Source organism: Peromyscus maniculatus, chromosome 10 (assembly GCF_049852395.1).
Source record: "Peromyscus maniculatus bairdii isolate BWxNUB_F1_BW_parent chromosome 10, HU_Pman_BW_mat_3.1, whole genome shotgun sequence".
In the NCBI taxonomy this organism is placed as follows: Eukaryota; Metazoa; Chordata; class Mammalia; order Rodentia; family Cricetidae; genus Peromyscus; species Peromyscus maniculatus.
The window spans coordinates 98,374,733-98,518,911 of record NC_134861.1 but is presented as its reverse complement, the minus strand read 5'-3'; the positions used below and the strand labels follow the sequence as shown (position 1 = coordinate 98,518,911).

At 47.8% G+C, this 144,179-nt stretch overlaps 1 protein-coding gene across 4 annotated transcripts; it reads right to left on the bottom strand.

Annotated features, from left to right (window-relative positions):
- Window positions 1–28,383: 28,383 nt before the first annotated feature.
- Window positions 28,384–140,208, bottom strand: Lrrc8d (leucine rich repeat containing 8 VRAC subunit D). Of its 4 annotated transcripts, none has more exons than XM_076546873.1 (3): window positions 140,068–140,208; window positions 139,223–139,267; window positions 28,384–31,650 (listed from the first exon to the last, which is right to left on the bottom strand). In XM_076546873.1, exon 3 carries the CDS (start codon window positions 31,646–31,648, stop codon window positions 29,072–29,074), a length of 2,577 nt encoding a protein of 858 aa, XP_076402988.1. In that variant the 5' UTR covers window positions 31,649–31,650; window positions 139,223–139,267; window positions 140,068–140,208; the 3' UTR covers window positions 28,384–29,071. The 4 variants fall into 4 exon arrangements, 3 of the variants coding, with proteins under 3 accessions (XP_076402988.1, XP_006985899.2, XP_076402987.1); XR_013043079.1 differs by lacking the exons at window positions 28,384–31,650; window positions 140,068–140,208 and adding exons at window positions 78,128–79,832; window positions 113,229–113,376 and having other exon boundaries at window positions 139,223–139,587; XM_006985837.4 differs by lacking the exons at window positions 139,223–139,267; window positions 140,068–140,208 and adding an exon at window positions 113,229–113,367.
- Window positions 140,209–144,179: the final 3,971 nt, after the last annotated feature.

Genomic DNA, 144,179 nt, shown 5'->3' with positions numbered 1-144,179 from the left:
AGAAGAAGAAGAAGAAGAAGAAGAAGAAGAAGAAGAAGAAGAAGAAGAAGAAGAAGAAGAAGAAGAAGAAACACATATTTAGTGCTGGACCCTGATTTCTGGCATATAACCCTAGAAGACCTTGGGAACCCAAGGTGAGAATGTCTTTTGCCTAAGATGACCAGAGGCCACTGCACAGTCTCAGGCTAAAGTCTGGTTGTGCCAGGGGGACCATTATGTGCTTAGACCTTTAAGCTTTTCAACACCATCCCCTGACCACTAAGGAGGGGAAAGAAGTTGAAGGTTGACTTGATCACCAGTGTCCAATGGACTCAGTTGTGCTCCCATAGAAACGTAAAAAGAATGGCTAGCACAGCTTCCGGAGAGGTGTCCCACAGTGGCCTACAGAAGGTATACACGTTCTGAGCTGCTGCCTCTGTGCCTCGACCTCTGTTCCTTTTCTAAAGCTCTCTGATGAATAGTTCAATATAAATTCATCCACCACTCTAGCAAACTAACATGAGGGGAGACTGCAGGAACCCTGATTCATAGCTGCTCTGTTGGAAGCACAAGCTACAGCCTGAGGCTCATGACTGGAATCTAATGTGAGGGCAGGGAGAGCTCTGTGGACCTGAGCCTTCATCCTGTGAGGTCTGGTGCTACTGAGTCAAACTGTAGAACTGCTTGGTGTGTGTGTGTGTGTGTGTGTGTGTGTGTGTGTGTGTGTGTGTGTGTGTGTGTGTGTGTGTGTGTGTGAAAAACTCCCACATAGATGCCCAGTGCCAGAAATTCTGCTCTGGGTGGTAGAAGAGTCAGAAAAGAAACAAACCAAAAACCAAAACAAAACAAAACCTCCACATTTGGTGGATTTTACCTGTGTTCATTACTTTTCTGTTACTGGGATAAAACACCATGAGCAAGGCAACTTGTAGAAGAAAGAGTTTACGTGAGCTTACAGTTCTAGAGGGGTAAGAGTCCATCACGGCAGGGAGGCAGGGAGGCAGGGAGGAGGGAGGCAGGGAGGCAGGGAGGAGGGAGGCAGGGAGGCAGCAGGGAGGCAGGGCAGCAAGCCACATGGCAGCTGGGTCTGGTGCTGAGAGCTCACATCTCCACTGGAAGCGTGTAGCAGAGAGAGTAAAGTGGAATCAGGGAAGGCTGCTTTTTAATCTCAGAGCCCACACCGGGGGACGTGCTTCCTCCAGCCAGACAGTACCGCCTGACCCCCACAAAACAGCCCCACCAACTGGGAAGCTTGTATTCAAATGTCCAGGATTATGGGGGACATTTCTCACTCAAACCACCACAGTATCTCAGCTCCTTTCATAAAGTACAGAGATCTAAAAGCCATGCCTGCTGCAGCCAACCAGCAGCGCGTCGCTTCTTCCTCCTGCTTAACGACGCTTTGCTGGAAGGACCTACCACATCACGTTTATCTGTTTGTCAGTTGGGTAGGCATTTTAGTTGCTTCCACTTGGGGGCCACTGTGTATCATGCATCTCTGATACCTACATATAAGCTTTGGTATACACATAGGCCTTCATTTCAGTTAAGTAAAACTTAGAGAAAGGGTTCAGCAGTTACGAGAACTTGCTGAGCAATTATGAAAACTAGAGTGAGTTTGTGTCCCAGCACCCAAGTAATAAGCCAGGCATACGGTACACACGTGTAACCCTAAATCTGAGAGGGAGGGGAAAGCGGGAAAGCTGGAACTTGCTGGCTTCCAACCTAACTGAGAAAATGCAAACTCCAGGTTCAGGGAGAAATCTTACCTAAAGGAATAAACAAAGGGGGATGGCAAACATCTACTGCTCCCCTCTGTTTTCTTGGTGTGTGCACAAGTGAACACACCTACACTTCTGTCTTGGAGACACCATGGCCATGGTAACTCTTACAAAGGAAAACATTTAACTGAGGTGGTGGCTGACAGTTCAGAGGTTTGGTCCATTATCATCATGGAGGGGAGCATGGCGGCATGCAGGCAGGCGTGTTGGAGAAGAAGCTGAGAGTCCTACATCTTGCAGGCAACAGGAAGTCGACTGAGACACTGGGCAGTGTCCTGAGCATAAGAAACCTCAAAGCCTGTTCCCACAATGACACACTTCCTCCAACAAAGCCACACCCACTCCAACAAAGCCACACCTCCGAATCGTGCCACTCCCTATGAGATTATGGGGCCAATTACATTCAAACTACCACAGCCTCATATAATCACATAAACACACAGATACATAAGTAAATAAATAAATAGGGATGTGGAGATTGTTCAGCAGTTAAAAGCACTGGCTGCCCCTCTGGGGTACTCAGGTTTGATCCCAGCAAGCATATAGCAGCTTACAACTGTCCATAATTCCAGACCCAGACAATCTGACACCCTCTTTGCCTCCACCAGCACACAGACCAATATTCAGGCAAGCCACCCATACACATAAAATGATTTTTAAGTTAAACAAATCTTTAAAAAAGTATATGCTTAGCTAGGCAGTGGTGGCACACATCCTTAATCCCAGCATTTGGGAGGCAGACGCAGGTGGATCTCTGAATTTGAGGCCAGCCTGGTCTACAGAGTGAGTTCCAGGACAACCAGGACTACACAGAGAAACCCTGTCTCAAAATACCAGAAAAAAAAGTCTATACTTAGAAATGGAACACCCGGCCACATAGCATTCTGGTTCACCTTCTTGTCAATGGACTGCATTTAGAAATGCACAGGATGAGACTGTGAGGCACACCTTTGGGTGCTTCTGGGAGGGCATCTCTGAGAGGATTAACTCAGAGAGGAAGATCACCCTGAATGAGGAAGACTCCATTCCATGAACTGTGGGGCATGTGTGGATAGAATAAAGGAGGTTGGGGGGGGGGACCGTGAAGCTCAGGCATATTTTTTCTGTGCCTCCTCTCTACTGTGATGTGAGCTGCTCTCCTATAGCTTCCCCAGCACAAGGGACTGAGCCCTCCAAAACAGTGAGCTAACCTCACCTGTAAGGTATTTTGTCACAGTAATGAGAAAAGAAACTAACACAGATGGCAGCTTGATCAAACTTGATTCATGTTGTTGGGATGAAACACTGACCAAAAACAACCAGGAATTTATTTGCCTTATACTTGTAGTTGGACTTTCTTTGGACCACCAGCTCCCAAATAATGACATAGAGACTTCTTATTAATTATGAAAGCTTGGTCTTAGCTTAGGCTTGTTCCCAACTAGCTCTAAAACTTAAATTAACCCATTTATATTAATCTATGTTCTACCATGTGGCTGGTTACCTCTCCTCCATACTGTACTTTCTACTTCCTCCATGTCTGGATGGCAAATTCCACCTCTTTTCTTCCCAGCATTCTATCTCTTCCCAGAAGTTCCACTTATCTTTTCCTGCCTAGCTATCAGCCACTCAGCTTTTTATTAAACCAATCAGAAGGTGCCTTGGCAGAGACACATCTTCCCAGTGTACAAAAAGATTGTCTCACAACATAAGGAACTCAAGGTTCAGACCTGGAGGCAGGAACTGAGGAAGAGACGACGATGATGACGAAGGAAAGTTGTTTTCCTGCTCATTTCCTCAGGCTAGTTCAGGTACCATGTTATTGAGCCCAAGCTCATCAGCACCACCCACAGTGGGATGGGCCCTCCCATACCAAATAGCCATTAAGAAAACGCTCCCCAGATAGGACCTCAAGCCCTCTGATGGAGTCAATTCCTCAGTTAAGGTTAGGCTTCAGTTGTCAACACGACTCTATTTTCAGCCTCTTCAGGAATTGCCAGATCGTACCCCAAGGTGACAGTCCCAGTTTACATTCTTACTAAAAACGTTTAAGGACAGTGCTGCTTCATGGCCTTGCCAACACTTTTTATTATTTAGCTCTTGTTTGTTTTTTAAAATTGTGTCTACACTAGAGTGTGTGGAGGCTATCTCACTGTTTTCACTTGCGTTTTCCCCTGAAGGCTAAAGAGATTGAGCACTTTTCCCTGTGTTTATCAGTATTTTACAAATCTTCTTTAGAGAAACGTCCATTTATGTAAAAAAACAAAAGGTTTATTTAAATTTTTTTATTTTTTTGTGTATGAGTGTTCTACCTGCACACATGCATGCTTTTGCCCATTTTTAAATTGAAGTATGTATCCTTTTTATTCTTTTGTTTGTTTATTTGTTTTTTCGAGACAGGGTTTCTCTGTGTAGCTTTGGAGCCTGTCCTGGAACTCACTCTGTAGCCCAGGTTGGCCTCAAACTCACAGAGATCCGCCTACCTCTGCCACCTGAGTGCTGAGATTAAAGGCGTGCGCCACCGCCCAGTCCTTTTTATTACTGAATTGTATTTTTGTATATTTTAGATATGTGATTTTCAAAGTTTTCCGCATTCTGTGAGTTGTTCACTTTTTGATGATGTTCTTTAAAGTATCAAGTGTTTAATTTTGACACTTCATCTGTCATTGCTTGCTATTTTTGAGGGTTTTTGTGTTTGTGTGTGTGAGAGAGAGACAGACAGACAGACAGACAGAGACAGAAAGAGACAGAGAGACAGAGAGATAGATCAGGGACTAAGCCCAGAGGCCCCCCCCTCCCCAGACTCTAAGCTTTTCCACTGAGCTACATCCCCAATTTCTGGTGCTGACTCCACTTGTTTTATCATGGGTAGGGGGTGCATATGTGTGTGCATGTTCACATGCTCAACTGTGTGAGTGTGTGGAGAGGCAAAGGTCAACCTCAGATGTCATTCCTCGGGAGCCATACACCTTGCTTTGAGAGACAGGTCTCTCCCTCACCGGTCTGGATCTCACCAAGTAGTCTGCACTGGCTACCCACCACATTTGCAGGGGTCCACCTGTTCCCACCTCCCCGGCACTGGATTGGCAAGCATGTCACTGTCCCCGAGCTCTGGGAATCCAACTCAGATTCTGATGCTTGTGTGACAAGCACTTTATGGATTGAAACATCTCCACAGCCCACCTAGTGACGCTTTGAGGGTCATTCTTCCTTAGTTTCTTGCCCCGGATTAGAAACATTCTTCTGATCCTCCTTTGCAGCCCCAGTTTACTCAGAACAGTAGGAGCAAATAACTACCATGTTCCTACTGTGCTCTACCCCAAGCATCTCCCTGTCTTGGTATTTACTTCACTCCTGCAGGAGGAAACGGGTGCACCAGCTTTGGCGTCAGACACGTTAACTCTGTCTGTGTTCTTTGTTCCTTGGCCTTCCCTGAGGTCAGTCCCCTGCCCCACCCTTTCTAGAACTGCCAGGATCATCAAGCTCTCCAACACACACATGGATTCATCCAAAAGAGGCAAGACAACACCCTCATTCATGACTCAAAGTCCAGACTGGCACTCAGCCACCTGCCTTTGACCCTCTCCCCACCCTAACTTTGCTGAGTCTGTCCTTTGATTGTGACTGTCTTGGCTTTGCTGCCCCGAGGTGGCTGTGGCACTCCTGGGAAGTGAATTCCATTTGGCAGCTTGCCCACAAAGCCCCGCTGCCGAAGCTCCCGGGTTTAAAAGAGGTCAACTGTCAGTTCAGTGCAGCGCAGTCTTGAGGGGCAGTAGATCATATCAAGCAGAGGAGCTTCTGAATTCTCCTCCTTTGACAGTATGGATGCTTAAATGTCAACCTTATGATTGTTTTTAAGAAATATGTCAAGGCAGCATTACCCTAGAGGAACCCAAAAGCTTCTCCCACACCCCCCTGCCACCCTTTTGTGTCCGAATGCTCATCAAATCCATTGGAATACACTTAAGACATGTTTCTCAGCCTCTCCCACTTCATCATTCTAGATTCTGTATCAATTCAGATGTTATCAAATCTCAGGTCTACTAACTAATCTCATTGCTCAGTCATTTCTCCCATTACGTAATTGAATTGAAGTACAGCTTCACTGAGATCCTTAAGGTCAGAGAGCAAAATCAATTCCCCCAAAGCTCAGGAGGGAGTCCGCCATCAGCATGTACCTAGTCAGTGTATGTGGAGAAATTCCCAGCACCACACTTTCCCCACTGGCTGCTTACAAGTTCTTAACAGAAGGTCCCAGGGTTAAAACAATTAAATCCCTCGCCATCCGCCATCCGGGTACAGGAGCAGCCCTTCCGGTCCTGCTAGGTGGATGACTTCAGGAACGCTCCTGGTGGGATCAGAACAAAGGAGACATATTGTCATCCATGGCAAGGGGTCATCTCAGGACTGTGTAGGATGAGAGGGGGTTTGCTCTTGTTTTTGTTTCTCGGGTCTGTATCCAGCCAGGGTAGCCCCGGCTGACCACTAACTCATCCTCCACCTGCTTCAGTCTCCTCAGTCCCGGGATTACAAGTATGTGTCACACCAAACGGAGAAAAGGTATAAATAACACCTGTCTGTCTCCCATCGAGGGGGTCAAGTCCAACACCGTACAGAAAAAGACAGGTTGACAAGAGAAAACAATTAGGAATTTACTTAACTTCTAGGCAGTGCAGGACTCTTCACAAACAAAGACCCAAAGACAATTCCCAGAAGGAAATGTGTGTGTGTGTGTGTGTGTTGTGTGTGTATGTGTGTGTGTGTGTGTTGTGTGTGTATGTGTGTGTGTGTGTGTGTGTGTGTGGTGTGTGTGAATGTGTGTGTGTATGTGTGTGTGTATGTGTATGTGTGTATGTGTGTGTGTGTGTGGTGTGTGTATGTGTGTGTGTATGTGTGTGGTGTGTGTGTATGTGTGTGTGTGTGTATGTGTGTGTGTGTGTGTGGTGTGTGTGTATGTGTGTGTGTGTATGTGTGTGTGTGGTGTGTGTGTATGTGTGTGTGTATGTGTGTGTGTGTGTGGTGTGTGTGTGTGTATGTGTGTGTGTGGTGTGTGTGTATGTGTGTGTGTGTATGTGTGTGTGTGGTGTGTGTGTGTGTGTGTGTGTATGTGTGTGTGTGTGTGGTGTGTGTGTATGTATGTGTGTGTGTGTGTGTGTGTGTTCTGTGGGGGAAAGCCACATAGCGGAGGCTGAAGGCTGGACCAGTGTCCTCCTGAATCGTCTAAGGGCAAGTATCTCCCCAGAGCTATCATTACTCTTCCTCCCCAGACCATGGTGGGTGGTAGGAAAGAACTGAAGGGATTGTCAGCTTCTTCATCTAATCCCATCATTAGCCCTCTGGATACTGGGTACGAAGGTTTCTATTTCCTCTCTGGACCTATTTTATTGCAAAGATCCTTCATTTGAAAATGTCCATGTGCTTCTTACCATAGACCTTTTTTGATCCTCTCGTCTCCCCCAGATGGGAGAAGGGGGAGGATCTAGTTTGTTCAGGCACAGCAACGAATAAAAACTTATACATAAACTTGGTGATAGGATTGTAAAGGCTGTTTGCAGACTCAGGGCCTTGATCTATGTGTGTTCAGGGCTGGTCAGACAGCTCCTTGGTAAAGTGCTGGCCTTGCAAGTGTGAGAGGCTTGAGTTTGATGACCAGAGCCCATGTGAAGCAGCCAGGGGCCGGAGCTCATGTTTAATGTTAGTGTTGAAGAGGGGGGGATAGATCCCCTGGGACTTGCTGGTCAACCAGCCTCGCCTAACTGGCAAGTTCTATGTCAGTCAGAAAGCCTGTCTCAGAAAACAAGGAATGACATGCAAGATTGACTTCTGGCTCCCACACATCTACATCCACACCTCCACAAACACCCCCCCACACCCCCCACACAAAGATATGATTAATTAAAAAAAAAAAAAAAAGCTTGAGATGCCTAAGGAATATGTGTCTTTTTGTCTGGGGCCTAAAAGACCCTTTGTTCTGCAGAATGAAAGGATCCCTGTTGTGGGATATTTGTACACTGTGTGAAGAAGCATTGCTGTGATTGGTATAATAAACAGCTAAATGGCCAATAGCTAGATAAGAGGTATAGGCGGGACTTCTGGACAGAGAGAAAACTCTGGGAAGAAGAAAGGTGGCGTTGCCAGCGAGATGCACAGAGGAAGCAGGATGGGCCGTACAGAGATGAGGTAAGGAACCGTGTGATGGATTGTAGATTAAATAATATGGGTTGATTAAGTTATGAGAACTACTAAGGAAAAAGCCTAAGCTAAGGCCAAGCCTCCATAATTAATACTAAGTCTCTGTGTCATTATTTGTGAGCTGGCAGCCCAAAGAAAAAATCTGACTACAGATCCCACAATTCCTAGCTGATTTTTTTTAAAAAGATTTTGATTTTGATTTTAGTGTGTGTGTGTGTGTGTGTGTGTGTGTGTGTGTGTGTGTGTGTATGCATCAGTGCACATGAGTGCAGGTACCTAAGGAGACCACAAGAGGGTGTGGGAGCCCCTGCACTTGGAGTTGCAAGTATTGAGAGCCACCCATTCTGGTTGCAGGGACCTGAGTTTAGGTTCTCTGGAAGTCCAGTACTTGCTTTGACCCCTGAGCCGCCCTCCAGCCCCCTTAGCAGAGTCTTGATTTTGATGCAACCCTGATCATCTCCTGAGTACTGCTCTGCACTCCCTGGTGAAATGCTATTCTGTACCGCAGGGGAAACTTCTAGTGCTTTCTGTAACTGTGGCTCGAGGAACAGCGCGCTAAGATCGAGGCTGGCCCAGTGGTTGTTTCTTTTCTTTTCTTTTCTTTTTTTTTCTTCTGTCAACCTAAGAGCAGAGGAAGCAATCGTATTTCCAAAATGATTTATCCCAACAACAACCCCAAGCCTCACAGGGAGTCTCCTGGGATAGGTCCCTGGGTTCAGAAGTTTATGGAAAACTATTCCAAATTCCTTCTGTTCTTCTCTTCAGTTATGACTTCAGTTAACCTTGACAGTAACAAAGAAACTTCTTTAAGGAAAAACAACATTGAGAGGAAAAACTGGACTTGGACAATAGCTGAGTCTTAACGTATTTCAGTTGGAAATATCAGCATATAAAGAAAGTCAGACATTGTTCTTAAACTACTTCACAGAAGACAGATTGTTTATGGGAATCTAAAAGAGGACAACTTCTGTGGGGGAGAAACACTGTTATTTTACTAGTGGGTCTTCAGAAATACCCTAGTTTTCCACATGTCCTTGTTAAAATTCATCTACCTTCACTGGAAAATTCCAGACTCCAGCAAACTAACTTGCATTATAACATGAAACATGTTTTCATCCAGCTAGTCTTTCCTCACATGACGACAATAACTAGACACACTCTAAATCCTCAAACACATATGCCCTTCCCTTCTTATCCTAATGTCAGATTAACATGAGATTTGCATCAGCACACATACAAACGAATGTTTGTTTTGAGACGGGGTCTCGCTGTGTAGCCCCTGACTATCCTGGAACTCACTATGTAGAGCAGGCTGGCCTCGAACTCACAGAGATCCACCCGCCTCTGCCTCCTGAGTGCTGGGATTAAAGGCATGTGTCACTATTACCTGGCCACTTTTTTTGTTTTTGTTTTTTAATTAAAAAAAAAAAAAAGACTTGAACTTGCTGTGTATCAAAAGATGACTTTGAATTTCTGATCTTCCTGCCTCCGCCGTCCTAGTGCTGGGATGACTGGCGCCCACCATCATGCTGGGTTCAGGATGTGGTGGGGATTGGACCCAAGGCCTCTGCATGCTAGACAAATATTCTATCAGCTGAGCTATATATATCCCTTATCTAAAACAAATTGTTTGTTTCTTTTGAATTTGGCTTTTTCTAATCAAATCACCAGGCAGAAGAATGAGCAATCATCTCAGTTGTTTTGGTACAAATCAGTGGGTGTACTACAGTTAAACTGGACGAGGGAAGAAGAGAAGAGAAGTGGGCTTCGGATAACGGGATGGTGATAACCGGGATGGTGATAAACGAGAGGGCAGCACCAAGCGCGGTGGCCACGCCCGCAGTCCTTGCACCCGGGAGGCAGAGGCAGGAGTGTTGCAGGTTCCTGGCCATCCTGCGCTACATACCCACTCTGAAGCAGCTCATTCCATACAACGAAACTTTGCTTCAAAAAGAGCAGCACCAGGGGGCTGGAGATGGCTCAGCCTTTGCTGCTCTTCTAGAGGACCTGAGTTCGGCTCCCAGAACCATGTGTGTTGGGCTGCACACAATGCCTGTAACTCCAGCCCCAGGGGATCTGATGGCCCGTGTGGGTACCCACACATAAATAAGAATGACAACACAAAACCAAACAGTAAATGAGACAGAACTGCAGAAGTCGAGGCTGCGGGGCGAGCGGAGACTCTGCGGGCTCCCCACAGGGCTCAGAGAGCGCGAGTTTCACCTGCGAGAGTACGAGAGTACGTGTGGCAGTCAAGACTGAAACCCAGCATTTCCCGTTACAGGACACGGACCGGACTCCTCGTTGGTAGCCGTTAGGAAGGGGCGGTGGTGGCGCACGCCTTTAATCCCTGCACTCGGGAGGCAGAGCCAGGCGGATCTCTGTGAGTTCGAGGCCAGCCTGGTCTCCAAAGCGAGTTCCAGGAAAGGCGCAAAGCTACACAGAGAAACCCTGTCTCGAAAAACAAAAAAACAAACAAACAAAAAACAAAAAAGAAGGGGAAACTGTGTTGATAACATTCAATTATGAATGCTGGTTGGGGCTGGGACAACAGTTACCAGTGTTGTGCCGGGAAATGACTCAGTGGGTAAATGAGAGACCCAACGCCAGGGACGGTCGGTCACCTGACTTCCACAGAAGCGCCGAGGCACGTGCTGCCCGAACCCCCACCAAAATACAAAGTTACAAAGAAAGAATGTCCGTCGCCGGAGAAGCAGAACTACACCAGTCTCCGGCCAGCGAGACAGACAGGAGCCTGACGTCCATCCCAGAAACCGTGCGAAGGCGAACGGAGAAAAGCGACCCCACAAAGTGATCCTCTGACCTCCATGACGGTGCCGCGGCCTGTGTTTCCCACAACCACCTCCAATAATAATAAATACAGTTTCCTCGGGCAGGCAAAGCCTCTCAGCGAACACAATCGCTGTCAGCCGTCAAGGCTGAAAACCTTAGTGCCGCACCCGGGACCCACACAGCGGAAGGAGAGATGCTCAGGAAAGTTGTCCTCTGACTTTCACACAAGACTAACTCACTCACTGTGCGTGTATCTATTTCTCAGCCACATGACAACTTACTTTGCTCACTCATCAGTAAGCTAAGGAAGAGTGTGATAGACCGTCCATCACCAGGTGAAGCCAAGCCAGGTGATAGGGTGGTGTGGCATTTCGGTGGCTCTGGCAGAACGGAATCTAAAGCCTGGTGTGATGGCTCAGGTCTGTCAGCCAAGCACTTGGAACGTTGAGTGAGGAGACTAGCCATGAGATAGAGGCAGCCTTGGCAATACACTGAATTCTAGGTCAGCCTGGACTATGATTTGAGGCCCTGCCTCAAAAAGCTAAACCAAACCAAAGCAAAAAGAACAAATTCCTAAGTGTGTTCGAGCTAGGTTACAAACTGCAGTTTCACTACATCTACAAAAGAAGCTCATGTATTTGTACTTAAAATGGAGATGAAGCAATGAATAGAGAAATGAGAAAAATTACACTAATAATTAAATTTGAAATTTTTCTTTACCTAGAATGGCACTAATAAGAAATGGAAATCAATGAAAGAAAGGAAAAAAGGAAGAAAGGATACAATTTTCGGGAGCACTAGAGGGAGGGTCCAGCAGATAAAGAGCTTGCCGGGCAAGAGAAGACCAGAGTCAAAATTCTGGGTGACTGTGGGGGCCTGCTTGTCACTCCAGCAGAGATGGGGGTCCTGGAGCAAGCTCTGGAGTCAACGGAGGGACCCAGACTCAGGAAATAAAGTGTGGACCGATTGAGAAAGACTCCTGAGGTCAGCCTTGGGTCTCTGAACACACACACACACACACACACACACACACACATGCACACACATGCACACACACACATAAAAACATACACACACACATACACACATTCACACACACACATACACATATACACACACATACACACACACACAACCCCCAAAAAACCAAAACCTGAAAATTTAAATTTAGAGGGAAAGAAAGAAAATAACTTTCAAAGGTTAAATTTTCTCCAGTACTCTGTAACTTGTTTCAAAGAGCTTTTAATTTTAAAATTAATTAGCCAAGTAATTTTGTCTTGGAGGCAGGGTCTCAGGATCCCCAGGCCGACCTGTGTAACATGAATCTTAAAAGGTCTTATTAATAAAAACAAACCCGGAGCCAGATATTCAGGTGAATGCTGAAAGATCAGGAAGACAGAACACACCATAGCTAACCTCACTTTGTCAACTTCTCAGCCGATCCTGTTCCTCAAACTGGAAGCCTCTGAGTTTTCAGCTGAACTGTGCTGCTAAAAGCTTAAAAGCTTAACCAGCTCTAGTTCCTGGTCCTCACGCCTTATATACCTTTCTGCTTCCTGCCATCACTCCCTGGGATTAAAGGCGTGAGTCACCATGCCTGGCTGTTTCCAGTGTGGCTTTGAACTCACAGAGATCCAGACAGATCTCTGCCTCCTGAATGTTAGGATTAAAGGTGTGTGCTACCACTACCTAAACCTATGTTTACTATAGTGACTGTTCTGTTCTCTGACCCCCAGATAAGTTTATTGGGGTGCACAATATATCCACAGACCTGGAACTCCACATATAGTGGAAGGTGATCTTAAACTTCTGATCTCCCAAGAGCTGGGATCACAGGCATGTGTTCCCATACCCAGGGCACCAAGCATGGTAAGCAAGTACTTTACCCAAAGCATAATCCCACAGCCCCCCAAAGGGGTTTTCTTAACGGTATAAACCTTCCTCTCTACTCCTCAAATTATGAAGCACATTTTGAATGTACTCATTTGAGTATTTTCTCATGGCTGGTATTGTTTTCCTTTAATATTAAGCTTGGCTCATTAAGCAAGTCCTCTGGGGAAGGGAAGGCTGTGCAGAGCATGGTGGAGATTGTCCTCTGCTGCAGACAGGTGGCTTGAAGCCCCGCTTTACACAAACTGCACCAGCCAGGGGCAAGGGCCATAAAGACCCGACACCCTCACCTTTCAAAGACTCTTGACAGCTTTCAGATTTCTGCTTCTACCAGGAAATATCAGAGAAAAGGAATTTCCTGTTGGTGAGTGCCAGTGAACTTGATGGGTTTAGAGAGCCTTCCCAGCTTTACACTCCAGCTGGGGGGAACATGGAGGCATCAGAGCTGGGAGGCTGCATGGTGGCTGTGTGGTGGCTGGTAGAATGCCTGGGTAGGAGAAATAGTTTACTTCTTTGGAGAGAGCGTCTCGCCTAGCTCAGGCTGGCTTCAAACTCATTATATAGCCCAGGATGACCTTGAACTTCTGATTCTCCTGCCTCCATTACTGAGTTCTGGGGATTGCAGGTGTGCTATCTGTTTTTATGTGGTACTGGGGACCACGCAGGGCTCTGTGCATGCTAGGCAAGTGCTCTCTGCTAACCCAGCACTTGCCATACACCACCCTGGAGAGCCCTTGCTTACCAAGGTCCAGGCAATGCTGTGTTCCCAGCCTGCCCAGTGATGTTGTGGTGAAGGAAGATGAGACCTTTGGTGGAAAAGTATTTTTTTGACAGTAAAAGCATTCCCAAAGTTACAAGGTGACTCACAGTGAAGTGTTCTTCTGGAGAACACTTTCAAATTAATATTAATATATTCGGTCACTTAGCATATTCATAAGCCAGGTTCCTGTATAAACAATGGAGAAAAATCAGTGAATATGAAAGCAGACATCTCTACTTGTATGGAATTTATAGTTTCTTAGCCAAGGATAAACATATATAAGAAAGTAAGGAAGAGGTTACAATTTTGTTTTGTTTCATACTTTTTACACCTACTTATTCACATGTGGGCATGCCTGTATGAGTGTGCTTGCATGTGTCACAGGGCACATGTCATGGTCTGAGGACAACCTGTGGGACCTGGGGAACAAATTCAGGTCAGCAGGCTTTCTGACAGGTGTCTCTGCCCATGGAGCCATCTTGCTATCCCAGGCTGCCATTTTAAAGAGGATAGTATGGTGGACTGCTAAAACTCTGGCCCTCTAGGTTGAGTGAGGGGCAGACACCTTAATGCTAGCACAGGAAGGCAGAAGCAGGTAGATCTCTTGTGAATTCTAGGTCAGCTAGGGTTACATGGTGAGACACTATCTCAATAAACAACAACAACAACAAAATTGTACCCTGATAAACCACGTGTCCCCCTGTCCCTCTAGCAATGGGCTTTGCTGTCAAAACACTGAAGTATCTTGAAGCTTCTATGCTCAGAATTGCAACACTCAAGTTGTTATGTAGGGAAGTTAGGATCAGGCAATAGCCTTGGGGGGGTGTGTGTGTGGGGGGTGTCCAACCTTTTGACTTCTCTTGGATACACTGGATGAAGACTTGTCTTGGGCCACACAGGAGTGGGCAACTTTGGCCCATGGGTTTGGAGAGCACATACATCTTTGTTTTGTATGATACTATAGCATGCACGATGTTGTCCTTTACAAAAGTCATGCTCTAGAACCACGCAATCCACTTAGAAAAAAAACAATGCCAAAGAGCTTTTAGGAAAGCTGACAAATTTGTGTTGGGCCACACACTCATTGCTATCCTGGGCCACAGGCAGGGGTTGGCCTCCTGAGACAGGCACATCACAAAGTGAGGCCTGTCAACAGCAGTAGTGAAGGTAGGTCCATGTTAACAAGGACCTGGTTTAGTCTCCAGGTAATTCCAAGGACCCCAGTTTGTAGCAAGTTTCTTGTTGGACTATCTTTGGATCACCAGCCCCCAAATATTGACATGGAGACTTCTTATTAATTATGAAGCTTGGCCTATAGCTTACGTTTGTTCCTAACTAGTTCTTTTATTTTTATTTTTTAATTTAAAAATTTTTTTTTTTTTTTTGGTTTTTCGAGACAGTGTTTCTCTGTGTAGCATTGGTACCTGTCCTGGATCTCGCTCTGTAGACCAGGCTGGCCTCAAACTCACAGAGATCCACCTGGCTCTGCCTCCTGAGTGCTGGGATTAAAGGTGTGTGCCCTCACTGTCCAGCCCTAACTAGTTCTTGTAATTTAAATTAACCCATTTCTATTAATCTACATTTTGCCATGCAGCTTTTTACCTCATTCTGTATGTCCGACTCCCTCCGTGTCTCATTGTCACCCCCTCTGAACCTCAATTATCTCTTCTTACTTTCTATCTTTACCCAGAAGTTCCACCTACACCTTCTGCCTAGCTATTGGCCAGCTAGCTCTTTATTAAACCAATCACAGCAATATGTCTTCACACAGTGTACAAATATCCTACAACATCCACTGGCCCAGAGCATGTGAGAAATGTCTGTGTTTTGAAGAGAAGGGAAAGCCTTGGAGAAAATGCTTTTGTATGAGGTAGGGTCCCATGGAGGCCAGGCCAAGCTGTGTAGTGGAGGATGACCTGAGATTCTTTATCCTCCTGCCTCTACCTCCGGAGTACCGGGATAGAGGCCTGTGCCCCAAGCTCTAGCTTGATAAGGTGATATTTAAACAACGTGGAGGAAGGATCACGGAATGGATCTTTTGAAGCCCTAACTCCCATCATGCTCTATTGGAGGGAGGGTCCTCTAAGGAAGTGATTAAGGTGATAAGTGATTATGGTGATAAGGAAAAGGGAATCACCTGTGGGGATTGGTGCACTTCAAAGGAAAACATGGGGCTGGAGAGGTGGATGGGGTTAAGAGCACTGGCTGTTCTTGCAGAGGACCCAGGTTCAGTTCCCAGCTCCGACATGGTGGCTCACAATCATCATCTGTAACTCCAGTTCCAGGGGCTTTGACTCCCTATTCTGACAGGCACACATGTGCTTTACAGACAGAATGCCCACACATACAAAATAAACATTTAAGAAAACATTAAAAAAGGAAAGAAAGACCACCTTAGGGCACTCTTCTACCCTCACTCCAGCACAGTTAGGAAAGGACACAGCATGAAGGCTGACGACTGCAAGCCAGGACGACAGCCCTTACCAGAAATCACACTTGCCGGAACGCCAAGCTTGCACTTCCCAGCTTCCGGAACACCGAGGAAATCAATTCCTGTAGTTTAGGCCAACACAGACTATGGTATTTGCCATGGCAACCTGGGCTGAGTAAGACAGGAGCCATGCAGACACCCAGGGGTGCTCCAGAGAGGGGACCAACGAGGGAAAGGCCCCGGAGTACAGACATGGGGGAGCATGGACAAGGCAGCATGTAGAGGAAGGGTGTGGGAGAAAGGTCACGGGTCATGGAGGTCAGGGGTCATGCAGGTCAGGCTTCAGTTACGCACTCTGCCTTTTACACTGGATTCAAAGGGAAGTCTGTGGAGAGCTCTGACGGGTGGAGTGACATGTTTCCAAATGACACACGTTTCTGCAATATTTGACTTTTTTGTAACTATGAACATATGTTGCTTTTGTAATCAGGAAAAAAGCCATCAGAACCCTAGGAGAGCTACACAAGAAAAGCAAACAAGTACAAGCCGTGAGCTTCAGTGCCAGCCTGGGGGTGAGAGGAAGGGGCGGGCAGGAGGGAGAGGATCATGGGGAGAGGTTGAAACTGATTAGAAGTTCGAGTCCCAGCAGCTCACCACCCTGGGACTCTGGACGTAGGGACTTGTCCTGTTGTCCTGCTCTCGTGGCTTGGTGTCTGCCTGAAGAGAGAAGGTCAGGAGCAGAGGGTGGATGAGAACTGAAAGCATGGCGTGGTCTGAGCTGGGAACCAAGGTGTGTGTGTGTGTGTGTGTGTGTGTGTGTGTGTGTGTGTGTGTATGTGTGTGTGTTTGCTACGGTGCATGTATGGAGGTCAGACTATAATTCATGGGGGGGTCAGTTCTTCTTATCACCATGCAAGTCCAGGAGTTTGAACTCAGGTCTCCAAGCTTAGCAGCGAGTGTCGTTAACCCGCTGAGAACCCTTGCTGGCCGGCCTTCCTGGTTTCTATGCGGGAGCTCAATAAACTTTCTTAAAGAAATGCACGAGGAGCTAGAGGTGCAGTTTAGCTGGTAAAGTGCTTCTCTCAGTGCAAGGGCCCTAAAGACTCAGGTTCAGTCTCTGGGGCCCACATGGTGGAAGGAGAGAAGCTGACAGCTGTCCTCTGCATAGGCACTGTTGTACACATACACAGACACACGTCACACTAAAGAGAAGTCTAAGTTTAACTGAGACCCTCAGTTCACAATAGAGTACTGGAGACTCCACAGTGGCCAAGGCAAAGTCGGGGAACAGCCTAGAACGGCAGATGCGCCGATTCAGGCAGAGAACGGTCTCTGCGAACCCTAACTCATGCCTCCCTTTCTAAGTAGCCAGGGGCACGATCTGAACGTCATCTCGGATTTATGGTCACTTGTATTTCTTTTTCTCAACAAATACAGTGTGTGGTTCACCTCCCCGTTTCACATCCTGTTTACTCTGCCGTTATCAGAGGCATGATCTCGCAGGCAAGCTTGGCTGTTAGTCATTTTCTTCTCTAAACTTCTAGTTTGGGTTGGGGTGTAGCTTAGCAGAGGCTGGGTTTGGGGGAACACCTAGACTAGCAGGCAGGGGTCTAGTCTGTTCTGTTCATTTTTCCTGAACCTCAACTAGCTTGCGGCACTGTTGAAAATGAACTCTCAGATTTCAACTCTCAGCAGGTAGGTAGATCTCTTCCAGTTCCGGGCCAGCCTGGTCTACAGATGGAGTTCCAGGACAGCTAGGGCTACACAGAGGAAGAAGAAATGAATGACTGGTCCTGACCAGTCCCCTTATTCTGTTCACCACTCTCTCTGCGCCTACCTCCTTTGCTGACACAACTGAATTCTAAAGCGACCTGTAAAACAAGGTCGATAGTTACATAAAACGACAATCTGTTTATCCCATGGTCTGTTTACAGTTTTAAAATACAGCAAATTAAGTGAAAACTCCAAGGTTGAGATTTTACATTTTCTCAGACAGCTAAGCATGAACTGGGAGGTCAAAGTGCAAAGGTCAGGTGGTGTGAGCAGCGCTCTCTTGAAAGAGGTGAAGGATGAAGGGAAGGGAGCGATGCGCACTGCGCTAAGTGCAGACGTAGACTCCCTAAGCAATGAGCATTACCTGTACCGCCCCCGCCCCCCCTCGTTTTCGGAAGCTTTAACGCTGATGGAAGTCTTTTCTTTCTTGTTCTGTAAATGACCATCTCCTTAGTCGTCTGTTCTATGAACCTGAGACTTTATGGATCTCCTTGTTTTCAACTAGGGTACACATGCACACACCCACACCCACACATGACACACATGCACCCACACTCACTCACATGCACACACACACACACACACACACACACACATGCACCCACACGCACTCACATGCACACACCCACACCCACACATGAACACACATGCACCCACACGCACTCACATGCACACACACACACACACGCACGCACGCACGCACGCACGCACGCGCACACACGGACCTGAAACAGCAGCCCAAGGAAGTGTTCTTTGCAGCTATTCTTTAGAAATATGTCTTGGGGCCTTTGCCCAGACGGACCACTGGACCTGACCCAAGTTTGGAGTACTAATTAGAAATAATCATAACCAACTAAAGAGGGTTCTTAACTTTTCAGTGTGACAGCCCCGATGTGCTAAACAAAGAAAACAAACTGATAACTGTGTGGACAGGGTCGCATCAGGCTTTCCCGGCTGGTGTGCATTCCCTCACCTCCAGGGCAACCCTATGGTCCAGCCGCCTTGTTTCCAGGTTTATTTTTATTTTCGCTAATAGACACCAATCTTACGTATTCCAGAAACATGCTTAATGAAAGCTGCTTGCACGTCTTAAGCACAGAGAGTGCCATGGATTGCTCTGAAGGCGTCTTTCATGCTAATGCGTTTCATCTTCCCTGATACACTCTGAGGTCATGAGCGTCATCGGTTTGAGTAACCTATTCTCCAGGCGGCAGTTGCCGTAGCCAACCCTACCCAGCCTCCCTGTGGCTTCTTGGTGCCAGTGGCAAGGGCAGGTGGCTAGGCTGTTGGGAAGAGGCTGTTTGTGCACAAGGAATACGGTCTGAGGTAGGAATGCAGCCACTGCACTCAGTAGGAGCAATCTACCTTAGCACCCGCGGTGCACAGAAGCCCCGGGGTGGGGGAGGGTGCACAGAAGCCCCGGGGGGGGGGGGAGCACACACAGTGTATGCGTGCTTTTGCTCTAGCTGGCGGAGGAGGCTACCCCGGGGATGTGTCACGGGCTAATTTTAATCTGCAAATGGTAGAGTAACTGTTTACAGTATTTGAAAACATTCCCAGCCCTTTCCGGGCTTCCTTAGCGTCCCTTCTTTTGGTCTTGGTCACTACTGACTTTAATTTTAGTTCTGGCAAGTAGAGGGACCTCCTGCCAACAGTGACTGTACGAGAGCTGAGCTGCGTCATCTTCTGAGAGCTCCTTTCATGTTTATAATGAGGTCAAAGATAACACCACAGATACACACGCAGACACACACAGAGAGACATGCACGCAGACACACAGACAGACAGACACACCCCATAAACTACCTAGAGGATCTGAAATTCACATCTGACAGGAGCACACTGGTCTGGCAGGAGTGAGAACTACGTTAGTCTCTTCAAGGTCCTTTTGTCTCCATCCTAAGCAGTTTGTCCATAGGAAACTGGCTCCTTCCTCTGCACAGACCACAAATATCTGCCTACTTATGTGATCCCAGATGGCAGCTACAGTGACCGTCCAGAAGAGAAGAAAGCCATCCAGTGAAAATAAAGGTCAGAACAATGCAGCCATCCGGTACGCCTGGGTAGTAACAGCCTGGGAATCCACCTCTGAAATGTCATGCTGGAAAGAAACGTCACATCTGCCCCAAGGGCCGGGCAGTGTTTTCCTGACCCAGCTCTGGGGGTCTGCTGAGTGCCACCCTCCATCACACTGACAGAATCGAAGGGTTCCGACAGAGTGTCCTCATTTCTGAGTCGGTGGCCATGAGTAAGGATGCCACGCCTTTAACATTTAGTGAGAGAACATCGTTACATGACCTTGGGTGGGTTGCCCTTTCCTGACAAGTTGTAACACAGAGGGCAGGATGTGGAGACACATCAAAAACTTCTGATGCTAAACAATGAGGGAATCCTAGCTTGGGGTGATTTATGTCCCAGATGTCAACATTGATTTCAAAATGGCTTTTGGAGTTTCTGACAGACAGAGCATCAGTCATCTGCTTCATAGTTCATGGAGTAAAAGTGCAAACTCTGGTGTCCTTTGTAGACACACTCCTGTTCGGCTTTGGACAGCCTGCCTGAGCTGTTTCCTCAACTGTTGCAGCTCTTGCCTCAAGTGGAATAAGAAACAGTTTATTCTGAGGCAAATAAGAGCGATATTGTGTGGCTCTCGGACACGGATTCAGCTTGCCCAGTGTGAAGCAGTTCCATGAGCTTTAGTTACAAAGGTAGAAATCAAGGCATTTACCACACACATTAGTGGGAGCGTCGGTAGGTGGGTCACAGTGAAATGGGTTTAGTTCTTAAGATTCTACTATTACCCGTGGGCGGCATAGGGGGTGTATGCATGCCCCTGTACCTGCAGAGGCCAAAGGAAGACACTGTTGGGTGTCCTGCTCCATCACGCTTACCATACTCCTGTAAGACAGGATCTCTCACTAAATCTGGGGCTAGCCTGGGGTCAGCAAGTCCCATGATCCTCCTGTCTCTGCCCCCAGTGTGGAGGGTTACAGGCATGTGTGTAAGCATGCTTAACTTTGTACATGGCTTCTGGAGACTTTTGTCTGTGAAATAGGCACTCTTGCCTATGGAGCTCTCTCTCCATCTTGCTAGGGGACTTAGATATTTTCTAATGACACCCTTAACTGATGAAGCCAACATCAGACGCAGGAGTGGGGAAAATGTGGCTATTAAAATGTGGTAGTGGTGTGCGCCTTTAAACCCAACTCTTGGGAGGCAAAGGCAGATGGATTTCTAAGTTTGAGGCCAGCCTGGTTCTACAGAGAAAGCTCCAGGACAGTTACACAAAGAAACTCTGTCTCAAAAAAACCAAAACAAATACATTTATTAATTAATTAAAAATAAAACAAAGCAAACAGAAAGATGTAAGACAGCCCAAATCAGTTTGGCTCTGTATCAACAACCACCAACTCTCCCCAATCATGTCAGGGAGCCTTGCAGCCTCTTCAGTGCTGGTGTGGCTTTCTCCTGGGAACCTGGGCTCACATTCACGTCTCCCAGGTCTTGCCGTGAGGAGTGAATCAAATGTCCATCTGCCAGGGGCCGTGTTGGAACACTGCAGCTTGGGTTACCCAGTCGGCTCCTAAAGCCTCCTCCTGCTCTAGAAGGGAGAAGCTGAGAGCAACTGACCTCAGGGGGCATCACCGGCTTAGAGCCGGATGTGGAAGGTGTGGGCCGGGATCGTCAGCTACTTCTGAAGTGGAGACAACAGACTGTCTCCACATGAACTTCCGGCCTGCTCTGACCATGGCCGCTACCATGTACTTTCTCTGCAGGGAGCGGTGGGCACTGTGCGGGACTCATCACCAGCACCACCCTGAGGAAGAGGGGCTGCTGAACGACTCCATCACCCTGGTCCAGAAGATGAACGATCGCCACTGCAATGGCGACCAGACAGTCGGAAGCCTCAGCTGCAGGGAAGACCTGGGCAAGCCCTGGAGATGTGTCTTGAGGTTTCCCTGGGGAGAGGGTCTACTTGAAAGGACTGCCTGGGTACCTAGTACTTAAGCAATCTTCAAAGACAAACTGAAGCTGGGCAGTGGTGGCGCACGCCTTTAATCCCAGCACTTGGGAGGCAGAGCCAGGCGGATCTCTGTGAGTTCGAGGCCAGCCTGGGCTACAGAGGGAGTTCCAGGAAAGGCTCCAAAGCTTCACAGAGAAACCCAGTCTCGAAAAACAAAACAAAACAAAACAAACAAAACAAAACAATAAACCAAAACAACAGCAACAAAAAACCCACAGACTGGAGACACAGAGCTTTTCATTCTCCCTGCCCCTCTGTGATTCCTCAGTCTTCCTACGCAGCTGTGGCAGTTTCCCAGGGGCCCGTGAAGAGTAGCAGTGGATGAAGGGCTTTGCACAAGTGTCCCTGTCCCTGGGACAGTTAGTTACAGAACCTTCAAACCTCACAGCCCTGAGTATGTTCAATCTTTTTGTTGTTGTTTATTTTTGAGACAGACTTGCCATATGTAGCCCTGGCTGGCCTGGCACTCACAGGGATCCTCTTGCCTCCGCCTCCTCAGGGCTGGGATTAAACCTGTGCCACCATATTCACCTAATGATCCCTTTAATGATCATTTATGAGCAATCAAAATGGTATATTAAATCACTCAGACACTTAAAGGTGTGACTCTGGTTTAAGAAGCCCACAGTGGGCCGAAGAGACGCTCACAAGAGTACCCGCAGCTTCTGCAGGGGACCCTGGTCCGGTTCCCAGCACCCACGCAGTGCTTACAATTGCCTGTAACACCCTCTTCTAGACTCCTACAGCACCGGCCATGCCCACGGTGCACAGACAAAACAAAACGCAGACAAAACAAAAACAAAAACCCTTAGAGAGAGAGAGAAGAAAAAGAAGCCCACCCCACACTCCCAGGTGCGCCTTACTCTTTTTAAGCACCCGCTTTACTGGCTCTGCACCAAAGTGGGCCTTCCCGGCGTGGAGGCCCTGGTGCCTGGTGTCACTTCTGAGCTGTCTCTTGCTGTGCCACAGCTGGTGGGACATGGTATGGCTACCACAGGGCAGAGTCGTCCACAGCATTCTGAGGAGCCCTGTAGTTGCCACGTGACATAAAGACCACAGGGGCCAGCAGGAGCAAATGTAAGTATGGAGGTGGATATAAGCCACAAATACCAACAAGTTTCCAAAGTCCTCCTCTGCTGTTGGAAATGCCAGTCACCAACACCAGCTCTGGTTTACCTTTTCTGGCTTACTTTAAAAAAAAAAAATGTGTGTGCATACACACACCTGTGCAAGAGCACACACGTAGAGGTCAGAGGACAACTTGCAGGAATTGGTTCTTTTTCTACCACGTGGATTCCGGGGATTGAACTCGGGTCACGAGACTCAGAGCCGTCTGACTACTTGTCACACATGTGTTCCTGGGGACAAGGCTTCTCAAGCTTCCCGATTTATTTTTCCAGTGCTAGGCCCTGACTCGGGGACCCTGCGTATGCTAGGCAAATGCTCCACTGCTGCAGCCCATTCCACCAACATCTCAGAAGAGGCCTGTGACACCCTCCCCCCCTCTTCTAATCTGCTCCAGAATGGCACTGCTGTGGCTGCCATCCATGCAGGGTTTTAAGTGACAAGATCTCCAGGACTTGCTGCATGCGCCTGGAGCACCCCCCCCCCACGCCCCGCGCCCCTCAACACCAGTTAACAGCTGTTAACAGAGGTTTGTTTCCCAGAGATTTATGCAACCCTGCTCCATGAAGTCAGGAACCCAGGTGGCTTCCATTGTGCTTCAGTGCCACGTGAGTCTGTATTCTGACCTGAACTCATTTCTATGTGGGTTTTGAACATCATGCCCTTTCCTTTAAGGCCCCGACCCCAGTCATTTAGTTAGAATTCAATTGCATGGCCACATTTAGTCCACAGTTTATTCTGTGCTCCAGATACCCGCTGAAAAATTCACAAACAAGGACAAAGGATACACATCAGGCCAGTGCCATGGCTGTAGGTGTGTGTGAAAATATTCAAGAGTTATTGAATGCTGGCTGACAGGCACAGTACCATTACCATAAATGATACACCTCATTCAACTCATAACATACTCCAGAAGAGAAAGGAAAAAAACAAAAACAAAAACAAAAACAAAAACCCCATTTGTGATAAAGAAACGGATTGTGTAGCCTGCAGCTGGAGTGGGTAAAATTCCAATCTAAGAACTCCCTGCTGACTGGATTTTAGGACTAGAGGAGGGCCTCCCACAGAGCTGGGATGGTGTCTATCCTTCTGGGGTCCGACAGAATGTAAGGAGACAAGAATCTGAGATTCTTGAAAGGATACCTTCCAGGGCTGACTCCAAGCAAAGGGTCTCATGGATACCCACAAGAAAGGGGAACATTTTTTTTGCGGGAGTTTCATCTGTGCATTGTATTTAGCCATGTGTGGTAATTATGCACCCACAATTCCAAGCTTGGGGTCAGCCTCACTTAATATCGAGACCATGTACTTAGTATTTAAGCAAAGAGCCTGGGCCCCATCCTCAACATCAAAAATTAAAAAAACAACAAACCCCAGCAAACCACGGGTAAACTGGTTCCTTCCCAATTACAGTCATAAACCTCCCTGATGGTCAGGCCAGCTGGGAGACAGGTCTCCTCGTGCTCACTGGCCTTCAGCTCTTGCTCCAGCCCGTCCCAGCCTCCAGCAGGTACCACTCTCTAAGAGAGCCACAGCTGGCCAGGACCAGACAGGGCCACTCTGTGTGGCGGTCCTAAGTCAGAGGACATTGGGAAACTTGTTTCCAGGGGTTCATTCCATTTCCCTTCTTTTCATGAAAGGGGCTTTTGGTTTGCTCAGCCTTTGTCTGGGGAGTTCAGCTAATAAAGGGGCCATTTTACTGCGATGAATTACTGACGAAAGCAGGCCGGGATCAGCAGGGGGGCCAGCCCTCTGGCTTTCCTTCAGCAAGGTAAATGGAAACCAGGGCTGGGCGCTGGAGTCAAGGGCACTTCGGAGTTCGCTGCCGTCAGCAACTTGAAGGGTCTGGTTATTGGTTAATGTGGAAACCAGGGGAGCTGGTTACAGACAGCACCAAAGAGACTTACAATAGAAAGCCTCCCTTCATACATGAAAAGCATGAACACACGGGGGCCTGCTGGCTACGAGTCCGAAACAGTGAAATCTTTCTACCCACTAAATTACGAAATCTCTGTTACTAAAAATGGGGCCTCTGTAATGAGTTTAAGCTCACCTTCCTGAGCGGAGAGAGCAGTGCCTGGGTCAAGCCAACCCAATGTTGGGGGCAGTCACAAGAAAATCACGTTCTCTAAGACTTTGCAGGCTCCGCTTCAACACGGAATACTTAAACATACTTTAGGGGCTGGAAGGGTGGGCAGAGCCCTTACCTAACATGCACCAAGTCTGGGTTCATCCCCAGCACCGAGTACAGCGTGTACTAGTGGACATGTGTAGTCCCTGCTCTTAGGAGGAGACAGGAGGTTTCCAAGTTCAAGGTCACTCTTGGCTACAGTGAGTTAGAGGGCAGATCCTGCCAAGCAGGCCTTGTCAGTGGCTGAGGGCGGAGCTCCCTGGAGGACTGCTCACCGAGGATGTACAGGCTCTGGGCTCTACTCCTAGATGGGAGGGAGCTCAAGGGACTTTGGAGAAAGACAAAATACCTTTTTTTCCTTTTTTTCTTTTTTTGGTTTTTTCAAGACAGGGTTTCTCTGTGTAGTTTTGGTGCCTGTCCTGGATCTCACTCTGTAGACCAGGCTGGCCTCAAACTCACAAAGATCCGCCTGCCTCTGTCTCCCAAGTGCTGGGATTAAAGGTGTGCGCCACCACCACCCGGCTGACAAAATGTCTGACTTGCTTTCCCTGTGTCTAAGGTGCATGACATGAACAGATCCGTGAGGACTCACGGGGTCACACAGCACCAGGCCCACTGTGTCCTCCTGTTTTACTGAGGCTCCACAGCCTCGTGCCGTTCAAGTCTTTAGATGAATCAGCGTTTTGCAGCTAGCCTCTTTCAGAATGTTGCTGTTTGCAAACAGTGGCATGGAATGTGGCATTTAAACCAATTGGCCGTGAACTCTTGAGCAGTCAAGGGCATTATTACGGGCTGATAAAGTTAGAAACTGGGTAAGAGAAAAGGCACCATCTAATGCCCGTCAGTTCCAAGTGACTAGGCAGCAAGTGCCTGTGGGCAGAGAGGCCGGTGCCCAGCTCCGGGCATAGTGCTGAATACGGTCTATGGACCGGCTCTCCCCTGAAAAGCAGGTCAGCCATGGCATCCTGCCACTCCGACCGTTTTCCCTCCGCATGGAGGGCTGGGCAGACCGCTCAGTCATTAAAGCGCTTGCGATGTAGCCATGAGGCCCGCAGTCCAGATCCACAGCACCCACAGAAGCTGAGCATGGCGGCACACATGCACCTGTAATTCCGGCACTGGGAGGGGGTGGCTGGGAGGGTGGGCAGGGACAAGGGGACACCTGGGGGTCACTGGCCAACTAGCCGAGCCTAATGCATGAGTTACAACAGGTTCAGCACAAGGCCATGTCTCAAAAACTACTAAGCCTAGTGAGCTGATTCATCCAGTGAAGGCACTTGCCATGTGTACCCAGTTCCCTGAGTTCTATCCTGAGACTCCACATAAAGATGGGAGGAAGAACAGAGTCCATAAATTTGGGTCTCTGGCCTCCACGTCCATGCTGTGGCGGACATGTCACCCATCTCCCGCCATGCATACATACATGCTGAAAAACCATTTAAAAAGAAGAAAAACAATGATTAAGGAAGACACTCCATGTCAACATGTGGCCTACACACATACACCAAAAAAAACCTAGCATGAATGTATCCTTCATTGTGATTAATATGTTTTCAGTACTTAAAAGCAAAATAAAACAGGGTCTCTCCATGTAGCTGGACATGGCCTGGAACTTGGTATATTGACCTCACAGATGTCCGTCAGCCTCTGCTTCCAGGTACTGGGATTAAAGACATGCATGATCACGCCAGGCTATAGATGTAATGTTTATAACAGTGACTTAAAAGGGGACAGCAAGATGGCTCAGCAGATAGCAATGCTTGCTTGCATGAGCGCTAAGAAGCTCAATCTCCAAAACTCAGAATCGAAGGAAGCTCCCGAAAGCTGTCCACTACCTCCTTACATTCACCACTCTAAGTGTGAACTCACACACATCGTGATAAAAATATCATTAGAAAAAAAGAGACAAGTTTTCTAGTTTGTGAAGCAAATATCCTAAGGCCCGCCTTGCTGATCTCACCATTAGGATTATGTGGCATCCTTTTCGAAATACCAAACCAAAAGAAAACACTACAAGGAATGCTCCACCACTTTCAGACGCTTACTAAGCCGGAGAACCGCTGCCGGAGGGGGATGCCGAGTGCCGGGCAGTGAGCGCACAGCTTCCGGAGGGTCCTCTTTAGCAAATTCACTGCACTCTAGCTTTGTTCCTTCACAGGGGTCCTGTGCATCCTCCAGAGAGCAGCCGCAGCCCAGCATTAGCACTGTCTGCGCGTTCCCATCTCCTCCTACCTGGCTCGGGGAAGCGGGGCCCATGTCCTCCTGTCTCAGCTAAGCACGAGCAGGCACAGCAACTCCAGTAAACAGTGAGAGAACCGGGAGACAAACAGTTTGTACCACTGTCCTGTCTGATCTTCCAAGCTTGGGCATTCATACGATCCGTACCTCAAGTCTTTATGAAGAGAATGAACAGCCAGGGTGCAGCCATTTCCTAACTCAGTGACAGCGGCGACTGCCTTTTCTATTAGGGGCACTGTTTTTCTCCATGGGATTTCTCAGTTCTCCAATGTGCAGAGATTTACCCCTGCCGGCCAGACGTAAGAACGCCAGAATGTCATTTTGTGGAGGAACACATCGCCCTTCTTTCCTCAACTGTCAGAATCTTCCAAGTGACCGGAAACAGTCAGGGAGAAGCCCAGTATCTCTGTTGAGAACCCAGCCGGACGGGAACGGACAGTGCGCCAAGCAGTTCTCTTCTCTTGCCAAGTGTAGTGACCATATCTGTAATCCTGCCCCGGGGGGGGGGGGGGCAGATGCAAGCCTGGAGGCAGGCCTAGGTTACCTAACCAGTTCCAGGTGAGCCAGGCCAGAGAGGGTGCTGGGAACGGAGGTCAGTGGACAGAGTGCTGGTCTAGCATGCACAGAACCCTAGATTCAATCCTCAGAGCAGCACAAACTGGGGCACACTCGTACGCCAGCACTCAGGAGATAGTTAAAGAGTTTACGGCCAACTTGTGGTACCGGACACACTGTTCACAAGGAAGGAGAGGGACAGAATGGGAGAAAAAGAGAGACCCTGTCCAGAAAGGAAGGAAGGGAGAAAGAGGAGGAAGAAAGGCCACCCTTGTAGGTCTGTGAACTATCCAACTAGCATCTCCCAGGAGAAGAGGCTGCCTCCCACAGGCTGATCCCGACATCCCGTAACCTACAGTATAGACGCTCCACGCTCTCCTGGACAACACCCTTCCTCTTCACAGACAAACGCAGGAAATACAGCTTGCCACTAAAAAGCACACGACAGCCAGGCCCAGGCATCTTCCAGCTCAATGAATTGTAAGGCCTTTCTTTTACATACCATCTCCGCCAGCCCCCCACCCTCACGGACATCACCCCAAAAAGATAGGTAACTGAATCTGTTTATATTCCAAAAGATGATATCAAAAGTTTGTGAATCACTACAACTTAGATAAACTTATTTTATTGTTATTAAATTTATTTTTGAAACACATTTTCTGTTTATTGGCAACCCTATCATATCGGCACAAAAGTGTACCATAAAATAACCCAAACTCCAGCCCATGGGCATAAAGTGACGACCAAAGGATGTATTATTTTATTTTTTGGAATTTGTTCTTAAGAAACAATCAAAGAGCCTTGACACCCCACAGGCCATCAAGGCAGCAAGGTCTGGTGTGGGATTCTCAGAGGTACAGCATGAACAAATGCCCCAGGAAGCACTGGACTCACCCGCTTTAAATTAAAACAGTAAAGAGGTCAATATTTTAGCAAACCTAAATTTGTGATTCTGGCCCCTTGTGTCTTCAGCGATCCAAGGTTAAGCAGTATCGCACCACTTAAGCAAAAGTAAATCACGACACCTCGAAAAAGGCAGTGTAGTAAGAAGAAAGTCAATTTAATCATGTACTTTAGCAAGCGATGTGTAAACATTCAGCCAGCAGCCGCATCCACCTTACAATTTAAAAAGAACTGAGATCAGTGATTATAATTTTTCCTTCCCTTTCCCCAGAAGAAGAAAAAAAAATTAAAAAAAAAAAAAAAGGAAAGGAAAGATTTGGAAATGACTGACTTAAAACACTACAGACAGTGAACATTCAGTTTTGTCTGCTCTCAGCCTCTGTGCATCCCCGACGTGTTTTGCTTAAAGGGCGTATCTACTCCTAAAATGCATTATCTGGTGATAACTTGCGCGTGAGCATCGGCCGGCCATCCAGGGAGTTGTCCTTGTACGTGGGTGTGCCCGAGTTCGCCTAGTTTAAATCCCATTTGCAAAGGGGACATTGACGTCTTGATTCAATGCCTCTCTGACTTCCAGTGGCAGCGTGTCAAACAGCTGGTCTTCCACCACAAGCCCGCTTTTCTTGAGCATGCGGCACTGGCCCAGCTGGGCTGGCAGGCGGTCTAGGCAGTTCCCCTTCAGCTCCAGCTGAGTGAGCTGGGAGAGCTGGCCGATTTTCTCGGGGAGGGAGGCGACACAGTTCTGCCCCAGGTTCAAAGTCCTCAACTTCACGCATTTAAACAACTGTTTCGGCAGAACGTCCACTTTGTTCCCGGTGATGTGCAAGTGTTGCAGGTTCTGGAGCAGGCCTATCTCTACGGGGATCGTGGAGATGTTGTTATAGCTGACGTCTAGGCATCTGAGTTTCTGTAAACTAAACACTGCCACCGGCAAGGACTCGAGCTTGTTGTTGGAGAAATAGAGGGACTCCAAGTTCTTGACGTGGGTAATGGAGGGCGGGATGGTCACAATCTTATTGTGCCACAATTTCAAGCAAGTCAGTCGCTTCAAATGCTGGAAGCTGATGATCTCCTCGATTGTGCGGATGTTGTTTGATTTTAAGTCCAGTTCCTGTAAGTTGGAGAGGCTGAAAATGGCATGTGGGATTCTCTCCAGCTCGCAGTTCTGCAGCTCCAGCTCTGCCACGTTCATCATCTTCTTCAGGCTGTTCAGGACCAGGAGCTTGGTGCCGTCGTTGTGGATGACGAGCTTCGTGAGGTGCGGGGCCACATCCGTGATGTTAGAGGGGACTTTGGTCAGGTTGCTTTTAACGTGGAGGATCTTAAGGTGCCGCAGCTCCCGCAGGGATTCAAGTCCAATCATCTTATTGTTTTCTGAGTTCAAATTGCCTATTAAGTACAACTCCCGGAGGTTTTTGAGCAAATACACCCAGGCGGGAATCTCAGCCACATCAGTGAACTTCACGTGAAGGCATCTCAAGTGATCGCGCAGGAAGCTAAAAGCAGTCTGTTCGACCTTGGCAGGGCAGTGGCAGAGGTGGAGCTCCTGAAGGTTAGTCATCTGAGAGATCTTGGCGGGAATTTTTGCTTCTGGAATCAGTTCGAGTTTTAGCACATCCAGGTCTGTGAGGTCGAAGACAGCATCGGGCACTCCCGACAGCATGAACAGGTGCAGTTCCTGCTTGTCCTGGGCGTTGCGGGACACATGCTGCCTGAGTTTCTCAAAAGTCCACTCGTGGTTCAAACTAATTTCCCTCAGTTTGTTTTCGCTGACCTCTGATAGGAACACACCAAAACGCTTGGAGTACAGCTGGTCGTACTGGTCGACCATGTGCAGAAGGAACGCAAAGTCGTTCTTGACGTCCGGGATGTCGCTGAAGCTACTCTCCTCCCGGACTTTTTCAAAAGAGTATTCCTTCAGAGGGATCCTGAATAACCAGAAGAGAGTGTAGAGGCAGATGAAGCCGTAGACACAGATGATGGATATATAGCTGATGAGAAGCTTCTTCAGCATGTAGGCCATATTGTGTGTGCACTCGAACACCTCGTACCCCGTCAGGTGCTCGACTTTCGGCTTGCAGACATGCTCGAAGCTGATGGCGTTGACAAAGTTCGCGGTGTAGCAAAGGATAAAAATGAACTTGGCAGTTTTGATAAGGGTTTGGACCACATAGAGCTTGTAGATCAAGTCACTGTCTTCCACATGGGCACGGAATTTCCTCACTTTCTCAAACAGGGCTTTGGCCTGTTCCCCGTCCTTCTTGTCCAGGATCGTCATGCTGGGGACTTCGATCACTGGTTTCTCCGCTGAGAACTTGAAGCCAGTTTTGTTGATCATGGGGGTGCTGGCGCTGGGGCTCCCCTCGTCACTGCTGGTGGACACGTGCTTTGGTAGGGTCTGGGCGCCTGTTATCCTCTGTTTGTTTTCCTCAGAGTCTTCACAGGCCGTCTCGGACAATGCTTTAGTAGTCCAGGGAGACTCAAAACACTTCCCTAATATTGAAACAAAGTGCTCAACCTTGGAGCACGTTTTAGGATATTTGAACCAAAAGTTGCTACTGACCATAAGGATGATGGTGTGTATAAGAGCAAGGTATGGAAAGTACTTGGAATACCAAGGAAGGGCCAGATGGTAACACATTTGATTGATAAACACATACTGCTGAAAATCCAAGTTGGTTTTTCGGCCCGTCGGGTCTCTCTTCTCCTTCTTGGCCTCCTGATTTGGGAAGGTGGACTCTGAGTGAGGATGGGTGGCTTGGAGAGGTATGTCAGGCGTCACAGCAGATGTGCCAAAGGAAATGTCATTTGTTGTCTGCCCGTTTTGGTCTTGACGCGTGGCTGTTTCCATCTTCGGGACTTCGGTGGTGACTTCAGCGTTTCCGGGTGGCGTGTGTGCCTTTGAATTTGCAGGTGATGGCAACACTGGCAAACAGACCACCTGATCTTTGGTAAGTTGCATGGTCCCTGCAAAGATGGCTACCATCAGCATAACAACCGCCAGGTAATCCATAAACACGTCCCACCATGGCTTCAGGATTCGGTAAGTTGGCTGAATGTCATTAAGTGAAGCAACTTCTGCAAGGGTAAACATTCCTGAAAAACACAAAGGGAACAGAACGTCATTACCGAGTGGCAAGTAACAGAGGGTAAGAGGGGACGTCTTCTCAGCCAGATTTTATGTTTGCATCCAAGACCGCTGAAGCAGAAAATCAACTACAGGAAGGAAGGACTGGGTTCTGGGTAAGATGTAAGGGAGGTCTACACAAGGCCTCTTGTTGGTCTAGGACCTGAGGAGAGGTGGTAGCATTTATATACTGGACTGACAAGATTAGGACTCTGGGATTAAGATGGGATTGAGACCACATCTGTCTGCAGGAATCTAAAGTGCCGTGCTACCTTTCATCTCTACATAGCTGTGTTCCGGATCGAGACCTGCCCCTTCCCAAAGGTGTGAGTCTCAAGACTGGGTTTACCATCTGTGTATACAGGGGTGATAAGGGACGCAGTCCAAGGATGGCTACAAAGGTTAAACTGAATGAAAAGCTCTTAGCACAGCTTGGACCACAAGCATTTGTCAGTGGTTTATGTTAGCCAGTACCGCCCTTGTAGACGGATTCCACTGACAGCTAAAATTAAGGGTCTAGAATTCAGGCAGAGTTCAGGTGGAGATACAGTTCACTTCATCGACTGCTTGCCTAGCGTGACCTTGAACTCACGATCTTCCTGCCTCCAGCTCCTTTTCTGAACCCTGGATGGCATGCATATGCCACCACATGTGGTTTATGCTGTTAGGGATTGAACCCAGGGCTTTGTGAATGTCAGGCAAGCACTACACCACAGACCCTGTTCACTTCTCTCCCCATCCCGCCTCCTCTCCGCAGGTGTGGGGATTATCAATGGTTCTAAGTGATACAGCTTTTACACAATTATGTCAACACAAACCAGAGAATGCGAAACATCTAAACCACTGAGCTACACTTACGCTCTGTGAAAAAATATACACCTAAACTTCAAGGATCGAGTCTGAAATGCATTCTAGTTCTCCTCTCTCTCTCCCTCTCTCTCTCTCTCTCTCTCTCTCTCTCTCTCTCTCTCTCTCTCTCTCTCTCTCTCACACACACACACACACACACACACACACACACACACACACACACACACACACGTGCACGCACACACGCGGGTGGGGTGGTAACATGGGTGATGTCTTGCCCATTTATACCCCTCCCCTTTTATTCTGAACTTCCTGTGAGTATCTTATGTGTTTTTTACCTTTCATGCGGGCTTAGGAATCCAAGTAGGAAGAAGGGTTCCTGGAATTACAGTAAGCCAGAGTGGAAGGAATACAAAGCTCATGCGTGGGTCTGCAGACTGAGTGAGGGATGAGTTCTGGCGGCCACTGTCCCGAGCGAGAGTACTGACTGACTGGTGGCTTGTCTTTTCCACCTCCATCACTGCCTTGGCACCCTCCAGTTCCGCCCTCTGCCCTGAGGCGGGTCCTTCAGCTAGACTTCTCTCCTACAGCTAGGTGATTTCCAGTTAGTTACTCCCCTCCCTCCAGTGTTCTCCTCCTGCACAGTCTGTTCAGCTACTGGGTTCCTGTCCCCTTTCCCTCTCTTGTTCACACGGCGGACGTGTGCTCCCACAGGCCGAGGTACCCCTGTCCAACACACCCTCTCCACAGCTGGCTTGTCTGACTCCCCTCCACATTACCATTCCACTGAGGGCAGGGACCGAGGCACCTGACCCAGCAGGTGCTCGGTCAATGAAACCACATACGAGGTTTTAACCATCATCATCTTCAAGTGACGGCGGCGGCGGTTCTGAGAACATCCGCCAACTGCACCCATGTAGTGTGGGGTGGGCGAACAGCTATTAGACTGAATTGCCCCTGCAAAGCAACTTGTGACTACGCAAGAATAAAAACTCCAGGACAGGCCTTAGCATGGAAGCAATAAACGGCCACACAAGAAGAACCGTGGGGTCTTACGGTGCCATCACACAACCGTCACACCTTCAGGACTGTTTCAAGCGTCTCGTCTAGGAACCGCCGGCGTCGATGCCAGGGGAGGCAGGAGCCCGGCCTTTTCTCAGTAGCCGGAGAAAGTAGAAAGCCTGAAAGGCGGCAGCAGCAGGGAACGCGCCAAGTGCTCACTTCACACAGCTTCCTACCTCTCCGGCAAGAGTGACAGAGCCGAGTTAAGACCAGCATCAGCCCCACGCTCAACGTGACCTCCAGCAGCGTCTGCTCTGCCACCAAAGGGTCTGTGCCCGACATTTCCCCGTCCTCTTGCTGCCCAACTTACTCACTAGCTCCCAGGGGCAGCACAGCCTTGCCCTCCCTGCTCCCAGCATGCTGACAAACAGTAACAGGCTTCTTCTGATCAAGCTCCTTACTCACCACCCTGGTATCCACCACGGTCCACCCTGACCCCTGAAAGAACGCGGGGCCACTTAGGAACAGTGACCACAGGCAGCCCTTGTCATCTTCCTTCTGCACACCAAGCACTGTCTTAGCAGAGTCACACAGGGTCCCCCCCCCCCCCGCCCCCGCTTTCGTACAGAATTGGGGTCGGAAAACAAACCTATTATGAGAAGTTTAGAGTTTCGTGTTCTGTGGGCTGTTTCAGTTACTTTTCTATTGCTGTGACAAAAAACACCACGACCAAGGCAACTTTTAATAGAAAGCATTTGATAGGGGGCTTGCTTACAGTTTCAGAGTGTCAGTCCATGACAGTCACGGCCAGGAGCATGGCAGTAGGCAGGCAGGCATGGTGATGCAGCAGCAGCTGAGACCTCACCTCTGATCCACAAGCAGGAAGCAGAGGGATAGAGGGGTCTCACTGGGAATGGCGTGGGGCTTTTGAAAACTCCAAGTCCACCCCCAGTGACACACCTCCTCCAACAAGGCCACGCCTCCTCATCCTTCCCAAGCAGTCCGAGCACTCAAACATACGAGCCTTCTCATCCAAACCACACAGGCTTCGACATCACCCTGGGCTGCTCAAGGGTTTCGGCTTACTCTGGATAGAAGAAACAAGCTCACAGAGTTTAAGTCGTGGAAATCTAAGAATTGATGCTGGAGTCTAAGGCCAAAGCAATGTTCTTTCTACCAGATGATATGGCTTCTCATGTGTGCAGTACTTTGCAGTGTGCGAACAGCTTTTCCACACAAGCTCAGTCGTTCTCACAATAACCCATTGATTCAGGCATTATTACTGCCTAATACTACAGGGAAACACGAGGCACAAAACGCTTAAGTGACCTACCTCCCTGTGCTAATTAAACGAATGCAACAGAATCTTTCAACTCCAGGTCTCCCTTTCTTTGCCAGGGTCAACCCTTGTTAGCAATGGTTGACTGCTATAGGAGGGGACTTCTCACTGCTGCCCTTGGCTTTGGGGACAAAGAACACTAGGGTAATCTTTTATGACCTTCACTCAGGATGCAAGGAACTCACACCGGCCCTGAGCCAGGTACCACGGGCCAGAGCAGATAGAGAGGGATACAGAAGATGCAAGGCCATGGTCCTCTTGAACCTCCAGCTTAATTAGGTGGGGTGGGGGTGATAAGCAATAACAAGGGGAGAAATTGCTCTGAATGGATTAATACAAAGCACAAGAGAGGCCCAGGACAAGGCAGGTTCAAATATACGTGCAGGTCTTAGGAGCACTCCCCAAGGGGTGGCTTTTAAGGTAACAAAGAAAGGAGGGAAGACACAGGGTGATGAGTTGCAATAGAAGACAGTTTTGGGCACAGAAACCAATACAAAGGCCCAGAGTCTCTCCACAGATGAGCACTGGGTCCTGTTTATCATGCGGGACAGTGGATTTACAAATGCTTTAGTCCTTACGGGTTCTACACAAGGTAACACTCTACCAGAAACCTAATTCACCATGTACTGATTATTTACCATGTGCCAGATACAGGTTTGGGTGGATTAAACAGGGCAATCATGTTAAATTAACTTACACTTAAGCTGTATGTGGTGATATATGCCTTAACCCAAACACTCTGGAGGCTGAGGCAGGAGGATAGCAACTCTGAGCTAAGGTGGGTTATATATTAGTGAGACTTTGTCTCCCATATGTACACACAAAGGCAGAAAAAAAAAAATCGGCTGGAGAGATGGGTCTATGGTTAAGAGCACTGGTTGCTCTTCTGGAAGACCCAGGTTTGATTCCCAGCATCCACATGGTGGCTCACTGTCCTCTGTAACTCCAGTTCCAGGGAATCTAATGCTCACTTTTGACCTGAGGGTACCAGGGACAAATATGGTGCGCGCATGCATTGAAAACATTCACACACATTAAAAAAAAAAAAAAAAAAAAAAAAAGAAGAGGTCATCATACTGAGAAAATCCTAGTGGAAATGTAAAGATCAGGGATCTTACCTCAACGAAGGTTCCAGAGAAGGATGTCACTAAATAAAGCTAAGAGGTTGGTCAAACCTTTATAACTTTAACTTTATCCAGTTCACAGTGCAATCCATCCTTCCTTCCTTCCTTCCTTCCTTCCTTCCTTCCTTCCTTCCTTCCTTCCTTCCTTCCTTCCTTCCCTCCCCCTCCCCCCCCCTGCCCCTAAAGGCTGGGATGACAGGTATGCACCACCACACCCAACAAGCATTTCTAAGGGGCTTTGTTAGGAGATCTTGGCTTACACTCCTCATCTCGCCCATCCGTTTGTAAACCAGACGCCCCAGACCCCACCTGCCGGTTTCCTCTTACGTTCCTCACTTTGGAGGGTGCTCCTAGGGTAAACATGGTTTCCTGAAGCTGGACTAGAAGAACTGGACAACAACACAACACCCTGCAGTTTTCCACAGTCCCAGAAATTCACAACGTTCCCTTCCAGGCATCTTTGAGACAGGAAGCCACTCTGTTCACACGTCCAAGGATATCTGCTTGGATCCTGACCCTTGGGTCTGCCGATCCTTATCCCTAGGTGCGGGAGACTGCTAGAAAGCAAAGCCTGGGTATTTCAACCAGATGCTTGTCCTGCTGGCCCTAAAAAACTTCACAGGCAGCCTAGAGAAAGGCAGGTGGGCTACAGATTCTACTCCATCAATAGGGAATTTAAGTTAAAAAGGCTCCTGGGTGGTGTGTTAGGAAACCTTGGACCCTGGGACTGAGTTGAACGCAGACCGCACACTGGCTGCTGTGACATCTGCACAGCCCTCAGTAGTGTCCTGCGGTCTCCCTCCAGTTGCTGCGAGTTCCTCTCCTAGCAGGTATTTCTTACATCTGCATGTCCCCAGGGCACATCCCAGGCTGGTGGCAATAACGAACCACAGACATCCACCCGTAAGCCAGGAGCAGGCTCATTAGATACTGAACGCAAGCCCAACGCTGCCAGCGAGGAAAGGTCACTCGTAATTACACCGAGATGAAACCGATGGCGCTGACAGGCATTTTTCAGCGTCCAAATGGACAACACGTTATAGATCTCATAACAGGCTGTTCTGAAGCTAACTCATTGCAGCCAGCCACCTGCAGGCAGCTCGAGAAGCAATGACAGAGGCCACTGCAGGCATGGCCTGGACGGGAGGAAAGACCGAGTCCTGACTGCTAATAGAGTGATAAGCCCATGATCTCTGGGACAGAAGCCAACAGACTTAGCACATCAGAGGTGATACCACCTCAAAGGCCAGAGAGACACACGGCAGAAGGCAGCCTCCCGGAACTGTGAATGAGGGGAGGCCCCTGGGATAGCAGGACATGCCTCTCTCTGTGTACGGATTTTACTCCAGTCAATAAAGCGGAACACTGTGTCGAAGTACTGTACACATGCCTGGTACATCTTAAGCACTCAACAAAACTAACACAGACACTGTTAGTATCTGCCACGCTGAAGAACACGTGTTAGTTGAAGAATCCTATAAAACTTGGTACTAGGTTTGGTTTTCACGATGAACTGATATAAAGAGCCGCAGAACCCGGATGTTTTCCACTAGGCTTTGGCATCTATCTACCAAGTTTATTTAAATGTCGCGTAGGCAACATCAGCAGCGAGAATCCATCCAATTATCCAGTTACTCATTTCCCTGTCCCATCCAAAAAACATACACTGTGCATTTAAGTGTAAATACATGGAAATTCCTGGGGAAAACTTGGGGGACAAATTCAGACCTTTCTCTCCTTTCACAGTGTACAGAGCAGGGGAAGAAAACACACATCTGGTTGGATAATGACGCCGTCGCCATTTACAAAGAGCCACCAAGAGGAGTGGCAGCGGCCGGCGACCCGGACAGTGGTGCAGGCTTTCATGTCCGCTCTGCTGACTCTGCCCAGGCCCCACGCCACGTCTGTGTCTACTTGTGTCGTTCTTTTCCGTAAAGAGAGCTCCCACATCACAGAAATCCCAATCCTAGGAAACTCCGGCCTCTTCCCTGGCTGCAAGGCAGCATGAAGGGATAATGTTGAGATCAGGGAGGAAGTTAAGAGTCAAGTGGGATGTGAAGAATGTAGAGTAGGCTGGCCCAGGGCATGGGAAGGCCTATAGAAAGAGGGGACGTAGGACACCCAAGGAGCTGAAAGGTTTGGCTTGGCCTTTGAGAATGAGCACACAGTGAGACGTGCTGGGGGCGGGGTGGGGGGTGGGGGACTCTAAGACTTCTTTGATGTCATCAAAGTAAGGACAGGGGAAGCGCTGAAGCGTGGACTGAGGTGGAGGTGGTCCTGTCTGTGTCTGTGAGATTGTTTTGGGCCTAGCGGACAGTAAGGGGAGGCGACCACTGCATTACTTCGGGTGAAAGAGACAAGTGGTACTTTAGGCTTGCGCAGGAGGACGCGGATGAGTCAAGTGGAGGGCTTCTGAGAGGAAAGGGCCGAGCAGAAGGGACTCCGACAGACTGCTCGGGGCAGCGAGGGAGGAAGAGGAGCGGCGCTCACTCAGATCGCTTCCGGTCCTCATTTACCGTTCCACCCATGCACCTTTACTCTGACTCACATAGCTTCATAGTAACTGGATTGTTTTCACGAGCCTTCAAATCTCCTCAGAAAGCGAGTAGGTTATATATAAGTTCAAAGAAATGTACACCAAATGCTTAGTCACGAAATTTACCACCGCCGCCCGGCTGTTTTATTCTTTTCAAGTCAATGTAAAAATGAGTTTACATCAAGAAAATAGTCGACAGTGAAGAGGGGGTTGGAGAGGAGAAGAGGGTAAGGGTATGAGAATGAAATCAAGGCCTTGATGTCGGTGTCGGATCATAAAGAGATGGCGGGCCTGAGTCTAACTGCCCAGAGTCTGTAGTTGAGTGTGGTAGTTTGAATGTCATTGCCCCAGTAAGCTCATAGTGAGTGGCACTATTAGATGAGGTGTGGCCTTGCTGGAGGAAGTGTGTCACAGTGGGGGTGGGTTTTAAGGTCTCCTATGCTCAAACTATGCCTAGGCTAGTTCATTTCCTGTTGCCTTCAGATCAAGAGGGAGAATTCTCAGTTCCTTCTTACCCACACACATACAAATAAATAGATGTAATTTTTAAAAAGAGGCGGGCAGTGAGGGTCATGAAAACTGAGAGGGAGGAAAATAAATCAACGAAGAAAAAAATAGAAAAAAAATCAAGAAAACCAATAGATAAGGAGATTTTAATAAAGATATAAAACAACCAAATAATGCAGCAATTACAGGTGGCAGACTCTTGAAAATCAATAATGACCTTGGATAAAATCATCTCTCTCATAATGGAACCCCTTCTGATACCAGGAAACATCTCTGTGACAACTCACTATCCTTCCAATGCTTAGCCCTTTAACACCTTATTTTAGAAACAACGGTAAATTGGTAAAATTGGCTGAATGTTACTTTTTGTCCTATTTCAAAGGGTTTTAATAAAACAAAGACATTTCACTCTTTTTGCTTCTGAAGCATCTGTCTGCACAAGCAGCTCTCTTGAAATGACTCACCGTCTTTAAAAGTGAGTCTCGAGGGCATTTCACCTCAGTCCCTTCACAGGCTAAGGCATGCCTGGAATGAGTGGCCACCTCCCTGTCCCCACAGTACAGACGTTAGTAGACCAGTCTCAGAGAGGCACGGTTGAGTTAGGAAGAATAGTCCTCAAGAACATGTTTTGGAGAACGTTTTTGAATGATGATCTTATCACATTTTAATTTACTTTTATGTACATGCAGGTTGTGGGATGTGTGTGTGTGCCCACAAGTGCCACAGCTCAGATGTGGAAGTCAGAGACAATTTGTGGGAGTCTATTCTCCCCTCCACCATGTGGACCTGAAAGGTCCAACTCTGGTCTTCGTGCTGGGCAGCAGGCACCTTTAGCCACTGAGCCTCTCACAGGCCCATGGTGACACTGTTTTAAAACTGTTTTACCTGTGTATGTCAATGGGGTCAATGTATTTGTTTAAGCATCCATCATTTTCATTGTAGAGGTCATAACAAACTGTCCCCGCTCCTTTTAGAGGAAACCCCCACAGAGGAAAGAACAGTGTTATTTATATTCTGGGATAAACTGAGGGAGGCGTGCACAATTAAACTCCACAAGAGAGTTTGAGGCCAGCCAGGTGACTCCATCTCAAAACAGCAATCACAACGAAAACGACACAAGTTGCTCCTTTGCATAACTTTATACACAACATATCAGAACTATGTGTTAATGTCCTACATCACAACAGACCAATATCTGGGGTTGCCAATGCCAAGAGACATGTAAGGTTAGTTAAAGGTCCCTTCACTCTTTAGTCTCAAACATCACGTACTGGGTCCAGGACCTGGAGTTGTTATTATCTTGGTCATCAAAGACTTCACAAAAGCCTCTTGTCATTAAGCTATCAGCTCATAAACAGCCACATTCTCTCTCTCTCTCTCTCTCTCTCTCTCTCTCTCTCTCTCTCTCTCTCTCTCTCTCTCTCTCTCTCTCTCTCTCTGAGACAGGGTTGCTCTGTGAACTCTAGCTGTCCTGGAACTTCCTCTGTAGATCAGGTTGGATTCAAACTCAAGAGATCTGCCTGTTTCTACCTCTCGAGTGCTGGAATTAGCACATACCATGCTAACATTCACATTTTCAGGAAATGTTTGTGTAGAACATGTGTTTGGCATTGGGCTTATATAGATATCAAGACAGACAGAGTCTCTGCCCTCCTACAGTTTAAAGATCTGCCCGTGTTTACCTTACACATTCTGGACCACCACAGTCCAGTCCAGCACTGGTTAAATGCTCTGAATGTATTTTGGGAAGTAGAAAGTCATTCTGTTACAGCGTGACTAAGCACACATTGCTCAAGAGGTTAACTAAAATCACACAGCACACTGACATTCCCTTCTGAAAGAAGAGACACGTGGCAGTGAGGAATGAACACTAATTCTTGGACTTAATGTGGAATGACTGGGAAGACACCTGATGTAGACCTCTTGCCCAACATGTACACACGCACAGACACACAAAGAGAATAGTTAATATTATCTTCTAGAAAATATTTTGATAAACACCAAAAGTGGCCAGGTGATGGTGGGGGCACTTGCCTTTAATCCCAGCACTCAGGAGGCAGAGGCAGGCGGATCTCTGTGAGTTTGAGGCCAGCCTGGTCTACAGAGTGAGTTCCAGGACAGCCAGAGCTACACAGAGAAACCCTGTCTCAAAAAACCAAACAAATAAACAACAACAAAAGTGGCTGGGGATATAGCTCAGTGGTAGAGTAATTCCCCCTCGAGTACAAGGCCCCGAATCCAAAGCTCAGCACACAGGCGCGCGCACGCACGCACGCACGGACACACATACCACACACACCACACACAGGCACACCACAAACCACACACATACACACACACCACACACCACACCACACACACACACACACACACACACACACACACACACACACAGGCCACACACACAAAGTTGCACTGATGTAGAAATACGAAAACGTGAGTGGTGAGGCAGAAAACACGAAGAGAAACTCTACGCTTCATGCCTGTCCATCTGCTCCTCTCTGATGCACCAATCTTCACCAGAGACCCACGGGCTAGAAACAGGGGCTGAGATCTCGCTGAGGCTCTGGCCTACGACCTACTGGACAGGCCTAGCTGGGTGTGAGACAGAACACAAGGAGACCCTCATTTTCCCCAGGTTTGACTCTTTAATCAACACAGTTCTTCCTTCTTGTGATAAAGACCAGAAAACTGGGCTAGGGTTTAGCTCAGTGGCACAGCCTTTGCCCAGCATGCCCTAGGTCCCGGCTTTAATCCTTCGATTTACAAATAAAATAAAACCCAGACCACCAAACTCCACTACAAAACCATCACCCTCTCTGCTGTTCTGGTAAGAGGCACCTGCCATCGCCACCGTGCACTTTAGCTGGGTGCACTGGGCGTGAACATAACATTTCCCATCTAACACGGTGAGGCGGGGCCAATGGGATGTAAGAAGTTCAAGTTCAACTCCCTGACTCCCTCTCTAAAGACAAGGCTCCTTGATTTGACCTTCCTTCCCCTGTTCAGCTGGCTGGAAACGAGGAGAGTGGGACAACTTCAGAAACCACGTGTGAAGCCTGCTAGAATCATCTTCCCAGTCCCCACGTACTCACATGTGCCCTGCCCTGAGGAGAGGAAATAAAGTAATGTATGCAAACCATTCTATGTGGAGTCTCTTTGTTACAGGAGTCTCTTTGTTACAGTCTAGCAACTCCTGTAATTAATAAAAAAAAAAATCTGTGACTATTAAAAAAAGTGCTTCTTAAGAAAAAGCATTTAGAAATGGATTTGGGCAGACCTCTATCCTTATCTACAAAGCAAGTATTTTCAGTTACATGACCAAAGGCCTTTAGAGAGTGGAAGGTTCAAAATAATCAATAACTGAGAAATTATAAAAATAATTAATATACTATAAAATTACACTTAGACAACAAAATATGATAACTGTAACAAAGTTAATAAACTTGTGAGAGGCAAAATGCACTGGATGGTTAAGGAGACGATTTAACCCAGGCTCGTGTGATAAAACACTCACTAATGAGGGTTAGCTGAAAGAAAAGGGGTGTCTGGCCCCACACAGACTTGTGGAGACCTGAGTCTCCTGGGAACCTGGAGGCAGGAGAGACAGAGGGTCTCATCTCAGAACACCCAAGAGCAGAGTGGTCTGCTGTGGCTTCTCAGATCCCCAGAGTGAGGGGGGAAAAGGTCTGGAAAGTGAGAGGATGTGGGGATATTTTCCAGGGGTTCAGCCCATAAAACAACTGTCAGATTGAATTTAGGAGGAGACAGCAAGAGTGAGAAGGGCTGGAGACAGGAGAATGACTAGCTTTAAGTTTTCAGTTTGGATGGCCTGGATTGGATAACACACTTAAGTAGAGATAAGTTTGGGTGGGGCTACGAACGTCAAAATGAAGTCCAGGGGGTAGACCTAGAGCATGCAAGATGGGTCCGCTCAAGGAGACAAAAGCCAAGGGCAGGATCCAGAATCACCAGCACCCAGGGACAGAGCGGAAGACGGGAGCCAGGAAGAGGCCAGCACTGGGACGCTCCAGGCAGAGTCCCAAGCTGCAGCACGTGTGTCACACACCAGTCACGGACAGGGTAGTGTAAAGGCTGCAGCTGCATCTGCAGGTGAGAGCCTGTGGAGGGGAAGCTGGGGCTGACCGGTCTGCAATGCGGACACCTGGCTCGGGTGGGTGCAGCTGCATCTGCAGGTGAGAGCCTGCGGAGGGGAGGCTGGGACCGACCGGCCTGCAAAGAGGACACCTGGCTCGGGTGGGCCGGGTGGGCTGGGCCCAAGCAGCAACTTGAATGTTAGCTTTTTTCAACTCGCCTGGACAAAAAACCCCAGGCTGGGGCTGCAGCAAGGAGTGAAGGCGGGCGGCAGAGGGTGCGCTCTGAGGCCAGGGAAGAAGCCGACGATGGCTGCGTGAGAATGGGCAGAAGCGTCAAATCATATACCACAGACACGCTCTGACTAGGAAATACAACGTGTACACACACACACACACACAGCCACGGTGAGGCTTGTTCCATTTTCACACCTTCATGAAGGAATACAGAGGAAAGAATTCCCGTCCTGTGAAAGTTCTCTTTATAGCGTTTGTTTTTCCCTTCACTACACTGGTAAACATTAACTTTGCCAATCACCACCTTACCCAATTGTAAAACTTTAAAGGGTCCTTTTTTTTGCAAGTCTGAAGGGGGGAGGGTGGGTGCATTTTAATTCTGTGTAATAACACTCCTACCCCAAAACACACACACACACACACACACACACACACACACACACACACACACACACACACACACACACACACACACACACTGCTAGTGAACAGCTCTATGGATATCTCATAATGCAAACAGGGTCAGAGTTTCCCACCAGTCCAAACTCCCTGGGAAGGCTAAACACCCAAAGAACTCAAGTAGATTTCACTGAAAGGAAGAAAGCATGAAAAGAAATATTTATTCTTCCTAAGGACAGTGTCAGTGACCTAGTTTAATTTACTCAGCATTTCTTTGGCCACAGTATTGGGGGGGGGTGGCGGGGGAGGAAGGTGGTATGCAGGGCATCTTCACAGGGCAATCCTAGGTTTTACGACCATACTTCCTCTACCTAGAGGGGCTAAAAAATCAGAGCCAAGGTTGTCACTTAGAACCTGGCATACTTAAGACCTTCTTTTCAGTTCACTCTGTAAAACATTCCCTAAGTTAGTGTTTCTGCAGAGACGAACCACACTCTCTGTTGCTCAGGGAACGGAAAAGAAAATGGGGAATCAGAGGAAATATTTCTACCTGTTGCTTTTAGTCACGGAGCCACTGGTTACACACACAGTCCTTTACGGAGCTGCACCTGTCACCTCGGCCGGGCCGGCTCCTTTCTGTCCTCAATGCTATGCGAGGGGCCAGCGTTGCTTAAATGACTCAGGTCGCTGATTCACTAAAGTCACAATCACAGGCAGGGGAAAAAGCAGGCCTGGGGCGTACATGCGGAGCCAGAGACGGCAAGGCACAGATGTCTTCCCCCAAATGCTGTCCTCATCCCCCAGGAGCTTCCTGCCCCTTCAGATCTGCCTTAACTGCTTTTCATTCTGCTGTCGAAAGCAGAAATCCAGCAGGCTCCTGCCACCCCAGGCTGCATCATGGGAGTTTCTCTCACATATCCCTTTAAGCTCAAACAAGTACACCCAGTTTTTAAGGAAATGCCAAGAAGGAGCAGGTTGACGGTATTTTCCATTGGTTTAAAAATAAAGCATTCTACTCTTTAAAAAAAAAAAAAAAGTGTCTCAGAATTATAGGAACAGGAAGCAGCCGCTGGACGCAGCAGCAGCCTTCATTTCCTGAGGGTCACAGCGAGGAACTCCCCATTAAGACAAATGCAATGCAGAGGCTAACCCCTGCTGCCCGGCCGGCCCACTCCACACCCAGCGGCCAGAGCTGGTGGCCACAGCAGAGTGTAGTTAGTCACATCAAAAATTACGACATGCTTCACTCCATAGCTTCAGTGGCCAAGCAGGGCACTGGATCTAGAACAGACCTCTGGCCAGTCTTAAACAGTCTGCTGCCTTTCTGGCTCACTCTGGAGGCTTCAGGATCCAGGGCGGCAGACAGTACCGCGAAGGACGTGGAAGCCTAGCCCAGAGCCTCTGCTGGAAAGAAAGGAAGGAGTTGGATGGGTTCCAGCCTTCCTTCAGCCACCTGATGATAGCTGCAGTCCTCAGTTGCACTATGCCTCAGTTCTCCCATCTGTAAAGTGGCAACAAGGTCACCCACTTCAAAGAGTGATGAAAAGTTAATGAGACAACATCCATGAAATACTTTTTAAGTCTCACTGAAATAATAGACCAGAATAATAGTAATATGCACTCTTAATATTACAGGGGCTTCCTAGTTCCAATACTTCCACAAATAATATACCATTTCATTTGAGCCTTAAACTGACCCGCGGGATAGGAGGTAATTGTGTAGCCTCATCATCGTCATCACCACCATCATCATCATCACCATCATCATCATCATCATCATCTTCTTCGTGTTCACTAGGGTGGGAAAATCGTGTCCTGACTCCTCAAGCCAGGGGCTGGGGAGGTGATTTGGTGTGTAGAACTGCTTGTTGAGTTAGTAAAAGGATCTCTGTTCTAATTCCCCAGAAACCAGAACTGATGACAAACGTGCCTGGAATCCCAGGGGGGTAAAGACAGGTGTATCCTTGGGGCTTGCTAGCTGCTGACCTGGATGGAGATTCAGTGAGAGACCCTAATTCCAGAAAATAAGATAGAGAATGATAGCGCACCGAGTACTCAGAGTTATCCTCTGGCTTCAAACACACACACACACATGCACACGCACACGCACACGCACAAGCACGCACACTTCAGCTCATCTGAAGCACACCTGGCAGTATGTGGCTGCCAAGCATGAGGTGGAGAATGATGGAAGTCCCTCGTATTTCAGGCCTGTTGTCACTGTGGGCAAATCCCTGCACCTCTGGAGCAACGTGATTCACCCACTTGTCACCAGCGCCAGGCTGGTGACAGGCAGAAATAGATGAGACCTGGTTCCAGCTCTTGAAGAACTCGTTCCGAGGCCAGGGTGGGGGATGGAAAGGAGTGACATAAACCAATTAATTACAAAACAGCGGGCCCAGGACAGGAAATGACTAACTCTGTCTGGTGGACTTATAGAAGAATTACTTTAATTTGTGAACTGGGAAAAGAAGGGAACCAGACTACAAATTCCATCTACATTTGTTTTAGGCTAAACCTCCGAGAAAAAAAAAAAAAGTCAGTCTTACAGAGAAGGTCCACACTCTGCATCATCCTTATCGCTCACCTGCTTGTAAACAAGGAATACACCAAGTAAAACAACACAGATGCCATCAGTGATAAAAAAAAAAAAATCCAATACCACGAGAGTCTAAAAAAGAACAGTTTCAGAGCATTTCTCAAATACGCATGATGCTTTTAAGTTACAGACTGCTGTGGAAGCTGGACCAGGTCTACCCAAACACGCCACAGTTCTGGACGAAACACCAGAACCCGCATGGGTGACTTTACAAGTAGCTAGGTGAGTGAATATGGGCACTTGGTCTCTCTGCTGCTGTTTCCACACTCACGAAACTGTATGGGCCTCGGCTGTAATAATCACAGTAGTAATGGCCGCCTGCCTCAAAGGGTCGCTATGAGGATGAAGTGTGTTCAGACAGAGAAGCACACAGATCATTTCTTGGCACAGAGTAGGGGTGACTGAGCTAGCTGCTACTGTGAACTGCAGAAATGAAACAATCATAGTGTTAATTTTCTGACTGGGGCTGTAGCTCGGTTAGGAGAGTATTAGTCTAGCATATACAATACCTGGTCTGGTTCTTGGCGCCAGAAAAAACTGGTGCGGTGATCCAGGCCTGTAATGCCAACACTCAGGAGGCAGAGACGACTGGACCAAGCGGTCAAGGTTATCTTCAACTATACAAAGAGTTCAAGACTACATGAGATCCTTTTTAAGAAGGAAACAAATGAAAACACATAAAATTTAAAAATAATGGTGTTTTTTGCTTGCTATTCTCAAAAGTTCCCTGAAGGTTTAAAGTTTTAGATTTTGTCTAAACCTCCATATTTCATCTTTTAGAAACAGACAGATGGTTCATTTAGTTGATAATGACATCACGTCATATGCTTCATACAGGCCTACACAATTTTAAGGGGTTTATCCCAACATGAAAACTTGTTTCCAGTTGCAGATAGGAAGTACATGTGAATACAGGCATAAGGTGATGGGATTTAAAAATCCTATTTTAGGAAATAATATACTTTTAAAGTGATTCTGCTGTAATTCTGAGTATTTTAGAATTACAAAAAAAAAGCAAAAACAAAGGGGGAAATGGTTTTACATTTTCACAGAAACTTTTCTCCACTGTTTCAGAGTATCTTTAAAATCTGGTTTACCATCCTTCAAAATTAGAAGAATTCATTACACTCCTGAGGTTGCGAGCGAGTTCGGCCACCCACCAAAAGTACAGGCAGTTCAGTCAAGTTCCTTTCATTCATTTTCTCTTTAATTTTTCTGTGCATGAGAGTTTTGCCTGCGTGCGTGCGTGCATGTGTGTCCTGCGTGTGCAATGCTGACAGGAGCCAGAAGAGGTCCTCCGGGTTACAGGCGCTTGTGAGCCATCATCTGTGTGCTGGGATCTGAACCCTGGTCCTCTGCAAGAGCAGCCACTGAGTGTTGTAACCACTGAGCCATCCATCCCTCTGGACCCAGCCATTTTCATTTTTCCCTCTCTGTACTCACAAAGAAATTTAGGGAATCATTTGGACTGCTGTCAAGATTTTGTCATTATTATATGGTGACGGTCAGATGAAACAGGTTGTATCCAGACCAAATTAAACTTCTATAAATCAAATGGGATGTCCTAACTGGCAGCACGGGCAGCACTCAACACAAGGCGTCTGTTTTTAATATTTAATGTATTCAACATCATTCACCCATTGGCTTCCAGCCAAAATCAACACTTCCTGACTCTGGGGGCCTGTGGTTTTTATCTTAGTCAATAATACACAGACCTCAAAAATCCATCAGTAAAACCTGCTGCTGAGAAAGGAGTTACCAGAACTTTAAAAGAATAAAGAGAGGTGTGTGGTAGGTGGGTGGGGCATTTATCATACTCTTACTGTATTTTAGAAAGAATATATTCTTTTTTTTAATAGGCAAACAATTTTTTTTTTAAACTCTTTGTTCTGTTTTGTTTTCTAGTCTGTCCTGGAACTCGCTCTGTAGACCAGGCTGGCCTCGAACTCACAGAGATCCACCTGCCTCTGCCTCTGCCTCCTGAGTGCTGGGATTAAAGGAGTGTGCCACCACCGCCCAGCTTGGTTACTCTTAACGCTTTATAAATATGTTTGTAGGAAATGAAGCAAATTAATTCAAGCCATGATTTATCACAATTCCAGTATGTGCTGGGCATAGTGGGGAGGGATTTTGTAAGACCAACTCATTTAATTGGTTTAAACCTCTCTCTCTCTCTCTCTCTCTCTCTCTCTCTCTCTCTCTCTCTCTCTCTCTCTCTCTCTCACTTTTCAAGACAGAGTTTCTCTGTGTTGAAGTTTCTCAGCTTTGGTGCCTGTCCTGGATCTTGCTCTGTAGACCAGGCTGGCCTCGAACTCAGAGATCCACCTGGCTCTGCCTCCCGAGCGCCGAGATTAAAGGTGTGTGCCACCGCCGCCTGGCATGGTTTAAACCCTTTAAGCAAGTTATTTCCCCAATTTTTCATGCAAAGAATAATGAAGTAGAGAAATATCAAGTTGTGGCTCCTCAGCCACTTGGTTGAGATCAAGTAAAATGTTAAACGATGTCTTCATAAAGTGAGAGCTAACGCCTTAGTCCAGAAAGCAAAATGAAATGAGAAAGGGAAAAATGACAGTTTTTGGTGGTGCTGGAAATTGGACCTGGGACTTTGCACACGGAGACTAGTAAGTGTTCTACGGCTAAACCACACCCCAGCACAACTGTGGATGAATAAATGACGTCAGAAGAGCTGGCATGAGTTCCCGAACGGCCCTAACCTACTTAGGTTCTAAAGACAGTCACAGCAAGGTGGTAGAACTGTGTCACCGCCAAAACCCTAACCTGCTCTGAATATCTCACCCTGGTCTGCGACAGCTGCATGTGGCGTTACACACCTGTCATCCCAGCTCTCAGCAGGCGGATGCAGGAGGATAGTGATTTCAAGAGCAACCTTGGCCACCCAGGGGGAATCTATTTCAAAACCAAAACAAAGCAATACTATGAGAGCTGGACACCCTGGCACAAGCTTGTGATTTTAGAACAAGAGGCAAAGACTAGATGATCACTCATGAGTTCCAGGCCAGCCTGGGATACAAAGTCAGAGTCTGTATCAAAAAAAAAAAAAAAGCAAAAACATAAGTAAACAAATTCACAAATGTTTAGTGGATAAACTCTTTAGAATACACGCACCTGTGTAAGGTCAAAAGGCCACGCTGGCTCACTTTTAACCAATAGAGTGATGATGCAGTTATGTATAGAGGATTAGGACAGTGCTCAGTGTTTGAACAGTCCGATGCAAATTATTAAGTCTGTATTGAGCATGTCTCTGTTTAGCAACACAGATGGAAATGATTCCTTTAGTCTTTCTATCATGTGCTTAATTATGTCGCCTGACAGTCTAGTGTGCGTGGTGTCCTATGAGACATCGCAGGGAGTCCATTTTCGAGAGAGTTTTAAAAGCCAAAAGATAACTAACAGTTCTTGTAAGTCGGCTTCGGGTAACATGGGCCATTCAGGATAAGCCACACTCAAAAGCAGATCCTGCCTCTCCAAAACTCTTACATGACGGCCCCAGCCATGGCCCCAGTTCAGTTTCCAGCAGGAGAAAGACAGTCCCTGTGGAATTCCTGTCCTTACTCTATACTGCTGCTGGGTCCAGACAAGGTCACCTAACCAGGCAAGGTCTTCACGTCTCAGGTTCCTTATGTTCGGAGCTCAAGTCTGCTTAGATGGACCTGCAGGGGACCTTCGAGGGCTTGAAGTGTAGAGTTCAGCTGCTACTTAAAAATCCAAACTCCGCTGTGTCCTACGAGCAAAGTCTCCCCTCCCACTCCAAGGCTGAGTTAACTGGGCGTCTCTGAGTTCCCATGCCACATTATCCACAGTTCACTAGTGTAAACACTAAGACACAACTGCTGTTTACCCAATGAACAGTGCCATTTCAGAGAAGGGACTGTGTCTCACTGACCTCTGGATATCTGTCATCTGTTTCTGGCTGCCTTGGACATAAGACACATGACAAATGGTTATGAAATAAATTCCCTGGATCACACTGTCATGAATTCATGTGGCGGGGCTGGAGAGATGGTTCAGAGGTTAAAAGCACTGGCTGCTCTTCCAGAGGTCCTGAGTTCAATTCCCAGCAACCATGTGGTGGCTCCCAACCATCAGTAGTGAAATCTGGTGCCCTCTTCTGGTGTGCAGGCATACATCCAGATAGAGCACTCACATACATAAAATAAATAAGTAAGTAAATAAATAAATCTTAAAAAATTGGAAAAAAATTTCATTTGGCATTTCCCTTTGTTGGGGGGGCCCTGCTACTATATTCTAGAGATTTACCAACATTCTCATTCACAAAACATTTTCAATTTACATGGACATTAAATGTTAATCAAAATTCAGTACATTTAAGTACTAAGTTCAAACGAGTGACAGAGAAACAAGATGTTCCCAGTGTGTAAGATCTCCAGGACTTCTGATGTGTATGACTACTTCGTGATTCACCCCAAGAGCTGTTGGTCTCTTCTCAGCCCCTCTGCTCCTGGATGTGTGGGCAGGAGCCCCACAGTGCTCATTTACAACAACTCCACTGCTCAGAAGGAGGAGTGAGTTCCTGGGGGGCAGAACCCGGGAGAACTAAAACACTTGGAGGGAGAGAAAAGAAAAAAAGAGTCAGGAAAGAAGAGAAAACAATTTTTTAACAGAGTGGTGTAATTTAAGAACGAGGTTGCATCAGGCCGGGGCAAACAGAGAAGGAGTGGGGGACGTAGGTTTTCTGGCCTGAACACGTTTAGTTTTCAAGTTCTGAAACCAAGGCTTATGCAGGACTTGTCTGCTCCTTGGTATTTATTTTTCTTGTTCACGTTCATCCCTGGCGAACGGGAACAAAAGTGGTCAGAAGGCTGCGGGGCTCTCTGGCACCCTTTGTGTTCCCAGTGACAAGTCACAATGGCCTGCTTGCATGAATAAATGCTGACGGGTTCCTCCGGAGGGGCGTGCGTGGGTCACTGGGTGTTTCTTGCAACACAACACCTGAATCCAGATGAGCAGGGCTTCCCTCAGACCTGTTCCCTGTCTACTTGAGTCCCCACAGGACTTGCACAAGGGAGTCGCTGGCAGGCTGGAACGCATGGGCAGGAAAGGCAAACTTAATTCGGCTGGGAAGTCCTAGCCAGCGAGGCAGAACTGAAATGACTCAGCAGGTTGGAGCTGTGACCCTTACCAGGTGAGGTTCTTACCCAGTGCCTGCTATGGATGCTTGTGCACGGGCTGGTCTGAACCCAGAGCCCACCTGAGGAGAGCATGCAGCACAAGCTGGCCCAGCACACAGACAATCAGCCCTGTCCTGGCTGGCAAGCAGCTCCCAAAGGTTAGCCAGCCGAGCAGACACCCAGCCAGTGGCCGCCTTGTTAAACTGTGGTCCTGAGACAGGGCTCAGATGCAGAGAATGGCAGCATGGGGTGGGTCTATGGGGGTTCTGTTGGTTAAACACAGTCAACTTGCAAAGCAGACCTGTGAGAAATGCCAACAGTCGTGAACTGGCTTGGGTGGTGACAGCAGCCGGGATGCGCTTGTTCCGTTCCCAGCCGATGGCTGCCATACAACCTACTCTGAGTGTATTTAGGATCAAATTCACCTCTGGGCTCTGTTGTGTCCACCTACGGGTGTCTGGCAGGCGTACCCGCCTAAGCGCCTTATGAAGAAGAATCATCAAATATGGATTAATTATTAGAAGGAGCGTGAAGCAAGGCAGTGGGAACAGCAGGGAAGGGGGAGGCTGAGACTGTCCGCATGCTTGTGACTTCCTTCCCCTGGAGACCTGCCACGGCAGCTGAGTTGAAAGGACCTTTAGTCACACTCCAGGTCTCTCACCTGGAGGGGATCCCCAGGGAGTCCACCTGGCCACTTCTCTGCCCCACCCTCCTCACTATGGCTCTGTCACCCTCTTGCCTCTTCCTAGGCCAGGCTACAGAGGCAACATTTCTGGACTCCTAGCCTGCAGGGCGCAGGCGGCTTTCCCCTGTTAGCTGCCTGCCAGCTTCTGTTATCCTGCTGAGGCAGGGGAAGGGTAGTTAAGTCCGCACAGTCCTGGGATGAGCTCTCAGGAGGCTACTCTGTCTCATTCTACAGAATGTGTCCTCAGTGGTTGAAATGGCAGGCAGCTAACAGCCAGCCTGACCCTTTCCCGTCTTCATTGGTTCTGAATGTGGAAGAGAGGTCCTAACATTTTACAGTGGGCAGGGAATGTTCAAGAGAGATGTGCAAAACCATGGTGAAAGGGAAGCTAAAACATGCGTTTGGTCTTATTTGAGAGTGGAAGTTAGTTAGCCAAATCTCCACCAAATTCCTGGGAAGATGGTCCAAAGGCATCCAGAAATTTCTGAGCAAAAAAAGTTTTGCCTTAAGAATTTTATCCATCCATCTACCCATCCATCCATCCATCGATCTTTCCATCTACTATCTAACGTGTGTGAGTGCTTGGTCTGCATGTATATCTGTGTACCGTGTGCATGACTGTTACCTGCAGGAGAGGAGAGGCCACCCACTTGCCTGGAACTGGAGCTACAGACAGTCGTGAGCTGCTGTCACGTGGGTGCTGGGAATTGAACCTGGGTCCTCCAGAAAAGCAGCCGGTGCTCCTAATGGCTGTGACACCTGTCTAGCCCCATGAGCCAATGCTTAAACAGCGGATCTAACAATCCAATCACACAAAAGAGGAGGTGGTGGAGATAAACGACCATTCTTTTCAAATGAGTTATCTTAAAACTTCAATCAACAAAGAAGGCAGTTCGGGTAGAAGCCAGACCGCAAGCCGACCGTCCCGCAAGCCGACCGTCATTTCAGGGCGCCACCGTCTTATTTTACCCTCAAACCCCACAAGGTCCCTGTGAAGCCAGTGTGAAGGGAGAACTCCGCACGGAACAGAAGTGGTCCTGAGATGCAGACCCAGGTCTTCCGACAAGGAAAGCAGGTGCTCTCTGCTGAAGTCATGGTTCTTCGGTGTGCACATCTGTCCCTGCAGTTCTGCCATGCCAGGTGCCCAGACCTGGTCACTGCAGCAGTGACCGAGGGGGCCAGGAAGCATTCCAGAGAGAACCAAATGAAATCACCTGGAGCCAGCATAAACTCCAGATGGTTCCGGGGTTAGGGGTGATTTGAAAAATGCCCCTTAGTGCTGTCCAAGCTTCCACTCCCAACTTCGCTTCCTCTTCTCTGAGGTCAGTAGAGTCAGGGAACAAACACACTATTCAAGGAAGAATCCTGGATCTGCCATTTATAAGCTGTGCAGCTTAAGTTAGGTTACTTACCAACTCTGTCCCTGTCTTTTTGTATCAATAAAGCAGACAACAGTGAGTGTAAAGATTTACTAAGTCCAGACGTGCACAGGTAGCTACTCAGTGCCAGCACATAAGCACCACATGACTTGGACAGTGATAACATACACTTCACTACACTGTGGAAATAGGGACTTGGGGCTACTAAGTGTTATGATTTATTACACGGGGGACCCCGAGGGTATCCAGCGTGTGCAGCGAAACATGCTGGCATGCTGGGCAGATGCAGCGGTGGGCTGGTGGGTGACCCACTCCACGCGGGCATGGTGGTGGGTGGACATTCACAACCCAGAGGCTGCATCCGCGTGGAAATGGTTTATTATAATAGAGAGACAGAGAGAAGATAGGAAAGGAGAGAGAGAGAGAGAGAAGAGAGAGAGAGGGAGGCTGAGGGGTGCACACCTCCTGGAAGTGGAGGGAGAGGGAGGAAGAGGCGGAGTTTCTCCTTAAGAAGAGGCTTCTATGTCAGGAGGCAGGGCGGCCCCAAGGGGTGGGATCAGAATATTAACACTCAGGACTTATGCTAACTGTTCGCCTAAACAGCCACAACAAAGCTCTAGAAAGAGTCCTTTTATTCTGGACCCTTGGACCACAACCTGTTTATTCCTTAGCAGCCACAGTAGCTTATCAAGGAGCCAGCCATACTGCCAAGACCCACACCAGGACTGGAGAGAGATGGAGACACAAAGAGAATGCCTGAGCTTGGGCTAAACTGGTTTGGGGCAACTCTGAGAATGAGTAGCAGCCCACAGTACACAGCTGTGGGACTCCAAGCTTAGAAATCAAGTACCCAACCCATCGGATCTGCACACTTGGTTAACTAATAAGTTCCCTACCACCGCCCCCGTGGGCCGCTTCCACAGAATGCTCTTCCTTGGAAACCCGCAGCACACCTTTGAATGCTTTTAGTTACTGTAGAGGAAACTTGGGCCTCAACTCATTTATGAGCTCAGCGGAGGATTTCAGGCTGTACAGCTGCCACCTCTCTCCTGCTCTGAGCCCCAGCACGGTGCTCCAATGCAAAGCTGGAAACTTGGCGAAGGTCTCGAGTACACCAGCTAGGAGAGAGAGATGCCCGTGGCCATGCTGGCTTGTACCAAAGTCTGTGAGGCCTTGGTGAAACAGTCAAGTCCAAGACACCGAGAGAAAGAAAATGGAGGCCCAAGTGCTAACAAGATCATATTGTATTCCTCCAAACAGGAACTCAGTGACCCAGTGAGCCACGGAATAAGCCTAAGACGACAGCCGGGATGTTTTGCTCTAAGCAAGGAGTATTGGATTCTTCTATAAACATTTTCTGGTGGCGGCTGGGCTTTCCAGGTGACCTTAAGCCATGTTTACTCTGTCTATCTGGTAACCCAGCTTGGCACCAAGGAGTCCCTCCAGACCCACAGGGGCTTGGCATGGAAGAAAAGGGCGGACCAAGTGCAAAGGGAAGCAATGAGAACCAGGGGGCGGATGGGGCAGTGGCCAGAGCAGCTGGGGTCAGCAGTGATGCGGGCTGAGAAGCCATCAAGAGGCACCGGAAGGCTTCACATGGGACCGGAAATGGATCTTCTTTATAGGAAACCATGGTCCGGTGATGAGGGCTGATGCAAGGCCCAGCTGCCAGTTAAGCGGCAAGCAGGAACTGAAACTGGCCTTCCTGGTCCCCTGGGTGGAGATCTTTCCACTGAGCACACCCCTTTACATGCACAGGGTGGGGGAGACAGCACCAGGACTCAGACAGGCAAGGGAAAGCCCTGCAGACTGCTGGCCAACGCCACGTGCGGAAAGAACCAGAAGGCAGTCATAACACCCTGGTTATCACATTGTTTCCCTATGCATATGGTGTGTATATGTGTATTCATGTGTGTGTGTGCGCGCACGCGCGTGCAAGCTCGCCTGCCTCCCCCAACCGCCTAAGGACAGTTCTGCACCAGCACTGTGGTTTTGCTGGTGCAGAATCGGGACCTTCACAAAACATGAACATGAGGCTCCACAGAAGATTATATATATATATATATAAAATCATCCACCTCATTCCTCTTCTTTGTCCAGACACCTACACAGAATTAGGCAAACAAAACAGGTGGCTGTGTAGCACCCATTTGCTTTTCTTATCCACCGAGTTCTACCCGATCCAAAAATAAAAACACTTCTCCCAAGTGAAGGAAAGGGCTGGACAAAGGGTCCAAGTGTCCCCAGGTCCTCCTCTACCAGCATCTGCCTGTCTGTCCCCTTACTGCCACCAGTGCCCATGGGAAGCACCCCAGTCTCTAGACCAGCACCTCTGTCCTTCTCCCCTTCTCTGGTGCTCCCTGACCATCAAGTGCACTTCCACCCACTTCCTTCCTCACTGGTTTTTACAATTAGTTCGTTCTCACTAAACTTAGCTTCTTCAGGGTCATGACATTCATGTCTGCTTTCCCAGGGTCTAGTACACTGCCAAGCACATAGAATAAAAATGTAATGCTAAGGCATTATCACACATACACGTTAGTTAGCTGGATTTAATTTTAAAGACAGGGTCTCTTATATCTCAGGCTGGCCTGGAACTCACTGTGTATCCAGGAATGACCCTGAACTTCTGATCCTCCTGCCTCCACCTCCTAAATGCCAGGACTACAGGGTGCACTACCACCCCAGGTTTACAAGGAACTAGGGATTGAACCCAGGGCCTAGTGCACGCTGAGCAAACACTTCCCCAACTGAACCACATCCTCAGCTCTTTCTTGTTGTCTTGGTTGAATTTCTACAGTGACACTGTAAGGTAGAAATTTGTTTCATTTTATGGAGTAAGAAACTCAGAGGGGTTTTGTAGGAACCCCAGGCTCTCAGTTCTAACACCAGATTTTTACTGGATGGCAATATCATCAATGTTGTGGTGATACTGTGCACCCTAATAAACTTATATGGGGTCAGAGAACAGAACAGCCACTAGATACAGAGGCCAGAAAATGGTGGCACACACACCTTTAATCCTAGCATTCCAGAGGCAGAGATCCGCTTGGATCTCTGTGAGTTCAAGGCCACACTGGAAACAGTCAGGCATGGTGACACACGCCTTTAATCCTAGAAAGTGATGGCAGAAAGCAGAAAGGTATATAAGATGTGAAAACCAGGAACTAGAGCCTGGTTAAGCTTTTAGACTTTTGAGCAGCAGTTCAGCTGAGATCTATCTGGATGAGGACTCAGAGGCTTCCAGTCTGAGGAGACAGGATCAGCTGAGGAACTGGTGAGGTGAGGTGGCTGTGGCTTGTTCTGCTTTTCTGATCTTCCAGCATTCACCCCAGTACCCGGCTTCAGGTTTGTTTTTATTAAGGATTCGTGCAACAATCAGCTGTCTCTAGCAGTGTACACGGAGGGAAGAGAGGGCACTGATACTCTGATACAGACGTACGGAGACTTGCACGAGAAAAACGAGCATGCGGGACTTTCTGACAGTGGTGGGCTCGCCGTTCTACAAACAGAGCGCTGATGAGGGCGGAGACGGGGTCTACATTCATTCTTTTCCCAGGGGCTGTTCAGCCCTAAAGCTCAGCAGAAACGTCTGGTCGAAAGGAACTGGATCCAAACAGAGTCTATCTGGTTATAAGGTCAAGAAACAAGCTTTCTGGTTAGCTGCCAACACTGCATGGGACATCTTGAAAGAGCTGGACACGGGACACCCACAGCAGCCGCCAGACTAGACGGAACTTAGATGTGGCTGATTCCCCACGAGGGCCCACAGCAACGGCCAAGGGTTCAGCCGGCAGCACAGGGCTAGCTTGCATCTTTGGCCTTCCACAACCCTCCAGACTATCTGAACTTTTCAGCCCAGGAAAGCAGCTTTGGGGGAAGCTGCACCCCAAGACCACCCGACACTAGGCCTCACCCAAGAGGCGTTGCCTGTTTAGCCTAGGGTGTGATGGTGCATGGGCACAGAAACTGTTCAACAGCTCCTCCACCATCCTACGCAGCCACAAGTGAAGCCTCAGATGAATATGTATATATGTATACACACACACACACACACACACACACACACACACACACACACACACACACACACACACACACACACTCACCTGGCTGATTAAAACTTAAGCTGAGAAGTGCAGCTCTAAGCCCCTGATGCCTTATGTGTGCTGGGTTTAAGACACTTAAGCAAAGACCTCGGAAATGGAAGCTCCTAGAGCTAAGTCACATGATGTGCTGCTGTAGTCCGTTCCTCTGCCTGGGAGACGGTCCAGCCTCTACAGACATTTTCAACCCCAGGAAGCTGCCTGCCTTAAAGGCTCTTAGGAGCTGTGTGCTTAGAACAGGTTGACACCATGGCATAAAAAAAAATCTTATCTCAGGACAGTTATTTATGAAAAGTAATTTATTTCATTTAAGGAACGATAAAAGTGCCCTGGGGTCATTAATCTCTGTACACCATGTTCTGGTGGGTTCCTGGAGCCAGGGACCGAATCTGATTCTTCTTCTGCTGGGCTCTGGGTTCGGGGTGCCCAGGTCTGAATGCATTTACTACTGTCTGCATGGCCCACAGCATTGAGCTGCCAGATTCAGCTTCACTCTCCTCCCCTGGCCCACAGGAAGTGAGTCTGTTTTCTTTGCAGTTTGTGAGAACTGGGAAATATTTAGAATACTCCAAGAAGCCCAATGAATAAGGCCTTAGCTCCCTCCACTTCTCATTAGTGGGCATAATCCCACTCCCAGATTCACAGTCTTGCTTCCTCCCTCCCCACCCCATCCCTCCAGACTTCCCCACGCAGCCAATGAAGATCCCCCCCCCCACCCACGCCTTTGACTCCTGAGGGAATGCTGGGATCACAGGTGTGTAGCACTAGTCTGATATATATTGTACCGGAAATGGAACCTGAGGCTTCTTGTATGCTGGGCAAGCACACTACCCTAGAACCCACATTCTCCTCCTTTGGCTATGCTTTCTTCCAGTGAACTACTCAGATTTAATAAATGTTTGGAATGGTCTCACTTCCAGAGTATCAGTGGATTTTGCTACAGTGACTGTTTTATACCAAGGCCACTTGCTAGCTCATGTTCAAATTTTAAAGGTTTTTAGGAGCCCAGGATTTTCCCTGCCAATATCGGTTGCCCGTAGGCCCTGAACCAAAAATCAAGAGTACAGCCACATTGGAGAGACATCTTTATGTTCCTCGGGGACAGCTACAGAAGTTGGTGGGAACTCCTTTTGTTATTGCGTGTGCCAGGAGAGACAGCCTGCTGGGGACACGGTGGCAGAGCTCTCCTCTGCTGCACCTGGCACACACTGGCTGCCTCATCCCAGTTCCCATCTCTGATGTTTACACAGCCCTGCCGCCTGTGGTCTGGGCTTGACAACAGGACACCACGGAAACCCAGAGAGAGACGGCTAGGGCGGACAGAGGCAAACCAGGTAACTCTGAGCAAATCTGTTAACCCTGATTAGCACCCTCCTCTGAAACACAAAACAAAAAACCCACAAAACAGAAGCAGCACATCTCCCATCGACGTCGGAGCCTCTGTAGAAATGACATGCTACAGTAAAGTACCCAGCCCACCTTCTAGTTTACAGCAGGTATTCATTAAGTGGTGGTGGTAATCCCCATCATTAGCATGGCATGGCAATTTCCTGCTTGTGCAGCATCCTTCAGGGCTGGAAAATTTGATTCCCCTCTCCCTGGCCTGGGCATCCTCACACCTTGAGTCTCCTACCTTCTCTTTCGAAGCCCCAGGGCGCGTACTAATAAATGCATCAAAAGTCCCCACCCTACATTCTAGATCCTGCTCAGTGGCAAGCTCATGCACGGCCTTGGGATAGACAGGAAACAGGGTGGCCAGGCACACACCAGTGTGGATCTCCGCTTCCTCTCTATAAGGCGATACATTACATGACATGATTTCTTTCTAAAACAAACAAACAAAACCTCTTTATTATGTTTAGTGTGTGTGTGTGTGTGTGTGTGTGTGTGCATTTACAGATGTGCAGGATACATGTGTGTGACGGTCAGAGGACAACTAGTGGGAGCTAATTCATCCCTTTCACCAGGCCGCTCCTAGAGACTGAACTCGGGTCATAAAGCTTGGGCACAACTGCTCCTAACAGCTGAGCCATCTCAGCAGCTCCAGACCACAGGATGTCTATGGTCTCTTTCTGACCCCATCTTCATGGCTCTCTTGTATCTCTCTCCCAAGCCATCCTCCTGCCTTCTCCTCGCCTGCAGGGGAGTTGTCTTAGACTAACCTATTCCCACATCCTGACCTATGTCTTAGGCCCTGAAAATTTACCATTTCTGTTAGAAATGGCCACACATTTCTAACAGACCACTTGAGACATGGATTTGGGGGCAGGGGCTAGGCAGTGCAGGTAGTCTGGAAATCTGAAACTCATTCTTTTAATTTAGATCTAAATGCACCCTCACCCCAAGACCCACGTGTCCTCAGCTGTACTGATGGAGGGAGACTGACCTTTAGGGGTTGAGCCCAGAGGAGGGAAATGAGGTCCCTCGAGGCACTCCCGTAAAGGAACCACTGAGGCTTCTGCCTTTGCCTCCTCTCTTTTGCTGTCACAGCAGAGGCAAACGGGCATCTCTGCGCATGTGCATGCACGTACATGTACATGTAAACTGCCACTGGTCCAACACAACAAGGTCACACACCAGTCGTCAGAAAACTCTGAAGTCACTTTCCTCCAAATCATCACAGTCACACAAAGCTGACTAGCACACTCATGCACAGGCTGGCCCTATTAGAGGAAGGTATTTATAAGCTACAGTGAGATTACATTGTTAAGAACACAGTATAGAGTAATGTTTTCAACACTCAATTGGAGATCGAATGTCTACACTATGAAATATGTTTAACATAGATCTGCCAATACATCATCTGGTATTTCCCATGGGCAAGTGACATCCATAAAGCTGAGTGAGTGATAGATAGTCTAGAGTACCAGACTTGAAGACATTCTGTCCTGAGCTTTACAAATTATACACAGACGCATACTGCTTTAAAAAAAAAAAAGCACAATAAAGAGATTGCTAGAACCAGAAAGAATAAGGTGTGTTTATTCACTTATGGAGTGCTCTTTCAAGATATCTAAAAATAATTTAGCTACAAAAGTTCAAGGTCTCACCAGCTTTTCAGAAACCCAACTGCCACGCAAAACAAACTGTGTCATCTATAAATAGGAATTCGTAGATATACAAACTTTATAGTTAGAATTATATAAGTAAAATCTGTTCACATAGAAAACTAAAAAGTAAAAAGCTGGAAAGGAATGAGTAGGGACCATCTTTATGCACAATTCCATCACACCTACATTTATACCCTTTTCATAGTTTGCTCAGAGCCACTGCCTTAAATGTAGGCAGATGCGGGTGGTGGGGATGGGTGTGGGTGAGGGGCTCAGGGCATCTAACAAATCATGGGAAGTCATTTGCTTACATGATCAGTTGAAGAAAACGACTCTGCCAGGTCTTAAAATAAGAAAAACAAACTGCACTTAAACACCAGCTCAGAGGTCACGGTATAGTCTATGGATATATTAATCCTTCCTTTTTTTTGGTTGCAATGTAAAAGCTCACTATGTCCGCTAAGCATATTGTTATACTTTTAAAATATGTAACTCATGTTTCTCAAACATGATCACTATGGATCAGTCAGTCATGTTTATTTCTTAGTTACCCAGCACACCTCTGTGCCCAGGCAAGCACACAGACTCTGAAACCATTTGCTCACTAAGAGCTGAGTGCATGGCCGGGCGGGGGGTGGGGGGTATTAAGCTCAGATGTCTTAATCTATAGGCACACCTGGTTGCCAAGGCTGACAATGTAAGAACACCTGTTGCTGGGAATACAATGTTTTCCTTTTCTGGCCTTGACAGGATCTCTCACACCATTTAAGTGAATAGCTTACTTCATCTATAAGATATATATACTGGTACCCAGAGGGAGGCAAGATGCAATCATTTGAGTGATTACTTAGATTGCTTTTATGAATATATTCTACAACTCACACACAAATTGTAAATATATAATACCATTCATCTTTATATAATTCCATTTACTTAATACTATGCTGGAAATGCACATTAACATTATCTCCTTGATTTACTTTATTTGTTCTCAATTCATTTTTAGCTAATTCTTTTTCTTGCTGTTGTTACTAACTAACTGGTTTGGTTCCATTAAGACAGTGTCTTAATCTGTAGCCCAGGCTGTCCTAGGATTTACATAGTAGCCCAGGCTGGCACTGACCTCGTGATCCTCTTGCCTTAGTTTCTCAAGTGTGAGGATTATAGGCATGAGCCAGTCAGCACTGGCTCAGCCATGTCACAAGCATTGACTCTAATAATTTTTCTAAATCCAATAGAATATGGGTTTGTCTAAAATTCCTAAAGAATTCAAAGATAGCTCACCTGTCTAAAATAATGCTTAGAGAAAGGGCGCTCTGGACTTCCTGTGTTCTGAAAGTTGACACTCAGGAGATAAACAAGAACTGAACATCCCCTGTTCACCCTAGACGCCTTCCAAGCATTTCCTCCCATCCCTCCTGCCTCTGCTGGTGCCAAGATTGCACTTGGCTCCCTCTGAGACGACAGAAAAGTGAACGATGACAAGGAGATAGGAGCTACAGCAGCACGTTCTACAGTCTGGGTGGTCTAACCCAGCACACATTTGTCCCTCACAGTCCTAAAGGCCAGAGTCGGAGGTCAGGATGATGGGCGGTTGGGCTCTGGTGAGGGCCTCTTCCTGGCTGTACCCCTGCTCGGCAGGAAAGGGCAGGAGCTCTTTGGGCATCCGTCCCACCTGTGAGGGCGGAGCCCCTTCTCCTAATACCAGGGCTCTGGGCTTTAGACTTCAACAAAGGCATTTTATGTAGGACACAACCAAGAACAGGAGCCCTCTGTTTCTAGAATGTATTATCCCAACAAGAGGTTGAGCTTATTCAGAAAATCATCAACAACTCACAACACTAATTCTTTGCAAGTACCACAGTAGAAGGATCCAAACTGTTAGTGACATTACTTCATAAATACACCTCCTGAATGGTTACTTTGTATCATCTCCCACCAAGTCCGCAACAACAAAGTCTTAAGTCCAAAGACCAAGAGCAGACCCAGGGCAACATTTCATATCAGATGTTACAGCATCGAAAATGGTACTGCATGACCTATTACAGCACAGATGATGTGTTTTCTACTGCAGAGCATTCTCGAATCTACTCCAGGGAAAGACACACTTCCGGGGACTGGATGGCTCACCAACCCTGAGAACAGCATTTCCAGTCTCTTCCTTCTCTTTGTGTGCAGGTTGATACTTTGTTTCTAGGGGAATGTGCTAATTCCTTTTTTCCCCCAGTTCTGGCTCTGTCTTTTTTTCCCAGCTATCTGAGAAAACTAGGTCAAATTTGAAGCATAAAATTAGACATTTTCTGGAGTCAAACGCTTTGTGTGTATTTGTACAAGTACCTGGATGTTACACCCACACTCTAGGCCACGGGAAGTCCTTCTGTTCTTTGAGTAAAGCCCACACGCCTTAGGACCTCAGTAATGGTTCCCTCTACAGGACTTCGTCCCCAGATCCTCTCACTGCCCGCTTTGACCACAGTCTCCGTCGACGGCCATCTTCCCACGGAGGCCTTTCCCAACTGGTGTCCACCCTAGTGCAATGTTTTAGACTCTTTCTATTTTGTTCATAGTATATCTTAGCATCTACGACAGTGCCTAAGTCTATGTGTAATTCACCTTTAAAAACAAAACAAAACAACCGAGTCTCTACATAGGCCTGGAACTTGCAATTTAGACCAGGCAGGCCTCTAGTGCAGTGATCCTCCTGCCTCTGCCTTCCAAGTGCTAGGATTAAAGGTGTGCGCCATCACATCCCACTGGCCTGTGTGTAAAGAGGAGTAAAGAGATGGAGGACAGGCTGCCTGGATTAACTAGTGAAGAGAACCCAGAGCTCTTAGCATCATGGGCCAGGACAACATGACTAATACTGGGCTGGAGATGATAAGCCAGGGTGGTCAAGACCCGAACAAGAAGTTATTTTGTTCAAGGGCAGTCTTGGCATACTTCTTAGATAATAGGCATTACAGGGAGATGCAGGCGAAGAGACCAAAGGCCAAAGGTCCACTGGAGGAGTGAGAACACAGGCCAGGAAGAGTAAGTGGAAGGGCAAATTATGTTCCAGGAACAGCGTTCTGCAAGCCATGAGGACAAGGCTAGAATGCCTGTCCAGAAACAGCTGATTCAGAGGGCTTGATGAACAGCAGGATATTAGCTCAGCATTAGACACACTGCAAGAATAATGTTGGGTACTATGATAATTATAATCGATATTACTGCTATTATGACTATTAACAAGAGATTTCTCCATCAGCTGTTTCCTGGCAAAGCCTTCCAATTAACACATGAAAATGGAATGGTGAAAACACAAAATTCACCATCAGGCAAACAGTGTGGAGGTCATTGTTGAAGGCAGGCTTCATGGCTGGATGCTAAAAATCAGTCGGCAGAAGGATGATGGCGAACAAGACACCATTTTTGTGGAAGGAAAACAGCAATTTTATAGTGGACGGACAGACCCTACCATGAGCACAGACACTGTTATTTTCCGTCCCCGGTGACAAGATGCATCAACACTACAGCTACCTACGGATCTTTAACATGACAGACAGAGAAGAGAATGGCATCTCTGTGGTCTCCTAGCTAAAAATGCTTGGCCTCAATCCAACCACAGGAAAACACCAGAGTCCCAAACTGAAATGGTACAAAATAAGAGAATCTGAACAACCATTAGGATTGGAGGAGATTAAGGGCTCCGTGCAATCTGCACAGAACAAGGACTGATGGGGAAAAAAAAAATCGATGGAATTTGAAGTGAAAGGTCACCCAATGGATCAATAGTGGGTACGAATGCAAATTTCCACTTCCTCCATTGTGTGACACACATGACATTAACCTGAGGAGCAGCCGGGTAAAAGAGCCTCTGAGAATTCCACGCATCATTTGTGTGACTTCTCCTTCAATCTAGAAATATTTCAAAACTAAACATTAAAATAATGGCTGCTCCTGAGCCAGGCCTGGAGATGAGGAGGCTGACTCAGACCTCCATTTGGCTTCTGGGATTCCAGGCCAAAGGATGTAAGGAAAAGGTGAGAATACAGAGCCTGGGGCTATAAATACCAAAACCTTGGCTCTTCACAGAAAAAGAGAACTGTCCTGAGTTGAAAGGCTGGCTCTAGGGTGGAGCTGATCAGCTCTTGGTGACTCAGCTATAGAGTTAAGAGCGTTCATCAACTCAAGTCCTTGCAACACCAAGGCCCCGGGCCTGGTGATGAGGGTGTGGCAAGCCTCCTCCTACAATGCCTGCCCTTGGAGCATCTGGGGTGAAGGCAGTTGAGAAAGGGGTTCGAGGAGACGGAGGAAAGGTCTCACTAAGTAGACAAGGCTGGCCTTCAATGCATAATCCTCCTGCCTCAGTTTCTTCCCTTGTGCTGTGAGCCACTACACCCGGCTTCTGAAGCCTCTTGATTAAAATAAGCATTTAAGAAAATACAATGTAGTTCTAGGTCTACAGGAGAGTTATGAGTATCACCAAGGACTACAATTAACCTCATAACCAGTTCCCCCTATTATTAAGGTCTTAGATCATTGTGGCATGTTTGTCAAAATGCATCCAAGACTAACAGCCATGGCACACTAATGTCCACGCTCTGCAGATTTCCTAGGGGTGCTTTCTCTTCAGGATCCCATGCAAGGTTCCTTACACTCACTAGTGCCTTCTCCTGAGCTTCCTCTTGGGTCCCACAGTTTCTCAGCTTTCCTTGTTTGACGACCTTTACAATTTTGAGGGGTACTGGACAGGTATTTTGTTGGATGGCCTTCCACTGGGATTTGTCTGACGTTTCCTTCATGATTTGTTTAGAATTATGGGTTTGGAGGGGAGAAGCGTTATCCTGCTTTCTGCTATGAATACATGAGTAGTTTTTGTTTCACAATAAAAGTTGTGCCATGTATACTTATTAGTATTTGACCTGGTCAATCTCAGATGTATTTCCCTTTTGTTAAGGAGGCTGCAGACATGTCATTTTATGGGCTGTGAATACACCATGTTTCAAAGTAAGAGCCACAGAGGACTAGGAATGGAGTCATTGGTACCGAGCGCTCGCCTAGCATGCATGAGGCCCGAGGTTGGGTCTTTGCTGAGTAAATAGAGCAGGCATGGTGGCACACGCCTGTAATTCCGAAACTGCAGGCACAGATGGGGGATTAGACGGTCAGGGTTACCCTCGGTTACATATTAGGTTCCCGAGATACACAACAAAACAAGGGCCTGTAAGCTGCCTCCGTGGGTAAGGGAGCTCGCTGCCAACCCTGCTAACCCGAGTGGGATCTCCAGAAAGAAGCCACAGGATGGAGCTATCCTCGGACCTCACACACATGGCATGGCATGCAGGTGTGTGCACACACACATTACACACTGAACGGATGAAAAGGTTAAAAACAAAACAAAGCCAAAGAAAACACTTTTACTCACTTATTGCTAAATGCTTCTGCTGCTTTTTTTGTCTGCTTGATGTCTCACCCTTACGGATGAAGGCTGAAGAGAGCAGGCATCCTCTTCCTGGCTACTGTGGCTTAAGAAGCAATGAGTATGTAAGGAGACATTTCCTGGGGGAGCTAGCTGACTACAGCCACCTAACCCTCCTCCCGTGCTGCTGAGACTTGAAGGACAAAGAAAATCAAGTGTGACCTGTGACCCGGAGGCCAGGTAGAGAAGACCACTAGGACTTCTGGGAGAGGGGCGCTTCCCGCCTTAAGAGAGATGATCTGGCACAGGAGTCCGGCAAGTGCTGTGGATGCCACGTCAGCCCCAGGTGTTCCATTGCTAGCCCACCCTTTCCCTCTTCTCTTGTCTTGTTTTTTTTTTTTTGTTTGTTTGTTTTGTTTTTTGTTTTTTGTTTTCCATACAGGATTTCTCTGTGTAGACCTGGCTCTCCTGGAACTTGCTTTGTAGACCAGGCTGGCCTTGAACTCACAGAGATCTGCCTGCCTCTCTGCTGGGATTAAAGGCGTGCGCCCAGTTCTCTTGAGGAGGCAGAGCATCTCAACACACTAGATTCCACTGTGAAGACCAAGTAAGACAGAATTCGTCTAAACATCCCGGAAGCACCTGGTTACACCTCAAGAAAACCCAGGGAGCCAGATGGTGGCGGCGGCGGCGGCAGGTGGCAGCGCACACCTTTGATCCCAGCACTTGGGAGGCAGAGGCAGGCAGATCTCTGAGTTCGAGGCCAACCTGGTCTACAGAGTGAGTTCTGGGACAGGCAAGGCTACACAGAGAAACCCTGTCTCAAAAACACGGGGGGCAGGGAGAGGGGAGGAAAGAAAACCCATGTGGAGGAAACCACACAAACACAAGGACTCCTTGAAGACGGTGGGGCTTCTGGAGAGAGGAAGGGTTTCCCAAGCCAGGTCCTCTCGGAAGCACAATGGCGTTTATCCCATTTAAGCAAACAGAGAAGTCCAGACAGCGCAGACCAGTGACAGCAAGATCAGGGTCCTCAGACGCAGAAAACACTGGGTGCTGCTACTGACTGTCACCTTCCTGTCCTTCCCCAGGGGCCACGGCACAGTGACACCTTCCCAAAAGACAAACGCCCTGCTGCCAGCCCCACTGGAACACAGGGAGGCAATCACCATTTCACTGCGTCCTAACGGAGGAAAGCAGAGCTGGGGAGCAGGGGACTAGCTAGTGAGGTCCAGGTCCTGGGTTCAAGTCCCCACCCAACAGTAAGAGCCAAGGAAGGAAGAGGGGGATGTGCCAAGACCTGAATGTTCTTGGTCATCCTTCAGAAGAAGACGTAGCTCCCAGCTCTCACGACCAATACTGCACGCTCATGTCTGTGTGCGTTTCTAGACAGAATCAACGCAACGTACAGAGCTGGGCAGGAAGGCAATCCCGACTGCCTTTTGCGTCTTCAGTCAAGATGCCCAGTGCCTGGTGTGAGTGAGGAGAAGAGTCATGGGAAATGAAATGAAGGGAAGAGTTTATTTAGCCAGAGGTCAAGGAGCACAGAAACCCAAAGGGAGTTTGGTTTTATTTAGGAGGCAACGGAGAGTACAGATTCACACTGACATCAAAGACCTTTCTAGAAAGGGAAATCACTGGCTTCAAGAGACGGGGAAAGCCAGAGCAGTGACCCGAGTGTCACCCCAACAACGGGGGAAGCAGGAGCCGGGTCTTGAGTTCAAGGCCAGTAGAGGCTGAAGAGCAAGACACTGTCTCAAAACAGCAGGCAGGAGAATGAAGGAGGGGCGTGGGGCAGACGGAGAGGGTTGCCGCTAGAATTCTGCTGCCATCGGTGGGCCTGGGGCAGAAGCGGCAAGGGTTACGTTCAAATGGAGCAGCCTAGGTAGACGCTGCGAGAGCTCCATATGGAAAGGAAGTCAAAGGCACCCAGGTCCGACAGAGAGCAACACCAGGATCTGAGGGTGCGATCCAGCCATCCATTCCAGGACTCTGCACTTCCCTGGGTCGGGCTGTGTGTGAGGGCTTCACCAGCCTCCCCCGTTTGCGGGAGCTGCTCTGCAAAGCTCAAGTTTGTCAGACTCGTGGCTCCCCAGTGTCAAGCATGAAAAAGCAGAAACAGCTCATCACTCTGAGCCATTCCCTAAACAAAGCCCCCCCCCCCTCCCCTTGGCTGACCCCTACCCCTGTTTTCACTAGTGTATAGCATTGTAGAGTTGGCTTCTGACATTTGCATATGAATAAACACAGCACTTAGGAGTGCTGAGCAGGTGTTCGGTATTATTTTTAATTACTAAGTGGGAGTTTTCCTTCAGTGACTAATATCAGGAAATAGAAAGGGCCCCACCTCATCCAGACTACATCTTCTGCAGCCCACCCGCAGATGAACTTATTAAGACTTACTATAAGAACATTTTCCTTCAAAGCAAGATTTAAAAAAAAAAAAAAATTCAAGTGAGGAATCTGTGTTCACACCTCTGGGATCTGGTAGAAAATCCCTTCTGTAGTTTTAGGGGTAGGCTGTGGCCTGGCAGATGTTCCTCCAACACCACGACCTACTTTCCCAGCAGCGAGAAAGGAAGAAAAGGTTAACACACCCAGCTAGTGGCTTTGTCTCCTGAAATCCATACCTGGAGAATATGAGCAATAATGTCTAAACAAGAAACAGCTGAGGTCTCTACCCTCTGCTGGAGCAGGGCGTCTGTCCTGAGCAGGATGCTAACAGGAGGTGGCCAGTTGGGCTTTCACAAAGCACCTAGCTTTTCTAAGGTCCCTCTGTCTTCACTGACAGCCACATACTGCCAGCAGAACAGGAACTCAAGAATTATTTTACAAAGGAAGTAATTAAGGTCCCTAGAGATCCGCATCTTCGACATGATCACCATGCCAACCGTACCACTCGGACCACCTGTAAGATGCTGTGGAGCAACCATTAGCCTCCTCTGATTTCCTACACCCCTTCCAGCCAAACCCCACAGCCCAGAATTCACAGCAGAGGCCAGCACTCCAAGGCCTCGCTCTAGCAAAGACTTGGCCAAGGAAATTCTACAACTCCCGCTCAGCATCTCAGATGAACAAGAGCCCCTGGCCTCTTTCCCATCTTGACTGCTGTGTGGCTTTCTTTTCGTTCTAAAAGCTGAACTCCTACACTGACCCCACAACTTCTCCAATTTGAGCGTCACACTACCATCAGAAGTGGTTTCTGGAAGTGTGCTCTGGGGTGGCCCCTTACAAACTCCATCCAGTACTTTCTAAGGAAAGTCTAAACCCTGGTCACTGGCAGCCATAACCCGACCCACTTCTGTTTCAACCTCCCCCGTCGTTCTACACTTCTCCATGCGCCTTCGGGGCAGCTACAGGCAGAAGCCCAGGGCGTTTCTTAGGCTTCATCAGTAACTTGTGACATGCTTGGCCTACCTCCACCTTGCTCCTGTGGACTACTTTTCCAGACCTGGATCAAATGTCACTCTTTATACAAGAAGCACACACTGGTTTCTGTACTGCAATCAATAGTTATTGGTCCATTAACTCAACCAACACTTATGAAGCTGCTGATATCAATATTCTGCTGAGAATACACAGACAGGGGATATTTTGCGGAAATAGAAATTACCATATAGTGAAAAGTTTACATCACAGAACGTGCATCTGCCATGAATGTCTCCTGAGGACACAACGTGTGTGTGTGTGTGTGTGTGTGTGTGTGTGTGTGTGTGTGTGTGTGTGTGTGTACACACGTGCACTTGTTCCTGTGGGTGTGTAGACACGTGTGCAGGGGTGTATGCACCTGTGGATAGAGTCTGGAGTCGAATGTCCCCCTGAATCACTCTCCACCCTATTTTTTGAGCTGGGGTCTCTCACTGAACAGGGGCTCATCCACTTGGCTGGGCTGGCTGTCAGTGAGCTGCTGGGTCCACCGGTCTCCACCCTCCCTCAACACTGGGATTAGAGACGCACCGCCACTGCGTCCCGCTTTTAAGTGGGTGCTGGGGGTCTGAGTTCTGCAGTAGGCACTTTACTACAAATCTGTCCCACATGACGTGTGTGGGACTCACGGAACTTTGAAGACTTCTCAGTTAGACACTAGGCACAGACGTGCTTGTGATGCTGCTGCTGATTGTTGGCTGGATTAAGAAACACCTAATGGATTACTGAAACACACTTCAGGCCTGTCTGTGAGGAGATTTCAGACGCTCTAAGGGCTCTGAACTGACCCACGGATCAGCCCCTTGATGGGTGCATATGGCGGCATTATTGGGAGGTGTGTAACGGCAGGGTGCTGTGGGGTGTCTTTCTGTATGTTGAGAATATGTGTTGCTCTGATTGGTTGATAAATGAAGCTTTTTGGCCAATGGCGAGGCAGAATAAGATGAGGCGGGACATTCTGGAGAGGGAGGAGAAGAAAAGGAGAGCGAGAGACGCCAGCCCACCACCCAAGGAGCAACTGCCAGCAGACTGGTAACACCACAGCCACTTAGCAACATACAGATTAACAGAAATGGGTTAAGTTATAAGAGTTGGAAACTGGTTGTTTTCTGTCTGTAACTTTCTCAGACGCCACCATTATACCTCCCTAAAGGAACAGCTGTGGAGTGCTTTCCACGGCCAGTGACCTCATAGCTTTACCAGGTGGGCCCCCCACATCAGGGAGGCATACATCTGGTAGGTCGACTTGTCAAACACTAGTAGTTGTCGCCTGCTGTATACTCCCACGGCCCCCAGCAAGTGAATATAAACAATAACCCACCATGAACTCAGGGAAGTCTCCTCCGCTCTCCTTCACGTCTGTCTCCTACACGGGCCTCGTACACAATGGGATACCACACGCATCTGCCCACAGTCCCAGCCACTGCTCTAGATGAACCTGTCTCTCAACTGTGGGGTTTAGTCTCTGGTTCCAGTGTGGGCTGAAAAACCCCGTGAACTGGCTTATAACAACACACAGTGGTCCTGGATCCGGCTCCAATATGAGTAAGGCCTGTCTCCACCCTTCCAGGCAACTGCTCCTCCACACAGGACTTGACTTTCCGACCCCTCCCAACAGGTTACCCAATCACCCAGGCCCAGGGTGAACCGCTTCCTGAACAAGACTCAACAATAGCTCACAGAAAGGCTTAACACAACCAAGGCCAACTCTCTCAATGCACGGCCAAGGGCCCCCCCAGGAGTGGCCTTGCTGCCCTGCCACAGTTGATAAGACCAGCGGTCACTTCGCTCAGCCTTCTATTAGGAAGGAAAAAAGCACAGTGATCTCAGGGTAGCTGCACTTCTGACTTCCCTCATGTCCTTTCCCAGGATTCCCTGGGGCCTGTGTCCTGGACAGATGACTCAGCGCCTGGCTTCATGTTCTTCTTCTGTCGGTCACGGCCTTGCCTGCCCTTCTGTCTGTATGTGCACATGTGAAGATCTGTACCCATAATCTGACAGAACTAGAATTGCCCGGGGGAACAACTTTCTGGGTGTGCCTGGGATCCGGGATGGAAATAAAAGGGAGAAAGTCAGCTGACGCCCTCGGTTCCAGTACGGATACGATGCCTCAGGTTCCAGCCCCCATGATGGATGGCACCCCTCGATCTGTGAGCCCAAAGGCACCCCTCCTTTATATTGCTTCTGTCAGGTGTGCTGTGGCAGCCGCCGACCCCCCCCCCATGTCTTCCCTTCTTCCCACCCACCCCCATTGCATCTCCCCCTCCGCCCACAGCTTCTCCAACACCTCTCTTCATCTTACCGCTACAGTCTGGACCTGGGGTGTCTCCCAAAGGCTCACTATTAAGGCGTGGTCCCCCGCTTGGCACACAGATGTTAAAAACTTGCAACTGTGGATCCTACTCTTAAGTCTTCCAGTCTTCGATGCATGCACTTATTGAGACTACAGGGGACCCTTCCCCCCCCCATTTCCAGCTGAGGCAAGTGGGCATCCCCGACCATTCACCCAAAGCAATGGGACCCAAACCTCCAAAACTGTGAGCAGAAATAAACCTTCATTTAAGTTTATGTCTTAGGTATTTTGTTATGTTAACGAAAACTGACTGACACATTTGCATCTGGCAAGCTACATTTTTTGTTGTTATTCAATTCAAAACACGCATGCCTCTTTCTTTAAAAACTTCTCCCATCTTTAGCCCCAAATCCCTTGCATTTATATTTTCCCTAAAAAAAAAAAAAGGAAATAATGGAGAACTTCTATACCCTCACTTCATTCTACCAATGTCCCTTCATTGATGCCTACTCTTCTCTTTCTGTGGACAACTGCCCCACCCAACCTAAAGAAACTCACGCTAAGTCCCCGCCTTACTGCCCAACAGGCCATCATTTCTCCAGCAACTGTCTCTCCTAAGTCACCAATATTCCCCGCCCTCCCTCACCAGTCATTTCTCACCTGGCAAATGCCCTTTTTTCATGTCATATCCTTCTCCAGGTTCAACATCAGGCCTCTGTCCCCTTCTTAGGAAAATTCCTCCTAAGGGAGGCTACACACGACAACACTCTCCCGAGAACCCAGTCTATGCAGGCCCGCACCACCTCTGACACACAACCAGATACCCCACTCCAGCTACCCAACATCCTCGCTAGTCTTCCAACACACCAGCATCCTCCTCCCTGGAGGCCACGTGGAGGCTGTGCTGTTCCCTGGGCCACGGCCACATAGCTTACGCCGTTGCTCTCCTTTCAAATACATCCCCAGGTTGGACACCCCAGGTTGGATGCCCCCAGGTTGGACACCCCCAGGTTGGACACCCCAGATTGGACACCCCAGGTTGGACACCCCAGGTTGGACACCCCCAGGCCTCCCCTCTTCCTGAGTTACTTCTCCCCATCACAAGCTCTGCTATGTGACATATCAGAAATACATTTATACCCATCTTGTCCCCTCTCACTGGGTTTTTAATTAGTGAAGTTTCAATGTCATTATTGTGGAGGGTGTTTATTTCATAGGATTTGCAGATCTTCTAGGGTCACAGAATACTTGAGGACTGTTATGAAACTGGTGACTGAAAATATGTAACCTGGGCCAGTGAGAGGGCTCTGTGGGTAGAAGCACTCGTTGAATGAGCCAGGTGACCTGAGTTGGATCCATGGAAGCCACATGAAAAAGCCAGATGTGGCCGCACACACCCAGCACCCTTACAGAGATGGGAGACAGGAACATGCCTGGGAGCCTGAGGGTCAACCAGGCTGAAGGGTGCAGCAGAACGGAACAGTAAGAGAGACTCTGCCTCAAAACAAGGCGAAGGTGAGACCACAGTCCCCAAAGTTGTCCTCTGACTTCCAGACACATCGTGGAATGAGTCTAACAACATACACACACACACACACACACACACACACACACACACACACACACACACGTAAAATTTATGCTTGTTTGTGATCTCCGTTCTGTAGGAGACACAGCTGCAGCTGGGAAAGCTCTGAAGCCTTTCAATCACGTCACTCCAGGTGGTGAACACCACCTGCACACAGTCCACACACGTGATGCGAACTTGCTGGAGACCAACCATATCAACTGCTGCACAGAACACTCATTGGTCAAATGTGCCAACTGTCCTCCATCCTTCCCGTGCTACAGTCATTTGAACAGCTGGAATTCTTTTCTTCCCCGAGTCACTCAAGCAGCAGTACATTCAAACTACTGTCTGGGTAACTTGAAGCATCGTTCCCCATGAAGTGTCTGGGGAAGGGATAAACTGGAAGAAAAGCAAGTATCGTATTCTGAAAACCACCTATTCCATCCAGGGGTTTTGCTGCTACACTGCAAGGAGACCAGTCAATCTGTGAACCTTACCTAAGAAAATACTTAGAACCAAGGCCGTGCTACAGGCGCAGTGACCAGCTGCAGGTCACAGAGCATTCTGCAGGTCAGGGCAGCGCCGACAACCTGGCTTCTTGGTACAGTAAAGTAATGTCGCCTGCTAACTGGCAGAGTCTGCAGTCATGCAGCAGTGTGGTTATGCAGCAATGCAATGATTTAAATAAATGCTCTGCACACGGCAGCGCTACCTAAATCATAGAAACGGAAGGAGAGAGAGAGGCATTAGCAGTGGCTACGATAGGATTTTAAATTTTACTTTGCAAAACCTACCATAATGATCCTAAAATTTAAACGTGTAGATAAACTTCAAATTCAAGAAACATAGGCTTAACACATCATATTAACACTAAAACGCTCAACTGCATACTCCTACCTTGTAAACTATTTGAGATCTGAGGTTATCTCCTGATCTAAGTTCTCTCTCTCTCTCCCAGCTTGCTTTTTAGATAATCTGAAACAATATTCTGTTGGTGGCTATGCTTTCATTTCTAAGCAGGTTAAACTTCTACAACAAAAGCTCATGACTTAAATATACACAGAAAATAACAGGTGCCTTCAAACGTCATTTATCTCAACACAGCAGATTATATATAAATGCCTGTCTTTTCTGTGTTAGCAATCCAAAGGATAAGTTTTTTAATTATTTCCCGAGATGTTTTCATTACAGAGGGATGGCAACTTCACTTCACAATGAAGTGAGTGGATCACTTGCTTTCTGAAAAATCCCACAGCACACCTAGACCAAGATGAGGCAACAGCATAAACTATTAAGTACTCAGCCACTTATTTATATATCACAGATGCAAAGTATCTGAGGCTCCGCAGAACGGTATAAATATGTAATTCTAGTCCTCAAAAGCTTATGGTCTAGCAGTGAGAAGACATACACACCTGTAACTCTAGGTGGGCAAATGAGCGTATGCATCCAGCCCAGGGAACGCCACATGAGTGTGGGGCGAATGGAGAAAAGGATAAAACACGTCAAGAGATGTAACGATCAACAAAGGAAGGGATCTGACTGGACTAGGAGGTCAGGGGTAGAGAGAGCTGGAGACGAGAAGAGCTGGAGCTAGGAGGTTAGAATCTGTCACCCCATGGGATGACTTCAGACAGCCACTGAAGGTCTTCTGGAAATAACAAACTGCACCCTATACGTGAAAAGAACTAACCTGACATTCTACAGTCAGAACAGCCACGCATAAACACACCGGGAGACTAAGAACCCACAAAAGGAGAAAGAAATAAGATAATGAACTCAGACTGGTGGGCGCAGGAAAGAAGTGTATATACATTAGGGCACCTGGCCAGCCAGGCAGAGCCGACGCTCCGCTTTCCAACTTACTAAGCCCTTCCTAGATGCACATAAGACATCAAGCCTGAAACCTTCACATACTCAGTGCAAGTCGGAGCCCTTCCTGTTGTGGATGAGAGATTAAGTCTCCATAAAACAGTCAAAGTACAGGAAGAAAATCAAACCTGGGTCTCTTCATATCTGACTGGCTTATGACAAACGTCCGACCTGCTGAGACTTAACCACAACCTAGCAGAGGGATTTAAAGTGTATCAGTCTAACAAAGTACTTGGCATTGAACATTTTGCCTCTGAAGGGTCCTGGAAGTAACGCTGTGAGGCCAACTTTTCAATTTGAATTAGAGAATTTGACCCAAACTAGCTTTTCCATTTTCATTTTTATCCAATTCCCTCCCTACAAACCCTACACCTCGCCATGCCAGACTACAACATCCCCATCCTTACACACGCTAACTAAACACGTTCCTTATTCCTGATCCATTTCCTCAACTGCAAAATGAAAATAAGAACACTCAGCTCCTTCGCAGACATGAAAGTATTATGCAGGTAGGGTGGCGCACAGGAGACAGAGAGGAGGATCACCCACCAGTGTGAGGCCAGCCTGGTCTCGAGTTCCAGGTCAGCCAGGGCTACACCATGGGACCTTAAAACAAACAGGGGCTGGAGGGATGGCTCCATGGTGAAGAGCACCAGCTGCTCTTCCTGAGGTCCTGGTTCAGTCCTCAGCACCCACATGGCAGCTCACCTGAGGTCCTGGTTCAGTCCTCAGCACCCACATGGCAGCTCACAACTGTCTACTACTTCACTTCCCAGGGATCTAATACCCTTTTCTGGTATTGGATTCTGTAGGTACTGCACACACATGATGCACAGACATACATGCAGGCAGAATTCAGAGAATCCAGAAAAACAAAAAACATTCAAAGCACACAGAAGCTTGCATACGGCAAATTACAGGCAAAAAAAATCGTAATTAGTATTATTATTTTTCTTCCCAACCTTACTTTTGTTCTGGGGTTGTTGTTGACAGGACATCTTACTCTGTAGCCCAAGCTGACCCCACACTCATCGTTCCTGTGCTCAGTCTCCAGAGTGCAGGGATCACAGCAGAAACCACTTTAAAGATGAAGAGCCTGGCCAGGTGGTGGTGGCGCACACCTTTAATCCCAGCACTTGGGAGGCAGAGGCAGGTGGATCTCTGTGAGTTCGAGGCCAGCCTGGTCTACATAGAGTTCCAGTACAGCCAGCATGATTATAAAGAAAAACCCTGTCTCAAAAAAAACAAAACCAAACAAACCATCAAACATCCACACCACCTCTGGATTGCTCTGGGAAATATACTGCTTGTTATTCAGCGGTTTTGTAGTTGGATTTTAGTACCTGGAACCGTCTCATTTAAATCCAGGCTCCTGTGCGGGTGTCCACTCCTCCAGGAAGAAGCGACACCGCCTTATATTCCATCCCGATCCAGGTGAGGCTGGCAGAGTGATGGACCATAAGGACCAGACACAGCTCACTGCCGAAGACGGTAAGGCCCATCATAACCAGGATCGACACCCACCATTAGACCAGCGACAGCTGTGTACTAGAGTGCCCCCTTGGATGCCTCACCCGTGATGTAGAAAGAGGGAAGCGGCTACGACAACCTCACGGATTTAACAAGGACATGTTTGCTGTCATGACAGTTCTCCCGGGTGACCGAAGCCACAGCCTGCAGGAAGACCATCTCGACAGCTTCCACCACGACAGCCTCCCCACTGCACACGGGAAGTCCTTCTCCAGCAGGCCACTGGCCAGCTCTAACTCTTAGCAAATGTCTCCTGACATTCGGCACCAGCCAGTCTTCTCGGAATGTCTAATGATTAATCCAAGCTCTGCAGTTTATAAGCTTTACACCCCCAGGAAACTGATAATTGGAACCACAGACTTCTCAACTGTAAGCTGCAAAAGCCCCTTCAAACAAAGGGAAAAGGAACACACACACACACACACACACGCACACGCACATGCACATGCACACGCGCGCGCGCACACACACACACACACACACAGCAGGAGAAATGTTCCTGTCCTTGACTCTCCTTCAGTTGAAGTGGTCAGAGGGTTGTCAGCGGTGCTGGACAAGAGCCCTCTCGAGAAGAAGTAGGTGAGTCTGGCAGGCAATAGAACTGAGATGCCAGGCAGGGAGCCGTGCCGGTGAACAGGGAGAAACCAGGCACACAGCTGTGCTCACCGACATTCCAACCGGCCAGAGCGCTGGAGCCACGGAGCACCAGACCCCCTCCCGCCCCGCCTCGAGAGACCCAAGTTTCTGGTTCTCCGTGCTTTTAAACCAGGGGACATAAAGAACTAGCCATTTTCTCATTCCTTCAGCTTTATGCAAAATGAATTCATAAACCTCTCAGCAGGTTTAATAATCAAATATACTATAACCAGTTTAAGTCCTTAATTATAAAATGAATTTAAAGCAGTCACACCCATCATTAGAACAAAGACAGCAACATACCAGAGTGCATATTTGATGTATCAATCACCCAGAACCCAGGAAAAACAGAAATAATCTCAGATACATCTCGGAATTATAAAATAGGAAAGGAACAGAGCACTATGGCTAAAAGACAGGGCTCGTTGGTAATCAACAGCCCAACCATTCAGGCAAGGCTTTTTCTTTCCCCCCTTTTTATTTTGGTGGAATGGGGGGAGGATTTCGAGACAGGGTTTCTCTGTATAGTCTTGGCCATTCTGGAACTCACTCTGTAGACGAGGATGACCAAGAACTCACAGAGATCCACTGCCTCTGGCTCCTACGTTCTGGGATTAAAGGCATGCGCCGCCGCCGCCGCCGCCGCCGCCGCCGCCGCCGCCGCCACCACCACCAACAGGCTGCAAAACTTTTTCTTAATATTATTTGCTTATCAGTGGGTTTTACAGATAAAAAAAAAATGAAGTTTTGGAGCTGGGGTAGCAGCACATACGGCAATTCCAGCACTTGGGAGAGAGAAGCGCAAGGATGCTGTGGGGAGCAGGGTTGTTCAGGTCCAGCAACAATTACACAGCATGTTCAAGACCCGCCTAGGCCTACGTCAAAAACCAAACAGCAACAACATTCTTCCTTCCGAAAGGCACGTCAGGAGCAACTGCCGGTTACAGAGTGTCTACGACACCATAGTGATCCAACCTCAGAGACCAGACGTGAGACCTACAAGTCTTATCACTGCAGTATCAGAAAGCCTGTAAGTAGATTTTTAAAGAGATTTCATTTACTCGTGTGTGTGTGTGTGTGTGTGTGTGTGTGTGTGTGTGTGTGTGTGTAGTATGTGTGAGAACATATACACTTTTATAGGCCAGCTGGAAGTTAGCAAGCCCAGAAACCATCCCCTCTCTGCCATACTTTGAACTGGGTGACAGGCATGGATGCCCAGTGCTGGGGATCCAAACTCTGCTCCTCATGACTAAGCAGTAAGCACTCCAGCCCTGCAAAGGGGGACTTTTAAGGAGCTGCATTCGTGGGCTGTGTGAAGTCTTTAGGTGATGCTCTTCTTCTGTGGTAGGGGTACAGGGCTGGGTGATCAGTACTCACTACCGATGAGGAAAAGTCAGGGGACCCTTTCCTACAAACCCCAAAAGGACAGTTGAACACCTTTCACTTTTTCATTTTTCATTGTAAGCATTTGCACAAATAATTGAGCTAGTGTATCTCAGCATTCCCGGCCAGTCCTGCTCACCTTCTAGAAGGGAAGACATGAGGCTTGCTTGGTGAGGAGCTCAAGGCAAGTCTCAGATGAAACAAGAGCCTGTTTGCTTTTAGGTATTATTAGGATTCTCCATGCCCAGGAGTAAGTATACTTACACTAAGTTCTGCTTCTAACTAAATATGTCTATTTTATTTCTGAAGCATTCTTACAGAATAATTTATCCATCTACCAGGACATGCCATAATCATCCAGTAAAAACCAAACATGCGCCATGACACCTGTGTCAAATGCTGGACCCAAGAGGAGCCATTGTTAGGAGCCTACACAGGACACCAGCACAGCTGGCCTCCACACGGGGTGTACAGGACACTAGCCAGGTCCATGTACAAATCACCCTGGAATGCAGAGTCCCTTTCCATAACACAGGGGGAAAGGAGCGGGGGTAAGTATACAAGGATTACCAGACCACAAGCAAACCTCTACAAAGCTTTAACTATATGCAAAGCAAAATTGAAGTATTCATACACATAGAGTGCCTGGCAATCTTAGCAGGTAAATACTATAAAGACCCTTGTTTGACAAAGGTCAACTTGACCGACATCGACGTGACCAATATAAAAAAACTGAAGCAACAAAGCCCGGATCTCGCACTGGGAACTCTTCATCACCGAAAGAATTCTCACCCAGGTGTGGTGGTACACACCTTTAAACCCAACACTAGGTGAGGCAGAAGCAGGCAGATATCTTAGAAACTGTTAAATAACAATGAAAATTTCAATGGCTCAGTCACAATACCCATATTTCAAGTATTCAGCAGTCAAACTTCAAGTTCAGTGGCTACCATACTGGAGAGAGTTTGAGGCCAGCCTGGTCTACAGAGTGAATTCCAGGCTGGCCCAGGGCTGAGACCCTGTCTAAAATAAAATAGAAAAAGAGATGAATTATGACTGAGTGAAGAACACTTGGCTCCCTTTTATGGCATCCGTGAAGACCAGGCAGTAAAATATTTTATGGCTCTCACTTTTTAACCATGTGCACATTTAAACACTTGTGATCTAGTACACTCCTATATTTAAAAAAAATCAAAGGGCATCTCCAAAACTGGCATATCCGAATCAAGTCCAAAGATTCCAACGAGATACCTGACCTACATAAAACTAGATTATAGCTTCATTTACATATCCTCTTTGTCCGGAAGATAACCTTTCTTTTCTGTTTTCCCGAGACAGAGTTTCTCTGTGTAACAGTGCTGGCTGTCCTGGAGCTCCCTCTGCCAATCCCCCCTAAATGAAGTGTCTGTGGATGACTGCAGAAGGCACTCTTCATGTTTTATCTACGAACAGGACCTTCTGCCTGTAATCAAACTCGGCATCGTCAATTCACACTATTGCACCCTTCACCACAGAGATGAGGTGGGCAGTCTTTTCGTATAGAATGAAGAGGAAGGAAGAAGCCACAGGGCAAGGACTCCAATCTTCCCTGGGCTGTGAGGTTTTTTACTTTTATTAAAGAAGTAAAGTCAATTAACGAGCAATATATCCTCCTCACTCCTGTTACAGGATATATCCACACTATACCTCTCAGTGCATACACATAGGTTCTGGGCTGGCGAGATGGATCAGTGGGTAAAGGCATTCCTGATGACCTGAGTTTGGTCCTCAGAACCCACATGCCGGAAGGAGAGACAACTCCTAGGTTGTCTTCTGGCCTACACAAGTCTACTATGGCATGCACATACACACAACAGACAAATTAATGAAATAGTTCCTCTGCTTCCGAATCAGGGGTCAACACTGACAGACTCCACACTGGAAGCAAACTGGCACCTCCTTCTCCGAGCTCTTCCTTGTTAACGATGGGCTTGGCTTTGTGTAAGTGAAATTTAGTCATTAAACAAATCTCCACAGAGGAACAGATGGTAAGTGCCCTGTAACGAGTGAGTGAGCCCCGAGTGAACAAAACCAAAGCTGAATTCTACTTGTCCCCCGAAGAAGCAGAATGCCCAACACTTAAGATGATCCTCTTGTGATTTCTGGTTTCCATGGTGATAAATAACATTTGCTGCTATGTGTGGTCTGGCTTACATCTATGAACAAGCATTTCCTGATGAATGGCAATTCCCACAAGATAGAACTGCCCAAATATTTTCGGCAGATGATGAGGGAAAAACACTCTACACAGAAAAGATTAATAACTGGTTAGGTCACCAGGCAACAAAAGCTATGACGAGGCTGACACTTTGGTCCTGAAACTCATTTTAGCAACATCGTCTCCTCTGGCTGGTAGTTTAGCGTTTCTATAAGAACTACACTCAGTAAAATAATCACGGTGTATTTGTCATGAAACACACAGGGAGAACCAACGGATTTCTACAGTAAGAACACTCAGGCTGGGCGTGGTGGCCACAACTTTAACCCAGGCAAGAAGGCAAAGTACAAGAGCTCTTTGAGTTCCAGGCCAGCCATGGCTAAACAGTGAGACCCAGTCTCCAAAAAAACAAAATGAAGAGGAAGAGGAATAGAAGGAGAGAGAAGAGGAGGAGGAGGAGGAGGAGGAGGAGGAGGGAGAGGAGGAGGAGGGAGAGGAGGAAGAGGAAAAGTGGAGGAGGAGGAAGAGGAAAAGTGGAGGAGGAGGAAGAAGAGGAAGGGAGGAGGAGGAGGGGGAGGAGGGAAAGTGGAGGAGGAGGAGGGAGAAGAAGTGGAAGATGAAGAGGAGGAGAAGACGATGACTACTCAGGCTTTGTGAGCAAACTTAACAGAATTAGACACCTAGAGATTTTTTGAGGACTGTTCCAAAATTTTTATCAATTGCTTAAATCACGAGAACTTTAAATCATGTGTTATAGCAAGGGCATATTTCATATTTTAATTCTTCAGCTATAATTCTCAGCTTTTCAAGAAGCCTTATTTGTAAAATAGAGGAAAGCTGAACATTAGGTTCTGTGTCATAGCCTTCTTTCTGGGAAGGCTGGTCAAGGTCCCGACCGTAGATGGGCTCTCACAAGGAAGGAACTCACCCCACACTCGCTCACTCTCCTCCCCAATCCCACACGGCAATCTCAGGTCCCAGTCTCAGTACTGGGCAGTAGCATAGGATGGCAGCATTCCATGGATGCTGCTTCCAGAGGCTGTTTGGAAGCTATCCACACTGTCAGCCCACCGTGGACACACACATGGAGCCTGGTACGTGCAAAGAAGACCAGCACTGGGAGGAAGCCACGAACTTTAAACCCAGCTTGACCTTCACTACTTCCGTCCAGCTTTGCCGGCCAGCAGTCGGGTGTTCCATATCCAAGGTTTGGCCATGAGATAGCCAAGAAGCACATATATAATCACGTATGAAAACAGCTCCCCCTTCCACCCTCTTCCCATGAGGCAAGGATGCAGAACCTGAGTTTGAATTCCTTCTCTGTATGCAGTCTGCACAGTTCTGTGGAGCTGTGACATTTGAAGAGAGCAGCAAGGATTTTCCAGAGAGATCGGGTTGAGACAGTATCTTCATGTTCTTGAGCCTCGTCCTCACTGTAAAAGCCTGTACACACTGTTTCTAAGAACATTTCAACACTGTTGCCTTTGCTGAGAACAAGACAACTGTTCACAGTCTGGACAGAGGAAGTAAACCTTTTGAGTTAGTAGTCTAAAAATCGGTCTTAAAAAATAAACAATCGAGCCGGGCGTGGTGGCGCACGCCTTTAATCCCAGCACTCGGGAGGCAGAGGCAGGCGGATCTTTGTGAGTTCGAGGCCAGCCTGGGCTACCAAGTGAGCTCCAGGAAAGGCGCAAAGCTACACAGAGAAACCCTGTCTCGAAAAAACCAAAAAAAAAAAAAAAAAAAAAAAAAAAAAAAAAAAAAAATAAACAATCCTTATTCTTTTTGGGTCATGATTAATCCCATGTACAATTCCCAATATTTCCACCCCAATTCAAACTGGCACAAATCTGCTTCCAAGGAGATGGAAAAGAGACAAATTGTATTTAAATTACTTAAAAGTATTCCCAGAAGCTCTGCACACAGCTTACTATCTGCACGGCCCAGTACAGAAGGCTTAAGGTGCGAGGCATAAGCCTGGATGGGCAGGGTCATCTAAAAGGCGGGAAAGGGACAAAATGGGACAAGATAATGAAAGCACAACCTTCTACAGAATTAAGAACATTGTCAACTTTCACTTCAGGGAAATGAAGTTGCATTAAGTAAATACGGCCCATAGGAAAGACAAACAGCTAAGTACAGATGTATATTGGACACATTTCTGACATTTCTTTATCCTCGGGGACACTGTCTTGGAGATGTGGATACAGAAACAGACACTGGAGAAACCAGGGCAAGTGACAGAGAGGACAAGTGACGAGCGTGCTCTGGGTCGGGGCGTCTGCAGGTCATGACCCGAGGTCACGACCACAGGAGTCCCGGCAAGAGTGAAGTGGCTGCCATGCAGCATGCAGATCCCCAGCACCGATGTCAAAAAGCCCGGCAGGGTAGTGCTGGGGGCAGATGGAAGGACAGACAGGAAGACGCTTGAAGCTTGTGGGCCTGTCAGTATGACCAAAACGTGGGCTCCAGTCTCAGTGAGACCGGGTCTTAAAAATAAAGGGGAAAAGCCAACATAAGGAAGACATTCAGTATCAGCTCTGGCCTTCACTCACACACGCACACACACACTCCCATATGAATGCATACACAGCAAACAACACACACAAATAAATACAAACTTTAAAACAAACAATAAAGAAGCCAGGCCTGGTTAGAGGCAGACAGAGATCTGTTAGTTCGAGGCCAGTCAAGGCTATACAGTAAGACCTTGACCAAAAAGGAAAGAAGGCAGGCAGGCAGGCAGGCAGGAAGGAAGGAAGGAAGGAAGGAAGGAAGGAAGGAAGGAAGGAAGGAAGGGAGGGAGGGAGGGAGGGAGGGAGGAAGGAAGGAAGGAAGGAAGGAAGGAAGGCACCAAGAGTAAAAAACACCAAGAGTAGCTCACTGATGGGCAGTGTCGACCCCTGACCCCCGTCATGGCAATTTTAGACCCCACATCTCAGCACTGAGCGGTGTGGCCTGGAAGGATCTGGAACGTCTCAAACAACAGCTGGCAGGTCAGTCTACGCTCCACTCCCAGATCACGAGCACAGGAGGGAAGCGCGAATCACAGAGCATGTTCTGAGTAAGCACTCATGGTTGGTACCCCACTGGCGGCTGTTCAGTGGAGAGCTGCCGCTTACACCGTGGTCCTTGTACCAATACACTCTCAGACATGTGGTGCCCCAATTTATAATGCCTAGATTTCAAATTCTGCAAGAGATTCCTGATGCTATGCAAGAGATCAGTCACGGCCCCCAGTAATATTAGGTCAGCAGGAACATTCCAGCTCCAATGCCAAAGGCGGCAAAAAGCTCCAAGTGTTCATGGCAAAACCGAAGAGACAGAAAGCAGAGTATGAAATCAAACAGACCAAAACAATGGCAGAAAAAGTATTAAAAAACACTTCCTAGAATGTTCAATGGAATTTTACCACCGAAGAGAGAGAAGGTATTGAAGGACTTTTCAAAGTTGTATTTATTTATTTTATGTATATAGGTGGTTTGCCCGTACCTATATCTACACATCGTATGTGTGGTTGGCGCCCTGGGATGTGAGAAGAGGGCACTGGATCCCCTGGGACTGGAGTCACAGACGCCGTGAGCCATCATGCAGGCACAGGGAAACTGCCTCTGGAAGAGCGGCCAGCGCTCTTCACAGCTAAGCCATCTCCAGTCCCGGTATTAAAATAAGCGTATCTATCGTCTGTGCCGAGCCACAGCGTGAGGGTTAATCTAGACGGTCACTCTGGTAGGATTCAGAGCCACCTAGGAGACACCTCTGGGTGTGTCTGAAAGCGGGGCTGGGGTTCCAGGCCGAATCCACTTTCTGACTGCAGACACGGGTGACCTGTGACCGGCCACCTCAGGGTCCTGTCACCAAGCCTTCCACACCACATCCCTCTTAAACCACAAGCCACGCCAGTCCCTCTCCAAGTGGCTCTTGGCAAGTGCTTTGTGACAGCATCAGGAAGAGAAACTCACACACAGGTAAAAATGTTCAGACTGTCAACACTTTCGGACTATGAATCACTTAAGTTTAGGAATTAAGTTTAGTCACATAAACTGAGATGATAGTTAAAGCCATCTGGTAAATAAGCCTCTAAGTAGCAGAAACAAGACTTTGCTGGGAAAAAAAAAAAAACTATTGTCATCAGAAATCGAAGAGTAATTATGCCCTCTGTAAATTAAACTAAACACAAACACTAATTCATAAGCTTTGTGTTCTGTTAAATTTTAAGCTTTAAATACACGCACACATTCATTCACACACACACACACACACACACACACACACACACACACACACACACTAACACACTAACACACTAACACACAAGCATATACATAGAGAAAGCAGTATTCTCCTGGGTATTCAAATCACAGAAGTCCACCATGGTTGGGATACAGCAGCAGATGCCAGTAACTGCAGCACTTGGGAGGCTGAGGCAGGAGGATCCAGAGTTCAAAGTCATCCATATATATATAGCAAGTCTGATGCCAGTGTGAGCTACTTAAAAAACAAGAAGAAAAAGAAAGAAAGAGAAAAGAAAATCTGAAACTTAAGTAAAAACTGCTCTATACAGGCCCTTAGCAAGGAAAGTGCTTCTGTGTTCTCAATCAATGATTAATGAAGGGCCAGACAGCAGCCAAACCCAGGTAATCTTCTACTCACTTTCTTCAACAAAGCACCAAAGACAAACTCTGTTGCATGACATTACCCAGGAGCCTGTGACACTTAACCCTAGATAGACACGAGATAATTTCACTCTGTAAACATCAGACATCTGCAAGAAAAGGCCAGCGATAGCCATCATCCCAAACGCTCGGGGGTCCATCCCTCCCAGTGGCTAATGAACTTGCCTTCACCAGTGCCTTGCTGTAAACAGCTTACATAACTCTGCGACCTCCAGGCATGAACCCAACAGCACAGGAATCGGCTTCATCAGCCCCTCTATAATATATCACCAAGCTTTTCACCCCAGAAGCAGCCTTGGAAGTACAGCTAAAGTTGCATTTTATGCCGAACTTGAAGGTCTAGAGTGTCCTATAGAAATTACTCAGTTTTAAATGATCCAAGAATAAAATGCCCAGAAAACTACTTATTTCCTTTAAAAAATTACCAAGGTGAACATATGCTCATGATCTGAATTGAGAGCGGTAGCTTGGTCCTGGGCTGCCTCCGGTTCTGACATGGTCCATTTTGCTTACGATGAAGTTGGGTAGTGAGGAATCTCATGGCCAAGGTTAGGACCAGACGCGTGTGAAATGATCTGGACACCCAGGCTGAGTCCCTTGGGCATAAGGGCGAGGGTGTGTAAAATGACTCTCGCTACCCGAGTGATAGAATGCGTTTGTGCTTCCCTTCTAAATATACCTAAGGAGAAAACTTGTCAAATACAAAGAAAACTGTAGTAAAATCTCTCATGGTTTAATGAAACCTGCTTCCTGACTTTGAAAATTACCTGAGGCCAACAGACACTTTGGTGTCCATTAATTTTCAAGAAAGCCTCAAGGCATGCAAATGCAGTGAGATGTATCCTCCAGAGGAAGCAGAAAACGCGGTGATGGTGAAGGGCCGAGCTCTGAAGCCTACCACGGGCTCCTGAAGCCGACCACGGGCTCCTGAAGCCGACCACGGGCTCCTGTGTCTCTTCTCCAACCCTGCAATTCCATATCAAAGACTGCATCTTCCACCGCGCCCAAGCTACAATGCCTGAAGGCATCTTCCAGTCCTTGTCTCACCAACAGTTACCAAGTCCTTATGACGTCCCCTTGGAAACCTTTCATCATGGTTCTCTCCTACCCACTGCCTAGATCTAGACTTTAACTCCAAAGTGAGTTCCCTGTCACCCACCTCCACCCGCTCCCATCCAACCTCCATGGTGCCACCACATGTTGTACTCTGTTAGAGAAAAAGATAATATAATCATGACTCAAAAACCTCTGCTGAGTCTAGGAGTAAGTCCACCTTTCCAAGGCATGGACAAGACTGTCACCATGACTTCCGGGCCAGCTACATATCCTGGGGAGGTCCCTGCCACAGCCTCTGCATTTCTGTAAGCAGGCCAAGGTGGTACCAACGAAGCCTCAAACAGCACAGCATCAATATGAAGACCAGTTTCTTTCAATAGCAACTCAATCCCCAGTATAAAAACTAAGCAGGGCATAGGGAACATGTGTACTGAGTCCAATGGCTCAACACGCTGCAAGCCTAGAGGCTGGAAGGCTGCTATCTATGGAGTATACAACATGGGGTAAACGACTCAGGGTGATTAGACTCCGTTTCTCTTCCAGGAATATGGTTCTCACATAGGAACAGCTCCTCTGCATTATAAATTAGTACCAATTAAATAGCCACACAAATGATCTAGCACAGGCACAGTACATGACCAGAATGAGACAGTTAGTTCCTAGTTACTGTTACAGTGATGGCGATGGGGGATGACTCCAAGGACACCGTGTTTTCTAGACACAACAGGACTGGTACATATATGAATTCGGAGACTGTGGCAACATGCACAAAACCTGCACTGGTTCAAGCCAGACGGAGTACCAGCCCTGAGAGGGGCAAGTAGACATGGGGTCCCACCCCTACTGATAGCTGCTGGCAAAGGTAAAGTAACTTTTCTCCGATGGAGTGTCAGCAGGTGTATCAACCACACTTCAGGGCCACAGTGGAGTAGGCTCTGAAAGGAGAGATTATCAAACTCAACTCCTGGCCTGCCGATGGTCAGCTCCCACAAACGTGGTGGCCGTGCGGCGGCCCCCCCTCTCCATCTTCCAAGGGTTTTGTTTTGTTTTGGTTTGGTTTGGTTTTTTGAGACAGGGTTTCTCTGTGTAGCCCTGGCTGTCCTGGAACTCACCCTGCAAACCAGGCTGGCCTACAGAGATCCGCCTGCCTCTGCCTCCCAAGTGCTAGGGTTGCGCTGCCACCACCCAGCTCCATCTTCCAATTCTTATAAACTGACTTTATCTCCTTTAAGAATCCCCAAAGGATTTCTTTATCTTAAGTTGTAATTCAAGATTCTAGGAGAATTTCAATTCAAGAAGAAAAAATAAATTTTAACTAAATTTGTCTCCACGTGAATGGATGCTTTGCCACCTTAGTCATGAGAGAAATATAAATCAAACCCACAGTGAGGCACCATTTCATACCTGCGGATGTGCCTCTATGGTCAAAAAGCGTTGACAAGAATGAATGAAACCCAAACCTTTGCACATTGCTAGTGGGAATGAAAATGGTTTCAGAGTTCCTCAAAATGTTGAACGACTAAAATCTGACCTATCAATCATATCCCTAGGACACACCAAGAAAAGGGAAAACCACATTGCCTCAAAACTTGTTCATAAGGTATCACAGGTACCAGCCCAAACAGGAAACGTCTCGCAAACACCTGTTAACCAGTCACTATGGACAATATGTGGGGTATCTAGACTCAGTTCTACACAACAAAACAACCTCAAGAGCTATCTTACAACAATTTGGATTACTGAACACTACTGAATATCGTATTTAAAAATACCACATATTTATATAGTGGAATGTTCTGCGGCAATGAAGGAATGGTGTATTGAGCCAGGTAGGCATTGTTGAACCATAAGAGTGTCATATTCAGTGAACAAAGCCAGACACTTACATGAGTGCATGTACTTTCAATATCCATAACTGGCAAGCTGACAAAGATTGATGTTTGCCAGAGGCCAGTGGGGTTGACAGGGAGAATAATGTCTAATGAGCAGTCTCCTTTCAAGTGACAAAGTGTATAAAAAAACGTGGTGATGGTTGGGCAACTCCACAAATGTACTGATACTGGATCGTACACTTTAAACGGCCAATCGTTTGGGGTGATAATTATCAATAAAGTGATTTGCATATATAAAAAATAACCTTATATGACTGCTTGCTGTCGACCCACAGGTTAAAATCACGGTTGTGTTTAGGCTGACAATGTGCCTTCAACTCTGAGATCCACATCGGCCCCCACTCCACTTGACCCGGCCACTCTCTCCCTTAACTGGCTTCGGCTGCTCCGCTGGGCTCCGAGGCCCCTCCTTCAGCAGGTGTTTCCTGGCTAGTGTGGGAGAAGAGCCGCAATGTTACTTAGGGAACCAGAAATAGCCCACGAGGGACCTTCACAGAGAACTACGTGGTCTCAGTGATACTGGGAAGCAAAGCTTCATCATTTCTCTCACTAACAGTCGGGGGGTGGGGGGAGCTTTGTAAAATACAAGGCCAGCCAAGGCTGCAGGGTAGAGAAGACACATAAAACAGAACATTTCCAGGAACACAAGGATCCGGCTGCTCTGAGAGCCGGCACCAAGTGTTCTGGAGCAGGGAATAAGGGTTTGTGAAGAGACTCATTCAGTCGTTCGTTACTTGTGTGTATTTCTATGCATCCGTGTACATCTGTGTGCACCATGAGTGGTGGTGTGAATAAGAACGGCCCTCACAGGCTCACATATTGGAATGCTTACTCACTAGGGAGTGGCGCTATCTGAGAAGGATTAGGACATGTGGCCTTGTTGGAGGAAGTGTGTCACTAGGGGTGGGCTTCGAGGTTTCAAAACCCCACACTAGGTCCATTGTGATCTCTCTGCCTAGAGATCAGGATATAGACCTCAGCTACTGCTCCAGCACCATGTCTGCCTGCATGCTGCCCATGCTCCCCACCATGACGATGGACCAAACCTCTGAAGTAAGCCCTTAATAATTCAATGCTCTCTTTCATAAGAGTTGCCCAGGGCATGGTGTCTCCTCACAGCAATAGAGCACTGACTGAAGTACCATGTGAAGCGCAGGTGTCCAGGGAAGGTCCCCTGGAACTGGAATTACAGAAGGCTGTGAGCTACCTGATGTGGGTGCCAGGAACCACACCCTGGTCCCTCTGCAATGGCAGGAAGCACCCTGGGCTATCTCTCCAGCCAAGCAGAAAGTGCTTTTAACCCCCAGGCCATCTCTCCAGCCCCAGGAACAAGGACCTTCCGGACATGCTCAAGAGTCTATGACTTCTCCACAGTCTCCCTTCAAATCTGTGGTTTCATTTCAATGTTAACCCCAAAGAATCTGGTCTAAATGCACACTGGCCCTGGAAACAAGTGGTTCTTTTCCCTTTTTACAGACAGGGTATCATGTAGCCCAGGCTGACCTTGAACTCACTGTAGCTGTGGATGGCCTTGAACTTCTAATTTTCTGTCTCTAGCATGCTAGGATTATAGGCATGTGCCATCACATTTCATTTATGGGATGCTGGGGATGGACCTGGGCCTCATAGCTGCTAGGGAAACACTCTGCCAACTGAGCCACGTCTCCAGCCTGGCAGTTCTTATCAACATGGTCTCCAGATTTGTGTTTACGAGAGTAAACATGCCGGGGCTCCTTGTCCTCAACGGCACACGTGCCACGGAGGAAAGCACGACAATGAAGTGCTGCTTACGTACGGCACTTTCCCCAAGCAAGATCATTTCATGTGATCATGAAATGAAAGGCAGTAAACTGAGGCACAGTACAGACAATAAGGAAAAGACACTCAGAAACACACCCAATCACACAGCCACCTTCAATGAAGTCCAAAGGAGAAGGGATTACGAACACTGGATTCTAGCAGTTCGCTATTTCAGCAGAGGCAATGGCAGGAAAAAAGAGAATGTCTGAGCTGTTTCTAAAGCAGCATGGGTACTTCCGCCAACACGCTGATGCTTGGTTACAGGCTGAAACCTGTAGCGTGCGTCTATGCTCCTAAGAATTAAGACTAACAAATTATTACATTTCTGTTCCTAGTTCTAACAATAACTGAATTTTATGTCTTGGATCAGTGTTTTGTTTTGCTTTTGAGAGACAAGGTTTTATCACGAAGCCCAAGCTATCCTCAGACCCACCATTCATTCCCCTGCGTGATGGGACTGCCAACGTGTGCCACCTTACCCGGCTTCAGTGCTCCCTTGGAATGAACAAAACCACTGGATCACTACCCAGAAAGTTATCAGCCATTCAAATCATCAAAACTGTTAAGGACATTCACAGGCAGTGCTGTGGACTGATGGAGTCAAGCAGTCCTCAGTGAGGAAGCAGCCTTCCAGACTACAGGGTTTGATTCTGAATTTATGAAAACAAGCATTATCCATAGTTCTATTATCAAGGGCAAAGGACTCCCATGTACCGTGTGTACTGGAGACCAAGGCAACAATCTTCTGTTAAAAAAAAAAATCAACCCAGGTGACTCTGCCTGGCAAAAGCAAATTTGTCACATTAACATTTGCTTCAATTTTAATGCTTTGAATTGTTTGCACTTCTTTTGATTTTTCATATGTTTTTAAATACATTAAGATCTCATTTATTCTTTTTTTATTACATCTACTTATTCTATGTGTATGTGCATGCATGGGCCTGCCCACCTGCCTGTGACAACATGGGTGATGTAGAGGTAAGAACAACTTACAGTGGGAGGGTCTCCCCTTTCATGATACGGAAACACACACACACACACACACACACACACACACACACACACACACACACACACACTGAGGGAAGTGGAACTCATCAGCTTCTCAGCAGGAACTTTTTTATCTGCTGAGCCCTTTTGTGGGCGGCAGGAGGCAGGGTCTTATTATGTGGTCCAGGCTGGCCTTGAACTCATCATCTTCCTCCTACCTCAGTCTCCCAAGGGCTGAAATACAGGTGTACGCCACATGCCTGGCATCAAATGTTTTAACAACTGCACAGGCTACAAGCATGTATTTGTACATATTTAGTACAATAAGCAAAATTAAAGTCAACAAAAGAAGCTGGCTGAATGTATCTTTTTTAAAAACTCCTTTTAAAGGGAAGTTGTACCTAGGCCATTATGGTAAGTACCTACCACACAAAACTGGGGGAGGGTTTGGATCGTGTTCATTCACTCCAAGAACAGTGGCGATCCTACTGTGTGCTCAACTTCAGAACACAACGTGGGCACAAGACAAACATAGTTAAGCTCGCGTGGAGCTTGAGGTCTGTTAGAAAGGATGAGGAGCACACATGCAATATGGAGACATCGTCTAGTTTAGGAGTTAAGGAAGGTTTGCTGAAGAAGAGCACAAGTTAGGACAAAAGGAAGATGCAGGAGAAAGCTGGATGAAAGGTGGCAGAGGGACGCACCAAGCCTGCCAGGGGGGAGGTACTGTAAGGCTGTGGGTGAGTATGTGTGTGTGGGGGGGGGGGCGGGGCATCGGCTTTGGACTAGAGAGGCAGGCAGGGCCTTCCTCATACAAGGCCTTATGTGAGGACACTGTTTTCTTAAGAAACCCGAGAACAAAGAAAAGCACTGAGGGTATCAGCAGGTGGCAGGCAGATTGGCTCCAGTGGATAGGGAGCCTGGGAGGTCAGAGGTCAGAGGTCAGGGGCAGGGAGGCTGTAGACATGGCAGCTGTGGGAGGACTTGATGGCGGCCTGAAATGGAGTTAGCACACGGGGAACATCCAAGGGTATCGGACGGAATTTAAAATCTCCATGACTGGGGAGACGGCTTCATCAGAGTGCTGCAGACCTGATCCCAGAGCAACACAAAAAGCTGGCCTTGCTAAGTCCCGGTGCTGGGGAGGCCCAGACAACAGATCCCCGGCATTCGCTGGCCATCTGAAAGCCAGTGAAAGACCCTGTCTCAAAAACCAAGGTGGACTCCACTTGAAGAATGACACCTGAAAACTGACCTCTGACCTCCATATGCGTGTATGCATCCACATACAAGTGTACACACATGCCTGTGTTCCCCCGCCACACACACACACACACACACACACACACACACACACACACACACACACACACAAACACGCAGAGTATGCTCATATACTCAGTTAAAAAGGTTTTGGCAGACTTAAGTAGACTGAAATTCATGGCAGGTGGGATGTAAATGAGAAAAAACCATGTCATCCATGGTGAAGAACTACAATCCTTGTAAACCGAAGACCACCTGCACTCAAAGACTGCTTTTGTACAAACTGTTTGGGGGGAGCGGAGGTATTTTTGTTTTCCTTGCAATGTCATACCTCTGCAACTATTATGAAAGGGGGTTTTAAAAATCCAAAATACTACTGACTTGCATAATCGCACCCAGAGGCGGCAATATTCAAAACAAGTCTGTGTTCTTTCTGGAAAGTCCTGGTTCAAAGACAAAAAAACAGAGAACAGAAGAATCTTTTGATCCTCATTTATTGACATGCGGCTCCGACACAAACCCGGGCTTTCCTTCAGACCTTCCTTTGATGGGACAATGGGAGGACTGAGGGCAGTTACTTGAAGAAGCTCTGTCTCCCACTTCATACCCTGAAAACAGAGTAAACACCAAACAAGCTCGACACCTGGTAGACTTGAACCCTGCATAAAACCTCTCCATGCAAATTTACAGTTTTCTAAGAACAAACAACCCTGGGAAACTTTTCCCATGACCCACCCCCTCAAGAACATTTTTAATATTTCAAAAATGTGCAAAAACCGGAACAAAGCAATTTTAAAATCTCAAAGGGTCAGAGCCGACTGGGGTTAGTTTAAGAATGCATTATACTTGAAAGACACCAAGGCTTTCTTTATAAACATGACATCCTCACACCAAAGTGCAGAAAAACAAAGGCACACACAGAAAATACCAGAGGAACTGAGATTCATGTCTGGCCTGATCTGTAACAGGAAAATCTCCAACTTAGACTTCGTGGGCTAAAAAGCAAGAAGAAAAGGGAAACGCGGGGCCATTTTCAATACCACGGAAGCGGGAGATGGGAGTGCTCCAGCAGTATTCCAGGTGTTAGGGTTACGAATTAGGCAAACAGGCAAGGGCTCGAGGCCATTCCCCACCTACTTCCACACAGCTCAGCCGTCCACTGCACCACCTGTCCATCCACAGCCCACTGCACCGTCTGTCCATCCACAGCCCACTGCACCCATCGCCTGTCCATCCACAGCCCACTGCACCCATCGCCTGTCCATCCACAGCCCACTGCACCGCCTGTCCATCCACAGCCCACTGCACCGTCTGTCCATCCACAGCCCACTGCACCCATCGCCTGTCCATCCACAGCCCACTGCACCGCCTGAGCATCCACAGCCCACTGTACCATCTGTCCGTCCACAGCCCACTGCACCGTCTGTCCATCCACAGCCCACTGCACCCATCGCCTGTCCATCCACAGCCCACTGCACCGCCTGTCCATGCACAGCCCACTGCATCGCCTGTCCATGCACAGCCCACTGTATCGCCTGTCCGTCCACAGCCCACTGCACCGCCTGTCCGTCCACAGCCCACTGCACCGCCTGTCCGTCCACAGCCCACTGCACCGCCTGTCCGTCCACAGCCCACTGCACCGCCTGTCCGTCCACAGCCCACTGCACCGCCTGTCCGTCCACAGCCCACTGCACCGTCTGTCCATCCACAGTCCACTGCACCGTCTGTCCATCCACAGCCCACTGCACCACCTGAGCACTTGGTGAGCAGAGTAAGCATTGAGAGACATGGTCTACTTAATCAACACTCTGTTGCATTCATGCAGTATGAACGTAGCCCCCAAAGGTCTCCAGGTAAGCCACGTGAGGCCGCCACTGCTGGGGCTCTTGTTTTACATTCAGGGAACAGACCTGCAGAGGTGTGCAGCTGCCACAGGAAACAGTCAGGAAGCATTGCAGAGACCCGAATCCACTCTAAATCAGCTGAAGGCCTGCCTGCGAAGACACATTTCAACTGTCCCTTTATTTCCTGTATTTTCCTTAAATGAGGATTTATTATCTTACCATAACAAAGAACCAGATGAAAGTTTTTACTTCTAAACAGTCAACTTTTATTTAAAAAAAAAAAAGAAAAAACCAAATAGGAACAAGATCTCAAATACATCACCCATGAAATCATAGGAAAAACAGCTTGTCCAGTGGCAGGCAAGAGCAGGACCGTGGCTCAAAAGGTCTTCAAGCCTACACCGACCGGTTTCCCTATGACAGACAGTCAGTCAGGGCCCAGAGACCATGAGGAGCAGCAGAAATGACAGCCGAGCTGAAGCTCTGGAACTCCACCCGATCTCCTTCATGTCTATCTTCAGCAACAACTTGCTACAATGTACACGTTTGTGTGTCTGAAACTGAGTCCACCCCACCGTGGGGCCACATAAGTAAATGTAGGGGGTCACAGACCTGAGTCCACCCCACCGTGGGGCCACATAGGTAAATGCAGGGGCTCACAAGAAATTTAGCACGAACAAGGACAGAAAATTAATTCAAAATCAAAAATACGTGGAATCCAGGGTACTTCGGGCAGCACAGGCTGACTCTGCTGGAGCCTTGGCTCTGAACACACAACACACGTGTTGTGTGACGTTTATAACTCCTGTGCTGTCACACTGTGTGACATCAGCAAACACTTCCTGGAAGACCTCCCCTCACAGACGATCACGTGTGAACTGCAGCATTCCTACTGTGCATACAAGAAGTTGTCTGCCCTTAGAGAAAGGACGGCTGAATCACAGAAAACGTATTTCCCCAGTCCTCGGCACGTATGTGTCTCCTCTGTCTATCTTTGAATGTTACTGTGTTAGAATGTCTGGTTTTAAAAAGTGCTTTTTGAGCTGCTGGCTTTAGTTTCACAAAAAGCATCACATGAAGTTTTGTTTGAGGTAAGGACAGAATTTCCAACAATTCTTGAAATGTCCTTTTAAGCACACTTCTGCCTCTGTGCCACACAGTCATGAGGAGAGAACAGTAATCTCAAAATAGTAATAGATTCTGAAAAAACAATCAAGGAGAGGGGTGTAGAATGAGAAACTTCAGAAGCACAAAGCCGTGTGGACGGAGGAACCGAATGGAGCTTTACAAAAGCGTAAAAAGCCACATGTCATGGTATCCCTCTTTTAAAGAGAAATAATAAGAATCAACCTTAAGCCGGGAGGTGGTGGCGCACGCCTTTAATCCCAGCACTCGGGAGGTAGAGCCAGGTGGATCTCTGTGAGTTCGAGGCCAGCCTGGTCTCCAAAGCGAGTTCCAGGAAAGGCGACAAAGCTATACAGAGAAACCCTGTCTTGAAAAAAGAAAACAAAACAAAAAAAAAATCAACCTTCCTTTCTGACGGAGACACAGCCATAGTGCCAGAGGTGTGCTTTCCTGGCTGTTCCAGCATAAAACCTGTGACAGTCAGTGGTCTGTACAAACTCCATGACATGGAGTCCACGTGGACACTCTTCCTCCTGAAGTTTCTCTCTGCTGCCTGGGCAGAATGGGCCCCCAGCAACAGTGCTCTGAAGCCCAGCTTTGGAGATCTGCTCCTTGACAGAAGCTAGTGTTCCTGTCCATACTTCATCTGCCTTATCCCAGAAGATCATCTTTGGCAAATGAGGTTTCCCAAAGTAACTTCAAAATGGAAAATGAGGAATGTTGGAAGAATTACAAAAAAAATCTAAACAAACAAACAAACAAACAAACAAACCACATTGGGGGTAGGGAAAGGCAGACGTCTTAATCCTGCACTCAGGAGGCAGTGGCAGGTGGATCCCTAAATTTGAGGTTAGCCTGGTCTACATAGTAAGACCCTGTCTCAAAAATAAAAGCCAAATAACTGGACTTGTCCAGAAAAGTAAAGAGCTCTGGGATTAGAGAACTCACAGAAGAAAAGGAGAGAAAGATGAAGTCAGGCAAGTCTATCTTGTTAATCATTTCATGAGGGACAAGCTATGGCCAAATTTGTGTTAATCTTTTAAGTTTTACCATAAAAGGCTTAATCCATAATGTTACTGATTAAAGAGAAATTAGAGAGGGCAGAGGTTTTGGTGCCGTCTACAAAAGCTTAATCTGCACCTTTTCTGTACCTTGGAATGGTGAAGGGTACATCTTCCTGGAGTAGGATATCTGCAGGAGTGCCCGCCCAACATTGTGCCCAAATGGGAAGTTCACCTAAAGAACGACATTCAACTCAAACTCTTGGACTCCATCCATAAAGTAAGAATAAAACTTGGGTGACTATATTTTGAAATTGTAAAATGTTCTGCGCTCCCAAATACACAAATTACCTACAAATTGACACTGAAAATGGAAAAGAATTTTAATCCAGAAAATATCTAAAATAGCTTATTTTATTACACTGGATGTAAATAAAGGCTTATAATGGGCACATTAAGCTTACAATTGTGAATATGATTTTGAGGATCCTGCCAAAGTCATTTTTGTCATTTTAAAATTTTCACTCTGGTTTTCATCATGCACCATTTTAGTATCTGGAGTCCACACTGGGCCTCTGTGGCAACACAGACCACAAGATCTCCTCCTTCAAAGAGCGAATGATTAGAACAGGCAGGGGAGCCACTGTGAAATAATGGATGAAAAGGTAAGCAGAAACAGTGCCCGCCAACCTTTCCCTAAGGGCGGTCTTTCCCTAAGGGCGGTCATTAGAGCGTTACGCTTCACACACACAAGAGCAAAGGTGGGAGCCTGTCCCAGGCAGCTGTTCTCTGCGGGTGAGAGCACAGACTGTAGATTACCCTCCTCCTCTGCACTGAACACAACAACAGGTTATTTCTCTCCCCACTCACGCCCTTAGCCCCAGCCTGGTTCTCACTGATTTTCACAGCTGCAAACAGCAGGTTGAAGACCAGGGAGAAAGCAATGGGAACAAGGTCCCAGGGCCCCATGGGTAAGGCTGGCAGTCCCCAGCACCTGTGCCCATGTTCCTCCGCCAACGCGACCCTCCGACTACCACATCGCTGTTCAGAAATGAGTATGAAGTCAAATTCGCTACCCTCACTCCCAGCTACTGAATAGTGTGATAGGATTTTACTACAAATAACAAAAACCTCATTAATGTTTCAATATTCTCTTAAAGTACCCCAGGAACTCACTCATTTGGAAAATATCTACTATGAAATTATAATAAAGAAAAATTGCTACGTTCTGTTCATAATCCCTTAAATAGCAATTATTCATATATGTGAATATCTGTAGTACATGCTTGTCTGTCATACATGAGGCCTTAGTTAATCTGGAATCCTTCAAAAGTAGTAACAATAACAATAGACAGTTACCATTTGTCTGTTTGCATTAAGTGATGCTATTTTTCCTAAACCTTAGTTGGATCTGCTTTATATTGGAAACCCGAATAAATTCAGAAAATATAATGAATAATATCAGAACAACAGTAATCACAATCTTCTCAGACATTTCCTCTTTCTGATCTCTAGACAGCCTCACATCAGTTATTACTACGCCCACACGGTTGACAAGTGATCCCCCCACACCTGACTCCCTCACCAGGTTCATGCCAGCAAACCACCAGCTGCATGTTTATAAATAAAACCAAACAGCAAAAAGTTGTATTTGAAAAGCTGGGCTTTGCCAGGAGGCAGCGCACGCCTTTGGTCCCAGCACTCAGGAGGCAGAGCCAGGTGGATCTCTGTGAGTTCAAGGCCAGCCTGGTCTACAGAGCAAGATCCAGGACAGGCACCAAAACTACACCGAGAAACCGTCTCGAACCCCACCCAAAAAGGCTGTGTTTTCAGGTAGCTTTGGAACATTCTCATTTGGCTCATTATTTTTCAAAAGAGGCACAAAGCAGTTCTATACAGGGGAAAAAAACCTCAATTATGTAGAAAGAGAGAGAGCCAGTGAACTCAGTTAAGAAACCTTCTCCTAATGCCTTGGAGCAGACTGATTCCCAAGTTACGCTTAGGTCCTTCTTGCTATACAGGCTGAGAAGGAACAGGACAGATAAAACTAAAAGCAGCCAACTCTGTCTTCTTCCTGCCCAGAAAGTGGAGGTGATGTGAGACTGTGTGCTCATCCCAAACTCCAAACCGGCTGGGTGCAAACTTAGAACGCAGGCGATTCTTCTCAGTTCGCTTCCTCATGGTTTACCTCTTCTCTTCAAGATGAAAAGAACTGGGTTCATTTTGATAATAAATGTAATAGCTGGGTATTTTTAAAGCTCAGATAATACAGAAAGCTATATATTTTTTTTAAAAAAAGCAAAAATGATCCATAGGGCCCGAAAGAAGGCTCAGCTCTTAAGAGAGCCAAGGAACAGAACTCAGTTCCCAGCACCCATTTGGGGCAGCTCACAATTACCTATGATTTCAGCTCCTGAGGTTCCGACACCTCTGACCTCCAGGGGCACCAGCACTCACATGCACACGCACAAACACACACACAATTAAAAGCAAGTCTTTCTAAAAATCATCTATAATTTTACCACTCAGCAATGACTTCTCTTAATGTATTCATGGATATCCCTTCCAAACTCTATTCTGTGCGTATCACATATGGGTAGTTATCTTTCCCTTTAAAAAGCAGAAGTTGGGGGCCAGCGAGATGGTTCAGTGGGGAAAGCAAGCACTTGCTGTCTAGGCCTGACGATCTGATTCTGACTCCCAGAACCTGTGTGAAGGTGTAAGAGGAGAAGTGACCTACAGGATTACCCCCGAACTCCACACATGCTCCATGACATTCCTGAGTGATGTACGTACACACACACACACACACACACACACAGGGAATGCACGTGCCCCTATAAGAATCAACATTCACACCAGGTGGTGATGGCACACGTCTTGAATCCCAGCACTCGGGAGGCAGAGCCAAGCAGATCTCTGTGAGTTTGAGGCCAGCCTGGGCTACAGAGCAAGATCCAGAATAAGCACCAAAACTACACGGAGAAACCCTGTCTCGAAAAATCAGAAGAAGAAGAAGGAGGAGGAGGTGGAGAAGGAGGAGGAGGAGGAGCAGAAGGAGAAGAAGAAAAAGAATCAACACTCACAACATGAGTATGGCCATGTCAAAGACCCTAAGGCCTCAAACCTATGGGAACAAGCTCTTCCCTTAGTCAGGCTCAGTGGAATTGCAAGGCCTTCCCCTGGTCCAACTACGGATGCTGACAGCATGTGCAGAAAACATCAACCACAGCTTCCTCCTCCAGCATGACGACAGCTTACGATGGCTCCCTACAAGGACCCTACTGAGACGAGCTAACCGATCCTCCATCAGCTTACTTAATAAAACTGCTGAGTTTCCAGCGTGCCTGTATGTCTCCGTCAGAATGCATGGCCCACGGGATCCCAGCTTTCCTGTATCACGAGTCCATTATTTCTTCATTTCCCTTGTCCCAGGCAGGTCAACCCTAAAGCTGTGCAGGTCACTAATAATAATAATAATAATAATAATAATAATAATAATAATAAAATTGAGGTGGGGGGTCAATCAAAAACTCTAAGGCCACCACTCAACACTTTTAAAAGAAAGTATGGCAATACGTGTTTGTAATCCCAGAGGCAGAGAGAACGAAGGACTGTGAGTGAGCTGGAGGCATGTCTGAACAACACAGTGAGAAACGACAAAACAAATAAACAAACAAACAAAAACACCTAAGACAGAAAAGGGGTAACCAACATCAAAAGCAACAGCTGGAGAGCAATCGCAAACACGGTCAGCGCTAACCCCTCACCACTGATCCCGCTGGATGTGAACGACTTGAATATACTTACATACATATCGTGCTAGTCAAGCAGGAAAAAACTCGGTCCAAGAGAAGCATACTAAATAGAAAGACTTGGGTCAAAAAGAAAGAGAAGGAGAAATGGACGAGAGCCCTGGCTGCTTTGATCTCTGCTGTTACCTTTCTTCTCCTTTGCTTTCCAGGCTGGGGATGGACCAGAGGCTCGTGCATGCCACCCAGGAGCCTCGTGCATGCCACCCAGGTGCTGAGCTGCATCCTGCTCTCTCTATCCTTTTTTGAGAGACAACGCAAGGCGGGAATTTAGTCTCTTGAGATAATTGTACAAAGGTGCCAATTATACGCAATATTCCCAGTACAAACTGTCTGACCTGCTACACACCATGGACAGAACAGAGTACCACATATTATGAGACAAATGATAATGATCACAAAATCTTGTCTCTGGAAATGAATTTATTTATCTAAAGATAAATAAATATACACACAGACTCATCTATAATTACTGTCACCAACTCCATTTTCCAGTGGAGCTGAGGGTTTAAGCTGCTAACAGTTTCCTCCTGGAACGGCCATGAAACAGTTTCCTGGGCTATACAGAGCTTAAGTTCAAAGAGAGCCATGTCTTAGTTGCTGTTCTGTTCCTATGGAGAGACACCATGACCAAAGCAACTCTTGTAAAGGGTATTTAATCAGGGGCTGGCTGAGGGTTTCGGGTGACTGTCATGGCAGGGAGCACAGCGGCAGGCGCGGTGCTGAAGGAGGAGCTGAGAGCTGCGTTCTCATCCCGAAGACAGACAGAGACCGAGAGACAGAAAGCGCGAGGGGGAGGGACTGCGCTTAGCACGGGCTGTTGAAACCTCCAAGTCCACCCCTAGTGAACTACTACTTCCAGCACCACCATACCTCCTAATCCTTCCAATCCTATCAAAGGTTTCTACAACCCGGGGACCAAGCATCCAAATGAGTCCATGGGGACCGTTCTTAGTCAAACCACCACCACGCAGGAACTCAGATGGTGGTCTGTTCTTCTTAAATGCCATGGCTAAGAAGGATATTTCCCCACTGAGGTATGCCACCCTCATCAATTACATCTTAGGAACAGATTCCAGGATGGAGACAGCCAATGAAGCCAAGACCATCTCAAGCACACACTCAAGGCATGCTCCCAAGTTACACATACATTCTCATGCTTCATGCCAAACCAATAGATAAACAAGAGCACTAGCATTAGACTTGTCTTTCTGAGGTTATAGAAAGGACTGGAAAACTCCCCTTGGGTGACCACGCTGGAGTCTTTGATCCCCACTGCCCTGAGTTCACACTCAGGCTGCTTGGTTTATTTAGAGAAAGCATCTCCTTCCTGCTGTTTCTCAGGAAATGGGAGAACACATTTAGAGACGACGATTTAAGTTCAAGATGAAATGGTTTTCATTTTTAGACTATGCCTCACTTTGAAGAATATTTAATTACGGGGGGCAAATAAGAGTTTCTGACTCTAGATAACTGGAGTGGAGACAGAATAGTATCCCCAGCCTTAAAAGAGTGAATTTTGGAAAAACATTTCACTAAGTCTGTTACACCCTGTTTCTTCCTGTGAAGAATTTTCCAGGCACTCAGTTGTCTAACGGCGGGATGCGGGGGGGGGGGGGGGGGGGGGGGGCAGGTTTCTGGGACCTCTGACAGCCTAAAGATTAGAGGCTTAATTGTAAAGAGAGTGTCCTGTCACCTTTGTAGCTTGTTAAGTTATTACAGTAATCTCCACAGCCACTTACCTGACCTGGACTCACCCCCTAATACCAGCCCCACCCCTGGGGTTAGCTCCATTCTTAAAAGGTGGCTACAGAGTGAGCCATGTCACACAAGATGGGCACAAACAGCCACAGCTTCACCCTCCTCTCTGTCTCCTTTCCTGGCGGTGACCTCTCCCCAGCTGACGTCCAGGGCCACAAATTATCCCACAGCTGACCCGATCTTAAGCTGCCAACCCCCTAAGGACAGGGGCCTAAGAGCTTCTATGAGCAGGGGCTTGATTTGCTCTGATCCATTAGTTTTTTTTTCTAATGGTGTGCAAGTCTCCCCGGACTCCTGAGAGCTATAGGAGACGAGAAGACATAAAATCTAACTTCCTCCACCACCAGACAGGAAAACTGAAGCCTCATGAGGTGAGTGATTTCCCTGTGGCTAGCACTCAAATTCCTTAACATTCCGTCTTTGGCTCCCCATCTTCTTGGTCCACCTTAGGTTCCTCCACGTCACTAAACTTGACGCTCAGGCAAGGCCACAGTGTTCTGTTCAGAAGTTCACATGTTATCATAACACGCCGTCATCCAGGAAAGCCAACTTCACAGAACTGACAGGGCCTTAAAGAACGGACATCTTGGGTGGACAAGATGGCCCTGTGGGTAGAGGCAATTACCGCCAAGTCTGAAGACCTCGATGGAGAGACACATGGAGGGTGGGGAGAACCAGCTCCGTCAAGTTGTGCCCTGACCTCCACAAGTGCTCCACAACACACAAAGAATAAATAAATATAATAAAACAAATGCACAACTCTTGATCCTCCCTGACCCAGCGGCTCCTTTCCTGAGGTAACTTCTGAATGTCTGTCTCAAGGCCTCTGGCAGCAGACTTCATCTGTTCCCTTGCTAATACTCTCCCAGCCGCAGGAGTGGATTTCTCAGCCTCCTTCCCCACCCACCTGCACATTCACCTACATCCACAAGGAGCCTTTATCCTCTCTCTAGAGAATGGCTGTCCTGACTTCCTTCTAGGATAACCCCACCAAATGCTACTGAGCATGCCCCCCCTCCCCGTATACCTCAAACTTTTTCTGTAAATTATCCCCTCTCCTACCCTTAATCACGTTTCTCAATCAACCAATCTGCCATAAATGTTAACCACGCATGCTTTTAATCCCAGCTCTCAGGAGGCAGAGGCAAGCACATCTCTGTGAGTTAGACCTAGCCTGGTCTACAAGTGAGTTCTAGGCCGTCCAGAAACACATACTGAGCTCCTGCCTCAAAAAAACCAAAAGGGGAAAAAGTAGCAGTCATCATCATGTGCTTCACAAACAAGGATGGACACGTACACACACTCAACCTCTGCTCCCTCACCCTGCCTCTCATCTCCTATTCTCTTCACCTGAGTTAACTTTACAGTAACTCTTCTAACGACCAACTAAATACATGACCAAATCTAGTCACCTTTGTTCTCTTCACCAATGATGTTGCCATGTCCCCCGATGACCCAGCAGCTAGCTGCTCCCTACTCACAACCTGGGTGAGCTGGCTGCTTCCCGAGCTTCAGACACCATGTACGGACAGGACAGTAATTCTTTCCCGGAGGTTCCTGTAGGATTGTATGACTAAGTGCTCTCTGTTTGTTCACTTCCTCTTCGATCCTTTGGCCGCGCCTGGAGGATGTCAATCACGTTGTGGCTATGCCGGTCTGTTCCAGCCATGGGTACCTGGCCCGTCTTCACATTCTTCCCAGGGCCCACACTTCTCAGTGCCCTACAGACACCCCAGCTTCATGTCAAACAGGGAGGGGATGCCTCAGTAGGTCAGGCCACATGCGGCCAAGTCGGATGACCCGAGTGCAGGCCCCCTGGCACACAGAAGACGGGAGAGAGCTGACACCTGCAAGCTGACCCTCGACCTCCACATAGACGCGTGGAACACGAGACCCCTACCTCCCAGCCAATCAATAAATACGTGTAAAGGGTTAAACAAACTCACATGCTCTCCCAGCTTGTCCTCCTTTGGTTTTCTGTCCTCACTAATGACACCTCAGGGACAGCTTCCAATCAGAAAACTCTCTTTGCTCCTCTTCCTTCCTTCCCCTCTCCCATTTTCTACCTAACCAGAAATCAATTCTTTCTCCTAAATATTTCTCCGGTCTGTCCTTTCCTTTCTGTTCCCATCAGTTCAGCTGAAGACCACATTATCTCTGCTGCATCACCTTGGACCACTCCAACACCCCTGGACCTCTGCTTCGGCCCCACACCTTAAAAAAATAAACTGAGCATTTCTTTAAGGTCCGAGATTCCACAACGCTGTTGGGACGAAGCCCACACTTCCAGAACAGCATGGAGGACCCTAGGCACCAACGCAGAGCCTCTCTGCCCTCCTCAGCACGCCCGTCTCATCCCAGTCACTGCTGTGTCACACCGGGGTCTGTATCTCTAAACTACGGCTGCTCCATCAGGACAGCTCTGTCCTGTTCAGCCTGGGAACTAACGTTAGCACTAAACACCAAATCGCCTCTTTGAGGGATTCTCACAAACAGGAACGCACAAAATCAGTTTCTTTGTGTTCTGTTTTCTGTCACCCATCACGGTGTCCTGTCCTCCGTCACCTGTCACAGTGTCCTGTCCTCTGTCACCTATCATGGTGTCCTGTCCTCCGTCACAGTGTCCTGTTCCCTGTCACCGGTCATGGTGTCCTGTCCTCTGTCACCTGTCATGGTGTCCTGTCCTCTGTCACCCGTCATGGTGTCCTGTCCTCTGTCACCTGTCACGGTGTCCTGTCCTCTGTCACCTGTCACGGTGTCCTGTCCTCTGTCACCTGTCATGGTGTCCTGTCCTCTGTCACCTGTCATGGTGTCCTGTCCTCTGTCACCCGTCATGGTGTCCTGTCCTCTGTCACCTGTCACGGTGTCCTGTCCTCTGTCACCTGTCATGGTGTCCTGTCCTCTGTCACCCGTCACGGTGTCCTGTCCTCTGTCACCTGTCACGGTGTCCTGTCCTCTGTCACCTGTCATGGTGTCCTGTCCTCTGTCACCCGTCATGGTGTCCTGTCCTCTGTCACCCGTCATGGTGTCCTGTTCCCTGTCACCTGTCATGGTGTCCTGTTCTCTGTCACCCATCATGGTGTCCTGTCCTCTGTCACCCGTCATGGTGTCCTGTTCCCTGTCACCCATTATGGTGTCCTGTTCTCTGTCCCCTGTCACAGTGTCCTGTCCTCTGTCACCCATCATGGTGTCCTGTTCTCTGTCCCCCGTCATGGTGTCCTGTTCCCTGTCACCCATCATGGTGTCCTGTTCTCTGTCCCCCGTCACAGTGTCCTGTCCTCTGTCACCTGTCATGGTGTCCTGTTCTTTGTCACCTATCATGGTGTTCTGTTCTCCGTCACCCGTCATGGTGTCCTGTCCTCTGTCACCTGTCACGGTGTCCTGTCCTCTGTCACCTGTCACGGTGTCCTGTCCTCTGTCACCTGTCACGGTGTCCTGTTCTCTGTCCCCCGTCACAGTGTCCTGTTCTCCGTCACCTGTCACAGTGCATTCTTGTCACACGTGTGTCTTAAGCTCTTCAGTCTGGTCACTGGTGCAGGTGTCTATCTTGTGAGCTAAATTCTAGATAGTGGCTTATGTGCCTGTTCCTGTTTTCTGAGTTCAGGTGCTTTTCGATTCTCTATTTTATACTCCAAACTTAACACAATGTCAGGTACACAAGAGCTGAGAAGAAGGTAGAGAAGGAAATGAGATTTAATGGTTAGTAGGGAAGGTGGGTCTGGCGGCTGATGAGGGCAGCAGAGAAGAATCTGAACACAAATTGGGAATACCGATGTTGATGAAGTCCTCCATAAGTGCTAAGGGTCATTATAATCACTCAGCCAAATAGATAATAAATCCGGTTTAAAGCACATTAGTGGGGAGAACAATTCTAACAGAGGGACTGGCTTTATCTGTCTAAGCAGGTTCTGGAGTCAGAACATTCACTGTTATAATTTTATCATGCTTAATACAAGCTTTGTCATTGTCAGTAATTAAATAAAAACTGAAACTCTCTCTTATATTAGCTAAGAAGTACAGACAGGGGTTGGGTGTAACTCGGTTGGTAAAGCCCTGTGTTCACACCCAGCACGGCACTAACTGGCAGGGGCTGGTGTAACTCGGTGGGTAGAGCTCTGTGGGTAGAGCCCTGTGTTCACACCCAGCGCGGCACTAATTGGCAGGATGGTGCCCACTGTCAGCCCCACCTTTTGAGCAATGGAGGCGGAAGGACCAAAAGTTCAAGGTCATCTTCGGATATATCAGGAGTTTGAGAACAGCCTGGGCTACATGAGATCCTATTTCAAAAGAAAAAAATTAGGGCCAGGAGTGGAGGCACATGCCTTTAATCCCAGCACTTGGTAGGCAGAGGCAGGCAGATCTCTGAGTTTGAGGCCAGCCTGGGCTACATACTGAGTTCCAGGACAGCCAGAGCTACACAGTAAGACCATATCTCAAACAATCAAACAACTAAACAAAAACTATGACCTATAATTCTAGAACAGATGGGAAAGGACACCACCATCTTTGGCCTATAGTTTTCTGTCATGCAATATTCAGCAAGATCAAATTTATTTATTTAGTGATCTCCAATTTATATATATATAAAAAACCCAAGCAATGTACATTGTACTTTTTCCTGGAATGCAAAAGCTTACTTATCAAATAAAATAATGTATGTAGTATTCTGTGTGATATAAAATGGAGAAAGGAGACCCTGTGAACTGAGAACACACTGGAGCAGGGGAAACCTGGAGCAAACCGAGCTGAAGTGGATGCTGTTTCCCCAGTCATAAAGAGACATCTATAATTAACAGGCTTTCAAGGGTATGCACCCAATTATTACCACATCGTACCTCATAAAACATTCAAAACCACCCAAGCTACACAAGCTCACAAACAGCACTGAAGAAGAAAGAGAACCCTCTAAAGTGAGCCACCACTGCCCTGCCACGAGGAGCAACGTGAAAGAAAGTCACCACCGCCAACAGGCAAGCAGGGACACAGAGAGGTAATGCTCGAAGGAGGCTGCCATCAAACTAGAGAACGTTCCATATCAGTAGCTACATCTAGAAATGTACTGAAGTGTGCAAGGAATTAAGACGCCAGCTGCGGCTGCAGCTTAATTGGTAGAGTGTTTGCCTGGCCTGCACAAAGCCCTGCCTGGGTTTGATCCCCGGCACTGCATGGGTCAGGCATGGTGGAACATGTCTGTAATCCCAGCACTCAGGAGGTGGGAACAGGAGAATTAAAAGTCCAAATTTATCGCTGGCTACAAGCTGGAGACCAGCTGTGGCTACAGTAGAGCCTGCCACAAATAAAATAAAATAAAGACGCACAAACAAAAGCCAGAAGACTGCTTCTCAGTACTGGGTATAGTTCAGAGGGAGGAGGCTTGCTGTCATGTGGAGAGTCCTTGGTTTAATCCCCAGTATCACAAAAATCTAAAATAACAAACTTAAACCACGTGTGACCTTCTTAACTTACATTAATATGTCAATTATGCTAACAAGATTAAGTTATATAAATGTACCTGAAACAATGAAACAGTGTATTGAAGGCCCAAGAACACACAAATAAGTCAAGTGAACAGAATCCATGCTTCTACAATGGCCACAGGACCAGCGTGTAGAATGGATTCCATGATAAAGAATTTTGAGGGAAATTATCCAAAATATGACCCTTTAGAATAAAAAGGGGTTCGTGATAAACTGGGCCAGGTGGACCCTTCTGTAACCCTAGCACTCCAGGGGTATGGGCAGAAGGATCAGAAGTTCAAGGACATACCCAGCTACATACCAAGTCTGAGGCTAGCCTAAGCTAAGTGAGCCTCTGCCGGCCCCCCTTTTTTTGGTTTTTCCTGAGACAGGGTTTCTCTTTGTTTGGGCTGTCCTGGATCTCACTCTGTAGACCAAGCTGGCCTCAAATTCAGAAAGATTTGCCTGTCTCTGCCTCTTGAGTGCTGGGATTAAAGGTGTGTAACACTACCACCAGGCTGAGACCGTGTGTGTGTGTGTGTGTGTGTGTGTGTGTGTGTGTGTGTGCGCGCGCGCGCGCACATAAGCAAATGCAATTCTACAAAGTAATGATACATATGCACATACCTAGCCACAGATATAAACCCACATTATTAAATACAATAAAATATTTTTAAAGAGCAATAAAGGATTAATTTATAGAACATATCAGATACTCTAAAAATTCTTTCAAGGAAAGGTAAGACTCGGCAGAGAAAAAGGGGATGCCAAAGACATGAAAAGATACTCAGGGCAGTTAGTTAATGAAGAAATCTCAAAAATCTCACAAAAAGGCAAAATTAAACTATGAGGTCCAATTAAAGCCCATTAGTAACCACAGGAAATTTGTTAGTAAAATAAGTCATTATGGTTCCTAGATTTTATAGACATAAAGTCATTTGTTTATTTATGATATGGGAAGAGTGGCCCTATCTAGAAAGACAAATGATGCTAATGAGCAGGGGCAAGAAAAGGGAGGGCGGTGGTGAAGAGAAGATGCTCAATAGGCAATCTTGTAGATGAATCCCTAAATCTCTGAGTCCAAGGCCAGCCTGCTCTACAGAACAAATGAGACCACTTACCAAAAAGAAAAAAGAAAGTCATTATGGGGCATTGACGGAGATAAAAACTTGACATTTACACAACACCTAATAACATTGGCACAACCGTGTGTAATACCACTTGCACACAACTGTATCAAAAAACTCACTTAGCTGGACAGATGGCTCAGCATTTAAGAAGCAGCACCCACAGGGTGGCTCACAGTCACCCGTAACTCCAGTTCCGGGGCACCCAGTGCTCTCTACTGGCCTCCGTGAGCAGAGAGAGAGAGCAGGAGGCAAGGAGGGCGATGTTTAAGACTAGGGCCTGCACAAATCTGGAACAGGCCACGGTTTGTCTGTGTAAGTCACAATCTAAGCCTGCCTCCGTTTCTTCTCATAAACAGGGTCATTACCCAGCACGCATAGTACCAAGAGAACTACAGAGCATCCACAAGTGTCTGGAAAGTATATGAGACATTAAATAAATAGGGGACACACACACACACACACACACCCCAAGGTCCCAGTGTGTAGTCCAGGCTAGCATCAAACTCTTATTCTCCTGGGTACTGGCACTGCAGTCACCATGCCTGGCCTAAGAAGTGTTTTGTTTTGTTTTGTTTTTAACTAGATAAATGTTTTGTTTTGTTTTTAACTAGATAAAGAACTTGGTGTACTAACCCAGGCAGACTTCACTGACCCACTAGGCACTGACAAAATCGTCCTAACAGCCAGAGAGACCGATTCAAAACAAATGTCCACGTTTTCCCCACTGCAGAAGACACAAATAATAGGACCTTTTCCCCATGTTCATCACACACTGTCAAGATTAAGGGTGAGACTCTCTTGGTTTCTGGGAAATGAATACAAGGCTGGTATGGAGGCAGCAGCAGCTATAACAGCAGTGATGGTGTGTGCCCGAGTCCTGGCAAATGCAAGGAAGGGATGTTCTCTGGGGGCTGGGGATAAGAAGAAATCCCATCACCTGTGACTGAGTAACTACAAAGATTTCAAAATTAGGAAACAAGATTAGACCCCAAGTCAGGACTTTGCACATCACCATTCTAATGTCCAAGGAAGAGGAAACATCACACCCAGGAATCCTTACGGCAGGAGGGAGGGGCAATGTACTGTGGACGTTGGCCACCTCTCCATCATTTTCAGTCTGGAGCAGTTTTATTTTGGCCCTGAATTGGATTTAGGCCCTGGAGGATCTTACTGAATCCCTGCCCCATTCTCAGAAGCACAACTATGTCACACACACACACACAGCCTGTGGTCACTACTCCATGCCTAGTTGAGTAATATTAAGTAACTTTCTCACCAGAGATGACAAAAATAAAACTCTAAATAAATCAAGACCTCTGAAATCTATTAGTAAATTAAAAGCATCCTGATTTTTTTTTAAAAGTTGAAAACCAATGCAGTACAATTTCCGACAGAGACAATAATTTTTACTTTATAATCCGCATGAAGAAAAGTAAGAGGGTTTTGAAACAACAAAACCCTTCGCTTGCACTGATCGCCACGGCAAGTCTCCTCTTGATCACTAACTTCTCCTTGGCATTTAACATCAAAGCCAGCCACCCTTCATCCTCCGCCTCTGCTGCAAGAGACAGACCCGCTTCTCCAGCAAGTCCTCCGCACAGACGGAAATGGCAGTGCCTGGCCCTTAAGGAAACCTGGATGTATCAATTCATTTTCCCTTAAGAAAGAAACAAAACCCTCACTTTTCCTCTACTGCCCTTTCCCATCTTCTCCCTGACGTTTTGACGAAGTATCACAGAGTCGGGACTTTAGTCTGCTAAACATACCAGAAACTGGAAAGAAGACAAGTTGTTCATGTAGCATTTCCCAGAGAAAATGGACCACAAATTTTAATTAGTATCTTTCCAGATATAATATAAAAACTCTAGTTAAGAAAAGCCTCAAATTTGAGGAATGCCAAGATAATAAAATAAACTTATTTCCACATAGGAACTTTTCCTTTTGAACAGACGTTTTTGTGTATCCCAGGTTGGCCTCAAACTCACTATGTAGCTTAGACAGTCTCTACCTCTCCACTGCTGGGATTATAGACGTGCACCACCACACACACGCTACACAGAGCTGGGAATCAACCCTAGGATTTCTTGCACAGTACACAAGCACTCTGTCAACTAAGCAGCCCCTTCTAGGGACTATTTAAAAAAAATCATGTCTTTTGTTTGTTTGTTTGTTTGTTTTTCGAGACAGGTTTCTCTGTGTAGTTTTGGTGCCTGTCCTGGATCTCATTCTGTAGACCAGGCTGGCCTCAAACTCACAGAGATCCGCCTGCCTCTGCCTCCCGAGTGCTGGGATTAAAGGCATGTGCCACCCCTGCCTGGCTTAAAATTTCATGTCTTAATGTAAAGTTTGGTGAGTTTACCCTTGGTTTTCTGTAATGTGAACTTCTCAGCGGATACGAGAGTCGGGAAATGTGTCACGCCCAACGGGCTGCAGGAAGAAGCACACACCAGGTATGAACTGACTGACTTCCGGAGATAGGAAGAGGAGACGGTTCTCTGTAACCCTGAAAGGTTGCGGAGTGCTGACCTAACTCCCCGAAGGGGTGAACACTCACTGACACCTGACTCGAGACGCTGCAGATGAAAGCACACCATGTGAACACGCCCACCTAAGTCAAGGCATATCTATCTAGCAAGGAGGAAATTAACTGCTCAGTCCATTAAAAAAATATTTTGGCTACTGCTACTATAGTGTACCAATTGCCGACACTTTTAAGGTGCTCAAAATATCTACATTTAAAGAGATTAATGTTCTGGGACCGGACCAGTGGCTCAGCACGTGAAGGCACTTACCACCAAGCCTGATGACCTGAGCTGATTCCTTGGACCCCCACAGTGGAAAGGAGAAATGACTCCTGCAAATGTGTGCTATGCTGGGTGGAGCCCCACACACACTCACACACACACAAAATAAATAAAATCGATAAAAATGTTTAATCGATGAAGTTCTGAAGAACCACTGAAACGAGGCGATATTATCATTGAAATTGTCTCCCAACTGTTGATATGAAAAAGAAGTTGGGCACAAACTTACTGGACTTTCTGCGAGTTTTCTTTAAAGCAAAATGAATTATGCAAAAATATATTTTGCTGTAACAATTTCAGGATTAGAATGATACAGCTAGGCTGGGTGTGAAATTGCCAGCCTTTGATTCCAGCATTTGGGAGGTAGAGGCAAGCAAACCTCTGGGCTCTGGGCCACTCCGTGCTACATGGTGAGACCCTGGTCCCCACTGAGTGGCATGGATTTAAACCCGGTCAGCAGCCCGCCTCTTGAGAAAGCAGGGTTGCCCAAAAAGATGAAGGACTGGAGTGTGGAAAAAGACCCTCCGTTTGGCAGAGTCTTGCTTTCCTGGTGCCATGTGCTCACACTGCAGCCTCCAAACGAAGTAAGAAGTTGAGACCGACTTCTACACTGCGCAAACATTTAACTTGTCATAGCACCATCCCATCAAAGGCCTTCCCAGCCAAGGTGGTTCCCTAGTGTCCCTCCTCAACACAGCCATCTCCCTCCCTCCCGTGGATAAATAAAGGCAGCCAGCTAAGGCCAGGCTGCCCCCTCCAGGGAAGAGCATCTTCAGAAAAGAAGGTACAAAGTCGATGGCATAAACCCACCTGTTCCTGAGCATTGTATTAACACCTGGATCCAAACAAGGCAAGGTTAGGGAGTTATAGCTACCTGGTGAGTTTGAGAAAAGGCAACCTCTAGTTTAGCTTGGTGACAACTGGAATGTAATAAGTTAAAAATGTCTGGCTCATATTTATAAAGCACCATGTTTCCACACAGGGAAACCACAGCAGAGGTAACAAGCCAGACACCAGACTAAACACCTCAGAACTCACTGCTGTCGTTCATTTGTGGTCCCCACTTTTCCGGTGTGTGTCTGCACTTCCAATCCCCTCAGTCTGTGAAGGGCCCTGGCTCTCCCGGCAACCCACCTCCTCCGCTTCCCAGCCCAGCTGCCAAGCCTCTCTTACTCTTCGCCCAGAGCTCAGCAGCTTCCTCCTTCCTTCTCCACTTTTCCCCCCTCACACCAACTTCAGCAACACCCAACAGTCCCAAGCTTCCCAGAACGGTATTTAGACAGCCTCGGGCCAGGGAGTGAGGGACAAAGAGCAGCTGCTCCGCGCAGCAGCTGGAGAGGGTGGTGAGGGCAGCTGGGGACTCCAGGAGGCCGCCCAGACAGCCCCAGGGCAGCCCAGGGACCAGCCCAGCCCGGAGAGCGCCAATCTGGGGGAGCGCGTCCAGAGGTCCCCCAACCGCGCAGCCCGGAACCTTCCTGGCCTGTCCCACACACCTGGGCGGTGGCGACAAAGTGCTAGAGACTCCTGGAGGAGGACACCGTGGCAGGGACAGGCGATCAAGAAAGTCCCCGCCAGCAAAGACCCCCTCGCCTTCCCGCCCCAGCCCGCACACCTGGACCAGGTGGCCACCCTGCTCCCTCAGGGCGCTCTCGAGGACTCGGCGGCTGCGGGCGGGCTCCGGGGGCTGGAACCGCGGCGACGCGAGACTTCACTCCTCCATCCTGGGAGCCGGCAGCACGTTACAGTCAGCAGTGCACTTCCTGTTTCAAAAAGAGCGAGAGAGTGTGTTGGCCGAGGGGGGCGCGGAGCAGCCGCGGAGCAAGCGAGCGTGCGGGCGAGCGAGGGGCAGCGGTTTGCATAACCGGCCATCTAGCCTGCGATTGCCCCGCGGGGGTCCGCAGCACCCGGCTCGCTTCCCCGGGCCCGGCCTCCCCCTGCCGGCCGCGGCTCCAGTCCTCCGTTCCAGTCCGAGCTGCAGGACGCACCTCCCTGCCTGCCGCGGACTCCACCGCTCCAGGTTCCCCCGGGGTGGGCAGCCGGCACTTGGCCTTCGCTTCCCTTCAGCCTCACCTCCCCTACCCTGCCTCCGCCTCCCAAGAGAAGAATCACCTCCGGGAAGGTGTAAAGACAAAACCCGAGCTTTGCCCGGGGAGAGGGAGGCTGCGAGTATGCAAATCTGGGAAGTTCGGCGCTACATCCCAGCAGATCCACGCGCAGCAGGGAGCTAGCTTTCAGGATGGGAAATTACTTGTCTTGTGCTGACTCAAGAGGGAAGCGTGTGCACAGCGGCCGCAGCAGAGCTGTCACGAACTGGGGGTGGGGGTTGGGGGGGGCACCCCGCAAATATGCTGAGTTCCTCCTGGGGTCTCCATTCAGATCGAGGGGGGGATCGTCAGTCCATTTACCAGATACTACCCCCCACCCCCACCGCCAACATAACCCTAAACTTTTCTTCTATGCGATTACGAATCACAGAAAAGTTCTGAGATCACGTTCATTTTGGTCAAACTCCGACTTGATTTCCTTTTCTGTTAGTTTTTAAATGTATTTATGGCGGGGGAGGGGGGCGGCGCATGCGTGCCACAATGCACGTGTGGCGTCGGAGGACAACACTCAAGAGGCAGCTCTCTCCTCCTTCCACCACGTGGGTCCTGGGGCTTACCTTAGGTGACAGTTAGGCTCGGTGGCAAGTGTCTTTACAGGCTGGCCCTGACTTAAAGGAACGTCAGAGTAGGAAAACTAAGGTGCACGTGGAGGGTGGGGGTGGGGTGGGGTCGGGGCGGGAAGTGACTCGGCAGTAATGACACTTGCCACCAAACCAGAGACCTACACGGTGGAAGGATAGAACCAATTTCCATAACTGTGTGCCAGGGCACACAAGCGCCCACATGCACAGAAATAAATAACTGTAATTTTTTTTTAATTTATGAAAATGTAAACAGGTGGCTCCAAATCTACCAGAGCCAAAGGTTTACCAGTTTGGAAAGCTGGCCAGAGTCTGCAACCTGCCTGCCCCTGGAACCGCTCAAGCAATGGGCATTTAACAGATGGTTGTGGCATCAGCCTGTTGGTCTCAGTAAGCTGTTCTGGTTTCCAAACCCCAAACAGAACAGAAACAATAAACTCTTGATTATTCTGTATCAAAAGCTAAACTCTGGCAGTCGTAAGAAACTAGTGCAAACTGAAGTCCTACTCAGTGCTCAGCAGATCTCATCTTACTCCCTTCTAGGTCCTAAGCTCTCCCAGCAGATCTGTAAAAACCTTGCTCCCATATTCCCAGAGGAGGAAACAGGGTCAAGAAGTTAAGTAACCGACCCGATGTCTCGGTTACAGAGTGGTCCACTGGAGAGTTGGATACAGGTTTTTGCTAAGTATAAAATCTGGGTCATTTCCTCTACACTCTAAATTCCTAAGACAATAGTGAGTTCTAGGGGAAAAGTCAAGCCACGACCATCTGGGATCCATCCCTTGTCTCAGAATGATGCTGTAATTCTGTGCTCCCACTGTGGGGTACGCTGGGTTTTTCACCCACCTGATTTTGCAAGTACCTTGATGACTCAGGCAGGGGACATGGTCTGTGCTGGCTCTGTGAGCCTTTTCAGAGTTACTTGGTAGCAGAGGTCCAAGAGGTTCTGATGGCCACTCACGTGCCAAGGTACAAAGTCTGTCCAGTGCAGAACCCAACTCGCTAACATTTGTCCCGTGAATTCCTTTTTGTCTAATGGGGCAGTTTTAAAAAAGCCAAATGCTGCCTCACAGAACTGAATCCCTGCCTGAAATGTTTAGGAAATAGCTGTCCGTGTCCTGCTGTCCATTTCCTTCTGAGTTAGCACATCTGTCCACAGCATGTAGCTATCACTCTCCAAGCACAGGCTAAGAAATGAAACATCTCTTTAAAAGTGTCCTGGCAACAATGGCATTCCAGACACCTACTAAGAACACAAATTGTGCCAGGCGGTGGTGGCACACACCTCTAATCCCAGCACTCGGGAGGCAGAGACAGGCAGATCTCTATGAGTTTGAGGCCAGCCTGGTCTACAGAGCAAGTTCCAGGAAAGGCTCCAAAAGGCACAGAGAAACCCTGTCTCGAAAAAACAAAAACAAAACAAAACAAAAGAACACCAATTGCATCTCTCTGGCCCTACCCTTCCCCTTCACACACTACAACAACACAGACTGGAGCTGTAGGGAACACAAATGAATTCAAATATGGCAGAGACTGGGCAGAGGGGCCACAGGAATCCCGCAAGCAGTCAGTCTATGGAGGGCGTATTACTGAAACTTTCCGAGCAGAATTCTTTTAGGCCCTGCTCTGCCCACCAGCTTCCCAGTGCTGAAGCTGACACATCCCAGCTCTTCAATGCTTTGACAAACTTAATGCTTCTTCCCAAAGGGCTACCCACCACTTCTCTGCCCCAAAGGCCCCAGTGAGGGGGGGAATTCGGAAGGCATTAGCTCAACATTTCCTGCAGCTTAAAAACCTGTCAATAATCATCAGCTAAAGGCGGGGTGGCGCACGCCTTTAATCCCAGCATTAGGCAGAGGCAGGCAGATCTCTGTGTGTTCAAGGCCAGCCTGATCTACAAAGTGAGTTCCAGGATACCCAGGAACCCTGTTTCAAAAAAAACGAGAAAACACAAACCATTAGCAGCAGCAGCAGCTTTAAAGGATGTAATTTCACTTTTCAAACATCTTCTCCAGTCACTCACTATAACTCTGAGGGTCCATAGGGTAATCACTGAAGAAAAACAATTTTTGTTGTTGTTGTTGACAGGGTTTCTCTGTGTAGCACAACCTAGTGGGCCTGGAACTCACTCTGTAGACCAAGCTGGCCCGGAACTTGCAGATCTGGCTGACTCAGTCTCCCAAGTGCTGGGATTAAAGGAGTTCACCACCGCTCCTGAAGAAAAACATAACTCTGAGAAAAAGGCAAGGAGGGCCTGGAGAGATGGTTCATCAGGGAAGAGCACTGGATGTTCTTGCAGAGGACACAGGTTCAATTCCCAGCACTCACACTGCAGCTCTCAACCACCTGTAACTCCAGGGGCTCCACTGCCCTCTGCTGGCCTCCTCAGGCACGAGGCATGAACATGATACAGGAAGATACATGTAGACAAAACACACATATAAAACTTAAAAATATTTTTTAACAGTTCACACACACACACACACACACACACACACACACTCAAGCAGACACACCCTCTTAAAGGAAGACTAGGTAGATATTTTGGTCAGTACATGTTTACTGTGTAAGCATGAGCACTGAGTTCCAGTCTCAGCACCATGTAAAAAGCCAGGCATGGTGATGTGAGGGTATAGTCCCAAAACTGGTGAGTTGTAGACAGGAAGATACTCAGGACTCCCAAAGTCACACAGCCTGGCACAGCCAGTAAACCCAAGTCCCTTGAAAAACTTTCTCAAAAAGCAAGGTGGATGGTTGCTCAAAAATGATGCCCAGTTGACCTCTGACCCCCACACAGATGTGCCTGCATGCAAACAAACATACGTGCATGCCAAAGAGAAACAAACGGCCAAGAAACATAACCATGTTGCCTCGCAGAGCCTTAATTTCTATGTGAGCTCACGAGATCACACCATCTTGCTTTTCAAAATCTCCCCTAGATCTGAGACATCCAGTCATTCATGTAAGAAGCCAACAGTAAGCCACACCTCCCCTAGATCTGAGACATTCAGTCATTCATGTAAGAAGTCAACAGTAAGCCACACCTCCCCTAGATCTGAGACATCCAGTCATTCAGTAAGCGCTGGGTGATAGCACTATGATACACAGATCCCACTGAGTACAAAAGTCACCAATGTGCTGCTAAACCCTCCATATGCACCAGGCTTGTGCACATCGTATCCCACACGCCAGGCCCAGCTGTCCTTCAGCTCTTTCTGTGATGCACAGAACAGTGTTTCCTCTTCTACTGCCCAAAGGGGAAAAAACTGAAATCACAGTGTGAGCAGAAGAGACAAAAGCGTGCTTCTAGGTGGGTAGAAACTGAAAGTGGAAATGGAAACGGGCAGCACATTCCTGTAACCGCCCTGCATGTTGGAGGTGAGAGAGGAGGATCAGAATGAGAGCCATCAAGACACGGAAGCTTGAGGCCTTCTGTACACGTCTCAAAACAAAGAACTAACAACACAGCTGGGTGGTGGTGGCGCACACCTTTAGTCCCAGCACTCGGGAAGCAGAGGCAGGCGGATCTCTGTGAGTTTGAGGCCAGCCTGGTCTACAGAGTTCCAGGACAGCCTAGGGCTCTTACACAGAGAAACCCTGTCTCGGAAAAAAAAAAAAAAAAAAAAAAGCTGCAAAAAAGAACTAATAACACTGATTTTAGAACAATTAAGGAAGAGGTGGGGTCTTTGAAAGCCTCTTCTCCCTCAGAACCATTACCCAGGGCACTGCAAGAGCCATTTTAAAGGCTGTAAATCAAGTTACCTTCTCTGCAAAGCAACGCTGTTTGCTCTTCATCTTCAGCGAGGCATCGCTTTGAAGGTTGGAACTTTTCTCTGTGTGGCTATCAGCATGAATGTCAGACTGATGTGGAGACAAAGAAAACCAACAAGCTGTCTGGCTCCCAAAGAGATGGCCTCGGTACCCCCAGCCTTCGCGGCAGATGTTGCCGCCTGAGCTCTCCCTCCAGGAGAACACGGGCAGCAGTACCTTCTGGGAAGGTGGACCCTGGCACTGAGGCCAAGTCCTGCCCTTTCTAAAACCTGGCCTACGGCTTTCAAAGAAGCTGTTCTGGAGCCAACTGGCTGGTTCAGCTGGCATGTCCCCCAGAGGGCTATTACCATCTTCACGGAGCCAGGACGAGTGTCCCTTCCCAGGCAAAGTGTGTAACATGGGGCTGCAAATCATCTTTTGAGAGCTGGGTATTCTCAGCCTCCAAATACAAGAGTCACGAATCGCCTCACTTCAAAGAAAATTAATATCCCACAGGCCTCCCCATCCCAGACCAACCACCGACCCCACAGAAGTCTCCCAACAGCCTGGGCAGGAGGAGGTCAGCAGAAGCAGGGGAACCACAGATGCTGATTTTCTTTTCTTTTTAACTTATTTGTGTGTGAGAGAGCATCCGCCTGCAGCTGTGTGTGTGTGTGTGTGCACCACGTGCACACAGTCCTGAGTGGTTTCCTAAAGCAGAGGTAAATGGGCTAACACTCATTGGGGTCCGTTCTTCCTCCTTTTAAAGGGACAGAAATGAGTGTGTATGAGCGTGTACGCTTTGTCTGCAGCTGTGTGCGATGTACCTTTTACTGGGGGCGGGGGGGGGGGGGGGGGGGGACAAAAACAAAACCACCTCACTTTTACAACATAATCCAGGGCTGGCTTGGAGGCACCCAGGAGGTAAAGCCAGAAGGACCCCTGCAAGTTCCACCGGCCTCGGCCACAGGGCAAGACCTCATCTCGAAAAATAAACAAAACTACAAATAAATAAACCATAACTTGTAATGCTTGTCTCAACTACTCATTGTTTTCCCAAATTCTGGTAAACATGAAAGCGTAACCATTTATTTTACAACTGACAACTGATTTTAGGATGTCACAGGACCAGCAGGTGTAAGTAAGGTTAAGTATACTCATGGGCTACTGTCAAGCATTGTTTTATCAAATTAACAAGACATGTCCTGCAATGAACTGTGATGGACAAAATTATAATATATGCTGTGCATGTCCTCTCTGATCCTTTGGTTCGCAGGTCAATGTCTGTGATTTTGAGGCTCACACACAAGAAGGATAAAAGTTAGACAGAGTGTGGTGGCTCATGCCTGTAATCCCAGTGCTCGGGAGACAGAGACAAGAAGATCAGAAGTTCAAGATCATTCTCTACTACATATCAAGTCTGAGGCCAGTGTGGGCTGCGTGAGACCCTGTTTCAAAAACAAAACAAAACAAAATAGTAATAACAAAAAAGATGTCGCACAAATTTTGCTAAATCCAATACCTTCAAACAAAATGTTCCCAGCAAAGACATCACAGGGAACATTGGTTCATCTGCTGACTGCTGACCACGTGTGCTGAGCATTTTTCTTCAGAACACATGTTTTATCCATTCACCTTCTATGCTGGGTATCTCAGCTTCCTTCTGTAAAGAATTGTTTTTATTTTCTTGGTATATTCTCACTTCTAAAGTGATTTATTGAAACCCAAGCAACTTAAAAATAATTCATCCTAACAGCCCAGTAGATACCAGGATTATTACTGAGGCAACAACACTCTTAAGATGACTTTTTAATAAAGCAGCCAGTGCATGCCTTGATCTCAGCTCAGGAGACAGAGACAGGAAGGTCACAAGTTCTGAAGGCTGGCGGCATTGCACAGAAACAGATACTTAGCAATCCCCAGGAAAAAATAAAAATAAAAAGCCTGGGTTTACGTGCACACAAGCAGCCAACCTAACCAAGCACACGCTGAGAGGTGGGAGCAGCAAAATGCAGAGTCGCCAGGGAATAAGGCACACGTAACACTATCCTGACGACGTCCATTCTTAATCACGGACGACTACAAAGACTACAGGAAGAAACATGGGCTGTGAAGAGTGCATGGTACAGAGTTAAGTAGTCTGGTTTTCATCCCTTTTATTTTCGATGAACAGCCATGGTAAATGGCATGAAATAAAAATAAAAGTACCCAGAAATTATAAACTTTTGAAAGCTGATGGTCAAAGTTTGATTTATTTGTTTGTTTGCTTCTGTTTTTTTGACAGGGCTTCTCTGTGTAGCTCTGGGATGTCCTAGAACTCACTATGTAGAGAAGGCTGGCCTCGAACTTACAGAGATCTGCCTGCCTCTGCCTCCCAAGTACCAAGATTAAAGACATGTGCCACCATACCCACTGTAATGATCAATTTTTTAAACACTAACTCTGGCTCAGAAATGTCCATCACGTCACATGGATTACATCATTTACAGCCTCCAACAGCGCTACAAAGTTGTCTTGATAGTGTCAGGAAACAGAAAGAACTGCTGAGTTTGCCTCAAGTCATGTTGCTAGCGAGTCCTAGAACTACACACCCTGGCTGGCCACAGTAGCTGAGTTTTATTTAGTTTTGTTTCTATCTTCTTGAAACAACATCTCACTGGGTAACTCCGGCTGCCTGGAACTCACTATGTAGACCAGGCTACTGTTCAATTCATCCAACTCAGAGAGATTCTCCTGCCTCTGCATGCCTACCTCCAGTGTTGGATAAAGGCCTGATCAGGGTGTTTACATTTTAACAAAGTACCAACAGGACACCCGGAGGGCCTGCTTTCCCCAGATGAGGGAGTCCAGTGTCATGGTTACGAGTAGGGTGAAAGCCCCTGACTTTCCTTTCTGCGGCAACAATGGAACCACTGGTCACAGGGTGCTGCAAAGAAAGCTTCTGAAGGGCAGAAATCCTGAGTCTGATAAAAGTTGCAGAATAAAAGAACACTGAAAAGAAAGTGATATTCACAGCAAGACCGGCTGATTCCTCAGCCTGACAGAACCTTAGTTTTCCAGACTATAGGATGCCAGGTTTGGATGCAACTGGACTAGTTAACTGCAGGGAGCCAGACCAACTATATACTGCATGTCCTCAGATCTTGGTAAAGCAGCTGATACAGTGTCCTAGGAAGTCCAAAACAATCCTATTCACCGCCCATCCCCAGGAAAGTTCTAGACAAATGGCATCCCTTTAGTGAAAAGGAGTTGCTTAGCAAAACCCTAGGAAAAGAAGGACTCAGAGACCGAATGAAGATCAGATGAAGTCAATGGTGTGTGCGTAATCTGGCTGCGGTACAAACGTGGCTGGGACTGGAGGTCATGAGAACAGTTTCTGGATACATGTTGGGACAGATGAAGGGCAGCAGAGATGGGGGGTGGAGAGCTAAAACTTGGACTAACCTTGTTTTTTTAAGCATAAATTATCATTTCTAGTTTCTTGAATGCAGAAAAATAGCTTCTCCATTGATAGAACTGTTTACCTTCCCAGCAAAAATTATACTTCAAAACTTAGCAGTTGAGGGAGCTGAGCTGTTTGGGGTGTATCTGCCTAGCATGCATGAGGGCCTGGCTCTGGTCCCCAGGAGAGTATAGACTGGGTGTGGTGGCCACCCTTGGCTACATACGAGGTTCAAGGCCACACCGAGCTACAACCTTGCCTCAAATGTTAGCAGTTGCAACAAAGTTCAAAAGTGAAGAGTGGCCCAGTTACAGAGAGGCTTTTAGCCCAGGCACTTAAGAAACTGAGGCAGACCTCTGTGAATCTGTAGCCAGCCTGGTCTAAGAGCCAGTTTCTGGTCAAGCCAGGGCTACATAATAAGACCCTGAGAAGAAAGAGGAAGGGAAGGAGGAGGGAGGGGAGAGGGAGAAGGAGGGGGATAAGAAAGGTCTCCAAATGGCCTGTGCTCAGTGGGTCACAGGAAATGTCCAAGTGAGCATCTTGGAGCTCCTAAGAAAATGAAGAATGAACTGATAACTAAGAACGGAAAAGCCCCCACCCCTGGGATATGGGCTCCAGCTACATCCCAGCAGGCCTGCTGATGTAAGCAAGGCAAACGTCTAGAAAATAAAAAGCCCTGAAGGAGGGGCACTGCAATTGAAACTTCCTAGGTCAGTCACTCTCTGCACCTCCAATGTGGTTTATGCAGCTGTTTTCAAAAGGAGCGGTCTCGCCAAGGAAGGAAATCGGGAAGGAATATCTTTGAGCTGCTGTTACTGACAATCGCAGCAGCAGCTACCTTTGCCGTGATTTGTCAAGTATCCTCATCACGAACCACACACTCACATCTTCATGTCAGAGGAAGCCATGTCAGTTTGCCTTGGTCCACGATCGGCTAGTGACACAGAAGGTCTGAAATGTGGGCCGGACTCCAGAAGACAGAGGCCAACAGTAAACCCCACATCTTCCACTTCCTTCCAATAAACAACGGAGGAGAGAAACTTGACACAATGGTATGAAAAGCAGAACCCTGATAGATTCTAGACAGGAGTGGGAAAACAGATGTGAAAAACAGCTGTCCAATGACAATGCTCTGAAATTACTACTTATTTACGTTTACAGGGAATAAAAAACATGCTATGGGCCTGTGAGGTGACTCAGTTACCGAAGTGCCTCTCGTGGGGCTGGAGAGATGGCACAGTGGTTACCAGCACAGACGCCTATTCTATAGGACCTTGGTTCAGTTCCCAGTACCCACATGTCGGTTTATAATTGTCTGTAACTCCGGTTCCAGGGGATCTAATGCCCCCTCTTCTGGTCTCTCTGGACACCCGGCATGCATGTGATGCATGTGATGCAGAGGAAACACCCACACACACAAAGTACCTCTTATATAAGCATGAGAACTAGAGTTTAGTTCCCGAGCATCCACACTGGGAGAGCCAGGCATAGTCAAACATCTGTAATCTGAGGGTGGGAGGGAGGCAGACACAACAGCTGGATCCCCAGAACTCAATGGCATAACCAGTCTAGTCTAGTCTATTTATTAGCAACAAGTCCAGTTAGAATCCCTATCTTAAAAGGTAAGGTGGAGATCAATGGAGAAAAATGCCTCACAAAGAGACTTACACACACGCACGCACGCACGCATGCACGCACGCACGCATGCACCCACACGAGTGCGCAATTTCCCAGGCCTTCCCCCAGATCTGCAGAATGACAGCAGAGACGCTGTGGAATCTTCACTCACTAGCTGCTCTAGCCATACCGTCCACATACACTACCACTTTCTCTCCCCGACTGTAAATGACGAAGGCAGACACCAGAGTAAATTAGTTCCCGTCTCAAGAACCTTGAGTGGAGCGGGGCATGGTGCATGCCTGGAATCCCAGCACATAAGAGGCAGAAGTAAAAGAATCGGGACTTCAAGGCCGGGAGTTCAAGGCCAGCCTAAGCTACATGAGACTCTGTGTCACAGAACTAAAAGGTGGCTCAGCAGGTAAAAATGCTTGCTACATGGACCTGAGGACCTGAGTTCGATCCCCAGAACCCACAGCAGAAGGAGAGGGCTGGTTCCCCAAAGCTGTCTTCTGACCACACACTGACAGTGACTGGCATGTGCATGCATAAGTACACATGCACCCACAATCTCCAATAATAAATAAAAAAATAATTTATTTTTCTTAAGATTTATTTTTATTTTATGTACATTGGTGTCTCACTTGTATTGTGTGTCTGTGTGAGGGCGTCAGATCCCCTGGAACTGGAGTTACAGATAGTTGAGAGCTGCCATGTGGGTGCTGGGAATTGAACCTGAGTCCTCTGGAAGAGCAGCCAGTGCTCTTAATGGCTTAGCCATTTCTCCAGCCCCAGTTAAAGGTTTTCAAAAAAAAGAAAAGAACCTCCCATGGAATGACTTTTGTTCAAAAGTCCAATGCCCCAGCAGGACATGCTGGCCCTCAGTCTCTGCCTCACACCTCTTCCAGCCTCTGTCACAGAACCAGGTTACAGGCTTTTCCAGTGTCCTTCCGTTCTCTGACCAAGTCTCTGCCTGTCACCATCTCCTTTACCGGTCAGCTCCTGCTCAAGTGACTTCCAGTCTCTCCTCCCTTGGAGAAACTGCCCCAAGCTGCAGCTCACGGAGAACACAGCATCAACGGCCGTGTGCTGAGTTACACACGACACTCACATGCTGGCTCTCCTCCTGCAGCAGGGGCATGCTTGACTTTCATACTGTGAATGACACAGGCTGGAGTTGAAAGCTTCATCCTAGCTTCATCAAGTTAGAGTCCAGCATGGTAATGCCGACACATCATTTGGACGCACCGAACCTCAGTTTTAGACTCTCTGGTATGGGACAGTAACAGCACTGACCTTCATGACCGAGGGGAGAAACCATGGAAAGTCTGGACAAAATGCATTACGGTGGTGACGGCTGCCATTAGTACTCCCGTTGACTTCCTTTCCTGCTGAGTGCATTGTACACAGAGTGACCCGCAAAAAGTTTATCTTGTCTCAAAATAAAAAGGAAGGGAAGGAGGAAGAGGCTTTCCAAGCCATCAACATCAGGGACTTCTGAAAACCTTTTCTTCTCACTCAGTTTTGTTCTGTTACGAAGGGCACTTCATAATATTTCTATTGAGAAACCGTTCCCTGCTTTCCTTCAAGGGGAAAAAAAAATCAATGTCCCAAGCTTTAAGGAACAAGCCCCATCAGTTCCCTCCCACTCTGGCTTGGCTTTTCACTCTGATCTACAGTAACTGGCCGCTGCCAGTGCTGCGGCCCGGAGAATCGCCTGCTTCACCCGTAAAACAAATAGCACTTTGTGGGGAAACTGGAGGCCAGCCCAAAGAAGGCGGGGGAGAAACCAAGAAAAAAGAGTCGAGGCCAGAAATGGAGTCAACGCCCACACTCGGATCCACACTAACACAGGTAAGAAGGGACTGAAAGAAACACGTCCAGGTCAGCATGTGACCCACCCACCTCCGCACTCACTACGGAAGAAAGCGAACTCCAAGGCTCACAAAGGCTGTGCTGGGCACCTCATCGGCCCACACATGTGGCTTTTGTTGTTAATAAAATGCTGTTACGCACAGAAGCGCTGACCCCTCGCCAAGCCAGCCACACCGCCGTGAGGAGCTCCCACCCCACTCACTGGGAAGGAAGTTCGAGTTTTGAGAAAGCCAAGGTCACACAGGGCCGGAGAAGGGACGCCGGCTGGCGGTGGCGAGCTCAGAACTCCCGTTCTCTGGGCTCCAAAGCCCAGGTCTTCCCCACAGCTCACATCGACTGTGAAGGGCGATTTTAAAACACTCTTGGAAGCTCACCAACGTGCTCTTGGGAAGGACAGGTAAAACAAGGCAGGTTTTGTGTTCTTGAAAACAATTCGGTGCCGGGGATGAGGGTTGTCGCGACAACAAGGCTCTCAATACAGCCTTATATGATCAGCCCGCTATCTGGGACAGGGTTCCAGGAAGGCTGGAACTCACTCGCCGGTCTACTCTACTTCGTTTGTGTGCTGGTCCGGGGAAGAAGTGTGAGGGGAGGCGAACGGTTTTCTTCTTTTCAATCAAACTCTGACGCTGCCTTCAGGACTGAGGTGATATGGAAAGTCCAAGAAATGCCTAGAGCAAATTCAAAAGCAAAGCATGGCAACCCACACCTGTAATCCCAGTCCTCAGGAGGCCAAGGCAGCAGAATCACTGTGAGTTCGAGGACAGCTGGGCTACACAACAGCCTAAGGAGAGTGAGAGCCTACCAAATAATAATAATAATAATAATAAATAAACATGGCAAAATTTAAAAAATACTAAAATAAACAATGACAAAATAAATAAAGCCAGCCTGCTCGGGTTCAAATCACAGCTCTGCCACTTAACTATAGTCCAAACTATGTGACCTTGAATGACTTGGCCATTCATGGTGACTGGGCGGAGCAGCCCAACTGAACGGGCGACCTTGGTTTCCTCTGCTACAAAACAGGGCTGTTGTGCAGAATAAATGAGTTTGTACATGTGCACAGTGCTCCACGCCACAGCGGGAACCAGAACTGCACAGCGTTTCCTCTTGGTACTTTCAGGTCAGGCTGGAACCACTGGGGGTGGGATCTTTTTCACTTTTCACAATTCCACTTTATAAGGAGCTTAAAGGGGGTTTCTTATACAGCTTTTTAGTCTACAATGTCCCAAACCACTGCCAAGGTCAGTTACAAGTTTCCCGTCCTGAGAGTGAAGAATGCTCCCATTCTCCCGAAACCACAAATTGGTTTCCTAATGAGGGGAAAAAATACCCACCCCAAATCCTTACTGCACTATCCCTGTGCTGAAGCGCTTGTGAGTGTGGCCGTTCCAAAGCCATCAGAACCTTGGAAATGTAAAGCTAAGATGGCTGGAGCGCCTGCCTAGAAAAGGCACAAGATCCATCCCAGCACCACACAAACAGGATGTGGTAGTACACACCTGTAACTACAGCCCTTGGGAGGTAGAGGCAGAAGGATCCTAAGTCTCAAAGTTCAAGGTTAGGGCTGGAGAGATGGCTCAGTGGCTATGAGTACTTGCTGCTCTTCCAGTGGATCAAGGTTCAAGTCCTAGCACCCACATGGCAGCTCACAACCATCTGTTGTTCCAGTTCCAAGAGATCCAACACCCTCTTGCCCTCTTCTGACCTCAGAGGGCATCAGGCATGCACGTGGTATGCAGACATGTATGCATGCAAAACACTTACAAAATAAAAATCTTTTCCAATAGGGTTTTTTTTTTTTTTAATTCAAGGTTACCCTCAGCTACATTGTGATTTGGGGGCCAGTTAGAGTTACATGAGAATGTCTCAAAAAAAAAAAAAAAAAAGGAAGGAAGGAAGTTAGTTAAAGTTATTCCACTTGGGAAGTATAGATTCAACTCACATTTCGGTATCACTGCTAAGGTTTAGGAATACAGACTGCTGATGAATACAGGGTTCTCTTCCCAGAAAGCAGTGAAGTTCCAGAACAGTACATTAGTCACTGGGGATGAGTGAGATTTAAGAAACAGAAAAAAGTTCCCTGAGAAACCCTTGCACTAACTAGGATTCTGAACTTGGCTAGGAACAGAGATCTCCCAAAATACTTCCGCCCTTTTTTCTTCCGGAGGGTGTGTGTACAGCTAAGTATAATCCAACCACATTAGGATTCCCAGAACAGATAAAACTGAAGACAGAGCACCAAGCTAGCCATAACACAGACCTGAGGACAATGTGTCTGTCTTGCACAGAGGCACCCAGTGAGCAGGAAGGGCTGGGCTCTTCTCTCCTTTAAGTTCACAACCAGTATCTAGGGATTTCCTCCTGGACCTTCAGGCCAGCCCCAGTAAAAGGACACATACCCAAATGTCAGGACAGAAACTCACATGACAAGTTTTGTTCAACTGTGTGTGTGTGTGTGTGTGTGTGTGTGTCTGTGTGCGCGCTCACTCGAGCTCTAGCCTGTGTGTGAACGGTGGTGAAAACAAAGGATGATACCAAGTTGGCTGGATTTTTAAAAGTCAGCCAGGTGAGCCGGTGAAAGCCTGTACTCCAGGATTCCTGTATTCCAGGCAGAAGGACCGCTCCAATTTCAAGGCCATCCTGGTCTACACAGGGAGGTCCAGGCTAGCCAGGTCTATGAAGTGATACTCTGCCTTCGGAAGCTAAAGACAAGCGTACTGTGCTCTGATTCCAATCCCATGCCTCCAGTTCATCTGGCCACAAGGGCAGGCTATCCACTACGAAGGCCTCTACGCCCAGACTCTCTCCAGCCCACATCACTATTTTTGTTTAGTCTGCAGGAAGTTCTTATTTGAAATGTTGAATTAGCTAACCTTTTAAAATCAGATTTTACAAAAGAATCCAGATTTTTGGCTTCCAGTGAAAAAATTAGAAATTTGGCTCATTTTCAAACGGGGCAAACAGCCGTAAACAGACCCTCTTCAGCGAGGTCTCTTCCCTCACCTCCCTCCAGATGACCCTCTACCACAAAGCATCACCAGAAGATGCTCCCCAGGCACTCCTTGGTCTTTGCCTGAGACACCTCTTGCCCCACCCTCCCACACAGACCATAGCGTCTCTTCCTCAAGCAAAAATTACCAATGCAATTATGAGGATCCTACTTGGCATATAATCTACCCAGAAAAAAAAAAATCATCAGGAAAGTAATTTAGAACTAAGCAAAAGAAAATTGTTTTTTTTTTTTTAACAGAAAAACAGTTTAAAAGAATTGAGCTAAAAGGGCCAGTGATATGGCTCAGTAGGTTAAGGGCTTGCTGAAAAAGCCTGACAGCATGAGTTTGATCCCACAATAAAGCGGAAGGAGAGAACTGACTCCACAAGGCTGCCTTCTGACCTCCACATGCACCTGAGTTTGTGTGTGCACTTTTTAAAAAATAACTTAAGCCCGGTGGTGGTGGTGGTGGTGGCGCACACCTTTAAAACCAGCACTGGTAAGCAGAAGCAGGTGGATCCCTGTGAGTTCGAGCCCAGCCTGGTCTACAGAGTGAGTTCCAGGACAGCCAGGGCTACGCAGAGAAACCCTGTCTCAAAAAAAAAAAAAAAAAAAAAAAAGAAAAGGAGAGAGAGAAAAAGAGCTTAAAGAGAAAAGCATGTATGTATGTGTGTATGTGATGTGTCTGTATATGTCTGTATATGTCTGTGTGTCTGTGTGTGTCTGTCTAAAAAGGGCACATATTTCTGCAAGATATATAACCATCTACTTTACAATTGTACCACATCACTGGCTAAATGTGAGTCTGAAAACTAAAACTGTTGAGATACAAAATTTAATGGTATGAATTCACTCCACTCAAACTATATTTGAACACAATGAATGCAAGTAACCTATATATGCTGACAGAGGTCTGTGAGACAGACCAGACAGACAGACAGAGCAACTGAGAGACAGACACAGGAGGAGCAGGGTTCAAAGCAGGCCTCAACAAATACATAAGTAAATAATTTTAAAAAGGAAGAAAAAAGAAAACAAACAACAAAAATCCAGGAGGTGGGAATAACAGGTCACTGGGTAAAAGGCCCTGCCACACAAGCCTGTTGGTCTGAGTCGGACACACAGGCCCACACATACAATAACACATAAAACTGTGCGACCACAACACAATAAGACCAAACAACAGACTGTAAGTATGATCTAGATGTATAGATATCGATTATTTTTTGCTTTGGGGATGTAGTAAATTATGTTTTAATACACCCGTTTGTTACAGCATTTATTCAACAAAGACATGCCCCCTTGGCAAACAGTCGCACTGTTCTGTAGTACAGTTCTTACAGCGGTTACTGTGAGGTTAGGCCTGATTATGAGGAACATGTTTAACATGTCCTAGTGTGGCATCCCACCATGAATAAAGGCTAGAGAAAATACCAGAACAATTAAGTGGTTTAAAACTACTCGCTGGGGGCTGGGGGAGATGGCTCCACTGATTAAGCGCCTACTGAGCAAGCATGAGGACCTGCTGGGTCCCCAGCTCACAGAAAAGCCAGGTGTGACAGCGCCCATCCGCTACCCCAGCACAGACAGAGGTGCAGAGTCAGGTTTGCCCTGAAGTTCCCCGGCCAACCCGTCTAGCAACCCTTAGGTCTCAAAACCTAAGGCAGAAGGTGAGGAGGGCAGCTGACATGGACCTCTAGCCCCCACAAGCACACCACACACACACACACACACACACACACGCACGCACGCACGCACGCACGCACGCACGCACACACACGCACACGCACACGCACACACACCACACACACACACACACATACACACACACACCACACACACACACACACCACACACACACCACACACACACACACACACACACACACATACACGCACACACACACCACACACACACACACACACACACACACACACACACACACGCGCGCGCGCGCGCGCACACGCACACGCACATGCATACACACACAATTGCTCTCTGAATTCTAGGACAAGCACTCACCCCTATGAAAATGACCATGAGGTGAAGAGTGGTTCGTGACCTACGGGAGCCACACTGCTCAAATGAATCGTACACACAGCATGACCCACTACGTCCTCAACCCTGAACCTCCCTTTCACAGAAATATTAGCAGGTTTCTAAGATGAATACAGACTTTCAGAAAAGAAATGAGAAGGAAGCCTGCCGGGCATATAAGAACGGTGAAGTAAGTGAACCTGACTTCAGTCTCCGCCTCCCTGACATGGAGTGGTGTGCAAATCACACGTGCCCCCCCCAACTTACTACCTCACCTGTCACATGGGATTCAGCCTGCTGTGAACTTAAGATTGGACAAAAAATTAAACAAGAACCTGTATACTTTTCAGGGCACAAAGCTGGACAATTCGTCAAGGCCGAATAAATAGTGGTGGTGATCATCAAGAATTCTAGGAACTGGAAACATATCTAGGTGGAAGAGTTCTTGCCTAGTATGCGCAAGGCCCTGGGTTCAATTCCCATCGCAAAAACAATAACAACAAGCAAACAAAAAGCACACTTTCAGGCATTCGATAAGGTGTTCAATTACTCCCTGGTCTACTAAATGGGAAAAAGTTCCATCTGAGAACAAACTGATTTCTAATACATTTGTTTGTTTGCTGTTTGTCTGTGTGTCGGGTGGGGGGAGCATGCGCGTCACAGCATATACAGAGGTCATGAAGAACCTGGAGATTTTCTCCTTCCACTACATAGGTCAGTCGAGTCTGACAGCAGGTCCTCTTCCTGATGAGCCGACTCACCAACCCTAAACTGAGTTCCAAGAGCTTGAGACTCCCACTGCAAATATCATGAAGACAGTTTCCCCAAGAGCTTGAATTGTCCACTAACTCTTTAAAATTTCGTTGTGAACAGTCAGCGAAGAGAATGTTGACTGACGGAATTATTTTTGTTGTTATTTTGGACTGACCTGAGGGCCTCGTGAATGCTGGCCAAGAACTTTACCACCGAGCTGCATCCCACAGCTGCTGACAGCTTGTTCATACCCCACCTGACGACTGTCTTGTCCCCTAGTGAGGGAAAAAGCAGGTTTCCAGCAGCCAACAGCCTCCGGAGAGAAGGGTGTCCCCACCACCTTCTCTTGACCCTGCAAGGCTCAGATCCAGCAGTGAGTTTCTGGGTTGTGGGGAGTGGAGACCTCTATGGCGCTGTTCCTAACTGTGGTGGTCTGAATAGAAATATCCCCACAGGCTCATACATTTGACTGCCTAGTCACCAGGGGGTGGAACTGTTTGAAAGGATCAGAAGGATCAGGAGGTGCGGCCATGTTGGAGCCCATGCCAGGCCCAGTGTCTGCTTCTGTCTCTACCTCTCTCTGCAGATCAGGATGCAGCCCTCAGCTACTCCAGCACCACCCCTGCCTGCATGCCCCCTGCATGCCCCTGCATGCCCCCACCATAGGGCTATGGACTAAGCCTCTGAAACTGTAACCAATCCCCCATTAAATGCTTTCTTTTATGAGTTGTCTTGGTCATGGTGTCTCTTCACAGCAACAGAACAGTGACCAAGACACAACTATTACCGGCAAACGTGAGTGTGGCATCTTTAGGGAAAGACTCACTGGAAGCCGTCACCACATTTATGAGAGTAGCAGCCATCAGGGAAGGGCGTACATTTTGAAAACTGCGCAATTCTCAGATCTTTGATTTCATGTCAGTAAGAGTTCAGAAGACGATTGGGATACTGCCAGATTAAAATGTGACCAAAGGTCAAAGTATGGTGGAGAGCTTGAGGCAGGAGTATCTTGGGTTTGAGGCCAGCCTGTACTAATAATATACACAGTAGACCCTGATCAAAAGAAGAAGTAAAACGCAGGGATGCACCTCAGCTGGTAGAGCGCTTGCCCGAGTTTGATCTCCAGCACTGAACAGAAGTGAGTATAGTTGTAATCCCAATACTTGGAAAACGGAAATGGGAAGACCACAGGTTCAAGGCCATCCTTTGGCTACGTGGTGACTTGGAGGCCCGCATGGGCTGCATGACATACACTCAAAAATAAATAAATAAATGGAAAACAAACAAACAGCTATGGAACCTCAAGAAACAATCCCCACTATAATCCTTTCACCAAGGAGAAAAAAATAATAGTAACAATGCAATGGCAGAGGAAAGACAACCGAGAAATGAAAACATCACCTAAAACAAAGCCCTCTCAGGACTGAACACACTCAGCAGTAAAATTAAAAGGAAGAGCTTCCTGCATCCTGACTGTTCTCACTCTCCCACAGGTCGGGCAAACTGCAGTCTCACTATGGAAACAACCACTCCAGAAGGGACCACAAGGCGCTGTCTTGCCCAGGACAAGCAGCACTCACAGCAGCACTAAGAGCCAAGCTGAGGAGACAGAGGAGCCGTCCTGCTCCTCACCGCGAAAGGAATCCAATGCTTCCTGCAAGCTCTTTTCATCTTGTAAGAACCCAGATGGGCTCGCCAGCCACACCTTTCTAAAGTGTCTTCAGCTGATTGCTGCATGGCTATGTGAGGTGGTGGTTCTCAGCCTTGGCCACACACCACAGCTACTCAAGGGCCAGGAGGGTTTTCATCTGAAATCAGACCTCCATGAAATAATAACATAAAAACCGAAAGTAGTCAACTCTACCTCCAGAGTATCTGACTCGCCAGACATGGTGAAGGATTCCGACAGGTCTTTTGTATGTGTGCATGTTTGTGTCCTGTGTGTACCTGTGTGTGCACACGCATGTGTAGCCTAGAAGTCAACCTATGTGTCATTCCTTTAAAAAAAATCTTTTATTATTATTAGTGTGTGTGTGTGTGTGTGTGAAGTGTGGGGGATGCATGGATATAGGGATGAAAGAACAACTTTGTGTAGCTGGTTTTCCTCTCCTACCACGGGGGTTTCGGGGGTCAAACGCTGGTCACCAGGCATGCACAGCAAGTTCCATTACCAATTGAGCCGTCTCTCCAGATCCTGGTACATATTTAAGAGAATAATATTCTCCGGGCTGACTCTGACTCAGGTTAAAGGGAACTGAAACCATATTTCTTAAAATTTGATCTGAATTCATGTCTTTTTTTGTTGTTGTTGTTGTTTTCGAAACAGGGTTTTCTCTGTGTAACAGCTCTGGCTGTCCTGGAACTCGCTTTGTAGGCCAGGCTGGCCTCGAACTCTGAATTCAGGTCTTCATTATGAAGCTTGAAGGTAAACCTCTCCATTCACCCTTTCAGGTGACAAATGGTGTTTGAGGGACTCTCAGGTACATGGTACCGAGGGAAAAAAAATCAGCAGGACACGAGACAGAGATGTCCTGTCGGTCCTCTTGTGACAGACTTCCTAGAGCTTGGTGACAAAGAGGCAAACAATTGAAATGCCCCAAGTCAGACTCACTGGAATGAAGTGGTCACTTCTTCCTACGTCCTTACACTAGCGGTTTCCCCGGCTTTGACAGCACCCCTCAACTGAGTCTTCACAGACTCTAAATGTTAAATATTTTTGTCAGAAAAACAGCTGTGCAAGAAGCCTGTCCCCCATGGGGCTTCTGCTCCAACAGGAACTCCCAGTCTTTCTGAGAATCACACCTTTGTGTTTCCTAAGGCAGAGTGGCCATGACCCTGAAGAAAGCATCGTGGGAACAAAATTCAAACTTCATTTTCTGGGCTGGCCTTGGTGGTGCACACCAGTAATCCTATCACTTGGAAGTTGGAGGCAAGAGGATGAAGAGTTCAAAGCCAACCTCCAAAACAGAGTTTGAGGCCAGCTTGTGCCATGCGGCTCTGTCTCAAAGGTTTATTTAAAAAATAATAATAAAATAAAGACGATAGTGTCTTCTCAAAATCTCCTTCCTAAAAACAGCATTCCTTGTCCTCTTTGCCTGGGAGGACAGTGCTGTGCAGTTCTTTCCAGATTCCTTCCTGGTTTTCCAAAAATAAAAAATAAACCACCATACTATCGTAGCTCCTTCGTTTCCCCAGAAACACCTATTTGCAACCTAAAATCACCTACAAGCATTCTGAGGACTCACACAAGCTTGTATGTTTTCCCCGGAGCAAATCCCTGCTGGTTAGAGGTTTCGTAATCCAGAAGAGCTTTGTGTCGCCTGTAAAGGCAGAAATCCCACCGTGCGCTCCCTCTTTTGGTTCAATTATATAAATAAGACCCGAGGGACCTCAACTGTTTACACACCTCCAAGCAGAGGAGAACTCTTTCCTCCGACGCTTTGTATCCTGATGCCTGTACCTGCGCATGCAAGCTTAAATCAAACCACCTTCCCATGGCTCGATATTCTCACCCATAATATCCAAAGGTTGGTCCATTCCAATTCCTCCCTTCTAGGGTCTCAAATATGCCAACCAAGTGTCCCGCCCCTGAGGGTCAGCGGGACCCAGCAAGGCAGGACAATGCCAAAGGGGTTTCACTACAGTATATCATATGTTCACCCAATACCCCTTCTTACAGGATCATCCCTGATCTCCAGAAGGTACACACAGGTTACTCATGGGGGCCAGAACAGAAGCAAGACTCGGCTAATCACACCATTGGGATAGATACGAGCAGAGTTAGGGACAGAACACACTGGACACGCATAATGAAAGGGCTACATATACGGCCATCAGAATTGGGATTTTGCTCCTTCATTACTAGGGGATGGCTACCCCCCAATTTAGGGGCTGGGGATTTAGTTTTGTTGGTAGAGTGCTTGTCTAGCACGCACAAAGCCCTGGGTTCAATCCCCAGCACAGCATTCACCTAGCATAGTGGCGCAGGCCTGTAATGCTAGTGCCGGGAAAATGGGGACCAGGACGGTCAGGAGTTCAAGGTCATCCTCCGGCTACATAATGAGTTGGAATTTGAGACAGACCAGTCTGGGATACATGAATCTATCTCCATTAATCAATGAGTCAATCAATATTGCTGGGGAGAGCTAAAATATCTGAAGAACCTGGCACTAAGTTCCCAGAACTTCTGGCCTGTTTTCTTCAAAGCACATCTAGGAATAATTAATTCCTAACAGTCTCACAAAATTGAAGTGACACACGAAATCATCCCGGTGCACCTGAAAGCGCGGCGACAGAAGTCTGATTCCAGACCCGGGGTCTCTTCTTCCGGGGTACGAAGCCGTCAGTCAGCCAGTGTTCTGGGCACACCGGCAGAGAGAGAACAACACAGAGCTGGAGTGGGAACCAAGTTTACAGGGCCCACCCCCTCACAAGTTCAAAGGCGACTCTGGTCTGGCCAGCTTCCAATTTGTAAAGAACATCAGCACCTCTCTTCCCGATGTCTACACAGAATGAAAAGAATCCCAGAGACACTGGTGACACGCCAGCCACAGCGAACCAGCACACAGGTCCAAACGCCGAGGTGCCCGGCCTCTAGAACAGCCCTCCACCCCTAGCACTCAGCAGCACCCCAAATCTGAGGGTCCCACTACAACCAGCATCTCAGCAAAACCATCGCTGCCTCTTTTTACCCTGACAGGATGACAAGATGGAACCAAAAAATCAAAAAGCTCAATAAGGTTAACAGAAAGTTCAACTCGACCTCTCAAAAGGAGGGGGAAAAGATGGAACCCAAATTCAAAAAGCTCGATAAGGTTAACAGAAAGTTCAACTCGACCTCTCAAGAGGAGGGGGAAAAATGCTGCCCCACCCCACAAACGCGGTAGCTCCAGCAACAAATCCCTGCCGAGTTTGACGGCCCACGACAAGAGTCTGTGGTAGGTGCTGCTTAAAAATAAAGTCAGCAAGGCAGCAGTTGCAAGGCCTTTAAGCAACAATGGGAATTTAAGCTTAGTAGGTCTCTGGGAGGCCACCTTCCTGTTGTTCCTTGCTGGCCACTCCTAGCTCAATTACCATATGGAATTCCAGGCTCCTCAGGAGCAAGGCTGACAAGATATGAAGCGTCCACACTGGAGAGACTACATGGTAAAAAATTAATTGGGGGAAAGGAGACCTCTTTCTGTCCCGAGAACGGAACAGTTCCAGAGCAAGGCAGCCAGTGAAACCACTGGAAGGAACAATAACCAAACAGACAGTCCAAAGACTGTCTTCATGTGGGGAGGACCCTGTTCCTTAGGACATTTAAACTAGCTACTTACGGAGTGTAAGAATTTGTTAACGGGGTCAGATTGGGCCTCTCTAAAACACCAGTTCTGTGACACTCCACTTACCCAATATTATCCTGCCCCCAAGCCACCAATCGCCCTCAAAATTATCTGTCTCCTGATGGCATTTGTGCAGACCCTAAACGCTTCAGACCTACTCAGAACCACTCTCCTAATGTTATTATCCTTCACACACCAAGAACTACCTCCCTCGCCAGGCGGTGGTGGAGCATGCCTTTAATCCTAGCACTCGGGAAGCAGAAGCAGGCGGATCTCTGAGTTCGAGGCCAGCCTGGTCTACAGAGTGAGTTCAGAACAAAAACAAACAAACAAAAACCACCGCCCTCTATTCAGAAATGTAACTTCACTTCTGGGAAGGCCACCGCCACACTCCCGCTCACTGCAGAAGGGAAGCAGTATCAACTACTTTTAAGTGTGTAAATGTGCACATGCCTACAGGAACTTGGGTAGAAGCCAGAGGTCTACATACTCGATTCCTCTCCACTTCGGACTTCAAGATAGGGTCTCCCATAGAAACGGGGGCCCACATCTCAGCTTGGCTGGCCTGTGAGCCCCCAGGACTCTTCCTGTGAGCCCCCTTCCCCAGCACTGGGGCTAAACACAGCTCCCACTCTCAGGAAGGTGCTGGGAATCTGAACTTGCTTCCTCAGGCTTGGGCAGCAAGCAAGGAAGCCCTTTACCCACTCAACTGCCCCCCAGGCCCAGCTTAGGCACTGCTGATGCCATCCACAAGCTCACCCTTTGGGCTGGGAGCATTGCCCCGGCACTCAAGGCTTATCTGTTGTTTTACATTATTTATTTAGGGGGAAGGGTATGCATCCAACATCAACTGGTGGAGGTCGGTCTCTCAGTTCACTGTGTGGATTCCAGGGATTAAACGCCCTTCCCTGCTGAGCTATCTCCAGGGCTCTGAAGGCTGTTTAAATGGCATCGCTACCCCACAGAAGCCGGCAGCTCCTGCCCCGGGGCTAAGATAAGCACACACTCTCCACAGGTTGCCAACTGCCTGCTGGGAGGACCTCAGGTTGATTTACTGACTCATTGGTAGCTAACCTTCCCACTAACCAGGTTAGGATTATCTATTTACTTCCCAAAGCCTCCACTGAACTGTGTGGCCCCCTTAGACACAACCACACCCCTCACTACTGTCACGAGTCCACTCTGGTCCCTGCTTCTGTCTTCACACACACTCACACACACACACACTGGTCCCTGCTTCTGTCTTCACACACACACACACACACACACACACACACACACACACACACACTGGTCCCTGCTTCTGTCTACACACACACTCTGGTCCCCGCTTCTGTCTTCACACACACACACACACACACACACACACACACACACACACACACTCACACACACACACACTGGTCCCTGCTTCTGTCTTCACACACACACTCACACTCACACACACACACACACACACTCACTCACACTCACACACTGTCACCATGAACTATTGGACTTCTGCATGTTTATCTGCTCTCCTGAGCACAGCAATCCTGTCCAAGTTTACACGGCATCCGCTCTGCCCCCTGCTCACTGCCTGTACTCAATACTGTCTGGCGTTTCTCAGGCCAAACACCAGTAGTGAGGTGAAATACTTTCATATTACCACTTCAAGAACCTACGTGGCAGTGTGTGGCAGGTCACACTGGTAATCCTAGCACCAGGAGAAAGTATAAAGAGGACAGTCTTGAGTTCCCGGCCAACCTGGGCTACAGTGTGAGACCCTCCCCATATCAAAAAACAAAACAAAACAAAAACTAACATAGATGATAAATACAAAGATCCACAAAACTTTAGCCTTACGGTCTGAGCCAATTTATCTACAACTCACCCACAATACCAGGCAAGTCCAATTTCCAAAACAGAGAGCTCCCAAAACAATTTAACTATTTGGACAAGTCAAACACATATGGATTGTTGAAAAATAAATAAATAAAAACCTCAGAAAAACTTAATAGACTATACAACTTAGGGAGGTGGGGGGGGCATTTGTTGACCAAGGTTTTTCAATGCTGTAGGGAAAAGGCAGGCAAAGAAAGCTGTGGCCATGGCTCAACACTCTTGCATCAGGAGCACTCGGTGCTGAGCTGGGGGAGGGGACGCTGGGTCACCTGAGGACAGCTCACTCTGACCTCTTAATCTGTTAGGTTTCCATCAACAGAGTTTACACACCTTCAATAAAAACTAGAGGAATCTGAGACAGTGTGCTCGCGTGGACAGGGCTGGGAGCTCTCCATTTTGGAATCCTGTCCAGCAGCACTGTGGGTCACTTCCCTTCACAGAGAGGGCGGCCTAAGTAACCCGCAGAAGTCAATGCTTGCAAGTTCTCCGCCTCCTTTCAATCTTCAATTCTTTTTCACGTCGAGACGTTGGGTTTTAACTTCAGTTGGCGTCAGGACAACTCTGCCCCTGACCTAACTGATAATATATAGTCTCCGTGTTCATGAGATATAAAAACAGATGGTGTCTGAAGACATCGGTGCTTACAAGGCAGTGACTCCCCCAGGTCTGTAAGACCCCGCTGTCCCAGCAGCTTTAGGGACGAAGGTCTGAACCATGTTCTCCTTGGCATACGGATGGGCCCTTGGTTGTTTATTAAGTAAACAGCCCTCACCCGCACTGCAGACGGGAATTCCCTGCTTATCCAGGCCTCTTCCGACGCTCCAGCACCGCGAGTGTACTAGGTGCTCAGTAAACGCTGCCTGGGTGGGATTTTATTATTTAAACTGCCAAGGAAAGTTTCCAGAAGTCATCTACATCTCTTCCAAAACCACGTCTTCACAGCTGTCTTGCCCAATACAAAAATAAAAAAAAAATAACCCAAAAACTTTCAAAGTCAAGAAGAAAGTCTTGGGAGGAAACGCAAATCAAACAGGCGCCCCAAGAATCTCAGACTGGGGCTCCAGTCCGGCTAGGACGCCCAGCACTTGGTCTCTTTGCCTCCCCCTTCCTGCTCCCATTTCTTCACTTGCTTTTTCCTTCCAGCAATCCTACTTGCCCACTTTCAGCCACAACAAACCCCAGCTGCGTGGGGGACCGCTGAGACCCTCTAACACCCCACCCCTCTCCAGAGGGGACCTACCTCTCCTCCCCTCGACCCGAAGCAGTTCTCCTTCACTGCGGATGGCTTAAAAAAGAAAGAAAAAAAAAATCAAAGAACAACAACAACAAAAAATCTCATTTCCTTATCTGTTAGGGATACCCCACATGAAGGGGGACAGGAAGAGGGAGACCCCCATCGACACTCCAGTAACTGGAGGCGACAGTCCTCTGGGCAAGCACCCCCGTTTTCCTCTTTTCCAAGCCCCTAAGCCAGAATCAAACAGAAGTCCGGCTCCCAGGAGCCCACGCTTCCAAACAAGCTAGAAGCGGATTATACCGGTACCCAACCCGGAGATGGCCCGCGGCGCGCTGGGTGCACCTGCGGCCCCAGTGCCCTCCCCCCGGGCGCGGGAGGCGGGGCGCAGGGCCTCCCCTCCCCGCCCCAGCCCGCGGGCTCCCCGCTCGGCCCACCCGGAGCGGGACGGAGGCGGATGGGGAAGCGTTTCTGGAGAAGTTCAAGGGCTCCTCTCGCCGGCACCCGGCCAACCAGGCCAGACACCAGACACCCACCTCCGGGAAGACTCGGAGCCGCCGCGATGGGCAATCTCCGCCCCTACGATCGCGCGCACGGAGGCCGAGGCGGGAGCGCGGCAGCCGGCACCCGGCCCGCGCAGGGCCCGAAGCGGAACAATGTCCCGGCGCTGGGTGGGGGCCTGGTCGCGCTGCCCGCCCCGGGGTCCCGATGCCCCCGCAGGTCCCCGATCGAGGCCCGGGAGGCAGCCTGGGCTCCACCGCGGCACCGGGCGCGGAGAGACAGGACGCCTGCGCACCCGGGGGCCGCTCCACCTGCGCCCTCCCGGCCCGGGTGGACCGACGCGCACCCACCTTCGCGGGCAGCCCGGGCCGCGCGCGCCGGAGCTTAGGCGGAGGCGGGAGGCGGCGGCATCACCTGCGGCGGGCGGCGGCTGCACCGGGACGCGCCCCGGAGGCGCGCGGCGCCCTGGACCCTGAGCCCGCGGCCCCGCCCGCGGCTGCCACCTCGAAGCGCGGCGGAGGAGCCGGGGCACCCCGGGCGGCGGCAGCAGCGGCGGCGGCAGCAGCAGCACATGACTCTGTAACGAGGGGAATTAGACAAAGCGTAACATGGACTCCGGGCCCGTGCAGGCGCCGCAGCTCTGGGACCAACCGCAGCCTGCGAGCGCCGCGACTGGCCGGGTCGCAGCCAATGGGGCGGGCCCGGGCCTCCATGTGATTGCCTGCGCTGTGCCCGCGCGCCCCGCCGCGCCCGCCTAGGGGTCCGGCCGGCCGGTCCGAGGTGCTGGGTGGTGGGGAGGTGGCCGGGATCCCGGACGAGCTGCTAGCGCTCAGCAGGTGCACGGGGCGGAGGAGGATGGCCGCGGAACGTCGCCGAAGGCGCAGTGCTTATCTTCCCCCAACGCGCACCTGGGCAGGGCTTGGTGCCAGGCTGTCTGTTCCTCTGTAGGAAAGGGCAGGGCCGGGAAGCTTCATCGGTCCTGGAATTTCAGGAGGCTAAAAACTGATCGTTGAGATTGGGAGAATGGGTGGGTTGCGGGGGGGTGGGGGAGCATTAAAAAGTCATCCAGTGCCTTCCAACTCGAAGGAGAGAGCAATTATCTGGGATTTCAGGCACTTGCCACTGAATGCGCGAACAGCTGCTCGGCTTCACCGAGCTACCTCTGCTATTAAAGCCTTTTCTCGCAGATTTTGTTTTCAGCTGAATCTGGACCTCCCTCACCCCATTCCTTTCCACCCAAAACCTCGTGCCCACGAAATAGGCACTTGGGAAGTTGTTCTAAAAAGTTTACCAGCTCGATCGCTTTCCCGTGTGTTTTTTTGCTGTTGTGCGGTCGAAGTTTTCTTAGTCTGTTTTTCCTCCGTGGAAAGGCAGGGGCCAAGACACCGAGTTAGGCGGGATAATTGTTTTTAGTTCAATCAAAGAAAGCAAAGGATTCCTCCCCATACTTCAGTATCTCCTTTCATCCGAAACCACGTGTTTCTGGAATTGTGGGAAGTCGTGCCCATAAACATCCCATCAAGATCCATTTAACATCTCACACTCTTAGCGAGCCAGCACCACACAAGGCTCCTAGGAAGGGTGGCGTCCTACAGATGGGGCACTAAACAGATGGTTTTCTGGGCTTCAGAGCGAGGACAGTGGCTCCTTAGATGGCGAGCCACTGGAAGCACACCGCCTGGACAGGGAGGGAGTCAGGGAGAGGACCCACGCCCAACCGCTGAGCAGCCCTGGGCGGTTCAAGATGGAGCCTCTGCTTTCTCTTTCCTTCCGGGACCCTCGGGAGTGCAGCCTCTCCGGTTCCCCACACCCTGCCAAGGAGGAAGTGCGTGGGCAGCCAGTGTGTGGCAGGTGATCTAATTACAGTCCTGGGTTTGCTGATCTAGGAGGTTAGAGCCCTTTTCATCCTCCTGACAGCTAGCGATGTGATGGCCTGATGGAAAATATCCCGCTGTGATCAGTTTAGAAAGTTCCGCCCTGTGCGGAGACAGTCCTAGACGCCACTTACTTTCCTATCTTCCCTGTGTTTTAAGCTGATTCTTGATTTTTTTTTTTTAAAAAATGGTTTTATTATTGGTATAAATTAAAAGCTAGGTAGGCATGGCGGCTCGGGCCCATAATCTCAGCATTTGAGTCAGGAGGACACACAGCTCAAAGTATGAGGCCAGCATGGGTTGCATGAGGCCCTGTCTCAAAAACCACTCTAACCCCAGCCCCCTCCCTGAAAAGGTTGATGTAAATTGAGAAAGTGGTGTTCAGACTGCAGTCTACAGCACATACCACAGAGAGAACACTTTGTCACACACTGAATGTAAGATTAAATGGGACAAATTCTAATGAAATACAATTTGGAAATTTTGTTTTGTTTTTGAGACAAACTCAATAATAGCACAGGTTGACCTGAACTTGCTGTGCTTCTGGAACTCCTGATTTCACCTCCAGGGTGCTGGGGTTACGGGACAGTGAGTCACCATGCCCAGCCTCAAGATTTGTTTCTAATTATGTGCCTTGTGTGGTCTGTGTGTGGTCTCCTACAGGTGAGAGCAGGTGCCTGCCTGTGGAGACCAGAGGTGTCCAATCTGCCCGGAGCCGGAGTTATAGGCAGTTGTGAGCTGTCTGATGTGGGTGCTGGGAATCCAACTCTGTCATCTGCAAAAGTGACCGCTGAGCCATCTTTCCAGCCCCTCAGTGTGGACTTTGAGGTGTGTGTGTGGGGGGGTGTTTGTTTTAAGACAGGGTCTTACTATGTATCTATCCCTGGCTGTCCTGGAACTCACTATGTAGACTAGGCTAGCCTTAAACTCACAGAGCTGTGGCCTGCCTCTGCCTGCAGAGTGTGGGAGGATTAAAGGTAATGTGAAAAGTGTATGTATTATTTTTGAATACACAATCCCACATCTAGGAACTTTTGCTTTTAGTACATGAATGTAAAAGTTGTGTCAAGAATATTTACACATGGCATCTTACTGTGGGATGATCCTTCTGTATGCTGTGAATGTGTGTTGCTCTCATTGGTTGATAATAAAGCTGTTTGGCCTATGGCAAGGCAGGATAAGGTTAAGTGGTACATTCAAACTGAGGACTGAGATGAAGGGTGGAGTCTAGGGAGCCTTGAGTCAGCTGCCTAAAAAGCAAGATGCCAGAGGACAGGTAAAGCCATGGCCATGTGGCAATACATAAATTAACAGAAACAGGTTAATTTTTTTGTATATATTTTTAATTATACTTATGATATTTATTAATTGCTCATGATAGTAATTACATTTGTGGTATTCATTGATTACATTCACAGAATTCATTCAATAATTATATTTATGATGAAATTGGTTAATTTAAATGTATGAGCTAGTTAGTAATAAGCCTGAGCTATAGGCCAAGCATTCTGTAATTAATATAATCGTTTGTGTGTTTATTTGGGAATAGACGGTCAGGACAGAAACTCTACCTTCGTTTATAGCGTCTGAAGACATAGCTTAATTGATAGAGTGTTTATATAGCATGCAGCAAGTTTGGGATTTGATCTCAAGCTCCAAATACACGGTACATTGGGTATGGTGGCACATGTCTGTAATCCCAGCATTTCGGACGGGGAAGATGGAGAATCAGAAGTTGAAGGTCAGCCTTGGCTATGTAACAAATGTGAGCAAGCCTCGGATACTCAAAACATGGTCTCAAGAAAAAGAAAAGAGTGAGGAATCAATACACATGATAAAGTTAAATTAAAAATGAAAAATAACTTTGGTAGTCCAGAATATACTAATAAAATGGGAAACCCTATTTGAACCCCACTGCTTCTCCCCAAGGAAAATAACCGGGATGAGAGGGGCAAAAGATGAAAACTGAGCAGGGCGTGGTGGTGGCTCACACCTTCAATCCCAGCACTTGGGAGGCAAAGTCAGGTGGATCTCTCTAAGTGTGAGGCCAGCCTGGTCTAAATAGTGAATCCTCAGGCCTATGTAGAGAGACCCTGTCTCAAAAAGAAAAAAATTAGCTGGGCATGGTGGTGCACACCTCTTTAATCCCAGCACTCAGGAGGCAGAGGCAGGTGGATGTCTGTGAGTTCAAGGCTAACCTGGGCTACAAAGTGAGTTCCAGGACAGCCAGGGCTACACAGAGAAACCCTGTCTCAAAAACCAAACACACACACACACACACACACACACACACACACACACACACACACACACACACACACAAATAGAGAGAGAGAGAAATTATAAAAGATAAAAATTAATTTTAAATTAGAGTCAAAATTAAGTAAAGGGCAAGAGGTTACTCCAGACATGCCTATGGGGATGACAGGAAACAGTCATGTTTCCAGGAAGTCCAACAAAAAATGCATCGAGCTCTTACTATCTGTTGCTTATTAAGTTGAGAGCGAGCACCTGTTCCTGTGCATGGCATGTCTGTATCAAATTGGCAAAGAGGCCAATCCCTGCACAGGCCCTCCCACCCCACAGGC

Bases quoted from the DNA above. Each gene is read 5' to 3' on its own strand.
- Lrrc8d (XM_076546873.1), bottom strand. From the start codon at position 31,648: ATGTTTACCCTTGCAGAAGTTGCTTCACTTAATGACATTCAGCCAACT.